General features: G+C 32.9%; 1 long non-coding RNA gene and 1 other non-coding gene across 2 annotated transcripts; one reads left to right on the top strand and one right to left on the bottom strand.

The window, feature by feature from the left end:
- The first annotated feature begins 20,173 nt into the window (after window positions 1-20,173).
- Window positions 20,174-70,245, top strand: LOC120614447 (uncharacterized). The gene is made up of 3 exons (XR_005655984.1): window positions 20,174-20,504; window positions 60,302-60,389; window positions 70,204-70,245. It is a non-coding gene; the product is annotated as an uncharacterized LOC120614447 (long non-coding RNA).
- On the bottom strand, window positions 44,774-44,892 carry LOC120614518 (5S ribosomal RNA). Its single transcript, XR_005656000.1, has one exon. It is a non-coding gene; the product is annotated as a 5S ribosomal RNA (ribosomal RNA).
- Window positions 70,246-141,511: the final 71,266 nt, after the last annotated feature.

Here is a 141,511-nt window from a genome sequence, read left to right as displayed (position 1 = left end):
ATTAATACCAAATGCTGGAAGTTGCTTCTCTTATAAAGTTTGGAGAAATCACACATCTGCAAAAGTCTGAGTCTTCAACGGCAACAGCAACAGTTAACCAGTCATATAATTTATAAAGTGTCTCTTGCCATTTTGTAGTGATGTGAGCAGAAACTTATTGGAGGTCCAGTAGACCTGAAAAAAAAAAAATATTAGAGCTATATTAAGGCAAATTCTCTGCCCTAAATGGTTTTCTGATGTGTTACTTTCAGAGAAAATTAGTCACCTCTTATAGAGTCTATGGAAGTCAATGACCATTCAATTTAGTGCATATTGATTTTCTTTTTAAGATTTAGATTAAGAATTAGAGCAAGTGAATCAGAATACTTTCATGCCAGAAAGAGATACTGGGACAATATTTTAAAGTTGAGAAAGCATTCCTAGCAGAAGAGAAGTGGGTAGGAAAGTTTGGAGACAGTACACAGGCAGTCCTAAAGAAGATGTTGGGTTAAATAGAATGTGTGAAAATAGAAAAATGTTTATAAATATATTTCCTGTGACATGCAATGACTGTTAACTCAATTATTTGAAGTTAGAGAGGTCCGGTAAGCACGAATCAACTAAAAGAATTATAATCTGTTGCCAGGGTGTCTGGGCTATTTATCATGGCCTTTCACTAAGATAGGACTGTCTAGGTGACTTAACTTGAGATGGTTTTCATATCAAAGCCACAAGCATCTATAAAATCTTCAAAAGGAGCAAATTTCTTAATTTTGGGGGAGGTGATCAAAGTGCCTTTGGTCAGTAAACATGGTGATAGGTGTTTCCATGGGATCATAAAATTTTGAGCAGAAAATTTTGAAATGGCTAAAGTGTTTTTTGTGAAGATTTCCAAGCATATTAGAAGAATGGGAAATAAGTTTCATAACTGAGTTAAGAAAGCCCAAAGGAATGTGCTTACTATTGTCTTCAAAAATTTTGAAAAAACAAAAAACAAAAAACAAATCAGTAACAGAGATCCCTGTCCTAGTTAGAAAAACTGTAATCAAAATTGCCCCTAAGGCCACCCCTGGAGTTGAATTGAGGGAACCATTGTCTTGGTTTTCACCATGAATATGGGTTTATATCAAAATTATTAAATGCTTCACATCCTTCTGGCATTGTTAGAGAACTGGAAACATTTGCTGAAGTACTAAAATTCTCTAAAGAGTGCTCACAGTGGAAATAGGTTTACATGAACACACATAATCAAAAACAGCCGCCTTAATGAGATAAATCAAGGGAATTATTACCAGTCTAAATATTGAATTTGTTAATACTAAATTTAGGAAGCAAACTATCTGTAAAGTAAACGGTTATTTGCAGAATTGATTTAAGTGGTAAGACACATTGATTCTCTTTACAAAAAAAAAAAAAAATTCTGAGCAATAGGTTCAACGATCCTGACCCAAAGGTTGCCTAGATACCAGTCAGTTACATCAAAAATTGAAACTGGCCACCATCTTATTATACACACAAAAAAACTCAAAATTGATTTACAACTTGAATCTAAGACCTGAACCCTTAAAAATCCCAGAAAAATAAATAAGTAATAAGCTCCTGGTATGTTTTGGACATGATTTTTGAGGATTTAACAGCAAAAAGAGAGGTTACAAAAGCAAAAATAAACAGTGGGACTCCATAAAACTAAATATTTCTGCACAGCAAACTATTAACAAAATAAAAAGCTACCTATAGAATAAGAGAAAAAATTTGCAAACCACCTATGCAGTAAGGGGTTAATATCCGAATTTTAAAAGGAGCTCCTATAATTCAATAGCAAAATACAAATAACCTAATTAAAAAAATGGGAGAAAGACTCAAAAAGATATTTTCTAAAGAAGATATAAATCAATGGTCAACAGGTACATGGAAAGGTGCTCAGTGTCACTAATCATCAGAGAAATGCAAACCAAAACCACAATGAGATATAACCTCATAACCCTTAGGATATCTGTTACTGAGAAGATAAGAGATAACAAATGCTGATAGGATGTGGAGAAAAGGAAACCCTTATACATTGTTTGTGGTTATGTAAAGTAGTACAGTTACTATGGAAAACAATATGGAAGTTCCTCAAGAAATTAAAAATACAATTGCCATATGACCCAGCAATCCCATTTCTGAGTATATATCCAAAGGAATGAAAATTGCTGTCTTGAGGAGATATCTGTACTTCCCATGTTTGTTGCAGCATTATTCACAATAGCCAAGATATGGGAACAAACTAAGTGTCCATTGACCAATGAATGTATAAAGAATATGTCACACACACACACACACACACACACAATGGAATATTACTCAGCCATAAAAAGAAAGAAATTATAGTATTTGCAATAACATGGATGAAACTGGAGGACATTTTGCTAAGTAACAAGGCAGACAGAGAAAGACATATACTGCAAAGGTACCACTAATATATGGAATGCTAAAAAAAAAAAAAAATTGAACCAAGAAAAGAAAGGGGGCCAGTGGTGGAATTTAATTGAGCCAATGGAGATTGAATTATGGTTTTATTAGATGGCTGGCTTACTGATTCTACCACAGCAGGTTAGAGGATCAGCCCCGAGCTTGGAGCAGCCTAAGCTGAGTTATAAAGCTCCACCATACATCCTGAATGTTAGACACAAGAAGCAGAAGTTACTCTTAACGCTTTTGTACAGCACATAAATGCATCCCTGAAACTTCCCAGATCAAATAGGGCCTAGTAGACAGTTTTATCATCTGCACTTTGAATGCCAGTTTCTCCTGGGTGGGGCCTGGACAAAATTCTCTGTGGAACGAATACTCAATTTACAATGGCTGGCTGGGTCTGGTGATGAGAAAATAGGAGAACTGGGTAAAGCAGAGCTACAACTGCCTGGTTATAAGACAACGTCTTGGGATTTGGACAGACAGAATTACGTGACCCGTCGAAAATAGTGTGAATGATCATTTGGATTGCCAACAGACTACAACCCAAGGAGTCTTACCAAAAAAAAAAAAAAAAAAAGTAAATATGTGAAGTCATGAAACTGTTTACTAGCTCAATGGGAATCCTTTCACAGGATATATATAAATAAAATCACCATGTCGCATATTTTAAATATGTTATAATTTTATATTTTAATTATACCTCGGCAAAGCTGAAGAAAAGAATATACAATCTGCTGAGGGATTCATTGTGAGGTAAGGAGAATTGAGGAAATCTCTACTTCCTTTTCAATTTTGTTGTACCCCTAACCACTCTAAAAATAAATTTTTAAAAAATAAAAAAAATAACCAAAAAACAATAACATATGTATTGATGAACATGCTCAAAATGAGACAAGTGAAAGCTTAGGGTCACGCATTAATGAACATTCAGTATTCTTAGAAAGGACACACAAAAGAAACAATGTAGTTTTTTTATAATAACTATAAACTGATAAACAACAACATATTTAGATATATATAATAGGTGACAGCTACATATCGATATCTATATCTAATTTATTATGTGTTTTATACATATTATCTATCATTTATCTATATATAATATATATGATGTTATATACATTACATATACATCTATCTATCTACCTATCTATCTATCTATCTATCTATCTATCATCTATTTGTCATCTATCCGTCAATCCATCCATCTCCTACTCTATGCTAAAAAAGATGACAGGTTTTCACAGATACAGAAATAGAATTTTGGTTTTAGGGGTTAAGGAGCAATTGCAACAGAAAGAGGTGTCAGGCAGTATTTAGGAGTTATATTAGTTTCAGAATATAACCCTGACAACATTTATAGTTTTCATGAAGGAAACCAGTGATTCTATTTTGAATGATCTCAATCTAATCAAATGAAAGAACTTAAGGAATTAACAGTAACCAGCCAATTTCTTTATACTCATTCGTTTAGGCAAAACATTTAAGTTATCAAATACATGGTAAACCAGAATATTGCCTTTTATGTGTTTGATTAAGAATATCCAATAGTGACATCTTGCATGTTGCTATTGCCACATCATGACATTACTGTCAGTGACCTCTTTATCACTGAAAATAGTGTTATTAGTGCCTTTAAATATAATCAGATTAGATACTGATTCTAGAATTCTAGAAAACCCAGAAACAACTTAGAAAGCTCACCTTTAAGATTCTGTTCCTTTACAACCACTTTAGCTACCAAAATCTGAATCAGCCAGGGTTCTCCAAAGAAACGGAACACACAAATATAGTAGCCACTATTCTAACATTATTGGTAAAATACGCATATGTCAGAGGGTGGGAAATCAATCTGACAAAAATTCAGGGAGCTTCAACTTCAGTGAAATTTTTAGAAGTCCAGTGATTCCCCTTCTAAGGTGAAGCTGTGACGTCTGTGTCCTAATACCAGCCAAAAAGAAGCATAAGGCCCTGTGGCCCTGTTTGGATTTTTGGAGGCTGCATCTTCTCCTTTGGGTTTGCTACTCCTGGTCATTTGCCAAGGGAACCCAAAAAGCTGTTAATTTTGTATAGGACCCAGAACATACAGTCCTGAGGAAATGAACAAAGAGAGCATCAGTCATAGAGGCAGAGAAGTTAGATCTCAAGAAAGAGAGGATGAACATAAATGGTTAAACTGGATGAAGGAAATGAGGTTAAAGAGTATTTAATGTGCAGATGAGGGAGATGTGCAGGGATTCGAAGCAGTTAGGCTGGAATAAATTAGGATAAAAGCCTAGATGAGATAGGTGGATAAATTTTAAGGGGTGAGTTTCAAGATAAAATAATTATTGATAGATATTAGAAAGGCAGCTGGCCAAAAAAATATGACTTTTGAAGTCGCCACTCAGATTCTGGATTATCAGGTCTCATAACTTACACAGAGATTGTATTTCCTATGGCAGGTTCATCTAAGAAATGAATTTAATTCTTTTGTTACCCAATTACCTAGAAGGATTTTTTTAAATGGCAAGATAGTCCATCATCTGTATAAGGTTATTCTGAAATGAATGTGCTGTCAAAATTTGCCTCTGAATTTCAGAGTGCATTAACCAATAGCATGCAGAAAGACACGAGAGATGGTTTAGTAAGACCAGTTGAGGATATACCAGTTTAATTGCCTCTCATAATGTAATCTTTTTTGATACACTGATAATGCTCTCATGTTCCTGGGCTGTGTGATCCTGTTGTTGTTTTTTTATTTGTATGTTTGTTTGTTTGTTTAGAGGAACTCATAGAAGGAAAAGGTATAGCCTAGTCTAAATTATGAACTCTAAATCAGGAAAGAGGGTAAATGGAGAATTTTTCCTACGCTGTTCTAGTCTAATGCAAGCTTAATTTGATTTGAGGGGATATAATTTTATGTCTTAATGACATAGAATGCAATTTTTTTTTTTAAATAAGTGCTTTTTAAAAAAAACTTTATATAAGCCATATTTATACGTAAGTTTTTTGCCTCTGGACATCCTCTTAAAGTTTTTCAAGTCAGAAAATAGTGATCCAAGGTGTCAGTGTTATATGTTTTCTTTCCTTCCTAAATCCTAAAAGTTCCTCTTCCATTCGTATCTGCCATAACATGGCCCTTTAATGATTATTCGAATCTAATACTAGAATTTATTCAGGAGCATGAAATTTTTATAGATCATGCTTCAGTGTAGTAGAACTTGTAAGATGTTTTTTAATGGATACTTTCTAGGAAAATGTAGCTATTTATGTAATATATTTCTATAGAAAGCCCTAGAGGTAGTCAATTACTCACCAACCTATAATAAGAAATGAAAAAAATTATATGAATTTACAGTAAGATATAAATATCTTATGGAAGTATCCCTTGCTTTCTGAAAGTTCATGTTATACCATTTTGCTTTTAGGAAAGATCTACAAGAGTACCTGTTTTCATTAACCAAAATAAATCCATAGAAGATTTTTGCTTTTATGAAAAACCAACCAACCAACCAACAAACAAATTATTACTGTACTAATGAAGCTCTTTTGTAAAAGCGAAGTGGTGTAACGAAATTTTTGGAAAACAGGGGATCCACTTCTTCCCTTTAAGACATTTCTGCTTACAAGAGTTTTCATAGGAACATTCAACTTTCAGATAGCATGGGAAAACTGTAATATGAACCAAGTTAACAATATATATTTGTGTATATTTAAAATACCACTTGTATTCGCTCACATATATATTCATGTAGTTACAGTAGGCCTTATATAATGAATACTACATGGGATATTAAAAATGATAAATTTTACCATGCTGACCCAACCAAAAAGAAAGAAGTGTCTATATATAATCTTCTGAAATGTTCAAATCAATTTTGTAACACAAGATCTCTAAGTATATAGTGGTTGTTTAAATTTACATCATTTTAAAAGTACTTATTTCATAGTTTATCACTCCTCTAACTAACTGCATAACAAGACTTGCTCTAATTGAATAAAAGTAGAAGTAAATCTAAACATCTAGTTTTCTGGGGATGACCATCTCTGTAACCAGGAGCTATAGAAACAAAATGTATCGCAGCTTATCATGAGTGATTGAAGGACCGTTTCACAGGGCTTCACCTAAAGACTCTTTTTTTTTCAGAAATACCTGCTGGAGTTAGAGACTGCCTTCCCCTAAATATGCATCACTGATTACAATAGTAACATCGCTCTTGGTATAGTGTCAGTTAAAATAAGGAGGTAGACATATCCAAACATATAATTAAATTACTAATTTGAAATACACTAATTTGGATTTACCATTATTTTAAAATGCTGAAGTTGAAGATCACACTTAAAATACACATTTCCTACATACATATTTGCTACATTACAAGGACAAGTATGCCATATTTAGGTGAATTAAATACCTTCAGTTCTCTCAGACATTATAATAGAACACATACATACTTGATAGTAAATAATGGGTTTCTGCTTATCTCCATTAGGAAGTCTATTAAAATTCTGTGTATAAACATATTGTTAAACTATTTTAAATCATTATGTCTATGAGAATGAAATTACTGAGTCCATTTGAAATTTTCTATAAATCAAATAGTCAAAATAGTCAAGTCACACAGGATTTTTTCTAGGAAACACATGAAGAATTTTAGTCAAATTATTTTTCACATTGTAGTGGGGTATAGAGCATGACTTGAATAACATTATAAAAGAGTCATTTTGGCAAAAAGAAAAACCCTTAGTTTACGAGGCTGAAAATGATGATGAGTAGGCTTAATTACATTCTATTTTCAGTAACAATATAAACAATCCAGTTCTATTTTGTCAAGAGTTAGTTGTACAAGTCTTAATGACTGGCAATAATTATGTGTGCCATAATTTAGCCATAGGTAAAATTTCAAAGAGAAAATATTTCCCATTGATGATCTGTCCAGATTTATTCATTATGTTCTTTCCTTGAGCTTTTTTAATTTCAGTGACTTCAATTGTTTAAATAATAACACTTCTAAACTTCCAAGTACTCGTGGCATTTATAATGTTCTGGCTGAGATCATGTGCATAAGAAAGCATGCCAAAACATTGTCAAAACTTATGGAATTGGCATTTTAATAAGTCAAAAGAGAAGATATGGGATATTTCATATGTTTCAATCTCATATAGTCATATAAGAATTGTGTACTTTGAACTGAAAAGATCACAAACAGATCATCATGTCTCATTTTCAATTTCAAGCGAGGAAAGTGAATTCCATTGTGATGACATGACTTATCCAAGACCACAAAATAAATAATGGGCAGATATAAATATCAATCTTAAAAAGGGTAGAGAAATTGAGTGGAAAAGCATAACAATGTTTATGCCAAGGGAATTAATCTCTTTAGAAATAATTTAGTCAGTGTTTATTGATTTGGAATATAGCAGGTATAGGAGAGAGACTATATACTAGAGTTATTTATATATCTGAAAAAATACTTAATAAATTTTAAGTACACCAATTTGGAACATATAATTATTAGTAAAAGATTAATATGGTGTCCTTCCTAGTATACTTCAAATTACATAATATAGAGAAGACATTGAATTTCTTAATTTACTCAATGATACTAGTTTTTATGTTGAAAAAAGTACATTTATTTTTATAACTATTACTTATTTATTGATGCCGATGAGCAAATAACTCCATAAAAGTACTATGGTTAGAAAATGTATAAATCCTATCTCTAACTCTTAAATGTCTAGTAAGGTGTGTTTTTTCTTAACAAGATACTGAATTAATGTAAACTGTTGAGTACCTGCTTCAGAATCACCCCAAATAAAAACAGAAATCATAGAAATAAGAATAAACTCTGAGGTAAAGGCTGAGAGACAGATAATTTCTTCTGAAATTTTAGATATGGAGGTTGTTTATCGAGACTAGATATATCTGTGGGAGAATGATACAGGAAAAAAAAAAACACGACAACTTCTAATTCCACTCTCACTTCTCTTTCACATTATTTTAGGACATTCAGAACTCATTCTTCCAAGTAATATCTTAGTCATCTGCTTTTAAGAAACATAGGGTTAAATTCATGATAATTCAGAAGGTGAGAAGCTGTAAGAAAAAATATGTGTGGATAGACTAGCTTTGAAAAGTCCATTTCTTATCTCTGAACTTTTGTACACACAAGGCTGAGGAATCTAATCACAGACAGTGGTTCTTACTGGATTTGTGTTGGAGTCACCTGCACATTTTTTTTTTTAACAGCCATACACTAGCTACATACCATATCAATTAAAACAGAATTGATCTGAATGTAGTCATAATCATTATTATTATTTTAAGCTTGTCGTATAGTTCTAATATTCATTGGAAACTTGAGAAACACTGATAAGAAGTACCTTTTTCTAAAGTTGTTTCTCTTTGGAAGACTGAGAGAAAATCTCACTTCACAGAAGTCATTTCGTGAGATGAAGAAGAATAAATATAGTTTTTTCATACCTAGTGTGCTCATCACTCCAGGAGTTATTTTCACCTAGTCCTTTCTTTGTGGTCATAGTGTTCACATAGACTATAGCGTATCCTTTGGTCTTTATTCAATTTTTAACTGCAAGAAATAGGAGCTCACAAATAAATCAATAAGCTACCTGAGGAATACCTTTATTTCAAAGGAAATCAATAAGCTGGATCAATCACAGATTCAGTAATAAGCAAATGTTTTGGCACTTTTGAAGAACAAATAATAAAACTTCACATAATACAATAAAAAGATACATGTACTAACTAGTACTATGATGTATAAACAAAAAAAATTGTTTTAAAAACACCAAACCAAAATATAGATGGGAAATAAAAGCTAAAATAAAGAACATGGTAAATGGGTAATTAGAGAATGTTTGCCCATTAGAAACAAATTAGAAAAATGGAGTTTCAGATTGAAAACTTCTCCCAGAAGTATCCATAGAGAATAAATTAATAAAAAGTATAAAAAATAAATGAAAAGAAATAAAAGATAATGTAGAAGTTTAACATATGAATTGTAGGATTTATAAAATGAGAGAAAATAAAAATTTGGGAAATATTTGATGTATTTAAATATCTCATAATTAAAAAAAAAACATGCATGTAAACCCTGAAAGTTAAAAATGCTAAAACGAAGAGATAAGGATCATTTCAAATGTAGACACTCAGGAGAAATTTAAAATATCATTGACAAAAATAAAATTATAAAATATTCCAGAAGAATAGAATACTGCCATTCAAAATAAATAAAAATCAGAATGTCAAAATATTTTTCAGTGACAATAGTAACCAAATGAATATAAATTTTATAACTATAGGGAGAAGAAAATTTTAATAGAACTATCATTCAAATATGAAGTATATTGAGTATTCTCAGTCATTTGAGTACCAGAATATCTGTCATATATTAACAAATATCAAAAAGCAATTTTAGATAGAATATTTATACCGAAAGAGGAACATATTCAGGAGATATTGCAAGGATAATTAAAGTAAATAACTTTTAAAAGTTACTGTTGTAGTAAAAATAGCTGAGCTCATAGAAAAAAAAGACATGATAACCCAGCAAAAGTTTTAAATTAATATTAACCTAGTATGTTGAGATAACAAAGGTTGTGAGTATATATGTTAAATTTCTTGTCTAGCATGTACAAAGATTGTATATGTGTATATATATATATATATATATATATATATACACACACACACACACACACACACACATATATGTATGTATATAAATATTTTTTAATATGGAAAAACAATTGAAATTGCCTACTAAAGTTAAAAATGTACGTATATGGATCCAGCAATTCCTCATCTGGATGTATTCCCTAAATAAACTTGCATTTTTTACCAGAAATCTGTAAAAGGATGATTTTGTTAATACTGTTCCCAGTAGCAAAACATAAGAAAGACTCCAAATGATAGATTATATAAATACATCTAATTTCATTTATGCAATTGAAAATGATAAAGCCATGAAAATAAATGAAAAATAGACACTACACTCAACAGCATCAATAATTCTCAGTAACATAATAGAAAATAGAAAGCAAGTTTCAAGAGAATAAGTTTAATATGATTTTACTTCAAAAACATGCAAAAATAAATTATATATTGTTTAGAGACATAAATGTAAGTGATACTGTGATGGATAAAATCAAGGGTATGGTAAACACAATAATGGAATATGATTACTACTGAGGAATGAGGAAAGCGTGCTCTTACATACAGGAAGACTTATAATAATAACGATAAAGGTCTATTTCTTGGAATGAGTGAAGTTTTTAAATTGAACGGTATAGTTATATTACCTATATTTTAAATCAACTTAAAATATCTGGGAAGATAGGCTTAGGAAATTCATTCAAAAAGAGAAAATGATGTGATAAAATATCAGAAAAATATAAAAAATCCGTACTCATTTCTACTACTGAGGTTAGATAGTAATTGAAGTTTTCTTTTCCATTTATAAGATGTGGGCTATGTTCATTCATAATCACATTTACATAATTGAATCAATGTGACTTAAGGACACGCACAAAAAACTTTTCTCTTTTACTCTGTTCTGCACCTGGAAGCTGATGCTTGGGTTGGAGATGTGTGTTGAAGAGATTTATGTTTCTCATCGGGGGCAGTCTATGATTAAGATCGGCCGGAAAGTCACCGTTGCAGACCAGGGATCGAAAATATACAAGTAAACCTCATTTTATTATACTTCACAGATAGTGTGTTTTTTACAAATAGGTTTATAGCTACCTTGTGTCAAGAACAGTGTATTAGCACCATTTTTCCAAAGGCATTTGGCTCACTTCGTGTTTCTGTGTCACATTTTGGCAATTCTTGCAATATTTCAAACTTTTTCATTATTATTATATTTGTTATGATAATTTGTGATCAGTGATCTCTGATGGTACTATTTGTTTTGAAGTTCCATGAATAGTGTCCACATAAGATGGTGAACTTAATCTATAAATGTTGTACTTGCTTTGACTGCCCCACTGGCCACCCAATCCTCCTCTATCTCCCTCCTTCTCCTTAGGCCTCCCTGTTCCCTGAGACACAACAATATTAAAATTGGGCCAATTAATAATCCTACAATGGCCTCTGTGTGTTCAAGTGAAAGGAATAGTCATAAGTTTCTTACTTTAAATCAAAATCTAGATATGATTAAGCTTAGTGAGGAAAACTGTCAGAAGCTGAGACAAGCTAAAAGATTGGCCTCTTGTGACATTTAGCCAAGTTGTAAATGCAAAGAAAAAGTAAGCTAAGTAAAAGAAATCAGATACAAAAAACCACAGCTTGCACGCTTTCATTCAGATTGAATGTCCAAAATAGGCAACTTTATAAATAGAAAGTAGATTAGTAATTTCCAGTAGAAGGTGGAAAATGGGTATGCGGTATAACTGTTGGTGAGTATAGGATGATGAAAATATTCTGGAATTAGTGGTGATAATTGCAAAACTTTGCAAAAATTAAAAAGAAAACACTGAATTGTACACTTTAAGAGGGTTAATGTTATGGTGTGAGGATGATATCTAAATTTAAAAAATGGAAAAAAGAACTTGAGACTTCTTAAAGAGAATAGACTCTTTTAAAATGACTTTATTCAATAAGCTATTTGAATAAAATAGTTAATGATGTCCACACTGAAAGGCAATGACATTTTTTACAGGAAAACAAATTAATAAAAATAAGCACTTATATCCAATGATATTGCTAGTATTAGCTATTGCTTAGTTGTAGTTTCACAGTTGTGATGGAGGGAAAAAGGAAATCAGTTGTATGTTTGTTGTTTGTTTTAATCGCAAACTAATGAAGACCATGAAAGCTCTGAAGTGCCCCCAGAAAAAATACAAATTACTCACACACCGGACTCTAGCATTCTTTCCCAGTTATTACCTTTGATTTTGTCTTTTAAAACATCATATCTCCTCAACCCCTAAAATAATAAGAACTTCCAAGAGCACATAGAGAGGAGTTATGGTTCAGGTGATGAAATGAGCTAATTTGAACATATAAATTTCTTACATATGTGGTCAAGTTTGTTTAAACGATGCTAAGAAAAATGTATCTCTATCACCAATATATTATGTGGAAAGATATTTAAAAGTAAAATAATAGAGAAAATAAGTGATATTTAAGCCTTTTCTTAAGGGTAGTCTCAATATCTTATTTAATGGATTGAAAGAGTGTACAGTATAATTGGAATAAATTAAAACCGATCTCTAGAGAAAAACTTCAAACGCTCATAGTAACTTTTAATAAGCTGAAAAAAATGGCTTCAGAAATAGTATGCATACATCCTGAAATAGTTAAAATGAATTTCAAGAAATACCTAATAAAAATAACAATATGAAATGCATGTTTTCAATCCTTGAGGCTTCAAGAGAACCTTTTCATCTCTATTGGTTATATATTCTGTTTGTTTTTCTTTTTTATCTATTTACAACATTGTCTTGGACTATATTTCAGAGACGAAAGTGGAAACAAAGAAAACATTATTCATCAGTCATACTTTCTTATATATAACCTTACATTCCCTGGATTATGAATTTCTTTTTCACTTTCATACACATACGTAAAAAATAATGAAAATAGTACCACAGGCACATCTCTACATGTCTTTGTATTCTTAAATCTGAATGGTTCACATTTTTCATTTCCTATTAAATAAAAGTTTTAATGTTGAACATCTATACAATACGCAAATTTAATTACAGTCTCAATTGTTACCTGTCATTCTGAAATATACCAAATGCTTTCAATGGAAATACAGCAGTATAAGTCGGTAAAAGAAAACTCCTAAATTAAGCCAAGAGATTTTGTTCTGGTGTTTTGTTTTCCTTCCTTCCTTCCTTCCTTCCTTCCTTCCTTCCTTCCTTCCTTCCTTCCTTCTTTGTTTCAGAATGTTTTTTTCCTCCTTTTGTGGGAAACCATTTTATGTTGATAAAACCAAGCATGAGAAGTGTACTCTTATTTTATTAGCTAGTTATTAGGTAGCCCCAATATTGGAGTCCAAGTTTTTCTGAAAGAAGAAGATATAGTGGGTTATCAGATTATCTGAGCCTAAATTGTGTGACAGCAAGAGTCAGATTGAAAATAAAAACTGGAGAATGTTTATATTTAGTTTTGGATTATATATTCTATAGGTTTCCCCCTCCCCCGCCCCCCGAAATGGCTTATACTACTTGTGTTTAGATCCTCTCCTCGAGGAAAATCAAACATTGCTTTTGTTTTTGATTTTTTTTTTAACTTTACATATTATATAATAAGAGGCTCAGATCAAATGAACTGCCAATAACAGGGGTTTGAATGCTGGATCCATAAATGATTAAATTTAAGCCTGTTATATCTCTAGGATCACTTATCTCTGAATCACACTATTACTAAGATAACCATCAATAAATATTCCCACTTTTTATCTTAGAGCTATATCACCGAACAAGAAAATTGTATTATTTAAGTTATATTCTGTTTGAGAGAGACATGTTTATTTCACAATAAAAAGGAACCAAGAGTACTTACAATACTGAAAGTAAAATGATATAAAAAATCATAACCCTGACCTGCCTATTCATGCGTACTTTTACGCTGATACCTATGGTCCGGACTATAATACAAATTCCCTGAATACTCTGATTAATGAACTAGTGGGTTGCTTGGGACATGAAAGCAGCAACTTTAATAGGCAAACACTGACACATTAGCATTCAATGATATCTTCCTACCAGCAGAAACCTAATAAACAAAGAAATATGCAGGAAGAAGATAAAAGAAAGACAGTGTGCATTGAAACAATGCTTTTTAAATCATTTGGAGATTTTTCTCTCTTAATTCTTGCTATCTCCAATAAAGTCAATGAACTGTAGTGACTCACTGCAAAGGAGCAAAAGTTACATTGGCACAGGGTTGTTTTAAATTTAATTTGCCTACAGCAAGGTTTGGAAACTACTAAAACTGTTTTATAAAACATAAGCAAGTGGATTTCCTGTTACTTAGAAATGTCATTCTTATAGCTCACTGATCAAACCTTACTTTCTTAGGAATAAACTAAAAGTTTATCCTACTAAAATGTCTCTCTCTCTTTTTTTTTTTTCCTGCTGTCAGAATAGTGTGTATCAACATGTATTTTTTTTTTTAAATCATGACTTTTTAACATTTCAAATTTGTCTCTTTTAAATTATGCCTTATTTTTCAATGATCTTAGAAAGTCATTACATTTGTTAGTTTCTTTGCCTCCTCTTGTGTGATACATGGCCAGTGATAAAATATTTGTACCCCCTCGTTGAACCTTCTTTTATATATGGATTAGTGGTATGCAGATTGCTTGAACTTTGTTACGAGCAGGACTTCCCTCCTAGGTGTTTGTGGAAAAATTCTCTTGATAATTTTACTAATGGTACTGTAGCCACATGGTAACTTTGATACAATCTGTAACAGTAGCTGTGCTTGCATTTCTATGGTATGTACATGGCTTAGGATGGTGTGCGTTATCGTCGTGTGTATGATTGCGATATGGCTCCTCCTCAAGGCTCTTTAATCCATAAACCAGGGAACACGAGATCACATGCTTACACTCCAAACAAATGAAGCCAGTGGAGGTAGACTATGGCAAAGGCTGGATGGAGCCTGTGGCAGACAGAGCGCCCGCTTCACTAATAAATAGGTTGATTGTTCTCTTCAGAGACCATGGAAGCAGTCTCATCTGAGTTTACAAGTTTTCAAAAGAATCTATAAATTCACTTTGTTTTTGTTTTTCTAGGCTTAAAATAAATTTTAGATGTAAATTGTGTCTTTTTTATTATTTATTTTATTAAAGGTGTTGGGGCATCATTGGTTAATAAAATTATATAGGTTTTGAGTGTACGATTCAATAATACATCATCTGTATATTGCATTGTGTGTTCATCACCCAAAGTCAGATCTTCTGTCACCATAAATTTCACCCCCTTTACTCTTACCTACCTCTCCCCCTCCTCACTTTTGTTATCACTGGGGTGATGTGAAATTTGACATTGCCCCAGCAGCATGGGGGAGGAGGATAGAGGTTTGTGTGTTGTCCCTTGATTCTTTCTCATTGGCACAGCAAAGAATTGCAGGTTGGTGAGATTTAAGAAAATTAAGATTTATTGAAAATACATTTTAGAAGGAGATGGGACACACTAAGGAAGGCTGAAGCCCAGTGGAATTTGGGAGGTAAAGAGATAAGACAGTAAACCCCAAGGGAGGAGAGGGTTTTTAGCAAGGAGAGCTGTAACAACACAGAAATGGGAAAATCTGTATTATATTGGGGCCATGATGGGAGGTCTTAGATGATCCCTATGTAAGGTCATCTTAACTGACCATTGGCTGCTATATAACACTTTGTCTACTGTGCATGTGCTTACCTAGAATTCAGTCTGTTATAATTAGATTCATGAAATTCCAGACATAAACATAGTATCATACTGACAGTATAATGAGCATTAGATTGCAGCAAATTGGGGTAGTATCTTCTGCACACGTGTTTGTAGCTGGTTTAGCCAGCCGCGTTTATGGCCTTAGTGCTCTAGGATTTGGGGTAATTTACAACCCCAAAAAAGAGGTGTTTCTGGGAGGTGCTTAAGGAACGTCTTCAAAGGAAGTTTCTATGGTTACAGAGCTGGGGCTTCTCTCCTGTTGGTCATGCCTAACTACCTAACAATTTCCCTCTGGTAACCCCTAAACTATTGTCTACATTTATGAGCTTTTGTCTTGTTTGTTTATTGCTTTTGGTTTTATGTTTTTTTTCTTAATTTTTTTAAAATTTAATTTAAAATAATGTTTTATCTAAACAAAGTCTCTCTATATATATGTGTATGTATACATATATATGTGTATATATGTGTATGTGTGTGTGTATATATATACATATTTAGCATGTGGGCTCCCGTTTGCTATTTCTTCTCTAAGCTGTGTTGAACAATTTCTGTTTTATCAAGCCCTGACAATCCTTTATTGTATAACATTGAGGTTCTCCTGGATGACTTTGCCAAAAGTGGCAAATTCATTTCAACCAAGAACACAGTGTTAGCTAATGACTTAGCACAGTGCTCAAGGCATGGGTTAAAATCTTAGATGCTCTGCTGAAGGGTCAATTTATCTATAAATTCTCACTTTTTACCTTATTTAAGTCTCTCACTTTATTGTTTCTATTGAATAATACACTTGCATTTTAATGAAAAAAATCATGTTGACTGTTACTTACATTGATAAAACTAACATTCAAGGAACATAAACAACATTTATCTTTTGGCTTCAGACAGCCTCTGGCACAATATCAAGAACCTGAATGGTACAGGAATACTAGTTTGAGAGCAATGGATCACATTTACCAGGTTATATTGTATTCACCATTATGTATTCCAAAACAGTAAATTTCATGTAAATTGTAATAAAACACCAAAGGACAAACTTTTATATTTTTGAATAATGGACAAAGGACCTTGAATAATAACAGAGGAGCTGTAATTTGCCCATCCTGTAAAAGGAAACTGCTTCTGAGTCAGAAAATTCTCTTCAAGAAGCTCTGAAGAGAATCCACTAGCCAAGAATAGAGTAGAAAAATGGCTTTTTTCATTTAATTACTTTAAGTTTCCTGAAATGATGAGTACATGCCAAGAATTTCAAGTGATATTCAAGAAGAGTAAAAATGAAGTTTCTCATTACTACGAATTTGAGTCAAACTTGTTTTGGTTAAAATGCCTTGTTTAGAGCCAATTACATGAGGAAAAAAGTAGTTTGAGGACGTAGCTTCATATATTTATTTCAACATGCTCAGAGAGAATGAATCATTCTGATTCTATGGCAGTGATATACCTTCACTTATACCATAGCACTTTCTTTTCAGAACTTCCATTCATAGAATCATTAATAACCTGGGAAAAAAATTTTACTAAAGTATAGTTAATATTCTACTTATTGAATGCATAGGTATTGCATAGAAACCCTTACTCTGTCACACTAGTTAATATAATTTCCAAGTTTCTTCCTCCTCCCACCCCCTTTTTTTTGTGGGGAGGGTCATTTCTTTCTTTTGTTTGCATTTGAATAAAAACTTCTTCTTGTGAAGGCTCTTACATTGTGCTTTAGAAGAATGCATGAAGTAATTGATTATTTAGTTCAAAACAAACCAAAGCAAAAAAAAAATAAACTCAAAGAGCATGCAGTGCTAATGAGCTTGTTGGTGTCACCATTTTGTCAGTCAGTGGCTGTGGGGATAAGGAATTCTCAGGAAAGAGGTTGGGGGACAATCTGATAACTGAGAAGATGTCTACTAGGAAATGGAATGCTAATTAATTTAATATAGAGAATTATACTAAGTATTATATAAACACCATATAGAATGTGATTCATAGTATTAATTTTTTGGTTGCTATTGTTTCAGTTTATTATCTTTGAATTATTAATACATATGATTTCATTCCTGAGTATAAATTTTAACTTTTCTGAGACTTCATTGATTTGCTTTTTTTTCTTTCATACATTCTCATTCTAGGAGATAAAAAAAAGCTTAGATGTCAATTTTTCTCAGACTAATGGAATACTGAATTCTAACAACTTGGAACCTTTGCTTATGCTGGCAGTTTGGCTAGTTTTTATCTATTAATTAGCTTAATTTTGTTGGTAATTTAGTAACTAAAAATAGATAAATTGATTTGTATGAAACAGTTTTAAATGGCACCTATTAGAAAGTTAAATTAAATTGTAATAATGTATTTGTAGAATTAAAAACAATTGAAAATGATTTTTATCATGAGCAACTGCATAATTTCACCTTAGCTTCTGCTTTTGAAATAGTCATTTATATCAATACTTGCATAATTTTAAATTAGTACATTTGCTTCATGATAGGCACTTTGTTTAATAGTTTATTGTAATAAAACGCCAACATAACAGAAGGAAATAAAATAAAATAGTTTTGGGTATGATACTATACACATACTTCAGTTATCTATGAGAGACATATTAGAACTGAAATGTGATGGATATCAATGTCGGTATGAAATAAAGCTAGACATATATCCTCCTGAGCATAGAGGAAATATAAAACATTTTAGATGGGAACTAATATTGCATATGAAGAATATAATATAAAAAATAAATTAAATAAAATACAATTACATTGAATCATAGAACTGAATGAAAAAAATGTAAGATTTTTTTCCAAAATTCATACTTTACATAGATGCGTGTGATAGAATTCTATTTTAAACCCCATTTTTTTTTTAATTCATTTAATCAGACGAGAAATGAAGGCTTACATACAATTCATAATTTGGTCAAGCCTTATCTCTGTATAGGATTAAAATCAGAGTAACCCAAATATGTGCATTCCTGTCCTTTAACATTTAATAACTATTTTAGTCTAAATTTTCTGCTAGAAGGCACTTAGAAACAACAGTTATGAATGTAAATTTTACATTCAAACTAAAAATACTCTAAAGCATCATTAGTTGTAAAATATATAAGAAGGAAGTACAATGAAAGAATATGAACGATAATACAAAATAACTTTAACATCAATGAAGATGTTCTTACTAGGATTATACTATTTTATGACTATAAAAGGTAATCTAGAGTTAAATACCCTGATTATTAATAAAATACAAGGATATGCATCTTTCCTTAACAATAGTTCCAAAAGTTGTACCTGTATATGAAAGAGGTTGCATATGCATGCAAAAGTTTTCAGAACATTGGTAAAGGAAGGGAAACAAAATACTACAACAATTTTAAATTTTAAATTGAAAATACCATGGAATATATTAATATCTATAGTTATACCTACATCTACAACTTTATTTTTATCTATATCTGTTTAGTCACATATACACATATATATAAATACATGTACACACACAAACACATTTGATAGCTTTGGTTCACAATATTTCCATTTCTATAAACCTATATTATCATTTTCTGTTTTCCTTAACTTCCAAACACATAGCTACTCCAATAAAATCATTTTTATTTTTGGTTAGCATTTATAGATAAATCAAGTTATTTATTAATTTTTGTACTTGCCGTTAGTTATTTTTTATAAGTAAAAATAATGATTATCTACTATTTTTATCTGAAAATATTTATTTTACATTATAGATATAATTTCATATTATATTCTTTTTTCTCACAACTGGCTTTGTGGAGAAATGAATTAGTCAAATTCAAAAGAAGTTGCTTGGGACTGAATGTCCCCTGCCCCTCCCAAATTAAAATATTGAAGCTCTAATCCCCAATGTGACCATATTTTGAGATAAACCTTTCATGGAGAATTAAGGTTAAATGAGGTCATAGAGTGGGATCCTGATTTCATAGGATTAGTATCCTTATAAGAAGAATCACCAGAGAACTCTCTCGCTCTCTCAATGCACACAAAAAGGTCATGTGAGCACACAGCAGATGGTGGCTACCTACTAACCAAGAGAATATTCCACAGAATAAAATTTACCTTGATGGTACCTTGATCTTGGATTTCTCAGCCTCCAGAACTGTGAGAAATCAATTCCTCCTTTTTAAGCCACCTAGTCTGTGGTGCTTTGCTATAACAACCTGAATAAACAGAAACAGAAGTAAATATACACGAAGAATATGAGGTTTGAGCACTGGGAAAACTACCCTCCCCTCACCAGACTTGGTGCACAGCAAACGCACTGCCGTCAAGGACTCAGCACATTCTGAATAGCTATGCTCTATGTATGTCTATGTGCTGAGCTCAAGAACCTCCATCCAGAGGCCTCTTTATCTTGGTCCATTGGTCGAAGCCTCTCTCAGGTTCTTCTGCTAAGGCCTTATCAGAGGGGAGGAAGAATTTGAAGACCTTTTTCTCCCTCTGACTCAGTACCCAGTTCAGTACCCTTTTTCTTCTTGCTTCTTCTGGCCACCCAGGTGCAGAAATTGGCAGGAGCCTTTTGTCTGGGGCTCCTTGGCAGTGAGAGTCTCTCTGCATCACATCCCACCTCCTTCTGCAATGATAAATCTGATCTTCACTTGGCAACTTTCTTGAACACTGCTGTAGTTGGGGCTTTTTCTTCTTGCTTATACTATTTCGGTAAGTGATTTAAAACTTGACTGTTATTTTCATGTTAGCTTGTTACTTTAATCAACTATTCAATACCTGGTAGCTGAGCTCTCTCTAATTTAACTCAGCTCTTGACAACCTATTTCTTTACAAGATCTCAAAACATCTTTAAAAACTATATTGTTGAGTCTAGAGTCTATCTTAACAAAGCAGTTTGGTGACAGTTTTATAGATTAGAAAAGATACATGCTCAACCACATAATACTAAAGTTTCTTTTAGAAAATAACCAAATATATACACTCAATTATGTTTAAAGTTTAGAAAAACATACCGATTAATAAAAGTACATGTGCCAGAGACAGATTATTGTTCCTCATTCTCTCTTTTTACTAACTTCTTAAAAAGAGAAGTCATGGCCTTTTTTTTACTCTTCATTTTACTGAAAAGAATGTAGATGTGATGGCTGCTGGCTGAACTTGAGTCACCATAATGGAATATGTATGCGATTGTGACACACTAGGAATAAAGCCACTGATAAAAGGAGTCAGATTCCCTGAATTCTTAGTAAAACCGCCATACTACCACTAGGCTGCATATTTCCTACAACTCAACTTTTTAAATTATAATTAATTGCTTCTTTAACTTATTGTTTATCAGGAGTTTTGGTATAAGGTTAATCTAATTCTCTCTCTCTCTCTCTTTCTCTCTCTCTCACTCACACATGACATACTGTAAATTTATACACACTACATATAGTCACTGCATTATATTTTGTAAAACTTGATTTTCTGTTCAAGTTATTAAAAAGATAAGAATTGTTAGAATATCAACATCTAAAAAAAAGAACTGAATATATAGTTACACACTCTTCAATATATAACTTTTTAATTAGTAAATGAGTGGAAGATAGAACTAGAATTGAGTCTCAATGACAATTGAAAAGAAAAAACTAATTAAGCTGACTAATTTGCATACTACTAAGATAAAATGAGAAAACTGTGACAATCAAGTTTAAGAAATTTCTTCTAGGGTAAAATAAATATATTTTATTGAGTGAGGCACATTCACTTTTTCTTAGAAAATTAAAACCTTTCTTGATCACAAATTCACATGAGATTTTAAAAAGGTATTGTCTATGAGGAAATCAGCAGTGTTTATTGGGTAAAAGAATTCATCAATTGATTCTTTTGTGGTTATGATGTTTCCATCTTTCCATATATCAGATATTTTAGTAGAAATAGTCATAAAAGATGGCTTTACGGAATATTTATGCAGATGTCTAAAATCTAAGAGTGATAAAATCTATTGTTTCAGAAAAAAAATAAAATAAAAGCTACTACGTGGTAGGTGTTCTATTGTTGAAATATTTTAATTGGAGATTTTTTCTCTGTCTATACTACATTATTACAAGCATTAAAAAGTAAATAAATTTATTCAATAATTATACTTTGATTTTATGAATTAGAGCTTTTGATTCTCACTATAGCAAATTATTTTAAATGAATGTTTAAGAAGGTATTATCTGTTGTAAATAATGATGTTAACTTATTTTCTTGACATTATGGTGACACAACATATATAATTTTAATGAGTGCTGAGGGTTATACTAATTTTTCTTATGGTTCTTGCATTCTGCATATCAATGGACTATGTTGTTTTTTATTGTTTGCTTGTCTATTGAACAAAATATTCTCTTATTATAGAGAGAGTATGAATTATTAAGTATTGCAATGTGATTATTTAATAAATCATTACCTAAAATATCCTTGTTGCTGAAGGAATAGTTGAAAGTATATGAAGAAATCCAAGAATGTTTTTAATTATATGAATCACAGAGTGATATGAAGGATAAGAATTGAAAAGGCATAGCAATTTATAGTTGGAATAGCCTACTATGTAATTTGTATAAAAATAAATGTAATTTTATCAAGCTGTCAATAGAAGAATCACAATGTAAGAAATACATAAAGAGTATTTTTTTTTCAAAATGTAGCCAAGAAGAATTAACACCATTTGGTTTTCATAATTTGTTGTTTTGATTTAAACCACAGACATAATTTGAGGAGGAAGTTGGAATATGTAAAAGATATCTGGATATGTAAAATTTACATATGTGAAAGATATCTAACTGGTCAAAGCTACTAACAGAAATCATACATTAATGTAGATGGTTTTATTTTGTACATGAAGATATTTTTCCATTTACCATAAAAAGAGTTTTTGTGAATTAGAGGGAATCTCGCAATGTTAAGAGGTACCAAAGTGTTATGAACTGTCATAGGACTGACATTTAAAATTCAATGATGATTCTTGAAAGTACCAACATTCCTTTCTCTATCTTATCTTGGCATACTCACTAAATTTATTGTTCCATCTTTTCATCTATAAATCAGTAAGTTTTCAGCTAATATTTGTATTTTTTGAGAACAGAATTTGTAATACAAGTGACTGAAGATAGTAAGTAAACTATTGAATGGAGATATGAAGACTGGTTAACAATTATGTCTAGGTTTGTTATTTTAATATTGATATGTTTTTTACACAAACTAAACATGTCTGAGTATTCTACTCCTCCCAAGAAAATATTATACTTCCTTTTGTACCCCCTTTTATGAATTATTATAGGTCTCTTAGTCTATATGTTGGCTTTAAACATTTGGCAGAGATTGTTTACCAAAATATTTCACTTTTCTCTAAAATCTTTTGAGTGGAATGACAAACCAGCTGAATTTATCACCATCTCTGAGAATCCACTAAGAGTGTGATGGACTAGTATATATTATTTGAGGACTAGATCAGCCCCTCTATATATAGTTGTAAATGTTTAACTTCTTGGAAATAAATAATGGGTTGCTATTAACATATAAAAATAACTAATACTTTTATAATACATTTTACTACTTTTAATCTATGAAGCTAGTGATTTCTGTGAGGCTGATGTCAACTATGCTTTAGAATTTCTGATTCGTGTAACTTTGCTGTAAAAGATACATAGAAGAAAATAATGTAATTTTCCAAAAATAATTTATTTTGATTCTGAAACATATTTGATTAATAAAAACTATATAGCAGCACATTGGTACTTATGGTTTTATACTAAAAATATGAATATTTTATTTTATCAGTTTTTCAAATCATAAAATTACCCATCAAATATCCTATACCTATTTCATAATAAACTTTATTATTATCAACAGTATAGCTTTATTTTGTACAAGATGAAGTTCAAATTAAGAGAAAAATATGTTACTAATTTTAATTTTTATAACAGAATAACTTAATTGTGAACTATGTTACCCTATCCAATGAAATAATATCTTAAAGGAAAAAGCCCAAATTAAATTAAAGAAACATTATGAAAACCCATTAGATACTGGCCTCAGGTGATACTAAAATGAAAACACAGTTTCTCTCTACAAGTTAGTTAAAACATAATGGAGAGAAGAACATGAAAAAACAAATGATTATTAAAAGATGTATTAAGTATTAAATTAAATTATAACTGGCATTCTTTAGGGACGTAGTGAGTGATTTATTATACTAAGATATAACATTTTTCATAAAGGAATTGGCATTTGTTTTAGATGTTGGAAGAGACAAATAATTTTCATAAGCTTTGCAAGTACATAATAACATTTAGAGAGGGACGATAGATTAAAGGTGAATGCAAACAGAATTCCTATGGCTTGGCCTCTGCCAAAAAAGAAGCTAAAGGATGCATGGCGTGGTAGAACTTTGAAAACTAAGGGTATGATTCTGAAAATCTTTTAGAGCTGATATCAGACATAACATAAAGCATGGTTTAAATTTTAGATGCACACCAAAGCAAACTGTGTCTAAGTATGTTGAGGGGGAAACCTAGTAGTTATCTAAAAAATTTGAAGAAGAAAAAAAAGATTAAAAAATAATACAGTGTTTGAAAAAGAATGTCTAAATAGCTGTGAACACAAGAGAAAAGAGCCTATCCGTTGTGTTTCATCAAAGAATTCTTCCACAAACTTTTCTCCGAAGGCCCCTACAAATACTTTAAAGCTACATTATATATTCATGTTTTATTAATATTCAAAGATTGAGAAATAAAGATACCAATATAAAGTTTATTCAAAAGAAAGCTATTTTAAATTTTTGATAGAATATCTTGAAAGATTTTAAATTTCAGAAAAGTTGGGGGCTATACTTTAAATAAGAATATGTTGTAGTTTGAGTGCATCTCATGAAAATTTGACCCCAAGCAATGAATAAATTAGTAAAAACAGAAAAGCAGAGAATTTTGCTGTCACAGAGACTCAAATAAGGATCCTATTTTATTTACTAGATGTGGATAAATTGTGAAACCATTCCATTCTTTAATCCTCAAGTCTTCTCCTTCTTTTTCTCCTTCTCCTGATCATTTTTTATGACAATTGTTGTCATGTATAATTATAGATATAACAAAGTATTAAGTGAGAATTAAGGATAATATATTTAGAATGCATAATACCATCTAAATAGCACTGAATAGATTAATAAATATCCTCATATATATAAATATTTGGGAGTGTAGTAAATATGTAAATAAAATAGTTTTCTGGTTGTAATAATTTTTATAACTACAGTATTACTAATGGTTGTTGTAGAGATACACTATAAGTTATCATTAATTTTGTCATATGATTAGATAAAATAGTATGTGTTGTTTTGAAACTAGTAGTGGTGTAGTTTGAGTTCTCATTAGGAAGATCACTGGGACAGACATAATTGTCATAGCTCATCTAATTTACCTTTAAAAAATGTGCCTAGCCAAAGATATTTCGGCTGAAACTAACATCTCGATATAAGCACACAGACTGCGAAATCAGTAAATTTGACTTGATTAAGTTTGGCTCTACAGTTTACATGTTTTAGAATGTTAAGCAATTTACTTAGTGTCTTTCAGCTTCTGTTTCATCTCAGAACATGAACATAATGGGTTGGGGGATGAGTGTAGAATAACCAACATAAAATTTTACAGTGAACACTTTTTTCTAAAAGATAATATGAGTTAATGTACTTTGCAATATGAAAGCAGAGGTCATAAATTTGTTCTCATTAGGTATGAGGTTCCTATCCATCATGTGTTCTGTGGCTGATAGGATGTTGGCAAGCATTTTGTTTGGTGATTGAGTAAACATGAAGTCTTAAATTTCAGATATTTATTATAAAAATCCAGATTTTCAGCTTCTTTTGAAAAACTGGGATATCTGAAAACAATAGTGCAACATTCTTCAAAGGTAGCAATTAGTAGGAACTGAGTAACTTTTTTTCTTATATGCAAGGCATGGCTGCTATTTTCTCGCAAAGAGTAGAATACTCAGACATATTTAGTTTATATAAAATAATAGTATAGACAGATATGAACAAACTCTTAATAATTAGGATACATTAAGCCTATGTTGATTATCATGCTCCCAATAATTGTTTGGAAAATAATATTAGAGATAAAATATGTAACATAATTTTTATTTGCTTTTATAAAGCCATAGTAGGCTTTTCTAAAATTATAAGTTCCACATATACAGTAATATAACATATGGAAGTAAGAATGATTAAAAAATGAAAAGGAAGAAGACATATTTTTATTTTCCAAGTAATTAGTAATTCAATACAAGGATATGTTCTGTATATAAACTTAACTCAAAACGGAAGATTATATTGCAACTTCCTAATTTAAATCTAAGCAAGAAGAGACTTATCTGTCACATCATCCCCAAATATGAACTTGACATTTTATGGCATTATTTTTAATTTGTGAAAATATATGTGAGATGAAAGCAATATATAACACAGACCAAACTCAGATAACACCCACCCAATGGCATCTAAGAGCTATTTATACTTTGGATAGTCATAAACAACAAAGAGAAAATAACGTGCAATGTAGATTCTTAAAAGACATGAAAGGATGGTTTTAGGAAATTTTGCTCAATAAAAAGTTTAAAACCACAGATAAAATATCAAGGAGTGTAAAATAAAAATTAAAATGTTTAACATTTATAATTATTCATAGTTACATAACATTTTTACTTATTTATTTATTTTTATTAGACTTGACATTCCATATTATTTTACATAAGCTTCAGGTATACAACATAGTGGTTAGACATTTATATATAATTTATGAAGTGATCCCTTCCATTGATCTAGTACTCACCTGGCACTATGCATAGTTATTACTATATTATTGACTATACTCCCTATGCTGTACTTCACATCCTCGTGACAATTTTTTAACTACCAATTTGTATTTCTTAATCTGTTCACATTTTTCATCCAGCTCCCCAAAGCTGCTTCTATCTGGCAATTACCAGTTAGTTCTCTGTATCTATAAGTCTGTTTTGTTTTATTTTATTCCTTAGATTTCATATATAAGTAAAATTATGTGATATTTGTCTTTCTCTCTCTGACTTATTTCACTCATCATAATATCTTCCAGGTCCATCTATGTTATTGCAAATGATAAAATTTCATTTTTTTAATGGCTGAACAATTCTATTGTATGTATGTACCATAACATCTTTATTCAATCATCTATTAATGGGCATATAGGTTGCTTCCATACCTTGGCTATGGTAAATTGCAAGCAGTGAGTATAGTGTTTTCATTTTCTTTGGATAAATATCCAGAAGTGGAATTGCTGGGTCAGGTAGTTCTATTTTTAATATTTTGTGGATGCTTCAAACTATTTTCTATAGTGGCTGTTCCAATTTTCAATCCCAGCAGCAGTTCACAAGGGTTCCTTTTCTTCCACATCCTCACCAACACTATTGTTATTTTGATTTATTGATGATATAAATTCTGACAGTTGTGAGATGACATATCATTGTGGTTTTTGTTTGCATTTCTTTGATGATTAGTGACGTTGAACATGTTTTCATATGTCTATTGGCTACCTGTGAGTCCTCTTTGGAGAAATGCCTGTTCTGGTCCTTTGACCATTTTTTAATTGGATTGTTTGTGTGTTTGTTTGTTTTTGGTGTTGAGTTGTACGAGTTCTTTATAAATTTTGGATACTTACCCCCTTATCAGATGCATCGTTGACAAATATCTTCTCCCATTCACTAGGTTGTCTTTTCATTTTGTTGATGGTTTCCATTGCTGTGTACAACCCTTTTAGTTTGATATAATTTATTTTATTTTTTTCTTCTGTTTACCCTGCCCAAGGAGATATACCAGAAAAAACATTATTAATAGCAATATCAGAGAGTTTACTGCCTATCTTTTCTTCTACAAATTTTATGGTCTTGGGTCTTACATTTAAGTCTTTAATCCATTCTGAGTTTATTCTTGTATATGGTATAAGAAGGTGGTCCAGTTTCATTTTTTTGCATGTGTCTGTTCAGTTTTCCCAACATCATTTGTTGAAGAGACTGTTTTTACCCCATTGTATACTCTTGCCTCCTTTGTCATAGATTAATTGACCATGTAGGCATGGATTTATTTCTGGGCTCTCTATTTTGTTCTATTGTTCTTTGTCTGTTTTTATACCAGTACCAAGCTGTTTCTATTACTATACTCTTGTAATATTGTTTGATATCAGGTAACTTCCAACTTCGTTTTTATTCTCTCAAGATTACCATGGCTATTCGAGGTTTTTTGTGATTCCATATAAATTTTAGTAATATTTGTTCTAGTTCTGTGAAAAATGACATTGGTATTTTGATAAGGATTGCATTGAATCCATAGATAGTTTTGGGTAGTATGGAGATTTTAATTATGTTAATTCTTCCTAACCATAAGCACAGAACATGCTTTCATTTATTTGTATCTTCTTCAGTTTATTTCTTATAATTTTCCAAGTACAGGTTAAATTTATTCCTAGGTTTTTTGGTGTTTTTTTGCAATTGTAAATGGGATTGTTTACTTAATTTTTCTTTCTGATAGTTTATTATTGGTCTATAGAATGCACCAATTTCTGAATATTCATTCTGTATACTGTAACTTTGCTGAATTTATTTATCAGTTCTAACTTTTTTTTTTTTTTGGTGGAATCTTTAGGCTTCTCTCTATATAGTATCATGCCATCTGCAAATAATGACAGTTTTACTTCTTCCTAATTTGGATACCTTTCATTTATTTTTCTTGTCTCATTGCTGTAGCTAAAACTTCTAATACTATGTTGAATAAAATGGTGAAAGTGGACATCCTTGTCTTTTTCCTAATCTTAAGGAAAACACTTGTAGCTTTTGCCAGTTGAATATGATGTTAACTGTGGGTTTGACATATATGGCCTTTATTATGTTGAGGTATGTTCCCTCTATTCTCACTTTGCTGTAAGATTTTATCATAAATAAATTCGAGATTGTATCAAATATTTTTTTGCATTTATTGAGATGATCACATGATTTTTATTTTTCAATTTGTTAACATGGCGTGTCACATTAATTGATTTGTGGATATTGAGCCAACCTTGCATCCCACGAATAAGTCCAACTTGATTATGGTGTATGATCTTTTTAATGTATTGCTGAACCAGTTTGCTATTATTTTGTTGAGAATTTTTTGCACTATGTTCATCGGGGATATTGGCTTATAATTTTTTTTTTGTAATATCTTTGTTCGGTTTGGAATCAGGACATGGTGGCTGCATAGAAGAGCTTGGGAGCCTTCCTTTCTCTTGAAATTTTTGGAATAGTTTAAGAATAGTTGTTTATTACTTGAAAGCTTGGTAAAATTCACCTGTGAAACCATCTGGTCCAGAACATTTTTTAGTTGGGATTTTTTTTTTTTTTTTTGATTACTGATTCGATTTTATTAGTAGTAATTGGTCGGTTCTGATTTTCTGTTTTTTCTTGATTTAGTTGTGGAAAATTGTATGTTTCTAGGAATGTATCCATTTCTTCCAGATTGTCCAATTTGTTGGCATGTAATTGCTCATAACATTTTCTTACAATTCTTCTTTTTCTGTGAAGTCAGTTGTCACTCCCCTTTCATTTTTGATTTTATTTGGGTCCTGTGGTTTTTTTTCTTGATGAATCTAGTTAAAAGTTTATCAATTTTGTTTATCTGTTCAAAGAACCAGCTCTTGGTTTTACTGATCTTTTATATTGTTTTTTTTTTTTTCATTTATTGTGTCTTTTCTTATACTCATTTGGGCCTTGATGGCTGTTCTTTTTCTAGTTTCTTTAGATGTAAAGTTAGGTTCCTTATTTGAGATTTTTCTTTTTCCTTGAGCTAGGCTAGTATTGCTACGAATTTCCATCTTAGAGCTGCTTCCGCTGTGTCCTATAGATTTGGGGTGATTGTGTTTATATTTTCATTTGTCTGAAGGTATTTTTTGATATCTTCCTCGGTCTCATTGTTAACCCATTCATTGTTTAATAGCATGTTATTTCGCCTTCATGTGTTTGTGTTTTTTCTTTTAGTTTTTTTCTTGTCATTGATTTCTCGATTTTACACCATAGGGCCAGAGAAGACTCTTGATATAATTTCAGTCTTTTTAAATTTACTGAGATTTCTTTCGTAGCCTAATATATGCTCTATCTTGGAAAATGTTTCATGTGAACTTGAGAAGAATGTATAATCTGCTGCTTTGGGGTGAAACACTCTAAAAATATCAATTAAATCTATCTTTTCTAGTGTGCATTTAAGGCTGCTGTTTCCTTTTTTGATTTTCTGTCTGGAATATCTGTCTATTGGTGTCAATGAGGTGTTAAAGTCCTGTACTATGACTATATTACTGTCGATCTCTCCCTTTACATTAATCAGTATTGCTTTATGTATTTAGGTGCTCCTACGTTGGGTGCATAAATGTTTACTAGGGTTATATCCTCTTTTGGATTGATTCCTTTATTATTATGTAATGTCTTTCTTTGACTCTTACTTATAACCTTTGTTTTAAAGTCTACTTTGTCTGATCCAAGTATTGCTATCCCAGCTTCTTTTTTTTAATTTCCATTTTCATGAAATACTTTTTTCATCCCTTTACTTTCAGTCTGTGTGCATCTTTTGATCTGAAGTGGGTCTGTCGTAGACAGATTATGTATAGGTCTTATTTTCTTGTCCATTCAGCTACCCTATGTCTTGTAATTGAAGCAATTAATCCATTTGCATTTAAAGTGATTATTGAGAGGTACATAGTTATTCTCAATTTATCATTCACATGTATGTTATTTTTTTTTCTTTCCCTTCTTCTTCTTAAAGAAGATCCTTCAACATTTCTTGTAATACTGGCATGACGATAGTGAATTCCTTTAGCTTTTTCCTGTCTAGGAAGCTCTATATTTCACCTTCAACTTTAATTAATAGCCTTACTGGGTAGTGTAATATTGGTTGTAATCTTGCTTTTCATCACTTTGAATATTTCTTGTGAATCCCTTCTGGTTTTCAAAGTTTCTATTGAGAAATCAGCTGACAGTCTTATGGGAGCACCTTTGTAAGTAATTAGCTGCCTTTCTCTTGATGTTTTTAGGATTCTCTCTTTATCTTTAACCTTTGGCATTTTAATTATGATGTGTCTTTGTGTGAGTCTATTTGAGTTCATCTTGTTTGGGACTCTTTGTGTTTTCTGGGCTTGCATATCTATTCCTTTACTAGGTTGGGGAAGTTATCAGTCATTATTTCCTTAGATTCTCAATCCCTCAGCTTTCTTCTTTATCCAGTTCCCCTATCATGTGAATGTTGCTATGCCTGATGTTATCTCAAAGATCCCTTTAACTATTCTCTTCGTTATTATTATTATTTCCTTTTTGCTGTTCTGATAGGATGTTTTCTGCTACATTATCTTCTAAATTGCCGATTTGATCCTCTGCTCATCCAATCCGCTGTGATTCCTTTCAGTGTATTATTCATTCAGTTATTATATTCTTCATTTCTTACGGTTTTTATTTTACAGTTTTTTTTTACAGTTTTTTACAGGTTTTTTTATTTGTTTGTTTGTTTGTTTATGCTTACTATCTCTTTGTTGAAGTTCTCACTGAGTTCATCTGTTCTTCTCCTATGTTCACTAAGCAACCTTATAACCAATGTTTTGAACTCTATGTCTGGTAGATTGCTTGCCTCCATTTTATTTAATTCCTTTTCTGGATTTTTTCTCCTGTTCTTTCATTTGGAACAGTGTTTCTTTGTTATCTCATTTCAGTTGCCTCTCTGTGTCCATATTTATGTATTGGGTAGATCTACTAAATCTCCCATCCTTGGCCAAGTAGCCTTAATGTGTGGTAGGTGTCCTATATGTCCCAGTGACTCAGTCTCCCTGATCACCTATGCCAAGTGCTCCAGCAGTGACACTTGTATGATTGTGTGTGCCCTCCAATTGTAGTTGAGCCATGATTGTTGTTGGCATATCAGTGACTGGGATTGACTCTCATGAGCATTGGCCATGCCCGCAACATGTGAGCTGATGTGTGAGGGCTGACCCATGGACTGGGGTTCACCCTAGCTGGCTTGCGTGCTTGTTGAGACCACTTGTAGGGTTAATCATGTGGTGCTCTGTTGAGGTCCAGTGCCAGACTCCAGATGTGTTGGTACTGGAGCCCTTTGGGAAGGGCTCCCATGAAAGGCAAGGTCAGCCACTGCCTGTGACTGGCCCAGGGCTACCTGATAAGATCTACAAAGCTATCTGTGGTTGGTCGCTGCCTGTACTGGACCTGAAAACATGTGAGAAAGGCCGCGAGGCAAATAGAAGCTGACTGCCACCAGTATTGGGTTTGGGGTATCTCAGCAAAAGTCCCCAACCACGCCCAGGCTTGAGGCTGCCTGGGGGCTGCTCATAAGGTTCAGCAGCTGAATAAGAGCTGGGTGAGATGAAGTCTCAGGTAGTCACCAGGGTGTGGCAAGTGGTGTTCCCCAGGTTAGTGCAAATTCAGATTTGTTGCCATCGCTGAACTTATGGCCACTCTCAAGTCTGAGCTCACACCAAGGCCAGCCACTGCCTACCTCGTGCCCACAGACCCCTGAGATTTGTTCAAGAAGTACAGCAGCTCAAGCTAGCTAGGGCTTGTTGACACCACTGAAAGTGTCTCCCGAGGTTCCAAGTGAAGACTTGTTGATTGCTGCCAAAGGAAACTCTTGCTGAGAGCATGGGGTGAGGCTGGTGGCCCAGTAACAAAATTGCTACAGGCAATTTGAGAGTTGGGTGGGGTGGGGTCTCAGGAAATCTCCTGGGGAAGCAAGCAGACCTCACAGCCAATGTAGAGTCAATTTCAGCCATATGAGGGAGAGCTCAACAGGTAAGATTTCCCCTCCCACCTCCAGGATGCAGGGAAGGAGGGCTCAACAAAGAGACAATGGTGGCTGTCCCTCCAGCCCTTGCGTAGAAGCCACAGAACTTGGTTTTTCCATGTATGTCTTTGGCACCTTCCAAGCTGCTTTCCCTCCACCGGAGCCCAGGGTGAGTGCCTGTGAGAGACTGAGTTTTTGTGCAGGCCCTTTAAGGGGACATCTGATTTTTCAGCTGCCTTCTGTTTCACCCTGACTACCAGAATTCCCACTGATTTTCAGTCAGGTTTTGTAGGGACTTCTCTTCCTGGCACCAGAATCTTGGGCCAGGGAGTCCCAGTGTGGGGCTGGAGTCCTCACCCCTTTTGGAGGCAGGGCCTGCAGCCAAAATATCCCTCTGGATGTTCAACCATCACACATGGGTGTAGGATCAGCCTGTTTCACATCTCCACACCTCCTACTAGTCTCTTTACATCCCCAGTTACAGGAGTTCCGTTTAGCCAGTCTTCAGATCATTCTCCAAGTTAATTATTTAATAATGAGTTACAATTTTAATATGGTCACAGAAGGAAGCATGTACAGTATTTACCTACCCCACCATCTTAAGTACATTACATTTTAATTTGATGTTTTTCATTCATATATCCTTGACTTCACAAAAGAAATTGCTCATCATAAGACATTATTAACTATGTCATTAAAATTAGAAAGAGCAAATATTTAACTATGTTTTTATGACTAATATTTCAACCATTTCGCAAATCTGATTTAGATATTTTGTTTATTGTTTTAGTTCTAATAGAGAATAGTTACTTGAATTGATATATCATATTAGTTGCTGAAAACAATGCTTTATAAGATTTAATAAATCATGCCTAACACTAAAAATTATGCTTTTTGTACTATTTTTTTAATTTTAGATTGTTGTTTTTAAGTTCCAATATCTACCTGCAATTCTATATGTAAAATGTTATAATAGTGCTAGGAATATACACACATTATCTAGTTTTTTTTTTTTATTTTCCATCAAAATTACAAATGGAGCAATTCCAACATATTTAAATCTTATTAAATGTTCATATAGATACTCATTTTTTATTTCTCTCTTTTTTCCAATGAAAATAACTCTCATTGAGATGACATATGTGTGTAAAATACAGACAGAGGGCTAAACAATGAAAATAACTCCTGAATTTAAGATGGAATTTACTGCACAAGCATGATATGAGGATGAGGAAGAGAAGGAGAAGTATAGTTTAAGAAGAGAAGGAGAAGGAGAAGAAGAATAGCTAAAGAAAGAAGAAGAAGAAGAAATAGCCAGCTGAAGAAGAAGAAGAAGAAGAAGAAGAAAGAAGAAGACAGCTGAGAGGAGGAGGGAGGAGGAGTGGAGAGGGAGGAGAGGAGAGGAGAGGAGAGGACAACACCCATATGAGGAGGAAGAAGGAGGAAGCTAAGATAAAGAAGAGGAAGAAGAAGAAGAAGAAGAAGGAGGAGGAGGAGGAGGAGGAGGAGGAGGAGAAGATCATCATACTGTTAGGAGATACTGTTTATTGCTTTTTAATTCTATTTCTTTTTTTAAAAAATTTCACTAATTCATCCTGCTATTAATATGTTATTCAGGCTCTACACCCATTGGATAATGCTGGCATTTCAAACTCTCAAGACAAAGGTATGTGCCAGCTAAATAAAATATATTCTAGTAAATATACACTTACAGCCACAATCATCCTGCTTATTATGCCTCTAATATTTGATTCCTATTTTCTGAATCAAAGTATGATTCAAAATTTCAAGGAAAATACAAATAACAGATAATCTTGCTAAAAAATATGATTAAGGATAAATGTATTATTACCTCAATTACAGTTATACATAAAGGAAAAATAGTAGAGATAACGGAAAGATATTAGAAATAAGTAAGATATAAGATACAGTAAATTTTATAAACAGTATAAAATGTATTTCCATAAGAGTTATTGTATTTTGTCCAGAACTTATATGATCATAGTTACATTTTTTAATTATCAATTTAAATCGCACTTTTTATGTTTTTCTTTAAGATGAATATAAACGGTTTAATGTATTAACTATAATGTGACATTTTGCAAAAGATGTTTTTAATGCAATATAAAAAGCTGTCAAAACTAATAAGATGATTTTTTTTTGCTAAATATTTTATTTGTATTATTTATTAAATCCCCTTCATAATCCTATGAGGTAGACACTAATATAGTCTGCCTTACACTGACAAAAATTTTGAAGTTTAGATTAGGGGCCTTCTCCATCTTGTTAATTGCTGTATCTCTGTTATCTATTAATGCAACCAGCTTTTAGAAAACTGATGAATATTTAAATTCAACCGCAAATATTAAAAAAAAACAAATATAATAAGGCATCATTCTACAGATATAACAGTGAATAAAATAAAATCTGCTTTCTTAGATCTATTCTGGTGGGAGGGATAGACAAAAAAGCTATTGATGAAAAGTATCATAAAGAAAATAAAAAACAGGTTAAAAAAACAGAAAATGAATGAATGAATAAATAAATTAATAAATAAATGAAAATGATCTGTATACTATAGTGGTTGGAGAGACAGTTCTCTGGATCTCTTGCAGTCTTATACATTTTGCAGAATGTGACTGCAATTCCCTAACCATTAGGCCACCTCTCATGTTTGTTTCTCAAGGTTTGGAGATGAGGTAATATCTCTCCCCAATCTTGGACAAAGAGCAGGCTTGCTAACAGATTGCTATAAAGGTCGTGATTCCCCAAACTCAGTGCTTCTCAACTGTGATGCAAACCAGCTGCTTCCATAGCCTCCATCAGGGTTTATCATGCTGCCCCTATGAGACTTGGGCAAGGAGAACCAGTGCAAATATGCTGACACTTATGTCCCTTTTTGTGTCATGCGTAAAATATTTGTTTTTACCCTGTGAACCCTATGACTTCTGCTGGTACCCATGGAACAATCACAGGCTAACTTAGCTTGTAAGGACAGTGAAATGAAACCCTAGGCTTAAGGGCACAGCTCAAGAGCTGGCGACCGGCAGATTTTCTGTCACTGCTGCCCTTTAGGGGAATTGAACTTCCTTAAGGAACTGATTGTAGCTCCTGAAATATTCTTTAAAACTCTCTGCAAGTGTATTGCCATATGACTGAGAGCACTTTAAAATGTTCTTCTAAATTCCTAATTAGGAAGATTCCCAATTAAGGAATTCATTGAGTGGGCAAATTTCCAATCAGGAGTTATATTATGTTTTAGTTTTTTGGCCTGAAAAGAGAAATGGTCAGAGATGCAATTGTACACTGAGTTGTGGGCTGTGACTAATGGTTTGGCTGGAAAGCTAGGGGTTTGGATATCAGTGGAAAAGAGAAAATATCATCCTTTTCTGGGGAAAAGCTTAGTAAGTTTTTGATTGTATGCCAGATAATTCTATCTTGTAATTCGAAGTATTACTTTGTTATTTATGTTTGGACATTATGTGCTCTTTAAAGAAACATGTATGAGTGCCAAACTGACAAGAAATGAATGGCGACAAATGTACAGTATGTCAAAATGGCTTGAGTAAACTGTGTTCTCCAGATTTTCCTTTCTAATCTGTCTGGGTAGAATAGATACAAGATATTCTCTTGTGACAGTTGGAAAACAAAAGAGAATCAGCAGCCATTTTGTGGCATAGGCACACCTCCCAGTTACTCAAATGAACACTAGTCAAGATATTTTTCTGAAGAGAAAATCAATTGACTCTAAGTTAGATTATCCTGGGTGTACCTGATTTACTTAGTTGTAAATTCTTAAAATTCTTAAAAGTGAGATCGAGCACTCCTTAGAGACAAAGAGAGACTCCCACCTGTTCTAACAGCTTTGGCCCATATCCCTGTGATTCTGGTCTGATTATGACCTTTCCAATCTTGGACGTGGACTTGCTGAGTCAACATCTACATTTGAGTTGTTGAACACTCATCCACTAGTTAGTTCTGTTATCAAACCAAAGTTTGATATCAAAGTGATTACAGAATAACAGAATCTTAAGGATGTGTTCATTTAAAGTTTGGGGATTTTTGGGAATTGGTTTTCCAAAGTAGTTTCTAGTGGTAAAGAGAGCATTGATAGTCCATAGTGGGATACGATAAAGTGGTTACTCAAAATATTGCCTTTAGATTGCTGTAACTGATTACCCATAGAAGATGAGGCTCTTGTAAGGCTTATGGCCGAGGGTCTAGAGGTCCACGATGAGAGACGTCAAAGAGACTTGAAACAGTATAGATGCTTTTCTGTTGGATTTTAGGAAGCAACCTGTGATGTTGTGGAGAGTGATGCCGGGAATAATGGCAGGGAATGATAGGCAGCCTCTTGGATCCGAGGACCTCAGTTCCACAATCATAAAGAGTTAAATTCTGCCAACGATTTTTGAGCTTGGAAGTAAACTCCTCAGGTGAGATCACGGTCCTTTCCAAAAATCTTGATTTCACCCTGGTGAGACCCTGAGCAGAGGACTCACCAAACTTGTACTTGGACCCTTGACCGAAAGAAACTGTGAGATAATAAATTTGTATTATTTTTCTTTTAAGCTGCTAAGTTTGGGTTAATTTATGCACTAATAGAAAACTAATATGAAGAATGATATCTAGATATATTATTTAGATATCATATGCACTATTAGAGCAATCGTATACTGCAAGTCTATATAGCAAAACATATATATGCATGTGATATGTGTATATTAGCAGAGAAAGACCGAATATACACCACTCATATTTTCTCAGCCTGGCCAAACCAGGAAATTGCATTTCCTAATCTCATGTAGTTACATGGAGGCTATGTGGCTGGGTTCTGTCTAATAGAATATAAGCAGAAGTCATATAGATGCAATATCCGGTCCTGGCCATAAAATGTCTTTGGAGATATACCAAGTTCTCTCCTGCCAGGGAGGAATAACAAATTGTAACGGCCCCATTACACTGGGTTTCCATTTGTTCAATAACTCTCAATAATGCAATCTCAGCCACAAAGAACTGGGGTTTGAGGAAAGTACATTTTCATCATGTTAAGCCACAAAGACTTGAAATTGTTACAGCAGCTAGTTCTAACTTATGCAGTCGACTACAGTATATATATAGTCACCTGAAAGACAATATGTTACCTTGTACAAAATCTGAGTGCGAAAGCTAAGAACAAATACAGCTATTTCATTTGCTAGGTATGTGACTTTGGTCAGAGTATTATACAGTTACAAAAAAAATGAGTATGCCAGAACATTTCATTCTCTTCCTCTTCCTCGCCCTTCCTCTCTCCTCACCCCCTTTCTTTCTTTCTTTTCCTCTGTTTCTCTCCTTTTCTCCTCCTTTCATACTTTGTTCCATTTTTATTTAAGTCCACATAATTTTTACAGATTTATCTTAAAGTCCATCAACTCTTCTCAGCCATGTTACAGTTTTTTTTTATTTGCAGAATTACCATTTAACTTTATATCAAATTTATATCTCTTTGTTGCCATTTATCATTTTATTGCTATTTTTATTTCCCTGTTAGTTCCATCATTAATGTCACATCTTATTACTTTTTTTTCTCAGTGCACTTTTTTATACTTTATCATATCTTTTTTTTATTTTTAGTTTTGTTTTGGAAACAAAACATCCTGTAATGGAGAGCAGAGAATGAGATGAAATTTAAAAAAGTATAAATGTAATTCAGATACCGTTACATTTATCTATTTAAAATGTACAATTTAGTGATTTCTGTTAGAATCATAGGTCGTTCAACCATCACTGCTATAAAATTCCAGAACATTTTTATCACTATAAAAGAAACTACTATACCCATTAGTAATCACTCACCATTCCCTCCTTTCCCCTGCCTCTAGAAATCAATATTCAACTTTCTTCTATTGATTTGCCTATTCTATAAGTAGAATAATGGAACTTGTGTCATTTTGTGACTAGAATAATGTTTGCAAGGCTTATCCATGTTGAGGTATCTGTGAAGACTTCATTTCTTTTTATGGATGAATATTCCATAGTATAGATAGATCACATTTTTTTATCTACTAGACCATTTATAAGCACTCGGATTGTTTCAACTTTTTAGCTAATATGCATTATGCTTTCATGAACACATGTAAATTTTTCTTGTATGCAATACGCACTTGTATAAAAGCATGTAGACATGTTTTCAGTTCTGGTTCATATGGAAACTTTATGTTTAACTTTTTGAGGAACTATTTTCCAAAGCAGTTTTTCCTTTTCATATTCCCATTAGGAGTATTTGAGAGTTCCAGTTTTTCCACATTCTTGCCAATATTTATCATCTATGTTTTTTTTTAATTTAACTATTCTGGTGGATGTGTGGTAGCATTATTACATAGTGGTTTTAAATTACATTTTATCAGTGACTACTGAGCACCTTTTCAAGTGCTTGCTAGCCATTTGTAAACCTTCTTTGGAAAAACTATTCAAATCCGGTGTCCAGTTTTAAATCCAGTTATGTATTTTATTGTTGAGTTTTAAAATTTGAAAAAAATATATTCAAGATACTAGATGCTTACTCTTATAGATATATAATTTCCAAATATTTTAATGCATTGTGCAAATTGTCTTTTCATTTTCTTGACAATTTTTTGAAGAGTTTTAATTAAGTCCACTCTATTTTACCTTTAATCGTTGTGCTGAATGTGTCATGTATAAGAAAATGTTTAGTAATCAAACACAAAAATTACACTTATGTTTTCTTCTGCTGATGAGTTTAGCACTTATGTTTAGATCATTGAATCATTTTGAATTAATGATTGTATATGCTGTAAGATGAGGGTCCAATTTTTTATATTCTTTTTTCTTTTATTTATTTATGATTTTATCAGAGCAACGTTTGTTGAAAAGACTATTTTATATTCTTCTCCCATTGAATAGTATTGGCACCTGGTCAAAAATCATTGACCATAAATCTATAGGTTAGTTTCTGGAGTCTCCATTTCACACTATTGATGTCCATGTCTATTCCTACGCCAGTACCACACATTCTTGATCAGCATAACTTTATAACAGGTTGTGAAATCAAAATGTGTGAGTCCTTTACGCATGTGCTTCTGTCTTAAGCTTCTTTTGTACATTCTTACATGACTGACTTTTGCCTAGATTTACCATCTTTTTAGTATTTTGTGCCATTTTGTGTCAGACACCATACCTACATTATCTTCCTAGGCTGCATTCAAGGATTTAAGGAATGTAATATTTATTAGTGCCTTGGTAGGACGGTAGTTAATAGATCATTTTGCAAGTAGATGACAGACTAAAATCTCATGTTCTCTTGATGTCAAAAGCAGATAGTTTCCCCTACTCTATCACGATTTTTCTCTGCAACATAATTTATTTTCATCTATATATTAAAAAAAAAATCTTTCAGTGCGTTGCCACTATGTTTAATAAGTTTTATTTCTCCCTTAGATAAAATGTCGATAAGATTGGGAATTAGTGGACAGACAGGCACCACAAAACAAAAGATGCCCTACCGATAGAGATTTTTTTTTTCAATTCGAGATATAATTGATTTATAACATGTGTAACTTTGAGGTGTACGACATGTTGATTTGATATATTTATATGTTGCACTGTGATTGCCACTGTAGCATTAGCTAGCAGAGCTATCATGTCACATAATTCTTTTTGTAATGAGAATAATTCAGACCTATCTAGTCTCTCAGTAACTTTGAAGTGTATAATGTAATATTATTGACTATAATTAGTAAGCTGTGTATTAGATCTCTCAAACTAATTTATCTACTAGTTGCAAGCTCGCACCCTTAAATATACCCCTCAATTCCCCCAACCACAGCCCCTGGTAACCACATTTCTACTCACATTTTTATGAGTTCAGCTTTATTAGATTCTATATATAAGTGATATCATACAGTATTTATTTTTGATTTATATATATTTGAATATGCTATCTATATCTGTATCTATAACTATATTTACATATCTATTTATCTATCTACCTATCATCATTTCATTCATTTACTTGTTGGTGGATACTTGGATTGTTTCTGTATCTTGACTACTGAGAATAATGCTACAATAAATATAATTGGTATATAACAAATAATTGGTTTTACAACTTTGAAATTTTATTTAGTCCTTATTGTCATCTGGGTTGTCACTTATATATTTACAACCAATTTTCCTTGCTATATGATTTCATCCTTTTGTTAAGTAGTTACACTTTAGGAAAATGTCCTCATAAGCCTAGGTATGCGATGTTGCCTTCTTGAAGCCAAGCTCTGTTAGGTAGAGTTTTAAGTACAAAGGTCTCGGCTCACACTGCTTATTTAATTTCACCATGTACTTGCAGATTAGCAATTACTAATAGCTTCTTTAGGGTATTAAAAACTAAGATTTTTCCATCAAAGAGTTTACTTCAGAAAAGAATCAATATATGTTATGATCTTATCATTTGGTTTGAATGACAGAACCATATAAACAAATGAAAAACAGCAATTAATCAATATTCATAGTCCCACCATAAGAAAGTTTAGCTACTTTAATAATTAATGTTTATCACAATTTATTATCACTTTTTAGCACTCCAAATTAAAAGACTGAAAATCTGTGTAGTTATGTTCTGGAAATTGAGTGGCTTCCAGTATATCACAGTAAGAAACATTAAATTCTAGAAACGTTTTCAAGTCTACTCTTTTATTCCACCTTATATAAAAGAATATTTAAATTTCCCAAATGAGGTAATGAGAATAAGATGCAACCATTCAAACAGCTGTGTTTTAAGACGGCACGTCTTTTGCAAAAGAGATGTTCTAAAGACATACATTGAAATAAGGTAAAATCTTAAGACAATCAGAGACATGGGGGAGCTTAGTTAGAGAATACATTTCAGAAAAAAAAAATGTTGGCTCAGATGCAACAAAACACATCTTGAGTTTTAATTTTGGATTAGGATTTAGACTTAGATCAGACTGCTATTGCAAAAATCACCCACCGAGTGAATACTACTCTGTGTGCTCCGCAATCACCACCATCCCACAAAGTGCGGAAAGGCACTTTTTTTTTTAGATTATTGAACTTTCATTTTTTCACACCTCCTTCACATGCAGCTGGAGTGGCTTAAAGTCTCAGTAATAAGTTTGATTCATTGCTGCTGCTATGTAGACTTGGTTTTCATATTTTTAGGTTTTTACTAACAGGGATAAAACATATTAAGAGTTCATATATTTCAGAAGGTATTTTACAGTATTATTGATTATTTTAAATATTTATTTTTATTAAAATGTTCTTGGGAGTAAGAATGATCGAGCAATGCATTATACTGTGCATATTACTTAAGTGTGTGTGTGGCGTGTGTGTGTGTCTTCCTATTTTAAATTCAATGTTACATAAATATATATATAGTCCTATGTTGCATTATATTATATATGCATTATATAATAATGGCGAATAATGGTATATATACGTATAAGTATGTATCAATGCCTTATATATGTGTCTGTGTGTCTAATTGTGCATAATTTAAACTCCCATGGTATTGAATTAACTTAAATTTACATATTGTAGTGCATAAAATATGAATCCAATATATTAATTTCTACCGCAGTCAGATACAAGTCTATATCTAGATATACAGATAGAAACATATGAATTAACTCAGTAAAGAATAAAAATAATTTTTATTTTGTATCACAACTATTAACCCTGTATCTATTTAATATTTGTCAAGGCTAAGATTGAACAAAATAATAAAGGTACACAATTAATGATTATATTTTTTCTCTTCCATAAATACACTTACTAATATAGATATTTTGTGTCTTCAGGAAGCATTTATAATTTATTTTCTTTGAATCATTGTGACTACAGACTTTCTTAGCTAACAATGTCATTTAAACATTGAATTTTCATTCCTGCTTTAGTACAAATATTGAAAATAAAGCTGTACTAGGAAAGTAATGCTTTTAACTATGTAATTTAGGAAGTTACTAACTTCATTGTTGATTACAAGTAAGCTAAAATGTTTTGTTATGTTAACATTTATGAGCTAGTTTACGTTAGGACATTTTCTATAATCTATAACTTCTACCATGTATATAGGTATATGAATTCTCTTACACACATATTCATGTATCAACGTGTGTTCCAGTCACCTCACAAAGGTGGGATGAAACACCACCACACAAAATAGGTTCAAATGGCAGAAATGATGATGTCACCCATGCACCAGGAAGGTATAAAGAGAATTGTCACTCACATATGAGGTTTCCTGGGGAGACTGGGCAGGCTCCTAAGCTGGTCTGAAAATGATTCCAGAGAGCAGGGAGAGGCAACTGGCTGTGGTTCTTATTATCCTTGAAGGGCGGGCTGACCTCACAGTTCCCACATGGACAGGGGCTTGCATAGTTTTAAATTCCCACTGGTGCTAAAGGAAGTAGCACCTAGACTCTCTTATCAGCTTGCCTAAATGTAGAAAAGAGGGAGCAGGAGGCCAGAGCTTGAAGTCCATCAGCAGCGAAAAATCATAAATGGAGTCAGACTCTATTACGATGTGATACAAACAAACTACCTGCAATGAAGTATTATTTACCAAAACAAGAGAGCTTATTTTACTTAACTACAAATAACATGATCTAAAGTAGTTGATTCAAAATACATAGATATAGTCTTCATAATGAGTAATATAGGATAATTTATGACTTCCATGCATTATATTTTAAGCAAATTTAGTTGAAAAGCTCTGTCTATCACTGTAAGACTCTGTTTTTAACATAGACAATATGTCTGTCTTGTTCTCTGCCAGTCTGCTTGGCATTTTCCAATTTTCTTAAGCATCTCTGAATTTTGTCTTTAAGAACTAAAATTTCATTATTCCAGTTCTTACAGGGTATCACCATCAAATGGATTTTCACTCTTATCTATGTGGCTTCCTTTCAAAACAGATGGTAACACCATGTACATTTTCTCTTCAATCTAAAATTATTTTTCCTGTCTTTTCATGTCTTTCATAGACCTTCTAATAGGATAAAAAATTGCTTTACCTGATGGATATTCACAGTGATGTTTCTGCTTCTTCAGTATATGTCAAATGTATCTTCTGGGCAATGTAAAAAATAGAAACATAAAAACAAAAATGTTAAACAAGATATTGGGATTACTTTTCTTTAATCATGAGTTTTTTCTTTTTTAATTTTCAAAATATATTTATGCAATTAATCCCCCCTTAATTAGGCTGTTGAAATATAGATTATAGAATTGATATTTTTATAAACCCATAAAAACTATAATAATTATAATTTTAATGAATCTGAACAAATGATTTATAATAACATTAGCTGCTAAATTAGTTAAAACTGTCAAAAGGCACGCTCAGAGATAATTATGCCATACTCTTATTTCTGTGAAGTTACATTTCTCAGATATACTTCCTTCATGACTTATATACCCATTTACACTTCAGAAAAAAAAGTCAGGAATATATTATTCATTTGGACCCTGTATTGTTAATATTAGTAATTCTAAAATTTTCTTTCTCAACTCTTTACCCTAATTCTCTTTAAGTAGTATGAGAGAACTAATTAATAATGTTTAGAGTAGGAACGGTATCACCAAATAACCTTTTGCTCCTTTCCTCAAGGAGAAGATGAATGGACAAGATGTAGAACAGACCGAAATAAGCAAGTGAATACTTATAATTTTCTAAACGAAGGGATTGCAAAACAATATTTTGTGTGAATGCTGGGGGAGAATAACACTAAGGGAATGGTCCTAAATTTACATGTAGAATAAGTGGATTGCATGGATATTTGAGATTGGAGAGAACTGGTTAAGGTTATTAATATGAAGATGGGTTCTGCTAACCAATGTATTAAACCAGTCTATGCAGATCAATTATTTGGTAATCAGAATCATAGCAGGAAAATTCTCAATACCATATATGCTAAATTGAAGGCTCCTCATTCATCCTTTCCATTTCACTCCAATCCTCCTAAAGAGAAACTCTAACAGACATGTTGGATGAAATGGATATGATGTCAAACCAAACCTAAATATTTCCATAATTCGTTACTTTATTATTATCATGAAAGAGAGAAGTTTTGTTGTTGTTGTTGTTATTGTTGTTTTTTTACGCCTATAGCACCTGGTCTTCCTAGGTGGTCTCCCATCCAAATACTAACCAGGCCCAACCCTGCTTAGCTTCCGAGATCAGACAAGATCGGGCATGTTCAGGGTGGCATGGCCGTAGACAGAGAGGGTAGTTTTAAGAGCTTAATAAGTCAGTAAAAGAAATGAAGATATAACAAATGTATTTATTTTTCTTCATTTTCTTTTCTATTAATAGAGCACCACTTTAAATGAGAATATTGAAAGAATTTCAGTTTTAAAACATAAAGTCTCTGCCTGGAGAGACCATTAAAGTAGATATTTAGCAATTTTTCTTCTAAGAACACTCTTTCTCTTCAATTTGTCCATTTCATCAGTATATTTTCCAAGGAGCTAATGGCTTCACATACACAATCCATCCTGTGACTTAAGTTGACTGGTCCAGGGATAAGCACTTCATGAGAGGCTGGGACATTCATTTGTTCTACTTGGATTTTTAGAATATAATTTCTATAGTATTTTTCCCAATGTCCTTCTGAGGTATATAATTGGGAAGTGATTGAAAATTATTTTTCTGACATGTCCTCAAAGTCAAAGATAAATGAGAGCAAGGATTAGTTCAGAAGTTTGCAAATAATGATAATTACAAAAATAAAGATATGTATTGAGAGCAGGGGGAAAATAGAAAAATCTAACCAGACTTATTTAATGGGAAATTGTTGATGAGGTTTATTGTAATTATTGTAATTATTTTGGCTAAATCATAAAAGATGTGTAGTCTTTTGCTGAAGGGACAAGACAGGGCAGAGAGAAGACTATTTGCCAATACAGGAAAGTTTGATAAAATACTGTATATTCATAAGTAGTTTAGTATTGCTGGAGCAAGAAATGTGTTCAAAGAAGTGATAAGAACTGAAGCCAGATAGGTAAGTAGCTACGCCATTATAAGTGGACTTTGCGGTGGACAAAAATATTGTAACATTTACCTTGAATGTTATATGGCATACACAAAATAGCATTTTACAGCTGTGGATTGGAAATTATAAAACCACAAACTGAGAGACTGGAAATGAGGTTTTTGAAATATTCTAGAAAGAGATAATATTTCTTTAAATAAGAAAGTGACTTGGGGATAGAGAGGAAGATGGAAAATTAGAAACGATTAGAAAGTTATTATTAGGAGGCCTTATTACTTGTTTGCATGTGTGAAATTAGAGTATAAGACATCATAGTTGGTATAATATCTGTGAATTTGGTGCTAAGATTTTACAAGACCATGTGGTTTCCATCCATGAGTTCAGGATTGCATACACTGAAGGTGAGAAATCTCTAGAGCTTCCAGATGGGGTGTAATGTACTCATCTCTCGCTCATAACATTCGTTAGAAACTTGTAACAGCTCAAACTGTAGCAACCTTGCCACACTGACATTTGTAGCTAGATAACTTTTTATAATGGGGGAATGTCCTATGTATTATATTTAGCAGCATCCCTGGCCCACTAGATGCCAGTAACTCCCCGTTCTAGTTGTGACATCCAAAAATGTCTGTAAACATTGCCATATGTCCCCATCCATTGCAAAATGCCCCCTTTAGGAAGGGAAAAAATCATCTCTGGTTGGGAACCACTGAGCTAGAGTAACAGCATAATTCTAAGGCACGTGAGTAATTGCCATGTGGTGACTAGAGAATAAAGCACATGGCAGAACTCTGAAAAGAATAGCATTGAATGATAAACAGTCAGTCTGTTCAAGCACTGTGACAGGATACCATTAACTAGGTGGGTTGTAAACTGCAGAAATGTGTTGCTCATGGTTCTGGAGGCTGGAAGTCCTAGATCAGGATGGTCACGTTCTGGTGAGGTCTGGGTCACTGACTGCTGATTTCTCCTTGTATCCTTCATGAGGAAAGGGTCAGGGGGCTTTCCATGGTCTCTTTTATAAGAGCACTAACCCCATTCATGAGGGCTCCACCTTATAAGGTCATCACCTCCCAAAGTCCCCACCTCCAAATATCATAACTTTGGGAATTTCATTTCAACATATGAATTTGTAGGGGATGCAAACATTTGGGCTATCACACAGAGGGAAAGAAAGGTGACTGAGAAAGCACAGAGAGTCAAGTGTGAGGCAGTTGAAGACAAAGTGATAAGACAAAGTGATAAGACCAAAATCAAAGGTGAAGCAAGTCCGCAGGAGACCAAAAGAGAATTATGTAAGTGTTAGGTTAGAGATACAACCCTTTGAAGAAAGCTTTTTAATAAAAGTGTAATTTAAAAAGTGTTATGCTCATGTCTTTCAGTATCTCGTCATGGTGATGAGATTTCATGTGAGGAGGTAACCACTATTTCATAGGAGGAAATCTTTTTAGGAATCCCATGATCATTTTTATAGCATTGAAAGGCTTCATTTAGAATGTCAGCTACTCCTACTGACATTATCATATCCTAAAAAATGTCTGCCCTATAAGAATAATGCCAATTAATAATATACTCAGAAATAAGTGGGGGAATTCATGAACAGCTTCAGTAAACATTTAGATGGTATATAAAAATAAATGTTCTTTTAATGTCGAATTAAATTTTAAAGAGCAGATAACTACAATAGAAGAATATAGCTGTAAATATTTCAGGTCTCCATTTTATATTATAAAGGCATGGCTTTGAATATTTATATTTTATTTAGTAGAATTGATCAAAGTAAATGTCTCACAAATCCAGAAATATTTCAGTATAACAAACACATTAAGAACCACTTCAATGTCCATTGTGCGCTATGCTTAAAGGAATCAATTTTATTATTTTAAGATAATGACAGAAAAAAAGATTTTCTGAATAAACTATCAGAAAAAGACGAAATTGTTTATACATCTTTAGCACCGCTGTTCATAGGGGACAGTGGAGCAATGTGAATATAAGAACTTGTCATAAAATTATATCCTCTGATTTGGAAAAAGAGTGGCATCAATAAAGGGTTTGGAAATGCCCTGCTCATTTGGCACCAAGCAGGTCACGAATCAAAGATTTTTCCTTAGGCTGTTTAATCCTACCTAGAACCCTCACTGTTAGATGTCAAAGTATATTTCTATTCCAAATTGTCTAGTTCTCCACATGTTTGGCTTCAGTCTGCTGTTAGCATTGGTGGTGATTGGGGGGAAATATATTATATATAATTGTACATCAGCTGCCAATGAAATATGTGACTATCTCATGTGAACATGTGTCTAGTTACATTTGTGATAAATGATCTGCCATTTTAATTATCCTTTGCTATGGAAGGGAAGAAGCCACATCTTTAGTTTTGTTTGTAAGTATTATATAACATTAAATATGCGTCCAGCATTATTTAAGTACCGTTTAGAATAAAAAAGTAGTATATAAGTTAGTTTCTATACTGAAATAATATCATTTTCTGAGACATCTAATGGCTTTTAAACCCAAATGAGAATTTTACTTTCTTATAGTCTGCTTTCCTGTTCTAACATCATTTGGATGATTTGTCCTTAATTGGGGGGATTTTTAGGATTGTATTGATTCATTATATGACATCAGATTTAAATCATGGAAATTTAAATCATAGAAAAATCCACAGAAGCTAAGATTGGGATGTTAACTGGACTAGGTGTGTACAATACATTCAGGCAAGTAGGAGATTATGACAAGTATGTACTTACTAAAAATAAATAAATAAATAAAATGGAGAATATGAGAATGACTGTTTCATGCCACATACCAATACTTAAGGTATATTAAAGTGATTATAGAAATAGATTTTATGTTCATTTTAAATTTTCATTTTGGGTATGGGTGAGGCTGAGCAGTTTTAGATGTTAATTAATGATTATATGGTTTTTCTCTTTACATTCTTTGCCTATTATCTTTTTTCCCCCCTTTGGAGATATTGGTATTTCCATCATTTCTCTGAGAACCAGTAAATTAAATAGCCAAATCAGAAAAAACTAAAAATAGTTTTCAAATGAGGATACTACATAAGCGAAGGACAATACAAGGAATGGGCATTAAGCACTAATTGGAGAGTGATGACATCGGTCCGACTAGAATGAAAAATGTGCATTGATAGAGAAGGCAATTAGTTGGAAAAGGAAAGTAAAATTTAAAAACTCTTTAAAAAAAAAGGGGGAAAGTTTTCCAGATAAGTCAGATAAGGTTTCCAGAATATTAGAGCTATCAAAAAAATTTATAATAGAAAAAGCGATCTAAGGATGGCAGTCTATTGATAAGCAAAGCGGTTTGGAAAAGCAGAAATTATGGACTGGGAATCCAGTTAAAGAGATAACTACTGCTATAAATCAAGGTAAAGGTTGTTAAGGCCTAGTATAGTGTGGTAAACTTAGTAATGGCCACCTAAACACATACCCTCATCCTAATCTGTGGAACTCATAAATGTTATCTTATATGAATAATAAAAAATATATATATATATATATATATATACACACACACACACGAATGTTAGGGATCTTCAGATATTGAGATTATCTTGGATTTTCTGTGTGTGGCCTAAATGCAATCATATAATCCTAATAAGAGAGAGAGAGGGGGAGATTTCTCTTAAGATTCTCTTAAGAGAAGGCAATGCGATCAAAGACACAGAGATTGGAGTGATGTATTCACAAACCAAGTAACGCCATCAACTTCTAGAATCTAGAAAAGACAAAGAATGATTCTCCCCTAGAGCCTCTAAAAAAAACTACAACTCTGCTGACACCTGATTTTAGTTCAGCGAAACTTATTTTGATCTTTCAGTGTCTAGAACTATAAGAACAAGTCTGTTATTTAAGATACCATGTGTGAGGTAATTTGTTAAAGTCATTTTAGGAAAGTAATACCAGTGAGGTGTTATTTAATCATTTATTCAGAAACAATGTTCTCAATCCTTTATTTCAACCATGACATTAGGTAATATTAAAGCATTTAAGAGCAGACACCTTGAAATATCTCAGATATTTTTAAATTCCAACATACAACCTATCTTTGAAACTTTAGGCATGATATTTAATGTCTCTAAACATTAGTTTTCTCTTTTTTAAAGGACATACTGATCCTTAGCTCATAGAATGAACATATGTGAAAAGTAAGTTAGAAAGCATACATAAAATACGCTGAGAGTATAAATGTGCCATAGACAGTAATATAATTATTGTATTACTTTATATCTAGTTTCACTTCTAGACTCTTAATTTCCTGTAGACAAAACTTTGCCATATTGCTTTCTTTATTCTATGTACGTACCTCATAGCTGATGTTCAGCACATTCATTTTTAAGTACATAAGTGGATAGATAGATGGATGAATAGGGAGAGTGAGTAATAATTTTTTTTTTCAAAATTTGGTGACTAATATCAGGTGGAAGATAAATATTGTATTTTTCAAATTTTGCTTTACTTCAAAAGGTCACTCACTAATGGTAATTTAAGAAAAAAAGCTTTAAATGATATCTAAAATTACCCATAGGGAAAATTAAAATTGAATTCTTCAGATTTACTTAGTTCTGTGAATGATGAAAGTATAAAGCGAGAGATATAATAATATTCATATAGAGGGCCTGCTAGCAGATGTATATAGAATTATTTTGGTCACGTAAGAAATGTAGAAATAATTATAAAAACATATACCCAAATCATCTTGTCTTTAACACCATTTCAAATGATATTTTGCTGTGTTTATAATGATTAGATTTGTTTCTCGAAAATTACCAGATGCTCGTAACATTAAGGTTATTCAATGTTTATTCTGTGTTACGGAGGCCATGCGTCAATTTTAATTTTCTGTTTCTTCTTTAAGCTTTCACTTGCACTTGATACATTTTCCATCTACTGTTAGGTTTCTAATTAGCAAATGTTTGTCAATAGTGTGGATAACATGTCCTCACACAGCAGAGATAGCTTGGTGGCTCTCTTAAGCACATTCCCGACATGCCACACTGTGTGTAGGCTTCATGCGGCACATTCGCTGGGTTACCACAGCCTTCCTTGTTTGGGTTATTTTATTTTAGATTTACCGATACTGTTGTGAAGCACTGCCCTGTCTTTTTGTATCACCTGTCCCCGAATTACTATGCAGTAAGTGTTATTTTATCATCCTGGGTGAAAATGTTGTTAAAATCAAATGCAACTGTTTTGAGCCGTTATAAGCAACAATCAATAACGATCACAAGCAGAAGTGAAAGGGATGAAGAAGGTAATAACACCGCTATATTGCAAACAATTCAGATAGTTACTTGATCACTACCTTCATCATCACCATATTTCTTTGCTTCATTCCCATACTCAATTATTCACATATATGTGTGGCATGTGTTTCCTGCTTTAAAGTGGCTAACATAGATAGAAGTGAATATCTGAAAATGGAATGCATTTTTATAGTCATATTACTTTTTATTCAAATAGTACACATTGGAATTATTTCTAAATTTGATTAATCTTCCTGAGAAAGGATGATTATATGCAGTCTTATATGTAAGTTTATACAAAAGATTACAATCCCTATGGAAAATTCCTTGTAAATTATGGATTATGTAAAATTAGCAATGTCCATAATAAAAAAAAAAATCAGCAGTGTCCATAATAAAAAAAAAAAAACTGATTGTAGCTTTACTAAAAGTTATTAAATTCTTGTGAAATACAATCTCAGCCATGCGTTATCGAAGAAAATAGAAACTTGATTGCCAATTATAAGCAGTTTAATTCATAAAGAATGAATCATTCTGCGTTCTATCATTTAGAGTTTTTGTAACATATTCCTATTAGGGAAATTAACACTAACTACTTCTCTCAGCCACTCAAAATAAGCACTTTCATAACATTAAAGTAAATTCCTTTATGTGGCTTCAACCTCATTTTTAAATCTGCCTGAGTCATTTGTTTGAACTGAAATAAAGTCATTTCAAAAGAACATTGTCACAAGATCAATATCTTTGGAATGATGCTTTGGCTGTGACCGAGCATTTTCGTAGAATCAGAGTCATTATCTGGTGATAGGATGCCAGATCTGCTGACAATTACTTTCAGTTTTAAGCATCACCGTAATAATTTCTGCTGTTTTTTCTTATTAAATATTACATTAATGCTTTTGACATGTGAAATTCTGTTAGTATGTCTTCATTGAATTATTTAAAGAAATATGTATCCTCAATATTATTTCCCTGCTCGATTTCATACAATCAAATGCATCAAAGTCTTTATCAGTTATATAATAAGAGAATCATCAATATAAGATGTTTCTTGAGCACCAATTACATGAGTTCATAATCTAGACAGAGAGAACACAGTCTGGGACACTTCAGTCCCTGATGTCACTGTCCAGACTTCAAGGGGATGAAGTCCATGTGAATTTTAACTAAACGTTACTACTCTTGAATCTGCTTTGTGACTCAGTTTTTCATCAGTCTGACTCTCCTTGCCCATGTTCACTGGAGTGCCAGCGGTATGTTTGGACATCTCTATCTCTGTGATGTAGCCTGAAATCCTAAGCCTAACTCTGATCTTGTACTCAAATAGTTTTGTTATGAGATTGGTGATACTTAGCCTTTGGGGAAAAAAATGCAGGCCTCTTAAACCTCTTCTTTCTTTGCTTCAGGATTTTCACTCATATTCTTGGTCATGTCCGTCCAGTTCAGGGCCTGTCTTCTCACTTGCATCCTCTTTCCCTCTGTATCATCTGGAATTTCCATTCCATTACAAACAAAGATTCCATTCTTATTCTCTTCATAGAAATGTCTCTCTCCTTCCTTGCTTCATTCAAAATTGTCTCTCTCCCACTCTTTCTGCAGACTCGTCAATGAGAAACTGTGCTTTTCCCATATTCTACCTAATAATGACCCAATAAGTGGAATGAGCTTACTATTATGTTCAGACGACTACTTCTCAATTCACGTAGAATAAACTCTGGTCCTTTGGGATTTATGCAATCTCATTCTATCACTTTCATGATGTATTGTCCTTGACATCTTTTAACTTCCAGGATCAATTCTCTACATTCATTGAGAAGATAGGTTAAAAAGGATTTCTGTTTTATTCCTACCACTAAGTATGTGATTGCCTAGGATCATTTTAAAATCCATCTAGAATACTAATTAAAATACAAAGGGAGAAGTTCCTTGGCTTCATTAAATTTAGTTGTTTTCACTTTATAGCAATGATCACACCTTTTCAAGACAAATAGCTATATCACTTTGAAAACACTAAAATCTATTAGCCAAACATTTAATGTAATTTCTTGTCTTTAGTGCTTTTCTTTCTTCATGACTGAAAACAGCTGTGTTTGACCTTCTCAGAGTCTTTGTTCTCTTATTCATTTTTGTCAGTGTCCAGACAGCCTCACCTTGTACTTATATAAGGTCTGAGTATCACGGACCCAATATGCAAACACATACATTAAGTTTTACATAAGAGAATGAGAGAAACAAAGTCAAGGAAGACAGTAGACCTGTCTCTAATAGGTTCACGGGATCATGGGCAGATTGGGAGAGAATATTTTCTTGAGAAGTAAATTGACAAAATAGGTAGATATTTGTGTTAGGATGGATAAAGTAAGAAAACGGAAAAAGTATTTCAGACATGTGCTTTATAACGGAACTAGGTTAAAAAGTTTATGAAGGGGCTAAACTGGCAAAAACTTCATGGTGGATGCTGAAGGAATAGACAAAAGAGGTGTAATAACATCTGATCTGGAGGTTGCTTGTAACTTTCAGCTGGAGCTCACCAGATCACACTTCCTACTTAACTAGGAACATTGACCCTTTCTAGGCTTGAAATACCAAAGATGTTTTTGGCACCTATTCTATTGGAAATAGAATTAAGACACTTCCCTTTCCTCTTGATTTTTAATCTCCCAACAGAGCCTCAAATCAGCAGAACCTAATATGAATCCATCATACAAAGGAGAAACGTGGCTTACAGATTTCTCAGCTCATCACTACAAAATTTAGCATGGAGGGGCATGTATAGGGCTTACTAGACACAGATAAATAAACAGCATGTCTTGATTGTGAAAACTAGTAGAGGCCAGATAAGAAATTAGAAATTTATTTGTATGTCTTACAAAGTTTTTCAAAGTTTATCTGAATTCTTCCCTCTCTTTTTAAATTTCCTAACAAAATCATTCCTATTGTAAGCGGTACCTTCTCTTATATAGGCACTATTTTTTACACAGGAATCAATGCAACTGTGATTGGTAATTGCTACTTTTATATGGCACAGCATCTTGAGTACTCATACCTTAAAATTCTTGAAACATTCACACCAAAGTCATGACAAATAGGCCCTGAAGGGAACAGCCTCTGCTTTAGATAAACAAAATTGTGTAAAGCAACCTAATTTTACTGAATTATTTTTCTGGAAAATCATCTTGTTACATATGAATGAACAACTTTATGACAGTATTAGAAATCACGCTGAGAGTTTAGAACCTGGAGATTTTGCTTAATCCTGGGTATGAGAAAATAACAATCTTGTCATCTCATTGTTATTGTACCAAATTTATTTGAATATTCCCTTTGATATCATTGGCATGAGAAAGATAATAATAAAACTCTCTTTAAAGTTTTAATTAGTCCACTAATTTAATATAACCACTTAGTTTTATAGAATTAGTGGAAGTAAAATAGATATCTCTTTGCACCCCTTTGTCATTTACTTCATTACATTAATCTATCTTATTCACTCTTAATGTTTAATATATTCTATTTTCATTGAATAATAAGAGAACCAAATACCATTAGTGTCACCAGTCATGCAATATAAACAATGTACATATATAATCTTACATATTTCAAAACTATATGTTAATTTCTTGAATTTTAGAGGCAAAAAAGCTAAATGTCTTTTATATATGTTGTTGACATTTCTCCTAGCTAGCATATGATCTTATTATTTTTTTTAGTAGAAATAATAGACTTACACAGATCAATCTAATCTCTAGTCCTTTACTATCAAGAGAGGACATTTTCTCTGAAAAGATTGGCTCGGTTCCTGGGGAAAAGGAGGAAACCACACAAATCAATTAAAGTATATGAAAAAGCATCAAAAATAGCTTCATTCAGAACTTTTCCTATAACAGAGTACTTGAAGTACCAGAGTTCTCACTGATTCATGGATTGTTTCTCATTTATTCTTATTCCAGGAACTTTGCTGAGAGAACCAGACCTGAAACTACACCAGAAACTCTTGCTTTGCAAGAAATATTTTTTAAATCTCACTCAAGGATCAGAACTGCAGTCTATTATATTCACCACTAGCCACATGTGGCAATTTAAATTAAACAAAACTAAATAAAATTAAAAATTCATTTGCATAAGCCCCATGACATATGCTTCCTAGTCATCTTTGACTAGTGATGATTATTAGGATAAAATTTATGAACATTCCATCATCATTAGTAGTTCTGTTTGACAATACTGATCTAGAACAAGATAAAAGGAAAAAAATGGTAGTTCCATTGTGATCCCAGGTACTCATTGGATTTTTTTTTCCATAAAATAGGTAATAAAAATGTTTTAAAATAAAAAAGATAGACTATACTTTCAGTACCTACCTAAAGGTAAGCTATCTTTGGTACAAATAAGAGTAGAAATTAAGAGATATCAAAGTCAGAATTTAGTTTGAAATCCTATTGCCTATTCAGTAAATATCAAAACTTTCTATTTCTTTAAGAGATAGTCATGAGTTGACATACTGTATGTCTTTTGAAATGACATCATTATGGAGTAAATGGACTACAATGACTATTAATCCTATATTTTATTTTTTAATGTAATTTTTAAGTGTAAAAAAATACCACTGGAACAATGTCATCATACCATATTGTTATGGTAGATCAAAAGAAAAAGCATAATACTAGTTATAAATGGAACACCTAAGTGAAGATGGAGTATTCAATTAAAAGATGATCAACACTCCAAAATCATTTGGTCTTCTAAAGCTTTATTATAACAACTAAAGTTTTAAGAAGCTTTCATTTTGTTTTGTTTTGACCATCAGTTTATAGCTATTGTTTGGTTCTGTGTTCAACTCCATGCAGTACGAAGACACAATACCCTATTCATACAGATGCCTAGAAATATTTGGATATGATTGATTTCTCTATCTAAAACTAGTTGAAGAGAATCCTAGAAATTTGATATTCTAAAAGAACTCTATCTGAGAGCTATAATAGTCAACAACACAGTTAACACTATTAAAAGATAATTTTCTCAGTTCTGAAATATGAAAAAAGGTTATAATATGTTCTCTTCCATATGTTAGTTGGGACATTACATTAATACTCTTAATTGAAAACAAAGTGAACAAAATTCTTATCTCCTTCACTTGGTGCTTATCTCATTTTAGGCTGAAAATACAAATTCTGTATGAGATCTTCAAGAATATTTTGGAATAACTCAAAACAACAAAAAAGACAAATTAATAAAATTTAATGATATACATTTTATTAAATTTAATGATGTAATGTTACAAATACAATTTAGTGACTACTCATATCATGTAAGTTAATACAAACAAGAGTATAAACACTCATCAGGAGTGTGGCACGAAGTTTAATATGCAAGTAAATTCCCTTAATGGTCAGTGGAGAAGATATATAGACAGCAGTTGTCAGTAATATATGCTGAAGACCCAGAGACCAAGAGAGTTTATGGGATATCTCAGTGTGAAGAAGAGATTGCAATATTATCTACACATGTAGCATTGAGAAGTAGTTTATAGTGTACATAGTTTATACTCTAGAATACAAGCTGAGTATAGTTGTAGGTGTGCATGTTCTGTTCTCTTTGGTAATATTCCATGTCTTTCCTCCCATCATGTGGAAAAATTAGTTTTGCCTCCATTTACTTATTTATTTCAATATTCCTGATCTATTCCTGATGTGTTCATTCTTTTGATTATTTTTTGAATAGTCCTAAAACCTTCCTGGTTCTTTTAAAGTTAAGTAAAATCTTTAACACTATTTCTATATCTGCATGATAGCCATGGTTTTCATTTTTTCTGAAAATCATCTTCACAACAGTCACTCTTTTAGTCAATATCCTTCTGCTAGGGTGCCTTTTCCGCATGAAATTGGAAATAAAGACATCTTAATCCCTTGTGGTGCCCACGATGAAACTGCTTCTTTCTTTCCTTTGGTGTCATAAAGAAAGAGTTAGTCAGAAAACTTTGTTTCTTCTCTCTCTGCACACCCCCGCTCCTTATCTGCTAGCAGAAATCAGCAACAACAAAAAATTTACTAACTACAAATAATAAGAGTGTGGCCTTCATCCATTAGGCATACAAAATGAAAAATAAATCAATAAAAAGATGAACAATTCTTTATTTTGAAATCCTCAGTACTTTCTGGGGAATATTAGAAGTTGGAAATAGAGGTCAAGATCATTAAATCTTGTATCAATGACAACTGTTGCCTGAAACTCCTGGAAAGTTTTGTTGTTGTTATTTTTTTCATTTCTTGATGCTTGATGAGACTCCAGAATAAAGAAAACATCTTCAGTTTATCTCTTCATTAGTAAATACTTCAAATTGAGTATTGAGCAAGTTTATCAAAATATCTAATTGCTTGTAGAAATTAGATGTTTAAATAAATTAGAGACTTCTACAATAATATATTGAGCACTTACTCTATAATATAAAGTTCTAAGTGCTGGAATTACAACCATAAAGAAAACAGAAGAAAATCAAAATAAATAAATATACTATAATATAAAATCAAGTAAGTCTAAATGTTATAAAGAAAAACACAGTATATAAGGGAATATCTATTATGTGTAGGGCAGATATTAAAACCAGGTCATCAAGGAAGTCACTGATAGCATAAAATATGTATAGAAATTCAAATGAAATTATTAAAGGTTAAATTCAATTGCTCTTTCCTGTCTTTATTAGTTCACAAGGGAAGAAATACTGAAAATGATGCAAAGGACCAATTTTTGTCATGCTCCATGATATCATTGAGCTAATCCAACTGCCAATCTCTGATTGATTTCAAAAGATCTCTATGCTCAAATCAGCTCTGCAGAGATGCAGAGCAGAATGACAAATTGACTTAGAGACACTTGACATCCAATATGCTTGATTCAGTTTTTCTGACACAGATGAACATAGCATTTTCTGGGGTTAAAAAAAAAAAAAATGGAGAATTTTCTCTATGGCTCTATTGAACTTGAAGTTATTTTTGCAAGTATTCCCTGTGATGAATTTTCTTAAAAGTAATTAAACAATTCTTGTTTTTCTTCTAATAAAGTGTTATTGAGTGCAAAAGAGAACTCACCATCACATATTTTGAAAAAAGATTTCCATCTACTAAGAAAAGAAATCATTAACTTATAAGCCTAAGGGATATAATTAGGGGCATTTTATATTATTTTATTGTGCAAAAAAATCCATGTGATAGATATAGTTCAGAAATTATTCGTGTGTGTTTTATGTAAATCCATTGACAGCAATAGATATCTGACTGAAAATTTTGTTAATAAGACTACAACTATTATATGAAAATTCAACTTAATCCTTCAAAGACTATAAAAATGTTCCCATATGTCCTTTATTTTAAAAAAGGTGATAATTTAGTCTCCAATCTTAGATAGTCTTCACATCACTGCAGAGTTTTACCTTAAAGAAATGTAAAGGGGTTGAATGATATATAGACATATAAATATCATGTTTCAGTATCTTCTGTGAGTGGGATAGAATCCTTAGATAGCAAGTTTCAAAAGATGCCAGACCAGGTGTTTTATCTTCCCCTCAACCATAATTGTCATCATCTACTATATTTGTTTCCATGAATTCTTCTGGTTTTGAACTGCATTTATGTTTCCATATCCTCACTGACTTACTCTGTTAATAAATGGGCCTTGAGAAACTTGTCACAGTAAGGAACCCCATTATTTGGGACCTAGGATATCAGAAATGTGTTATCAGATACTTTTCACTAATCACAGAAATAAAACAATTTCTTGGAATTCATAGCTAAGACCTATAAAATTGGTGATTAAGATAATTTAAAAAATTGGAATCATTACATATTTTGTAATTATGAATAACGAATAAGATTTTTTTTAAATACATAGATTTACTTGCCTCATTAAACATTGTACTTAAACTTCTCCATAGGTTTTCTTCATCTACATCATTAGATGACATTTGAAAATCAGGATATTAATTATTTTGATTAATTAATTAATTTTTATGGTGACATTGGTTAACAAAATTCAATAAGTTTCAGCTGTACATTTTAACAGTAATCATGTATATAAATTTACATTGTGTGTTCACCTCCCATAGCTAGATTTCTTTCTGTCACCACACATTTGACCCCCTTTACCCTGTCTACCTCTCCCCTCTCTCTACCCGCTCCCTTCTGGTAACCACTAGTCTATAGTTTATGACCATAAGTCTTTGTTTGTTTGTCCTGTTCATTTGTTGCTTTTAGGTTTATATCTCACATATAAGTGATATCATGTGATTTCCAACTTTTTCTGTCTGACTTATTTCGCTTAACATGATTATCTTGCGGTCCATCCACGTCGCAAATGGAAGTATTTCATCTCTTCTTCTGGCTGAATAATATTCCATTATATGTATGTACCACAGCGTCTTTAGACAATCATCTATCATAGGACACTTCAGTTGCTCCCATGTCCTGGCCACTGTGAATAATGCTTCTATGAACATCAGTGTGCAAATATCTTTTCGAATATGGATTTTCAAGTCTTTGGGGTAAAAACCCAGTAGAGGGATTTCTGGATCATATGGTAGATCAATTCTTAGTTTTTTGAGGAACCTCCATACTGTTTTCCATAGTGGCTGTACCAATTTGCAGGCCCACTAGCAGTGTGTGAGAGTTCCTTTTTATCCACATCCTCTCCAACATTTGTTATTATTTGTCCCATTGATTATAGATATTCTAAGAGATGTGAAAAGATATCTCATCGTGGTTTTGATTTGCTTTTCTCTAATAGCTAGCAATGTTGAGCTTCGTTTCAAATATTTGTTAGCCATTTGTATGTCCTCTAGGGAGAAGTGTCTGTTCGGGTCCTCTGCGCATTTTTGATGGATCGTTTGTTTTTTGTTGTTATTAAGTTGTATCAGTTCTTTGTATAATTTGGATATTAGGCCCTTATTTGAGGCATTGCTTGCAAATATATTTTTCTATTTGCATAGTTGTCTCTTTACCTTGTTGACGATTTCTTTTGCTGATCAGAAGCTTTATAGTTTGATGTAGTCCCATTCATTTATTTTAGCTTTAATTGGCAGATAACTGTAATGGTACAAACATACACATATTTTATATATATATAAAATTATATGTAACATATATATTATAATATATATATATATTTTACATATATGATATAGATGTATTACTTGTTCAACATTCTTTCAGTCACATTTTTCTCCTGACATAGCACAACCTTCTATTTCCAGGTTCAGTGTACTTTCCTAAAATAATAGTTATATTAAAAAAAAGACAGGTTGTTGTTTACCAGAAACATTTTATTCTTCATAAAAATGAAGGAATGTTTTCTATCTTGATCTATCTTTGAACAGAGAAATCCTACTGATTTTATGATGAGCTTCAAGAGGCACAGAGCAAGATGAAACAAGCTGAGTGCTACTAAGATCTGTCAGGCTGCAGGTATGATTTGGTTTATCACTACTGTCTCTTAGAAAAGAACAATGCTATATAGTGTTTGGATAATTAATACTATGCATTTCCCTGTGCTTATACTTACAGTGATATTTTTTATGAGTGATTTTCTTATTCCTGATATAAAACTCATGATGACTTGCAATTTTTTTAAATAACATAACCCACTTTTGTGAACTATCATAAGGAAATAACAGAAAACAGAACAAAAGTCATATCTGTTAATTAAGTAATTTCTTGCATTTTTTGTATAAATTTTTATTGGTCTGAAGTACATTTTTATCCATTCACTAAAAAATCTATTGATTCAAGCAACTTTTCTGTAAAATTGACTAGGCTCTTTGTATTGATTGGACTAAACATGGAAGATATAAAAGTGACTTAGATACAGTTTATTCTCTGTGTCAAAATCTGTCCTGGAAAAGAAAAAACCTGGTACATATATAAAGTAGGGCTGATCAGTAGAGCTTTCTGCCATGATAGAATGATTCAGCATCTGTAGTCTACATCACTGTAGCACTATGTGTTATGTGTAGCTACTGGCCATTTGAAATGTGGCTAGTATAACTGATAAACTGATATTTCAATTTTATGTAATTTAACTAATTAAAAATAAATAGCCACATATATCTAACAGTATCATATTGGACAGTGCAGCTATATGACATTTTAAATACTATTATATATATGAAATAAGTATACATCATACATTTTTTAAAAAGGAACTCTTGATTTTTGAACATTTTCCTTTGGACTTTTTTAGAAGATGAGGCTATAACTGAGAATAAAGCATAGAGAATAAAGAAGTTTATACCTAGAAGGGTGAAACAGAAAAAAAAAAATACATACTATGTCTGATGGCAATGACTACTATGAATGAAATGGCTAAAGCAAAGTACAATAATAAAAACTGTCTACAGGGCACTCTTTATATACGGGGACAAGTAAGCCTTTCATGATAAATTGACATTTGAGTACAGACTTCAGCAAAATGAGAGGAGGGAGCTAGATTGATATTTGAAGAAAAATCTTTCAGGATAGATATAATACTGACAGGTATAGAGACTCTGTGACAGACACACTCTAAGAGTCCCATGACACCCAATTTTTGATATCTACACCCTTATATAATCCTGAGTGTGGGCAGAAAGGTTGACTTGCTTTTAATCAATAGAGTAATGAGAAAATGATAGGATGTCATTTCCTCAATCTGTTACAAACGGTTGTAATATCTATCTTGTTAGAAGATTGTCTCTCTGGCTGGCTTTGGTGAAACAAGCAGCCATTTGAAGAGGCTCATGTGGGAAGAAACTAAGGAGTCCTCCAGCCAACAACCAGCTAGAAAATGAGGGCAGGAAGCAGGAAAATTAGGCCCTCAGGCCAGTAGGCTGCAAGAGACTGATTTCTGCCAACAGCATCTGAGTTTTCGAATCAGATCCTTCTATGTCAAGCCTCAGATGAGACTTTCACCACAGCTGACATGTTGATTGCAGTCTTGTGGAGTCTGAAAAAGATGACCCAGTTAGGCCATCCCTGGACTCCTGACCTACAGAGATGGAGCTAGTAAATGAATGTTGTTTTAAACCACTGTATCTATAGTGATACTGTCATGCTGCAGTAGATAACTAATACAAATCTTAAGGAAGGAGTATATTTTGCATATTCTAAAGTAAAATGGTAGTGAATGGGGTCAAAGAGGAAGGAAAACGTCATTTAGAGACAGGGAATTAATTTAATTAAAAAAATTTCGTTTTGATTAAGTGTAAGATTAGAGCCATTTGGAGTGTCTTATTGAGAAGCTTATCATGCTGTGCATTTAGAAAGATCGGTGTAGATACCAAATGAGGAAAAATCCACAGGGAGTCAGACATAGTAACAAGGAGGCCTACTACTTGGGTATTGGAAAAATCTGGATGAGAAATGAATATGGCTTGGATCGGAGTATTAGCACTGAAAGTGGTAGAAGTGGAACAATTCTAGATATGTTTGGAAAGTGTGGCACCAAGGATTTGCTATTACTAGTGAGAGAAAGAAAAAGATTATAATAATCGAAAGGTTTTTGGCTTTCCAGTTTTATATATTAATTCTCCTTGAGCACATCAACTTATGATTTTTATGCAACAATAATTCAAAAAGTATATCTTGAATATTCAATTTAATTGAACCAATATTTAACTGTCTTACTGTATGTCAGGGTAAAGTAAGTGTCTCACTATATATACAAATAATAACAAACTGTGCAGACCTACTAAAATTTATCAACGACCTCATGTATTTATATATTTTTTTTGCTTTTCATGTTTTGATGGGATTTACTAATATAAACTCAAAAGATTTGAGTCATAAATAAAAAGAATGTAAACATATCAAAATGGTTATCACTAAAGAAGAAAAGTATAAAAAACAGATTTTTACTTGTTTATTAGTTTATTAAAATTTTCCAAATAAATGGTTAAAATGTATTCTACATCAGTTAAATACCTAAATAGCTATTTAAGCTTTATGTTTTAAAATAAAATAAATACAGAGACTGAAATTAAATGATAACTGGCCTCATGATTCACTTTTTGTAAAAACAACCAAATAGTGATTATTTAAATATACTAATATTTACATATATGAATACAAAAAAAACTATTTTTAAATGCATAATGCAAACCCATCAAAATTTCAATGCTATTTTTTAAAGATATAGAACAAAAATATTATTAGATTTACATGGGATCACAAAACAAATTGCCAAAGCAATCCTGAGAAAAAAGAACAGGGCTAGAGGTACCATATTGCCTGACTTCAAATTATACTATGAAGTGACAGTAATCATAACAATGTGATGTTGGCAGAAAAACAGAAATACAGGACAATGAAAGAGAACTCAGACTCCAGAAATAATCCCACATACATATGGACAAATAATTTTCAACAAAAGAGACAAAAATATATAATGAAGAAAAGAAAGCCTCTTTAATAAATGGCGCTAGGATAATTGAAAAGCTATATGCAAAAGAATAAAACTAGACTGCTATCTCTCACCATGTACCAAATTTAACTCAAAATGAATCAAACACCTAAATATAGGACACAAAACAATAAATTGCATAAAAGAAAAGTGGGTACTAAACTCATGAATATGAATCTTAGAGAGGATTTTATAAATTTGACCTTAAAGGTAAGGGAAGTAAGCGCAAAAATAAATAAATGGAACTATATCAAACTAAAAGCTTCTGCACAGCAAAAGAAACCATCAATAAGACAAAGAGGCAAATGAATGGGAGAAGGTATTTGCAAACAACACCTTCGATAAGGAGGTAATATCCAAAATTTATAAAGAACTCATACAACTCAATACCAAAGAAACAAATAATCCAATTTAAAAATAGAGGGCCTGAACAGACACTTCTCCCAAGAAGACACACAAATGGCCAACAGACATAAGAAAAGATGCTTAATTTCACCATTTGTTAGAGAAATGCTGATCAAAACCACAATGAGATACCATCTCACACCTGTTACAATGGCTATTATCAATAAGACAAGTAATAAGTATTGGAGAAGTTCTGGGGAAAAAGGAACCCTTATACACTGATGGTAGGAATGCAAATTAGTACAGCCACTAAGGAAAATAGTATGGAGATTTCTCAAAAAATTAAGAATAGAATTACCATATAACTCGTAAAAACCCTCCTCTGGATATCTACCCCCCAAATTTGAAAATATTGATCCATAAAGATATATGCACTCAAATGTTCATTGCAGCAATATCCACAGTGGCCAAGATATGGAAACAACCAGTGTCCTTCGATAAATGATTGGCTAAAGATGATGTGTATATATATATATTGGAACATTTCTCAGCCATAAGAAGAGATGAAATACTGCCATTTGTGACCACATGGATGAGTCTTGAGATAATCATGATGTGACATAAGTCAGATGAAAAAGTTGAGAACCATATGATTTCACTCATATGTGGGATATAAAACTGAAAGCAACAAACGAACAGGACAAACAGACTCACAGACACAGACAACGGATTAGTGGTTACCTGAGGAAAAGGGGAGATGGGAGAGGTAGGTAAGCTTTATATAAAGGGGGTCCAATTCATAGTGGCGGAAGGAGATTTGACTTTGTGTGGTGAACACACAATGCAATATACGTATGACATATTATTGAATTGTAACGATAAAATTTATTAACCAATGTCACCCCAATAAAGTTTATTTAAAAGGTGTATAAACCTTAAACTATATAATTAATTTATTTTTTGGTTTATTTGTATAATTTTGTGTTACTTTTGTTTTTTTTTCTACTTTCCTCCAAACACAGAACATGTACAAAATTTTCAGTAATAGAAAATTAAATAATTAGAATAGTTATATAAATAGAAAATTAGACAAAATAGTTTTTACAAAATAAATAACATCATATTATTTGAAACAAGCTTATTTTAAACCACTCTTCCTAGGCTCATTTCAGCCCTATGACCTTAAACAAAAGAAAAATTGTAGCATTATCTTACTGATAACTTATGAATAGCCTAGGCAGGGCTCATCTTTTTATTAATTGAGAATAGTCTCTTCTTTTATGAATTACGACCTGGATAATGTTAACTTAGTATTTCTTCTCCAAAAGCTCTCAGCACAATACAATATAACAAATACAATATTATTTTAAAAATTATATGTGTGTGTGTGCATGTGTGTGTATATAGAAAAGACTTCATGAATTTATTTCTTTAATAAACATAAAACATTTTCATCTTTGATTTATATAGCACGGTAACAGTTTAAATAATTTACACATGATTGTTGCAGAATAGTTTTTACTTATTTAATAAAGGTGAAGTACATTTGAAACCAAGCATAAACTTATTTGTAGTACAGAGTTTTGAAGATTAATAGCTCTTAAATAAGCTCACATCTTGAGAAAATCAGAGTAATATTTCTACCCATAGTATCTCAGAGACCAGCATATTCATTGACCTAAGAAATATTACGATGGTAGATCCCTAAATCACTGGGCTGTGGATATAAACATATTACTGGTTAGTGTCATGTATTAGATGAGGTTGCAATTGGAGGAATGAATTAGGCAAAATCAGAAATGTGTTAGTGTTCTTTATGCATAAAAAGAAAGTAATAGATGAAATTACTTGTAAAGCATACTTCATGGTATTTTTAAAAGCATTATAAAGTTTCACAGAAATTCAAATAACATCCTTCTAAAAATATTTTTTTAAAAGGTTAATGAGCTGTGTCCCTTTTTACATTTTAAGATCTCCTAAATATAATGTTCCAGTGAAAATTACATATCATATTTCATTTCTCCAGCAATATATGTAATATTTCCAAACCATTATTTGTCTGTAGTATTTTTCTTTAGATTTAGTTCCTTTTGATTTTTAAATGTGCTTATGCATAATGTTAATAGACATCAAGAATTATTGATACTCGATTTAGAACATTAGCCCCATTCATTCCTATTTCTCCATGAAACATGAATCTGTAGAGAAAAAAACATAGGCACAACCATTGACAATGCAATTACATGTTAGGCAGTAAACTAAGTACTTTTCACATGTGATCTCACTTGCAAGTTATAAAATAAAGTGAGAGCATCTGACATCACTGTCAAAGCGTGAATTGGAATAAAAGAGTTGATCGAAAGTACAGCAATGAATACGTGAGGGCGACTCTTTCCTCAAATGTAGTCTATGAAAATTATAATAAACACCTGTTATCTCTGGGCATTAGGTTTGGTCACCTACATTTAAAACAAAAATATCCTCACGTTATACACAACAACATTTAAAATGTACTGAGTTGTATCATCTAGAAGTATAGAAAATTCATAAATTAAATTTTATCGTTTCATAGTATTACCTTCCTAGATTTCCTTGTTGCTCTTCATTCCATGATTAGCTTGGAATATAAGGTCTCATAAATAGGAAATGAGGGAATTAATGGGGTTTAAATATTATCAACAAGACAAGTAATAACAAGTGTTGGAGAGGTTGTGGAGAAAATAGAGCCCTTCTGGTGGCAATGTAAATTGGTGTAGCCACTGTGGGAAACAGTATGGAGGTTTCTCAAAAAGTTAAGAAGAAAATTACCATATGACCCAGGAATCTTTGTTCTGGATATTTACCCCCAAAATTTTAAAACATTGACCTGTAAAGATATATGCACCCCAATGTTTATTGCACTATTATTCATGGTGGCCAAGCGATGGCAACAACTGAAGTGCCCTTTGATGGATGATTGGATAAAGAAGGTGTGGTACATATATACAATGGGATATTACTCAGCTCCAAAAAAGTTGAAATACTGCCATTTGTGACAACATAAATGAATCTTGAGATTATCATACCAAGTGAAATAAGTCAGACAGAAAAAGTCGAGGACCACATGATTTCACTCATATGTGGGATATAAAACTGAAAGCAACAAACGGACATTATGAACAAACAAAAACTCATAGACACAGACAACAGTTCAGTGGTTACCAGAGGGAAGAGGGGAGGGAGGGAGGTGGATAAAGGTAAAGGGATCAAATATATGGTGATGTAAGGAGATTTGACTTTGGGTGCTAAACACACAATGCAATATACTGATAGTGTATTATTGAATTATATACTTAAAACCATTGTAATTAACCAATGTTGCCTCAATAAATTTAATTTAAAAAATATACTAGTTTCTATCAAAATTTCATTAATCTGAAATGCTTAAAAAATGCATTGCTTATAGTTGTAAAAATCATGTAATTATAGATAACATGCAAACAATTTTCTTTCTCTGTAAAATCCAAAACAAGAAAAAAAATGTATGTCATTTAAAGTATCTGAGTTCCTTAAAAGAAGCAGTTAAAATGCATTGCTTATAGTTGTAAAAATCATGTAATTATAGATAACATGCAAACAATTTTCTTTCTCTGTAAAATCCAAAACAAGAAAAAAAATGTATGTCATTTAAAGTATCTGAGTTCCTTAAAATAAGCAGTTAATTCTAACTGTGTTGGTATTCAAGTAAGATTTGTCTCTATCAAAACCATCTCTCCAAGCATATAAGCAAACTAAAATGCCTTCAGTATATATGCCGTTAATGAAAATATGTGATTAGGTATAGGTGTAAGACAACTAGTGCGATAATGCTTATATTGCCATAAAGCATTAAATGCCTAGTGATATTGCTTTTAAAACACTGTATCAAACTAAAAAATGCACATCTGGAGGCACTTCATAGCTCTTGTTACTGTTTTTTTTCCTAAGGTATAAAGAATGTATCATGACTGAACTTTCAACAAAATCAACTCTTATATAATAACCATTACTACTGTTAAGTTTCTCACAAATGTTTAATCTAAATTATATTAGTTTTGTTTCTCCAGAATAGCACAGTCTGGTGATGTTATTTATTTGCACTCAATTACAAGAAACTCAATTTACTTTAGAGTCTGAAGAAGAATTGTCTTCCAGAGTGAAATTATATACAAAAATCAGCTAAGTAGGGAGTTTCAAAAATTAATTGTAAATCTTTCTGTGATGATCTGCTGTTTAGTGACCAAACTATAATTATTGAATCTTTCTCATTTGCTGATGGTATCTCTCAATCTTTTTGGCTACTCCCTAAAGAGACCCGAGCTACCAGTAGCACTTTGATATATTCGCTTAGAAACGTTTTTAGAAAAGTATATTCTCTTACAGTCTAAGTAAAATTCCAGTTTTCTATGAGGAAAATTTGTCCCCTTGATCAGATGCACAGCTTCAGGAGAAAAGAAAGATGCAGACCTTTCCCCTCCACGCCCCAAGTCTACTTGAAAAGGTTGTTTATTGGCTATACAGACGCTATACCTTGATTGCTCTGCTATCCTACTGAAATATTTTAAAAGCCCAAGTTATAATCATTATAGTTAAAAACTACAACAGTGCTGAAGAGATTAATAAGAATTTTTAATCTTTAATATTTTTGTGAGCAAAATCATGATCCAATTTTATAGGTTCATGTATATATACTTACTTATGTGTGGATATTTTTATATAGTCATATAAGGATATCAGAAATTTAATTATATTGTTCAATATAATAAGTGACTACATGTTTTCAGATTTGTATTTTTCATAAAAGAAATAACATAAACCTTAAATAGACAACATTCAAATGTACTTTGTTGGAGCAAGTAATTACTATAGAATGCAGCATCCTTAAAAGACAATTACTATTTAATAACCACAAGTGTACCTTACCTGATAGCAAAAATAAAAAAGAAATCATATACTCAGTAAGAAGCCAGAAGAGAGAGTATGCATTTGCCACTCAGTACTATAATGGACTGTACTTACCATAGCCACCCAAAGAAGAAAGCTTATGATTGCCCACTATCAACTACTAATTCTGAAAAATAGACATTGTGATTAACAGCTCCCCGCGAACCTCGCAAGGAACCATGATTCACAGGACAATAGAGCTGACATATTTGTCATGCCTGTGATGGTCAGTTATTAAAAATATAAAAAGAAAGAACTAGGACTAAAAAATACTGCTGCCTCTTCTGTCAATTTATGGCAATTTTCAGTCTTTTTAAAAACCATCTTTTTTGTGGAGTCTAACCAGGACCATCATTTTCCAAATGGTGTATCAGGAATCTAGCTATAACATTCTTTCCCCTGTATGTGTAAAAGAACTAATCTTGCTATTTGTCTTGTTTGATTGTTTAAGCCCATTTTCAAGCCGCCCCCCCACCAAAAAAAGATAAAACCCAAGTCCTATTTGAGAGTTCCAATTGTAGTTACAGGTATTGGAAGGAAATAACTTAGAATTTAGTCATCATTACAAAGAGCAACAGGATGTCTCACAGAGGAGTTAGAGAAAGCTGAAAGTGACATTTTGATACTAAAACAGAACAACTCTTTCAAGCAACAGCACAGGACAGAATCAATCTAGGCATGAGAATGACATAGTGCTAGATATTAAAATGTGTAATTATAGTCATTTAAAAAGATAATTTTATCATCATGAGCTCAAAATAAAATTTGTTCTAACTTTTTGGCCAGTCATAAATAACCTCTTTAGGTTATAGTGTCATCTGTGAAGGTGCTTCCTTTAACATAACACAGAAAATGGTTTTAGAAAGGAAATGACAGTACAGAAACCATGTGTCTCTAAAGGAAAAAAATACATTAGACTTAAATTTTTCAGATGTCAAATTATTTCATGTTTTAAAACTAATTTATTTTTTAAAAAACTTGTTTCAAGAAATAAGGCTAAAATTAAAGATTTCCCCTTTATCCACATAATATTTAATAATCAGAAAATGTTTATTTTACATACATTAGCATATTTTATATAGTTATAAGTCACAGCCATAATATTTTACTTGGTTGTATGTTTTTTTCCCCCATAAAAGCAATAAGCAACACGTTTATGTTGCTAAATGAATATTCTTGTTTGTTTTAAGACAGCTCTGATTGATTGCTTGTATTTGCTCAATTTCTATCTGGGCAATAAAGATCACCATCTTCGTTTTCTCTATGAACTTGAATTAATTTCATTTCAGTTAAAAGTAAATTAAGGTTAAAAATGAAACAAAAAAATTCAGGATTATCTTTTTCTTCAAAGTATTCATAAAACGTGTTTTAAAAGAATAAAAATTTTCTGCCTCTCTCCCTCTAACTAGTTCTTTTCAATAGCTACAGAATGTCAAATTCACTGACAGTCAAGAATGGTAAACATTGAACTTTAGGAGATTTCATTGGTGTTTTGTTTGTCTGCTTGCTCTTTTCTGTATTGTTATGTAATTACAGAAAAACAAGCCAGTACACTAAAGCCAAGTATCGGTTCAGTCCTTAGTTTTTAGTTTGTGCAGGACTTTCTTCTGCGATGACCACATTCAGAAGTTCATCCTCAACAGGTGTGTTTGTCTTCTCTCTCTCTCTCTCTCTCTCTCTCTCTCTCCCTCCCTCTCCTTATTTTTAAACAATTAGATTCATTGTAAATGCAAATACAGTATGGAAAGATCCCAAGTACCCCCCACCGTGTTTTCCACAATGATTATATCTTATATAACTAGAATCTAATATTAAAAACCAGGAAATTAACATTAGTAAATGTGTAATGTATAGTTCTATGCAGTTTATACCATGTACAAACTCATGTAAGCATTATTACAAGCAAGATATGTAACTATTTCATCACTCCAAAGATCTCTCTTTTGCTACCACTAAATATACTTTCCCTCTACCATCCCTAATTCTTGTCAACTACTGATTTACTCTCCATTTCTAAATACATTATTTTGAGAATGTTGTATAAATGGAATTATACAGTATATGACCTTTTAGATTGGCTTTTGGCAGTGAAGATAATGACCTTGAGATCCATCCAAGTTGCTACATGTAATAGTAGCTGACTCCTATATTTTTCTGAGTTTCTCATGGAATGTCTATACCACAGATCAGATAACCATTTACCCGTTGAAGGGCATTTTGGTTGTTTCCTGTGTTTGGCTATTGAGTATGAATAAGGCTGCTATAAACATTAGTGTACAGGATTTTGTGTGACTGTGTTTCATTTCCATGGGACAAGTGCCCAGGAGTGCGATTGCTGAATTGTACAAAAGTGTTTGTTTTCCAGACTGGCAAACTGTCAGAGAGCTGTTCCAATACCCATTCCGACCAACAATGCATGAGAGATCCAGTTGCTCTGTATTCTTGCCAACATTTGGTGTTGTCACTATTTACATATAAACAAAAAATCTGCCTTATCCGTTACCCAGAATATACAAGCATGTGTGTGTGATGTGCCACTGAGTTGTCTCTGACTCCCTTCTGTTGACCCTATTCTATGCACTGAGTTGTCTCTGACTCCCTTCTGTTGACCCTATTCTATGCATGAATGATGTCTAGTGACCTGTCCTCAGAACCCCTGTTCAGCTCCTGCAGACTCACGCCTGCGGCTTCTTTAATGAAATCAGTCCACCTCATATTAGTTCTTCCTTTTTTCCTACTACCTTCTATGGTCTCACGATTATTGTCTTTTCTTATGAGATGTCTGAAGTAGGACTTCAGTTTTATCCTTGTTGCTTCCAGTGATGTTTCAGGCTTAATTTGCTGTCGGACCCACTTATTCATCTTTCTGGTGGTCCAGAATATCAATCAAGCTTCCCTCCAACACCCTATTTTAAGTGAATCCGTTTTTTCCCCTATCAATCTTCCTCACTTTCACATCCATAGATAGTAATTGGGAATAAAGGGTGTGGGTGATCTTAGCCTTGGTCTCTAACAACACATCTTTGTGTTTGGTGATCTTTCCTAATCCTTCCGTGCTGCCCTTCTAGGTCTCAGCCTTCCCGCTCTTGATTTCTTGGCTGAGGTCTCTATTCGAATTCATGACTAAAACAAGGTAAGCCAAATTTTTAATAATCTCAATGTCTTTATTGTCTATGTTAAAGTTGTGTGTTTCTATGGTAGTCGTGAGTTTTGTCTTCCTGATGTTCAAATGCAGTCCTGCTTTGGCACTTGCTTCTTTCACTTTCATCAGAAGTCATTTCAAACAATTGCTCCTTTCTGCCAATAAGTTGCTGTCATCTACACATCTTAAGTTACTGATATTTCTTTCACCAATTTTCAATCCTTTTTCCTCTGAGTCTAGCCCAGTTTTTCCTGTATGTTCTATGCACAGATTAAACAAATAGAGAGATAAAAATGCATCCTTTTCTGACAACTTTGCTTATAGAAAATTATTCTGTCTCTCCATATTCGGTCCTGAGAGTGACTTCCCATCTATAATACAGATTATACATCAGGACATTCAAATGCTGAGGCACACCCATGTCTTTCAGAGCAGCCCATAGCATTTCAAAATTAACACAGTCCAAAGCTTTATTTCAGTCTATACGGCAGACATAGACCAGCCTTCTTCTGAAATTCTTTGGAGCATTTCAGTATCCAGTGAAAACTCACAATTAGATCTCGAGCACTTCTTATTTCTCTGAATCCAACTTAAATATCTGGCATCTCTTGCTCCATATAACATAGAAGCCTTTGTTGCATTACATTGAGCATCACTTTACTTGCGTGGGAAATTAGAGCAATGGTCCTATAATTACTATACTTCTTGGCATCTTCTTTCTTGAAGATTAAGAGGTAGTTTGAACATTTCCAATCTGTAGGTCATTGTTTCATATTTATAGATGTTTTTGTTAGGATTTTGACAAATGCAGTCTCTGTAGCTTGAAATAATTCTATCAGTATAAACATAGAGAAGAATAATTACTGCATACTTTAAATACATACTTTGTAGTGATTTATTAAGTACTTTAAGTTAAAATATAACTATTCTATTATTATAAATTACTGTCAGTGGAAAAAACTTCAATGGTATACATAGATTGAGTGAAGTTTTTATGCTTATAGCCAGAAAACAAAAATTAGTTATATTTACTATTTGCACACAGCGATACATAAAATTACATCACTATGTTTACTTAAATAAAACTTTGATTCTGAAATTATTCCACTCTCTCCTGTGACATGAAATTTTGCCAATCATGAGTCTATTCCATTATAAAGTTATGCTCTAAAGATTGAAATCGTAAAGTAAAATAAAATTCCCTGAAAAAAAAATTGTTTTTAACCCCACACTTCCTCTCTTTAATATCTCATTATATTCTTAACAGCAAAAACATAGACATTACCGTCCATAGTTTTTCTCTCAACTCTTTCACCTTTAACTAATTGTACTCTGGCCCCACCTGCTTCACTGAATTGCATTAATTATGAAAAGTATCCCTATCACCCACTCCAATGTTCATTTCTATTTTCTTATCTATTTAATCTCCCACTTGACAAATGAGTTTGATACATTTTCCCTAATGCGCCTCATGAAACATTTTCTTCTTGGCTTTTTTGACGCCATACTCTTCCTGTCTTTCTCTTTATTTCACTCACTATTCACTTTTTAATATTATTTCATAGCTCTTTTGCTAATATTCTAATATTTGGAGGTTCAAGGATGTGTCCTTGTTCTCTTTTTCTTATCTATAAAAATGAAAGAAAAGGACAATATTATATTCCTACATCGAGGAATATAAAAAGTGGACTCTAAAATCAATATGGAAATGCAAAAAGATAAAGATATCCAAAATAATCTTGAAAAGTAGCACACATTCCACATAGATGGCATTGAACAATAGTTGCCCGTTGTCCAGAGTGATGGTTTTAGTGAGTTGGTGTTTGCTTTGTATTATCTTTGTAAGCAAAGGTAAAATTTGATTCTGGGAAACAAGAAAGCACTTCACTATATCAGGTGGGAAACATATTGTTTCCACAAGAACATAGTTAGGTAAATTCATATAAAAATTGGTCCCTGATCAGAGGATCAACTATTTGCCATCTTCGAATCTCCATTTCTCTATTTTTTCAACATTCGAATACTGCGAGTTCTCCAGAGAACATTATTCTGACTTTTCTGTTCCCTCCAGGCCCCTTCTGTATCCTTCCCTCTCCTTTCTTCCCTTTCCCGCCTTTATCTTTTCTATTATCTCTATTTTCCTAGGTGACTTCATCCAATTTTATGGCTTTAAATGCTATTCTTATGCTAATTTCCATCTCCTGCTCAGTCCTTTTCCATAAATGTCACAGCCTTCCCCTTTTATCTCCTACAACTTTTTATCGCTCTATTCTTACAATTTCTCAAGTCCATAATCTTGAAGTATTTCTTAAATCATCTCTTTTTCTCACACTACAAATCCAGTCCACTTGCAAATTATTTTTGGCACTACCTTCAAAATATATTATGGATCCAGGCACTCATCTCCCCCTCATCTACTAACTCTTGAATAATCTCTCACAGATTATTTCAATAGCATCCCCTCTGGCCTGCTAACTCTACTGTGCCTCCCCTCATTGTCTGTTCTTCACAAAAGAGTCAGATCTACTCATCTAAGTTATGTCACTTCTTTGATCAAAGCTCAGTAATTTTCCCATGACTCCAAAAGTAAAAGACAACATCTTTATATTGGTTCTGACCACTGATCTCATCTCCTATCTCTGAGCATTTTGCTTACCATCTCCAAGGTACTCTGACTTTCTTAGTATTTTCTGATCGTGCTTTGCACTTATTATTTCTTTTACCCAGCCAAGAGTGTATGTGTGTGTGTGTGTGTGTGTATATGTTTATGTGTGTGTATGTATGTATGCATGAATGTGTGTGTGTGTGTATATGTATATACACACAGAGAGAGAGATGGACAGAGAGAGACAGAGAGGCAGAGAGAGTTGCTATATTCTCAAGACAGACAGATTTATATATAATTTGAAAGGAGTTATCTCTGTTACTGGGGTCCCCAGGAGAGAGAATGCAAAGAAGAAAGTCAGGGGCCCAGGCTGCCAGGGTTGCAAATCCAGGCTCTTAAAATCCTGTGGTGGTACTCTAGTGGCTGTTACCAAAGGATGGAAAGAAGATAGATATGGGGTTGGAGAGGCACACAAAGAAAATAAAAGAATAAGAAAAGAAAAAAATATACGCACACACATATATGTACATGTATGTATGTATGTACGTATGTATGTATATATGTTTGGCTTGCTTTTTAAATTCTCTCATGGCATTCATTCTCTTTGGATTCTCTGACCACTTTACGTAAAACAGTAACCCCCTCTGCCAATTTCTGATACTTTCTATCCCTCTTTATTAGTCTTAGTTCTTTATCATAACACTTATCATCAAATGACATAAAATATATATATTTGATTATATACTCTTGTTTGTCAATCTCCACAAAAATATAAGCTCTAATGGAGAAGGGCATTAGTTGTTATATTCTCGACCTAAAATAGCACTTGGCACGTAGTAGGCACTCATGAAATATTTGTTGGGTGAATTACTTCTTTCATCTATTATGTGAAATTAAAAGCTAAATTACAGATCGTCAGTGAAGTTTAAATTATACCTTTGTTATATGATGAATGATCAACGGATATTAGTTTCTTTCTTTTACTCTATGAATTGCTTTGCATTCATATTTTATGAATAATATTTATCAAATATATGTCTATAACAGTTTTACTACCATTGCGAATTTGCTACCACAGGAATTCAGGCAATGTGAATTATAGAGAAATTCTCGTTCTCCATATTCTGAAAAATATCTGCTGCCATTGCCCATCTCTTTAGGTTAGCTTCTTTTTGTCTCATCTGTACAGTGGCCATGAAGAGATTTAGCTCTTTGATTGACTGAATTCTACCAGAGGAAAAAAAATCTTAAAATTATTATTTTTTAATTTCCCTATGGTTTGTTTTATTGTTATTGTTTGTTTGTTTTTAATAACCAGCTGTCAATTTTTTATGGCCATTGAAGAATGGAGTTTGTTTAAACATAACACATGTACTGTAGTTTAGGCTTGACTTATAGTAGTTCTCAACTCTCAGATAAAACCATTTAAACATAAACTGGGACTGCATGTCTGAATACGGAATTTCTCATTTTAAATATCTAATACCTACCTTCGTTCTGTTATATATAGTGGGCCCAGTTTTTTCTTCTATTTCTGTGTCCTATAATTAGTTTTAACTATTTTAATTATTTTTAACGTGCTCTTCATTTTAAAATTATCAAAATTGAAGATATTTATTGTGTCTTGTATTTATGCATCATTCTTTAATTGACTAGACAAATATTTACTGTATGAGTCCTCACTATATTATGGATTTGGAATGCTCAATTGAACAAAAAAATGCCTCGGCTTTAAATAATTTACATTCTGTTGAAAAGAAAATAAAATGGTGCTGCACAGAAAATAAAATAAACAAAATGAAAAGGCAAACTACAGAATAGAATATATTTGCAAACCATGTATCTCATAAGGGGTTAATATTCAAAATATATAGTCATATAACTTAATAACAAAAATAACAAATCATCTGATTGAAAAATAGGCAGAGGAACTAACTAGACATTTTTCCAAAGAAGATATACAAATTACTAACAGTTATATGAAAAGATGCTCAAAATTACTAATCATCAGAGAAATGAAAATAAAAACCACAAATATATATTATATCATCCTGTTAAAATGGCTATCATCAAAAAACAAAGGCTAAGTCATGGTGAGGATGTGGAGAAAAGGGAACCCTTGTGCACTGTTGGTGGGAATGTAAATTGGTACAGCCACTATGGAAAATAGTATGCATGTTCCTCAGAAAAATTAAAAATAGAACAACCATACGATTCGACAATTTCATTTCTTCCTATATATTTAAAATAAATGAAAACAGGGTCTTGAAGTAATATCTGTACATTCATGTTCATTGCAGCATTATTCACAAGAGTCAAGATAAGGAAATCACCCAAGTGACCATCAACAGATGAGTGGATAAAGAAAACGTATTATATATATATATATGCAATGAATTATTATTTAGCCATAGAAAGAAGGAAATCCTGACAATTGCAACAACATAGATGGACCTCGAAGGCACTATGTATGCTATGTGACGTAAACCAGCCAGAGGAAAACAAATAATGTGTATCACTTACATGTGGAATATTAAAAAGCTGAATTTGTAAAACAGAAAGTAAATGTTGGTTACCAGGGCTGGGGGGGTCGGAAACAGGAAGGTTCCAGTGAGAAGATGAATAAGTTCTGGGAATCTAATGCACAGCATAGTGATTATAGTAAACGATACTGTGTTATATCCCTGAGAGTTGCTAAGAGAGTAAATCTTAAATGTTCTCACCACAAAAAAGAGAAATGGTAATTATATAGCATGATAGAGATGTTAGCTAATGTGGTGGTGACCATATTGCAATACATAAGTATCAAGTCAACAAATTGTTCACCTTAAACTTAAGACAATTTTATATATTCCAATAGAGCAGGGGTGGGGGGCGGAGCAGGCAGGGTGAGCAAAAAGGAAAAAAAATGGGTCAATTATTTAAAAAAACAAAAGAATTACTTGTAAAAACCTACAAAAGGGCCACGTTCATAAGAAAACATGGATATGAGATAAAAATTATTTAAAAAAACAGAAGTGTTTTTATTTTTTTTTCCCCTTGAATGGAGTATCATTTGTGTTCAGTAACAGATTTAAATTTTAAAAGAATCAACAACAATTAATAGAGAAACCTATTTGGGGAAAGGATAATTCCATACAGGAGAACCAACATATACAGAAAAAATGGGGATCTTTGGACAGGTTCCCACTACGTCCATTTTATTTTGGCTGGTTTATATAGTAAGAATAACAAAAGTTATAATAGTTATTTGTGGCATTCCTAAATGTTTTGATTCCTAGCTTTGCCTCACTCCAGTCAGATTGCCAATTCTATTTGTTTAAAGTAATTTTCATGGGAAGCGGTAACTACATTTATTATTAATTTTTTTTTACTAATCATTTATACTACTCTTAAGAGTAATGGCCATGTTTGCCATCTTATTCTTACACAGAAAATAAACGTGTTTAATATTGAAGGAAATTATAAGAGTCAGAATCAAAGGCTTGAGAGGATGTTAATAGCATGATACTAATATGTGTTGTGATATTGTTTTTAATATTTAGTTAAATAAGTAGAAATAAAGATTCAAATGTATGTAAATTATAATCCCTTCACTTGTGTTTACAAAGGAAGAAAGAACAGAAAGAAGCAAAGAAGGAGGGAGGGAAACAAGGAAGGAAGGAAGGAAGGAAGGAAGGAAGGAAGAAGGAAGGAAGGAAGGAAGGAAGGAAGGAAGGAAAGAAATATACTGCCATTTATTAAAATCAGGACAGTGAGAATATTCTCACAAAATTATTTGAAGACTAAATGACTAGAATGACACTTCTATAGAATAGAGAAAGAAGGAAAGAAAGCATGCTAGTTTGGTCTTTTTTTTTTTTTATCAGATCAACTCAATGAGCAGTTTTGCCTGAATTAGCTGATTTTTTGTTTTGTTTTGTTTGTTTTAGAAGACTCTAGGCATCTTTGGAATGTAGGTTCATTGCGCTTTCACTCAATTCCTGCTATTTTCACTTCTGGATTCCAGTATCAGAAAAGTGGTCTCTTAAATAAAGTATAACTTGATAATATTTATCTATTCTGTAAACAAACGTTTTTTAAGCACTGGCAAAGTGCCAGACACATTTCATTGTACATAGTGGTGGATAAAACAGGCTGTATTTTGAAATATTAATTTTAAAGTTAAACACTTTTAGGACTCGAAGAGAGTCCTTTCTAATGGGGAATCTGTAGGTTCTGAGGGGAGTGATGGAAGAATTATTTGGGACTGATCTTTTTCCCCTTTTCTCTTTAATAATGCCATCCATGTTATTTGTGGGTCTCCATGACATTTTAGAAGTGATTAATTAACAATTTCATTAGGCGCTAGGCTGGCTACCTGCAGGTGATATCAAGGCTCAGTCTTGTTTTTAGAGATTTTACATTTATTTTATTAATATAGTATCTATCTGTGTGAAGAAAAAAATAATTTTCTAGGTATAGACTTTAAAAAAAATAAAAGTATAGTTCATAAAAGTAGTTGAAGTTGTAAATGAGGAAATAAAACTACTTTTCATGCAACAATTTATTTATTTTAATAAATAAAAGTCACCTCTGTTCATTGTAGTGAATTAAATGACCTTACCTAACTAAAATTTTAATTCTCATTTAACAGGAAACTTGTGAAAATTTAAACTATTCCCTGCTATGCACTATTGCTATTTGTAAGGTGACTAAATATAGCTTACACACAAATCCCTTATTTGACAAAAATTATGGCTCCTGTAATTTCTTTTCTAGACAGCCAGAAATCTTGAATATTAGGTTAAATATTTTAAAATTATGAAAATAACTGAATTGAGATCAATCTAAAATATTGTTTCTAAGATTAATATTGCTGAATCCTCAAATATATTAGGTTAGTGTTTAATGATTTTAGAAACAGTACTAGATTTTCTCTAAATTATAATTTAGTGTTGCATGAGTTGTGAAAACACCTTTTTGCAGGTCCCCAAAACAGTCAAGCACAAGAAATACAACAATACTTGAGTTGTTAAAATCCCCTCCTCCCTAGAATTCGATAGTCTGATTTCACTCTTAAATGATTATTATAAAAACAGTGCAGTGAAAATATTAGGGAAAGATTTAATTTGTTTTTACTTTTGTAAACTTTTGTTCATTAGTTCTATTTAACATATAGTTTAGTGATTGTTGTAACTATCTACTAAATTAAATTTTGTTTGTTTGTTTAGGTACTGACAACCTTTTAGTAGACAAACTCATCCTGATTCTCCTTAAGATATAAGGGAAGATTATTGCAAATCAACATACAGAATTGCTGAAATAAAATTTATAAATTAAGGAAAGAATTTAAAAAATATTTCTGTAAATATATAGAAATGAAAGGCTTTCTTGAAATTATTTCTCAACGACTGTCAGAAGCATTGACCATGTTAGGGTATCTACTGTTTTTCAGTTCAGTTTTTCCGGTCTCTATTTGTGCATATTTAGGATGAGATTTGTTTCACAGCTTTATTATTTCAACAAACATTTATTGAGCACCTTTGTCCTCAAAAATCTCCTAATTGATACCAAAAGAAAAATGTAATGTCATATATATAATGTAGCTGAAAACAAACTTTGGCGAAGGTGGCACAGGGTGGCTCAAAAAAGGAAGACTTGTTGATGTGCCTCAGGTTTGGAACTGGGGCTAAGGGCAGCTTCACAAAGAAGAGAATAGAATGTGAAGTAGATATGCAAAAATGCCATCTGCCTTATCAGAGCAAGAAGGACTACTTTAGGAGGATAGAGGACAGGCTCAGAAATCTCCTTAACTTCATCGTTTATTGCCTTATATATCTCTAGTGTATTTCTGACCTGGTAGGGGGAAAGTGAAAAAAAAAAAAAAAGAATCACATTAAAATAGTCAGGTAAAGCATGTCTCCCAGTATTAACATGTTTTCTTAAGATCTTGAAGTAACAAGAAGGCTTATAGAATAACCTTAATTCTCTCACTTCCTACACCTCAATATACCATAGCCTCACACAAAAGAATCGCCATGGTCTCTGGTATTTTCAGCATCCTCCCACATTTGTTGCTCCACTCTTAATCACTATAAAGCATGTTTATGGGAGGCTAAATTGTTTTATTTGAATAGATTGTGCCTTTATCCCCTCGCCAGAGTGAAGAACTCTATTTCTCCAAAATCTAATGTGTGAAATGAAACAGTTACACAGACATTAAAATGACACAGACATCACCTCCACCATCCCACCCAGATTACCCCTTTGATTAAAACAAAAACAAAAGCAAAACAAACAAACAAACAAAAAAACAAGAATATATAAACTGTTAAATATACCGTTTCAGAACAAATAGGAACTGGAAAAAGGCATACTTGGAAGAAGTGCCTTTTTCCTGGGATTGTAGAACATTAATACACAGTAATGTCTTAGTTGTCCAACATGGGGAACTGGAAGAAACTCAAACAAGGACTGGGGAGAATTGAGCTTCCAAGAGAAAGTGGGAAAAAAAAGTTCCACTGAAGTACTCAAATTGAAGGACTCAGCCAAGAGAGTAGTTATAAAGTCGAGGCTATTAAAACAAGAATTCCGCCTATCTTAAATCATTAAAAAACAGAATAGGAGATTAATAAATAAGATTTACAAAATTAGGCAAATTGGCAGGGAGGGTGAGAAGACTCAGTCAAGGCACGAGAAGCAAAGGAGAAGGGAGTAAAACAGAATGACATTCTTTCATTATATTATTGTTACCTGAAATTTGGTTAATTGGAAAAGAGTATATAATATAAAGGGGTTCACTACACATCACCCCAAATGTGCCACTCTGGCATATTGACTATCTTGAGTTCAAGGCACTTGAAAAGCAGCAGACGCAGGAAAAACTGACCTTCTTCTCTTCTCTTCTTAAAATCGGGTGAAATGTCCATCGGAAGATGCACTTTCTATACCAGAAAGAAGGTAGTATTTTTACCATCAAGGATAGGAAGTTGAAACCAAGAGAATTCTGTACAGATGTTAAAATAATTCTTATCTTCCTATAGCCTTCCCATGTTGTTTAGTTACTTTTTCACAGTTGCATCTCTTTGTTCACCTTGTGACAAGGATTTAGGTTTTGCCACTTCTTTGGGTCTTCATTTCCTTAGGAAGGCTCTTGGACCACATAAAACATATTAAATAAATGTATATGCTTTTCTCCTGTTGATCTATCTTATGTCAGTTTAATTCTCAAGGTTAGCTGAAAACACTAACAAGGTCGAGGTTAAATTTTGCCTCCCCTGCAAATATAAGAATATGACTATGAATATTAGAATCAGGTTATCTCTGGCTCTTATATTTATTATTATTATTATTTTTTAATTTAGGTTAGTTATTTAAGAAAGTATAACACCCAGTTTCTTCATCAATGAAGCATAGCTAATCATATTGGGATACCGTGAATATTTAAAGGGATAATGAATTCATCTGTTAGCATAATGTATTCATCTGTTAGCATAATGTGGTTAAAAATCTACCTGTGACTTTTGAGGTCTGGCCATAGGCAATTATAAGGTTTTATCTGGCAGGCCCTAGACTTGGTATACAACCAAGCATTCTGGCCCATAGGAAAAATTGCAGTCAAAGACTCAGCGCCCCCCCGCCCCAGCCCCTATGGTCATGCTCTTATATGTATTTGCATTCAGATCCATTAGCCCCAGTACTTAGATCTCTTTATCTGAGGACGTGGACCTAGGTCCTCCTTAGGTGTCTGCAGTAGCCTCCTTGGGGAAGGAGGGGAGACATTTGAAGACCCTTTTTCCCAATCTGACTAAGTACCCAGCACTTTTCCATGCTGAGCCCTCATCCCTCACACTGCTCCCAACTCCAGGATCCATAAAGCTGCTGAGACTTCTGTTCTGGCCTTCCTCAACAGTGAGGCAACCTCCAGGTCTGTGCCAATCCATCTGATCCTCCACCTGTGTGCCATTCCATGGGGAAAATGAAAAACGGGGAGTCACTGCTACAGTCTTAGCCTCTTGCTTATTACCATCACAGTAAGTGATTAAAGGCTTAACTCTTTCATTTTGGGCTTTTTTCTTTAAAGGACTGCTCAGATGCCTAGTAGCTCCGCACTCGCTCTCTCTCTCTCTCTCTCTCTCAGCTCATCTGAATTCCTGGCATAGTAAATAGTCCTCCATGATTAAACTTAAACGCAAAAGAAATACAGAGAGTGTATTAGAGATATAGGACATACACAGGTAAGAAATACAGGTATTTAATACCTGGCCATTATATCTATTGTGGAAATATGTTGAAAATGAATTGCCTACCTCAGAGTAGAAATTCAGTAGGAAAGTCAGTAAAAAGCAGCATTTAAAATTCCTTCCTGAGGTCGACCATTCCTGCCCACTTGCTGTTGGAGCAATCGTAGTCTTTATTGTCAACTATTCTGTTTGCAGTGATCTAATTGCCCGGGTCTGTCCTGGGTAATTTGATATTTAATCAAAAGTCAGTGTATTTTTTTTTTAATCAATGATTAATGCTAAAGTGGATATTAAATATAACAGTACTATTAGAATCCAGCTTTCTCACAGCTTAAGTAGAATTTTGTGCATTTCTCCTGGGAACACATACTTCTGTCCAGAATTAGATATCTATGATTAAAATGTTTTATTTTTCTTATTTTGTCCAAGTAACATTTCCCCCTAAAAGTTATTTGTGAATAGTGCTGCACTGTTTATGTATACAAATAAAAAAATAATTAAATAGCAATACAGTATGTATTTGTGAATATATAATATGTATTGCTTATAAATACAGACATCAATGCATGCAAGATTATATATTATATATAATAAGATCTGTGGTACATAAATTTGTGTGTGTGTGTGTGTGTGTGTGTGTGTAACACTCACATAGGATATTTTTATAATAAGACATATATTTTGGTAATATAAAATAATTTATGTTGTAAAATATGCCTTTTCTAGTTGTGTATTTAGTAACTTGTTTTTCCATATTGATGCAATAATCAAACCGCACTATGATTTGTAAGTAACAAATGCAATTAAATTACACATACCATGTTGAACACACAATGCAGTTAAGAAGTGCAAATTTAAAGTGAGAATAGGAAGCTGTTCTTGGAGTATTTCAAATCAAATCTTCAAGGGAACAAAAGCAAGCAGAGGGAAACAAACTATTTTTCTACATTAGAAATGTAAACGCAAATATACATATATAGAATGGCAAAGGAATGTATTTCCTTAAATTAATATATATTAAACATTATTCATATCACACTATATTTATTTTATACCACAAAACACTATATACATTGTTGTATCATCTAATCTTGTTACTGTATATAATATACTTAGATAGAATTCCCAGTTTTTACCATTTGTATATGCCATTACCATAAGAAACATGTCCATTATGTAAATCAACTGAGGAAAGTGACCTACACTCTTGAACTCACCTAAGCTGGTGATTTACAGCCACAGGCACTTCTATCAATCAAAGACTTTCATGCACAGAGAAAAGAGGGACATGAAATTTTCAGGTTACTTTGTACCCAAAGAAATGTGATCATATGATATTGTACATAACTACCTAAAGTGCTGTTACAGACAGAAAAAACTGTTTCAATACAAGCTGAGGAATCAACTTGAAAAGGAAAAAAAAAAAAATAGTGAATCCAACATTGAAAGTTCAAATACTAAGAACAAGTCTTCAACAATCAGCAAAGATTCAATAAAGCTAGCATTTTTTTCATCATAACAGCTATTGATACCATTTAAATGTCCCCAATAAAAATTAAAAGCGTGACATAATACTATTTTACACAAAACCTGTACAGATTTATACTCAAGAATAGACATAATAATTCTTAGTACCTTCAAGGAGGACTAAAGTCTGAAATAAGAGGAGGTGCCCCTTTATAGCAATAAACTGACAATGTCTCAAGGCATCGGCGTAGAAAAGAATTACGACTGTTATAAAATTGTTCTCTAGGGCAGCTTATGTCATGAGACTGGAGCTATTCATTCTTTAAAAGAACTTTCAAAGATCACACAGTATTTTATCCATTAAAATAATGCTGCATTGCAAAAGAAAGGATAAATATTATATGTAGTAAAGGAAATATAGTATTTTCAGTATATACATGTTTATGTGTATGTAAAATAATCAAATTTAAATTGGCATTACATATAGACTAGACAGATTTCATAAACTTTAAAAATCGCAAATTTTCTTTTAATGCAAACCTAACAAGGATAAATTCCAAATATCTCAAATGCACACAAACATACATATACACACAAGATACATTTATTAAATAGCAATAATTATATATAATATTCCAATAACATATATTATATATATATATATATATATATTGATATGTGTATAAAGGAGTTCAATTCTTTATCAAAAGCTTCCTTTTCCTTTTAATGATGTAAACTAATATGATATTTTTATTTCCTTTGGTTACATATTAGCTTCAATACCTTAAAAAATCTAAATATGACAGATAAACTAAAGTACAATACATAACCAGGCAACCAATTACTAAGAGCTTACTGAGTACCTTTTATTTAAATTTAAAAATGTTCTGTACTAGGAACTGCAAGATATAAGAAAAATAAAACCTGCATTATTATTCTCCTGGAAACTTTGAACTATTTGAAAAGAAAAAAAAAATGTAAAAGTTTAGGTAATTTATCAAGTATTACCACTATATAATTATGTGTTCAAATGTAGGGCAAAAAGAAAAAGAAAAAGAAAAAGAAAAATTAGAAGGAAGATGCAAAAGGAAGGAGATAGAAAGGAAAAAGGGGAAGAATCCAGATGACTTTAGCTGTATTTTAAAGGATGAATTAAAATATAAATAAAATTATAAAAATGGCACTTTGGAAGGTTTGACTAAAACACAAAGAAACAGAAGTCAATATGATATGCTTCTGATATGTGTGGAGATTGATTTTTTCTGAGGACTTAAGGGAAGAGTTTAAAAATCAAGGTTGCTTATGCAAATGGGGGCCAGAGAGTATAGAAGATCAAAATGGGCTATTGTTTGGTGTAAATTATAATTTTGTTAGAGGAAAATTAAATAAACACTAAGAGATTATAATTCTGTTTTAATATGAAGATCATTTCCACATAGGTTTAGCTAGGACTCAGTATGGTATAATGAGAAAAACAAAATTGAACTAAAGTCAAAAAACTTGGCTATGTTCTTTCCTTGGCTCCTCATTTAATAACTCTATACATCCAAAATGTGTTACTCAAAAGTTATTTACCTTATCTGGTTAGTTAGCGTCTCTGTGTTTCAGAGCCTCTGCCTGAAAAATAGGATTTATAATACTAAGGTTATTTTGTGAATTAAATTAGATAATTAATATAAAGCATTTGGAATTTAGAACAAAACACATATCTGGACCATAGAAAACACTTAATAATTATTAAGCTAAAATTATTGTTACTCCCTTGAACTTCACAACCAGTTCCCTTCATCCTGATCAGATTTTTAACATTGGTGCTGAACTATTGTCCCATTCACTTGCCCTCTTTAGAGTAGTCCTTTTCCACATTCCTATGAATAAATCTCAAAGGAAATCAAATGCGTACTTGTTGGCAAAGTTGTGGGGAAATCAGTAGCTCTAAAAATGAGAAGCAGCATGTATCAAATGCCAAAAGAGGTTCAAGTGTCTTGATCTGGTATCACTACAATGGAATTCTAATAAAAATGTGTGGGAGTTCTAGGCACAATGACATATAAGCATACTTATAATGTAGTATTATTGCAAAAGTTGAAATGTTCATGTAGAACGGTTAATTAAATTGTAAATTATGGTACATCTTCCTAATGAAAAACTATATGCCTATTAGAAATGGTAATTAGAAAAATTATGAAGCACTATTGAGAAAAATGAATATAATACATTAAGTGAAAAGAGGCATTATAACAGAATATAAATGTGTATTATGATGGTAATTTTGCAGAAAATGTATATGCATAATAAAAAATATTGAAATAGGATGCATACAAAATATTAGCTTTGTTATCCTAGTGGAACTAATGATTTTTTCTATTTTCTAACATTCTGTAATGTCCAAATATTTTTTAAATAAAAATTATAACTCTATTTCCTTTTAGCTGCTTAAAGATGCAACACTAATTCCATATTACTCTAAAAGAAAAAAAAAAAGAAATCAAGTTCTTTATTATGTCAGGCACAATATATCTCCAGTTTGTCACAGCTGCTTTCTAGGCTCATATTCTATTATTCTAGTTCATGGTTTTTCTGTTATGGGAAATTTTTCATTGTTTCCCTAAGTGTCATGCATAGATGATTCTGCTGTTGAAGGCAGTGAGTTATGGATTAATTATGAAAACAATTATGATAATAATTATGATAATAATATGAATCACACCCAAACACAACATTATTTCATGTCTATGCCTCATTTTCCTCAGGTGTAAGATGGGGATGAGGAATGATAAAAGAATGTACAAAGTTAGGACTTGTTAGGCTTAAAAGAGTTAATACAAAAAGAGTGTTTACCATGACTGGCCCTTACTCAGTAACATATGGGTTCAAGTTTCATCAAAAAAAGCTAAATTCATTGAGCGCTTATTCTACTGGAAGCTTTGTTTTGTTTTGTTTTGTTTTAAGTAATTCCATTTATGCTTTTATTTAATCTTCTCAAGAATTGTATGGTCTGGATGCTGTTATTATACTGATTTATATACGAGAAAGTCAAGGCAGAGGCAAATTGAATAGCATGTGTGGTAAAAGAGCTAAGGAATATGTAAAGGAAGTGATGTTTTATTTATTCCTGGACATATTTTGCTTTATTTTTGGTATTATTAGAACTAAAACAAGAAAATCATGCTAAGCAAAATTAGTCAGACAGAAAATGTTGAAAACTACATGATATCACTCATATGCGGGCTATAAAACTGAAAGCAACACACAAACATGACAAAAACAGAGACTCATGAGAAGGGACAATAGATTAGTGGTTGCTAGAGGGAAGAGGGGAAGGGAGGGTTAGATATGGGTGAAAGGGGTCAAATATTTGGTGATGGAAGGAACTTTAACTCTGGGTGGTAAATACACAATGCAACATACATATAACTAACTTACTGTTGAATGATACACTTGAAACATTTGATTTTGTTAATGTCACCCCAATAATTTTTATAATAAACAAACAAACAAACAAATAAAATTAGGGACAAAAGGAAGAGCACAGCCAAATTTTCTGACTTTTAATCCATTTTCCCCATTGAATCGTACTGTATTATATTGCACTCCTGGGCAAAAATGTCACTATAATATATTTGGAAATAGTGTTCATAGTAAACAGATTTTTAAACTGTTATTTTTTTTTTAATTAAATTATTCTCTAATAGAAGTTTAGTTCATTGCTGTTTTCAGAGGATTTTTTTTTTCTTTTTTTTTCGGTTAGTGGAAGCTTTAAGTGCCGTGGGTAATGCATGAATTTCTGTTTCTCAAAATAAGTTATTTCTGCAAATATAGAAAAGAAGAGGTAAGATACTTTGTCATCTTAACCATTTTCAAATGCAAAGTTTAGTGGTATGAAGAAGATTCATATTGTCATTCGACCATCAACACCATCTATCTCCAGAGCTCTTTTTGCCTTGCAAAACAAACTCTATACCCACCAGACTATAACTCCCTGTTAACTATTGCCTCCAGCACCTGCAACCACCAGTCTACATAAATTCGACTACTCTAGCTACTTTATATAAGTAAAATTTTACCATATTAGTCTTTTTGTGATTGGCTTATTTCATGTAGTATAATGTCCTCAACTTCCATCGATGTTATAACATGAGTCAGAATTTCCTTCCTTTTCAAGGCTAAATAATATTCCATAGTGTGTCTATATGACATTTTATTTATTTATCCATCTGACAATGGACACTTGGGTTGCTATCACCTTTTGGCTATTGGAAATATGTTGCTCTGAACATGAGTGTAAATCTCTTTGAGATCTTGCTTTCAGTTCTCTTGAATATATACCTAGAAGTGAAAGTGCTGTATCATATGGTAATTCTATTTATTTTATCTTATTTATTTATTTACTTGTTTGTTTGTTTTCGGTAATTCTATTTTTAATTTATTGAGGGAACCATACTGTCTAACACAGTGGCTTTGTCATTTTACATTTCCACTAACAGTGTACAAGGGTCTTAATTTTTCCATATACTTGCTAACACTTATTTTCTGTTTTTTGTGTCTTTGTTTTGATTGTAGTCATCCTAATAAGTATGAAGTATTATCTTATTATGGTTTTTATTTGTATTTCTCTAATGCTTAGTGATGTTGAACATCTTTTTATATAGCATTATATGACCATTTGTATGTCTGCCTTGGAATAATGTCTATTCAAGTAATCTGCCCACTATTGAATTGGGTTATTTATTTTCTTATTATTGCGTTTTATGAGTTCTGTATATATGCTGAATATTTATTTGGCTATATAAGGGTTTTATATATTCTAGATAGTTATCTCTCATCAAATATATAATTTGCAAATATTTTTTTTCATTCTGTGGGCTGTCTTTCAATGCGCAAAAGTTTTTAATTTTCATGAAGTGTATTTTTTTATTAAAAAAAATTTTTTGTTGTTGTCTGTTTTTGGTATCATAACCAAGACATTTTCCATTCTTTTATTTTTAATTTATTTATGTCTTTAGTGAGTCTTTTTTAGACAATTTATAATTAGATCATTGTTTTATCTATTGTATTCAGCTATATTTCTTATCCACAAAACAAATTTTCAAAAATTGTTTTCTCAGTTTTATTGAGATGTAGTCACCAATCAAAAATTGTATGTATTTAAGATGTACAATTTAGTGATTTAATATATGTATACATGGTGAAATTTTCAGTGCAATCGAGCTACTTAATATATTCGTGACCTCACATAGTTACATTTCCTTTTTTTCTCTTTTTTTGTAATAAGAACACTTAAGATTTACTCTTTGTGCAAATGTCTATGAATTTAGATTACTTTAGACCCCGCATATAAGTAATATTATGCAATATTGACTTTCAGCATCTGGCTTATTTTACTGAGCATAATATCCTCCAGGTTCTGTTGATGGGAATGTAAACTGCTATAGCAATTATAAAAAACAGTATGAAGTTTCCTCGAAAAATTAAAAATAGACCTACCTTATGATACAGCGATCCTACTTCTGGGTGTATATTTCAGGAAATGCAATCAGTATCTTGCACAGATATCTGTGCTTCATGTGTAATTCAATATTATTCACAATAGCCAAGCTATAAAAGCAACTTAAATGTTCATCGTTGGATGAACAGACAAAGGAAATGTGACATACATAATGGAATATCTTTTACCCTTTAAAAAAGAGGACAGTTCTATTGTTACTGACAACGTGGATGAATCTCTAGGACATTACACTAAGTGAAGCAACAATTCTTTATTACTCCACTTAATATTTGCTATTCTATATATGTAACAGTGAATAGATTTTCAGATGCAACATTTTATTTAGGACTCAGGTAGTTTTTCATAAGCTGCAATTGACTTCTTCAATTTCTGAGAATATTCAAGTAAGTCCCTATGTTGAATATGTTGAATAGCATCATGGTTGGACTAGAAATATAGTAATCTCTCTGACTACCAAAATTCTCTAATAAATCCACAAGGGGGAATGTTTACCAAATTTATTCTAAAAGTGCATATCGCTGATATAGAACTTCAAAGATAGACATTCTAAACAAAGACATCCACCTCACTGGGCACCCACAAGAGATTGAAGAGCTGTCAGAGTCAAGAGCATTGATTCCACTAACAAAACAAATGCAAATAAACTAATGAATTAAAAGAAAATGTTAATTTTTCCAAAGATAGATATAATGTTTCCAAGAGACCCAGCAGGGTTTTCAGCCTGACTGTCCTACGACATTCCTGCTGATAAGATATATGGGAAGCCAAATCCTCATGACTTGGTTTGGTAAGAATAATATTTGAGAAAAGTATATACCGTTAGTAAAGCAATCCAAAGATACGTCAGACTCTGAAAACCTAAGGCACATATCTCTGCCATAGGATTATACTTGGCAAGCAAACCAGATGATGGCATCAACCTGGCAAGCCATTCTCTCCCTTAGGATAAAGCCCTTCTCATTTATTTAATATTTCTGCATAGACTCTGTACTTGAACACTGCATTAACTTAAAATTTTATTTGCACCATTCTTAATTTGGTTGACAGATTTGTGTTCTTAAAGGACAGTTCCTAATATTACACTTTATATTCAAAGGAAATGAACTTAAATTCTCCAACATACTTGACTATTTTTAGATTCTGAAGCGATATGATGATTTGTATCATTTAGCCTGTCTGTACTTTTATAACATATTTCTAAAACAATCTACACCCAGGGATGCTGTCATAAGTTACACGTCATTTCTTTCACTTACACGAGGAGACGGCAGCAGTATTGATCATCACTCAGTTTAAATAAGTGTTTGAAATGTAACCCTTGCCCTCTGTGACAGTACGTGGAGTAGGTCTTATAAAGGTGGGGCAGAAAGTGCAACTGTTCAACTTATGGAAGGATAATTACTGAAATATTACTGGAAGATCACAGGGACACCTACATCTTGGCTGCCGAGGTGGCAGAAGCTCTGAGAATATCACTGCTCTACAAAGCGAAGGAGAATACATTATTCAGGTCACTCTGTCTAATAGATCAAATTGAGTACTTTCAATTTCAGACTTATTTACACTGACAAGACATTCCAAAATAGGGGATTTCTAGTGTTTGAAGCCAAGAAAATTGGCCCCCATTTTAAACCACATAGCTTATTCCAGCTGTTACAGGCCTCCTCAAGTTGGTTTTATTTAAGTAGTTTAACATTAATAGACTTATTTGAGCAAAGGGCATATTTGAGGTTGATGTTGGCTCAGAAGTCATTTCAGTGTCACATGTTCGATCCTGCTTAGAGTATTTCTCTTAAATGGCTCAGAAAAGAAAGAGCTACAAAACTTATGGCTAATCAAAAGCTATCGAGAAGGTATAGATTAATGCTTAGTCATCCATATCTAGCTAGTTAAAAGAGAGAGATGGAAGCAAGAAAGCTAACTAGCTGACTAATTGGAAGACAATATCGATCAATTGAAAGATAGATAGATGATAGATAGATGGATAGATAGATAGATAGATAGATAGATAGATAGATAGAAATAGACAGACAGCCAGAAAGATGTGTGCGTACATACAAACATACATAGCCCCTGAAATTTATTTTTTATATCTGATTAGTTAGCATAATTTTATGACCCTATGTGAGATAATACTTTTTTACATTGCTTTCATTCTTGAAATAGTTTAGATTTATAAAGTGATACTAAGTTTAAGAATTTGTTCCTGTCAAAATTTTTGATTGGCAGCTGTGGCCCTGTGAAGTGGCTAGCAATTTAGATCTCTACAGAAAGAGCATAGCTACTAAAATCAGCCCCCCACCCACCCAAATATCTATATATAGAGATATATATATATGTATAGATATATATATGTATAGATATATATGTATAGATATATATATAGATATATATCTCTATATACATATGTATATGTAGAAAATATAAAGATAGCATGTAATTTTACCAATATAAATTTTAGAGTTAATCAGGTTTACTATATTAAGAAAGTGTTTCTTCTCTTTTAGCATTTTCTAAGACATTATTTTATTTTATTATACAATTCTCCATTATATTTCAGTCATTTCTAAGGTTTTGTTTTACAGGTACCTTTGTCCACAGTACTGTACTTACTTGCTTTTATGGAATTTAAAAATATAAATTATTGAGGAAGGGATCATGGGGGAATTCTCACTTAGGCCTTTACATAGTTCAATTCATTATTTGTACTTTAAATATTGAAGTATTTTGAAAATTATTCTAGAACTATGAAGAACTACAACCAGAATATTATGAATTGCTTCCTCTGTGCTAAACCTCCAGAAATTATTTTTTGATCATCCACAAATCATGATAATAAATGCTAGACATTTTTTAACACTCATTATTTCCCAGAAAACGTAACTACATTTTGTGCCTTATATTTCTCATATTGACTTTATAAACAGGATATCATTATGTTCACTTTACAAGCGAGGAAATTGAGAATCAAATCAACTTTCATAAAATCGCAGTTTGTGAGAAAGAGCATCAGAAATCAAATCCTTGACTCTGATCCAAAGGACTGACTATATTTTCATCTCCTGGATTCTCCTGCTTTCTGGTTTTCAGTCTGAGCAGAAATTAAACAGTTAAAAATACTGGAAATACTAGCTACAGAACAAAAGCCATATAACGCACGACGACATATATTTGCTCTGCTGACACATAGCATATCCTTGGTCCATACGTGCCTAGTCTTTGTTTTTTACAGATGATGCATCATTGCTTTTCCCTCTCCCACCCCCCGGGATTGGTTGTCTCTGATTGTCAGCGAACTTTGGTTAAGACACCATATAGTGTACTCATTATGAAACTTTTTTTTTTTTTGAGTCACATAAGAGTACACAAGTGGTTCTCAAACGGGGTAATCGTGTGCTCCAGGGAACTTTAGACAATGTCTTAAGATATTTTTGATTGTTACAGTTTTATGTGGGAGGTGTGTGATTGCTACTTTCTTCTTGTGGATAGTGGAGAGGGATGCTGCTAAACATTCTACATGTCTCATGACAGTCTCTCTACAACAAAAAATTATCAGGTCTAACATATCAAGAGTGCCACGATTGAGAACACTTGGTGGATTCCATTATTGGGTCTGCGTCTCCTAAACTAGGTCATTAGCCTGTTTCATAACTTCTCTGAGCCTTGGTTGTATAATCTTTAAAGAAGAGTCTGCTGCTGTCTTCCACAATCATAAGGTAGATGGGAGCCATGATGGGGTAATGTGTGCTATGCATTTAGTACAATGTCAGGAACAAAGTTGGAAGTAAATAAATCATTGCTATAAACATAGGTCGCTAATACCTTTTGTAGTTCATTTATGGTCTTCATTCAAAGTAGTTTAATATCTCAATATAACTGAGGTTAAATATAATATTTTTGAAATCAGTATGCAAATCGCTACATCTATAATTTTCTTATTAGTGTAAATAACAATTGGTTAAAGAATGCTTTTTAATTGTTTTTCAAAATCTTAAATTAATATATTTTAATCTTAAAGAATATTATGAAAATAATTTTTAAATATGTAGAAGCTCTATTTGATGATCTGGTCTAGAAATACATTCATAATGCTTATATTACAATGTTTTATGGGTCAATATATACAAGCAATAAATTATCTATTATCACCTTTCCATCTAAATTCTCCATCCTGTTAGTTAATATACAAATAAATTTCATATGATCTCTAAATTTGCATGTGCTTCCTACCCTATTCCTGGCAGCTATGGATATTTTCTTTTAAAAGAGAAATAAATTAAAATCTTAAGTTGAAAGTACGTTTCCATATACGTGGGTGCGTATATTTTGCGCATATATATGCATATGTGCAACATACACATGTATGTTCGCTTGTATATATATATATATATATATAGGTATGAGAATAATATGATAGCAAAAATAAATCAGCAAATATTCTATTTTTCTGTGTTTAAATTTTTAAATATTTTCTAGGTCTGATGTTTTACCTCTGCGTATTCTGTAGACTTCAAGTTTTCTTTTCCCTCTTCTCTCCTGTCTTCATATCATTAATTCGACGAATGTGTATCGATTGCCTAAAAAAAATGAGTCAGGCCTCTGATGGCCCACTGACACAGAACTTAGCAATGTATAGTTTCTGCTCTCTAAGAATATACAATCTAGTAAGTACCCTGACAGATGAGGCTAATCCAGCACATAAACTGACAAGTAACCATTATGAGATGTGATAAATGATGTACGAATTTTACCAAAGCTCAAAAGAAGTTATCTATTCTACATACAGAGAGATGATAGGAAAAATTTTTTCCAGACAACTTGAAAGCTCAGGATTGGAATCTAAAACTATTAGTCAATTAGCTTAATCTTAGTAACTGATTTGCTGAAAAGACTAACCATTTTCTAAAATATAAATTTTCCTCAGAAACATGTTTTGCTTAGTTTAAAAAGACCTGCATATTATCAATAAGATAGATACCATATCAAAAAAAAAAAAGTGAATTTGTCAAACATACAGACTTTTCTAATATTTAAACATAAACAATCACTAGAATCTAAGACTACAGAAAGTGAATGCATTCCTGCTTTAGATTCACTATGCAATAATTGAAATCAGTAGGGGCGGAAAGGATAGTGTTGAACAGCTGCATATTCATGGTTCAGAAATGCAGGTAGAGGGAAGTGCGGACTCAGGAAGCATTTTACAGCAGTGTCTGACTTCAGAAACTCAGTAGAGGTGAGTGCCTTAAAGTCATTGCCAGGCTCCTAAGGCAGTCTGAGCAGATTGACTAGACTCATATATATTGTTATAAAGAAAAAAAGAGAAAAGAGAAATGTTTAAAAATCAGAAAACACTGTTGTTGCAACATTTTTTTTTTTCCGTAACCCCATATTTCTCCTAATTTGTAGTAGGTCTTGGCTCTTAAAGGTTCTAAACTGTGCTTTTTGCCTCTGCATCACTTTCCAATGAAATCATCTCATTTAATTTCCTCTCAGGGTATTCTGACAAGGCTGAGGTCTATTATAAAAGACATAAAATAGAAATATTTGTTATGTGACTCGTTCTCTTTTCCTGTGAAAGCCGCTTTAATGGGCTAACTATAACTAATGCCTGTACAAGCATCCCCTGGGCACAATTGCACCTTTTCTTCCTTCAAACTGACTATTCTCTTGTTGCCTTCATGCATTTTTTTGTCTGGGTTCTCTTTTCATTTTCCTGTAACTTACTCATTTTTATGATACTCTTTTTTTTTTTCTGCCTCCTCTCTTTCTATATTTTTTCTTTTTGTATATCCATTTGGGTTTGCTCTTCATACCTATTGTTTCTTCCACTTAAAAAAAAAAAACGAAAACAAAAACAAAAAACCAGCAACAACAACAAAAACAACTTCCTTATTTTTGTTTTACTCAAGATTTTATTTATTCTTTCTCCTCTATTTTCTCCTATTTTGTCTGTTTCTTTTCCTTTAACTCCTCCTCTTCTCTGTTGCCTCCTTGTCTTCTTTCTTAATTCTGTAATTTATTTTTTATCTTGTACCTCTCTTTTAAAAAATATCTTCTATTGATGTCAATCTTTAATACTTCCATTATGCATTTTTCTTTGTTATTATATTGCTTTACACACACTATTATTTTCTTGTTTACTCTTGTCTATTACCCATTGCTATCAAAAAAGAACAGCGAATGATCTATAAATATTTTCTTCCCTCTTATTTATTCACCTACACAATCATATCATCCTGGCCACTATTACTCACTATTTTGATTAGAGTTGTCATGAGCTGGTTAGGTTTTTTTGGACTCAGATAAGAGATAATTTAATCCAGCGATTATAAATAAATACAATAGATTGCCTTGGTTACTGAAAAATGAACTTGTTCCATAAGAATAGGTAAGTGATAAAATTAATCATGTGAACACAAGTTAATCAGAACATGATATTTAGTGGATAGATACAAAATAAATTTAGGTTGAGCCTATGAAAATCTATGCTATTGCCTGTTATACTTAGAATTTTCTATTGAGGTCTAGAATTAAGATTACACTTTCTATTTTAAGCAATCGCTTGAACATATTAAAACTTCATTTTTTCCCATGCCATTATGATGTCAGATTTACAAAAAATATAAAATACATATATTTAAGAGAAAACCAAATAGCTTTATATAACTCTTTGATGTAGAACCTTATTCATTGACAAGAGTGAGCAATAATCTGTGGGGAAAATCATGGGTTATGGAAAATGGAGATATGTTTGATAAACAGAGTCAAGCTATTTATTAATTACTGGGCCATATTTTCAAAGTCGAAGTTTATAAAAATTGTATAGTATTTGGAAAGATTAAAGGGAAGCATATAATGTAAACCATTATATCTTATAAAATGTAATGCATACAGTAAATGTTTATTAGGACTAGGGTAATAGGAAAAATAAAAACATTTGAAAATATTTGCTTAAGATCCAGTTAGACATTATAACTTTCAGTATTAGAAACCTATCATCATTCTGTGGGGTTGTATAGTGCAATCATTAAATGATTAAGAGATTATTATAAGACTGTATATGCTTCAGAAATTTATATATTTATTTCACTTGCATTATATAAATAACATAAATTTGGTAAAGAGAATGTCATAGAAATCAAATAGCTTAAAGGACTTTTGCCAGTTTGGTGAAAAACTCCACATTAATATTTCTTATAAGAACTAGAAAACATTATGCAAATATGGCACACATTATAAAAGCATTATTTTTCAAATTATCAAAGTTATTTTTTAGCAGGAGTCAAACTATCATATTATATTGACAAAAAGTTTCTTGTAACATGATTGTTTTGAAACTTGATCTTCAAATTACTGTGGCATTTTGGCAGCTTTTAAATAGTACATGACCTGCTCAAAATAATACAAATTCACTTTTTTATTTGCTTTCATATTGTTCTATTGAATATAATTTAGATCATTTTCCAAGATAATGAAATGCATAATCATATATTCATAGGAAAAATATTCATTAGACCTTGAATTGTGTTTAAGCTCCACAAAGTAAATGAAAAATTAAAGTATTTACTATTTTCATAAGTCATTGAACCTTGATCTTTTCCTCGGGTGCACAAAAAATATCAACTGTCCATATTTTTCACCAATTAGGGTATATTTTGATGCTGCAATCTCATGTGGTTGAGATTTCAAGTCATCCCTTACCGAAGCCGGGCAGAGGTCTGGAATCTACATGTTGCCAAGACACCAGATAAGATCTTTAATTATTTTCATCAATCTACACTGGCTTATTGCCAAAAGTCACTTACATTTCATTCTCGGCATTCGTGGTTCTTTATCGAAGCTTGAAATCCCACCTTACGGGAGTGACTGCTTAGCCACTCCACATGGAACCAGTATCATAACTGCATGGCATTCCCATTTTGCAGCTTGCAGGCCCAGAGACGTTTACATTTCTCTGCCCCAAATCCCCAGGCTGGGGTGCTGTCGTTTTTCAGTTCCAGTTAAAAGGAGTTACTTACTGTCTCACTTTCTATTTTCCTTAGAGAAGTTTGTCATCTAGTCTTTGACTCCGAGACATCTAGCCCAATATCTGAGAGGTTTAGACTGAATTTTTTGAACCAACTTCTTCTAAGAGAAGAGATGTCCAGAGGCCAAGGGGAAAATAACAACCTCGATCCCCTCATACATGCTTTCATTTTGGAAGCAAAAGTGATGGCGTGCTGCACTGAACAGTAACTAAGCAGGACAAAGATACCTGTGTCTCTAATTACTCCTCATACACATCTTTGCAGGTGAGAACCTCTGATATAATATCCGTGAAAACATCTGGGGATAGAAAGAGAATTGAAATAGGGTATGCTGGCCTTGATTGATTTATGTTTTCCATTCTTTTATGGAATAAACTATTTTAAAGGTAATTTTGTTTCTATCTAGAGAAACTGATATTGATTTTTTTCACCCATTTTATGATAACGTCATAAATATTATCATGGAAAAATGATTTTTAAATATTCATAAAGATTGGATATTATTTTTTAATATGAGGCTTGGGGGTTTGCAAACCTTAGTGTCTGCAGACTAAGTGGCTATACTTAAGGAATATAATAGTATATTATTTCTAGAAAACATATGTTCTCACATCAGATATGTTTAATCATTACTGAGTCAGTTAAATCAAAAGACAATAACCTGGAAAATCAACTAATAGTTCATGTTGGTCTATCTGAGAGCTCCTCAAAATCCTTTGCTTTTTAGTGACAATATTTCATTTGTTAGGTGAATACTTATGGAATGTCCATTGCACACAAGTTCCTAACAAGACACAGTAAGAGACATAAAATGGTGCAAAAACCTGCCCTTCTTAGGCTTGTGACGTAGAAGGGGACTTAAGGCTAAAATCATGTTAGAAAATAGCCAATGCCATCACAGGACAAAGTAAAGACTTGTAGACTTCAGAGGAGATGATAACTTCTCATTTTCAGCTCTCTTTATGGGTGTTTGTAACAAAATTGAACTTTCATTTTGAGTTTAAAATGAGTAAATTTCAAAAGACGGTGACAGAAAGAAGGGAAAGTCCAAGTAAAAAAGATAACAAAATGAAAAGTATGGCCATGAAGGAATAAATGATTTAATCCAGCTATTGTAGACAGTGTGGAGAACACCACAGTGGAAGGAGAGCTTGAGCACGTGAGTGGGAAAACGTTATGAAAACTCCTCAAATATTGAAGAAACGTTTTTCTTTGAAACCATTAAATACATATTGTTTTGTTTTGCTTTGACCAGTGGAGGTCTGTGTTTGGGGTAAAAGAAAATAGCATGAAGAAAACAGTAAGAACTATCCACCCCCACAGCTCCCTCATGACTATATTTAGATGAACGCTAATGAAGCAAAAGATAAAAAAACTATCATCACCCAAAGAGATCTCCACCAGAGTCTATGTTTAAATCTCTAATAGTTCCAAAAATCCAAATAAATGAAGGCTGGTTTTGAAGAGGATGTTTAAAAGATAAAAGAGTTTATATGGATTTAGGAGGTAAATTAGGATGTACTGCAGTAGTCTAAGTAGAAGATAATATAGGAATTAGAATAGCACTGTAGACAAGAATATTAGGAATAAAAGGGGTGTAGTATATGGAAAAATAAAAGAACGAGCAGACCAATTTAATTGGTCTAATTTAATATAGAAGATAAGCAAGAAGGAGGTATGCCAGTTGACTCAGAGTTTATGAATTAATAGTCGATTCATGACGATATAGCTAGTAACTAATAATCACAAATGTTGCCATGTTAAATACTCATGATATTTTGGCTTATCACATAAATGTGAGTTCACTGTGATTTGGGGCACAAAAATAAATATCATAACATATCCCCAATTTCTGTCATGAAACAAAATTTTAGCTGATATCTAAGTCCCTGAGAATTTTGAACAATCTTCTCTGTGTTCTTTTTTCAGCCTCTGTGCTGAGTTCTCTTTTGGTCACTGTGACCTTATTTACCGTACTGTGAAAGCAGCCCTCTCGGAAGAGAGGCACGGAACAAATTGTAACTTCTCCACTTTGGAAGTTCTCACATTTGTACAAAAGCTCTGGTTTCCCAAGAGACCACAATGTTTGCTATAAGTACACGATGATGCACCCTAAAAACCTGCTTTCTTACCATTTCTAAGGAGAATCTTTTCTTCACATTCTCAGAAACCCCTATTTTTTCCAACATTAAAGGCATGTGGGTGTAAATAGTTGCTAAAATAGGTATAGGGAAATTTCTGGCAAAAAATAAACCAGCACTTTTTCAACAGGTTTTGAAAGTAATATTATATTGTTGTAAAAACATATTTTGTTGACATTAATGTAATGTAGTATACAATGGAACCCTGTAGTAAAGTGTAAGTTCTGTATAAGCATTAATATTATATGGGCACTGAAAAATAATTTAAGATTATAAAGTCAGAAATAATACATGCATTTGTATACTAGTAAATACTAGGCTACAAAACCCTGTATAAGCTAATACTGTAATATATTTGAATAATGATGGTAACTAGAAAGCAAGACATAATATACAATAAATTTGAATGAATTTCTACACAGCACATGTAGACAAGGTAAATATGAGTAAACATTCATACAAAGCAAGCAGCAAAATATAATAAATTTTAATGAATTTCTACATAGTTAGCCTCAGTACATGTAGACAAGCAAATATTTCAATAAAAAGAGTTTCCAGTGCATAAAAAATAATGTATTTGAAGGAATTCTAATGGCATGCCCATGCATTCAGTGAAAGGAAATATTATTAAATATTAGTATACAACAAACAGTAGGAAGTATCTAAATTAAGGTTTATTAGTAACAAGTCTTAAGGAATCTTATAGCTTTACAATAATCAGCAATAAGATTCTTTCAAAACTGTCTCCAAGATTTTAATCTTCATTTTTTAAATCTAAGAAATCATTTCAGCAGAACCAAGTCATCATATCGTTAAGGTCTGAAACCACAGTCGTACACTAGCCGTTTTACTGAAAGAATTTTATAGCAGAAGAGGATTCTGGCCTACACTTCCAGAGTCTTAGAGACTATCTACAGACTTTTTCCAGAACAATCCCTGTCCCTCCATCTCCTTCACTCAGCATCCATGACTGTGGCACTGGGGAGTGGGAGCATGTGATTAACCCAACTCAGCATAGAGGTTTGTATCTGTAATAAATAGCCATTTGATGTAGTACACATTTTGTCTCTTTTCACCTGGATGGGAGAGGATTCTATTTGCTGTGATTGGAAATTAAATGCTTACACTGACATTCATTATTTCATTTTTAGATGCTCATTTTAAAACTCTTCAAATGCATCAATGAAGTATGTAACGGCCTCAATGCATGTAAAGGGAATTATATCTTCCTGTATTCTTCATGTGTAGTAGCAAACTCAGTATGCCTTTAAGCTTGTGTCTCTGTAACATTTATATTTTAATGGGATAGAGCATTTAAAACTGCACATAGGACTACATCCGCGTGTGATTCCTGTTGTTGGAGACACAGAGAATGGTGCTAAGGGAATCCACAAGACATCAGAGGGATAGTCATTGCACCAATTGGGTGAGTTTATTCCAACAATCTGGAGGAGTTCTTGATCTTGTCCATCTTCACTTTTATATAATTGCCTAGGAAGATCCTTGAGCAGCAGTTACTTCATCACTCACGTTATCTTTCAATTTGCACAAGCATGTATTTATTTATTTTTTCCCTTTTCATACTTCTGTTTGCTGTACAATGAACATCTCTTATTGGTTTCTGCATCTTCCTTGCTCAGATTGTCGTGGTAAAAAGACTTCCTAAACCACCTCTGTATCTACAACTTCCACCAAATAAACTGGATGCCTTCTTTATTCACTGTGATCATTAGCAGTGACATTGAGTAAACACTTTCTACATAAATATAATAAGCTTTTCTATTTTAAAACTGTCCCCATGCTGAGCATTCTACCTGATAATTCTTGTTGTAGGCAGTGCCCCTGTCACCAGTAGTAGCCTGTCACCTACAGGCATAGAGGTTTAGTGCTGCCAAATTCTTGACTCCGGCAGAGGCTTAAACTGTGGGTACATCCATGTGAAGTAGCTGAGTAAATATTTATGCTGAGAAAATTTTAACCGTCCTGCTCTCCAACATCAATCACAGAAAACAGAGTCACGTATAGTTATTCTTCTCATGAGATGGCTCACTCTTTCACTAAGAGTACCCAAAAGGAGTAAAAGGATTTTAGAATTTTCATATTGTTATTAATTTCTAAATGTGTTTTATATGGTGAGAATATTAAAATATTTGCTGTTTATTTAGTGCAAATCTTATTTATTGATTAAATTGATTTTTCTTGCCATGCCAGATAACAGATGAATAATAGAATATATATAATACTGAGAACAAATAATACAATCTTACATATGATTCTTCTTAACTAACTCCTGAGCAGAATTGAGCAGACTGTGACTGTCCATTCATAGTTGGTAAGGGTGGGGTAAGCAGAGACAGCCAAGTTATTCTGACAGAATGGTTTTTTTCTAATACATAGAGTAATATTCAACAAGTTTTGAATGAGACTGCTGTACACAGCACACTGGATTAAATATTGTAGGGATATTGGGGGAAATGATGCTCATATTGTAGTCATTATAATTAAGCTAGGATTATAAAGATTAAACATCTGTGAGTAGATAAGTAAGGATGAGATGAATAATAGGCTGATTAGACAACATTTTTAGAAAAGCAAGTTTTGAATTAATTTCTATTGGAAAGGTTGAAAAGGAATTATCAGAGACGTAGAATAATATTTTTTATTTAGAACAATAGCATGTGGAAGGGCATTCTAGGACATACTAAGTTATAGAAGACAGATTTATGTGGAAGCATATTTTCCAGTAGGTATGCTTTGATAAAATATTCACTAAAGATGATATTTTTTTCTAAATTTAGCTCTCTTCTTTTGTAGCAAAACCTCTGTTAATATGCTTTATTCTATTCTTACCAAACTGCATTAATAATTTATTGATCACTTCAAAAGAAATGAAAATACCACCTTCTGTACAAGGAATAAGACTGAATTTTACCCAATAAATAACTTAATGCTAGCTGAGAGAGCCAATTAATCATATGGGTGCATTTAAATGTGAAGAAAGCCACTTGTGAAAAGGTTGCAGGAGAAATCTATATCCAACATTTGCATAGGAAGAAATATATATAAACAATGAGGATTTCAAAATTGTTAAAGACTTTGCTTACCTTGGTGCTGTCATCAATTCAAATGGAGATGCAGCCAAGAAATCAAGAGAAGGCTGAGAATCAGAGGGTCAGCAATGGAAGATTTAGGAAATATCTTTGGGTCAAAGATGTGTCACGAGAGCCCAAGGCTAAGATGATCCACACCCTATCTTCCCAAGTACTATGTAAAGATGCAAGTGTTGGAAAGTGAAGAAGGCTGATAGGAAAAAAAAAATGGATCACCTGAAATGTGGTGTCGGAGGAGAGCTCTGCAGATACCCTGGACCACTAGAAAGACAATCAAGTGGGCCTTAGGGCAATTAAGCCTGAAACATCGCCAGAAGCAAAAATGACAAAACTCAAGCTGTCCCACTTTGAGCACATCATGAGAAGGCAGGATTCTTTGGAAAAGATAGTAGTGCTTGGAAAAAAATAGTAGGCAGCAGGAAAAGTGGAAGACCAAATATAAGATGGAGTGACTCCATAAAAAAAAGCCATAGTTGTAAGTCTACAGTTGCCAAGCTGGGGTGTTGAGGACCGTTGAGGATTGTGGATGTCACTCATTCACAGGGTCTCCCTGTGTGGGAACTGACTCAATACCCTGTAACACACAAAAGATAATCATCTATATAGTTTTCAATCATCTTAGATCTGTTATATGGGATTGTTAGTGAAATAAATTTAATCAATAGATAGTATTTGAAATAAACAGCAAATAGTTAAATACTTTTGTCATATAAAACACAGTTTACAATTAATGATACTATACATACTCTGACATTAGAGGGTAAATATTACACTCCAAAACTTCAAAAAGAAAAAAAAAAATAGGCTAATGATAATATGAGACATTTTCAATTTCAAGAGTACATAAATCCAAGTTACATTCTTTACATTTTCAGTTCAACAATTTATTTAAGGCCTTTTTTGTTGTTATTTATCCAACATTTTAATCGACTTCTGCAGGAGAATCAATCCAGGTATTTTGTCTGAAATACAACAGGAAATAGAAGTGCATTCGTCCCATTAATAGAATGTAGAAATAATTAGTATTGCCTTGAAACTTAATGGAAGGTAGTAGTTCTAGCTTATTAATTAATGTTTTGAATTTAGGCAATATTTTAATAATATTTTCAAAATATATTTTATTTAATAAACCAAATATGTCTTTACTGTTTTGATTTTTTAATTGACTATTTTAAACCTAAAATTCTTCTTAAGGAAATATTATGTTGTTCACTTCGAGTAACAAGTAGCTTTAATTTTCAAATGGATAAACACAAAGTGTGTCTAAATTATTCCAATCAATATCAATTGTTATCACTTCATTATGAATGTTTATATTTAAATTAATTGAAAGATAAGACATAAAAATGTTTGTCAAGCTGGAACTGAAAAGGGTAGGATTTGTTTTAACTTCCTTGGCCAAGTTTCTAGTCTTCATCCAAATGGAATTAATTAAAATTTGGGAAAATAATGCTCTAATCAAATTAATTAGTTTATTCTTTTTGTTCCTTAGATTCCTCATATAAGTGAAATCATATGGCATTTATCTTTCTCTGTCTGATTTATTTCACTCAGCATAATAACCTCGAGAACTAATCGAAAACAGATTCACAAATATAGAGGACAGTCTGATGATGACCAGAAGGGAGTCGGGGAACTGGAATAAAGGGGTGAAGGGTTAAAGAAGTACAAATTAATAGTTGATAGATGGTCATGGGGATGGGAACATAACATAAGAACATAGTCAGTGGTAATGTAATGGCTGGGTGTAGAGCCAGAGAGAAAGAATAATCAGGGGGATCATTTCATAAACTATACAAATGTCTAACCAATGTACCGTATACTTGAAACCAATAATTAAATTACATTACATTAATCAAACCACATTTTAAAATATTTCAAAATAAAAATAAAATGTTATATATATGTTAAGACCTCAAAACAATCTTAAGCAATTTTGTAATGCTAGCAAACATTTCATAGGGAAACACAAATATCAATATGTTTTTGATATTCATTTCGGATATATTCAGTTAACTAGTCATTTGTTATACAGCATGCATATAAATATCACAGGGAATCAAAGATGGGTCCTTTTGCATTACTATTATGTCACTAAAACTTAGAATAGAATTTCATTTTTCGTTATAGTCTATTCAGAATTTATTTAAGGAGTGGGCGATGAAAGAAAAATATGTATGGGAATCATTCAACCCTGTATTATATCTCCATGTTTTTCAGATGGGAGACCATGTTGATACAGTGAATAAGTGTTGATACAATAACGCTGTGCATTATTGCATCTTGCTTGTGGTGTCTGTCTTTTATTAGAGCTGTGCTCTAGAACATCAAAAACATACCAGAAGCAAGATGCACTTAACAAAGGGCGTTAAAGTGTTGTGTGAACACTAATTCCCTACTTCTTTCTGTTTTAAGGAGGAACTCCACCCAGATTAATTCCCCTGGCTACATCCTTCTCACCCACCCTTCCTCTTTCCTACTGCAATTCTGCATAAATCTCTTATGCTGTTGATTTGTAAGAGCAGAGTAAAGCTCATGGTTGTCTCACAATGTCTGCGATTATGTTCAAAGACTAATTCTTATGTTCAATATACAGGAGTAAAGCTCGTGGTCGTCTCACAATGTCTGCGATTATGTTCAAAGACTAATTCTTATGTTCAATATACAGGAAGCCTACATACGTAGCCATGTCTTCCAACCTATATTTATCAATAATCACATTCATATTTTTTTTTATATCTGCTACCCTTATCTTCCATTTGTCTCTTGATTGATTCTGAATTTGGATAGAAAATATGATTGATATTTCTTTGTTTCTTTTCCACCCCATATGACATTAATATATAGAATTTTAATACTTAATGAGACATCTGAAATATACTGAACCTCTTACTGAAACAACAGCAATTTAATTAGAAGAGACACAAGTAAGATGGCATAATTCTCCAACATCTAATTTATGTATTATAGTTATATGAAAATAGAGAGTTGTATATAATAACTTTCTCTTTTAATTTCCAGTTTAGTTCTATATTTATGGCATTCCATTTTTACTTAAATTATAGGGGAGAAAGTCTTACTTAGAGAAATGCCTAATCTCATGGAAAATGCAAAAAGCTTATTTATATATTTATAAAAAGAAAGTAGCCTGTTAGAAAATAAGTATTGTAAGTGAAGGATATAATAGCTGACCAGAGATAAGACATTTAATAATGATTTCATTTTACTTCATCTAACTAACTGATATAATTATGGGATTATTGTTTCTAGTAATACAAATTTTGCAGAAATCTAAATAAATTATTTTTCTATATATTCTCTGTTGCAAAGCCTATATATGCCTGCATATACTACAATTAAAAAATTTTATTGAGGAAGAGCAGGATCTATTGTCTACCAATAGGAAAACCTTGAGAGAAATGTCTGCCATAGCCAGGATTCCCAGGTCCAGGAATCAAGGGTTATAAAGAAGAGTGGTACCACTCAATATTACCCTCAGTGATCCACTAGCAACAGTTTTGCTTCCTGTTCTCATAACCTAATGCTCTGCTGGTCTACGTATCTTAGTACCAGTAGGAGTTATGCTTCCACTGGGAGACACAACGATGATTCCATTGAAGTAGAAGTTAAAACTGCCACTTGGTCCATTTGGGCTCCTTGTACCTCTGAATCAATAGGCAAAGAAGAGAGTTATTTTACCAGCTAGAATGATTAAGCCTGACTACCACAGGAAAATAGGACTATTACTGAACAATGGAGGTAAGAAAGAGTATGTCTGAAATATGAGAGACCCCTTTAGGTGCCTGTCTTAGCTCAGGCAGCTGTTATTATACCAGAGACTGGGTAGCTTAAACAACAGATACTCACTTCTCATAGTTCTGAAGTCTAGAAAGTCCAAGATCAAGATTTGGTTTCCTGTGAGAACTCTCTTCCTGGCTTGCAGATAATCCCACCTTCTTGCTATGTCTTCACATGAGGAAGAGAGAGAGAGCTCTGGTCTCTCCTTCTTATAAGGATATTAACCCTATCATAGGGGACCCTACCCTCGTGACTTCACCTGAACTTAATTATCTCCCAAAGACTTACCTTCAAATTCATCACACTGAGAGTTAGGGCTTCAATTCATATGAATTTGGAGTGGAGGGGCACACAAATGTTACTGTTGGGGGCGATCTAAATCCGTCGCTGCCCCAGTGGCACTGAGGGGACCTCGGTTCTTTCTGCTGATGCAGTAAAGAATTACTGATCAGTGAAATTTAGGAAAAGTAGGATTTATTAAAATACATTTCAAGAGAGAAATGGTCTAGCCAGAGGTGGCTACAGCCCCGCAAGCTTCTGGGAGTATACCTTATATTGCGTCCATGAAGGGTGGTTACAGGGGTGGTACAAGATCATTGTGAAGTCATTTTGATTGACATCTTGCTGTTATATAACCCCTTGTTACTCAGAATTTAGTCTGTTATAATTAGATTCATGAACTTCTGGGCATATATATGATATTATAATGTTGGTATAATGAGACTAAGGTCAAGCAAGGATAGTGTACTAACTGCACAGGCATTTGTGGCTGGCCTAAACCAGTGGCTACTTTACAGTTTTTTTACCTCCTTGCATTTTAGGATGTAAAGATATTTTTAACTGCAAGATGGGTGTTTCTGGGAGGTCTTAAGGGAGGCCCTTGGGTTGGGCCTACATCCCCCCGTCACTCATGTCCACCTAACTGCCTAACACGAATATTCTGTCATGTCTTAGTACTACTGTGTATTGTGATTAATGTCGATGGAAAACTATAAGAAACTAATTTAAGCAGGCGAACTAATGTCACAGAGTATTCATGAATGAAGTTTTGTTACCCCACCAGGTAAAGAACAATGACCAGGTAAGGTGCTAACTGTGGACAAAGGGAATACAGATGGAAAGGAGAAGAAAGGGGTTATAAATAATAGCTACAACCATGTGATTAGTTGTGGAAAGGAAGGCTGTAATTATTATGAGTATTTCTTTCTTATTTTATTATGAATATGTCTTTGTGTATGCATGTGTATGTGTGTGAACATGTGTATATTGCAAATATCTCTGTTTTCTTCCCTCTGTTATCACTTTATCATATAAATAACATGTGTTAAAAATCATTGAATTTAAGTTATAGGACATCAAGGAAAAAAGTGAACATCATCCAAGGACTTTGTACCCTCTTCTGGGGACAGGGGTAGTGCATTTTCAGTGTAAGCAGGACAGTTGTATCATTTTAAGAAGAAACATGACCATTTCATTATCTTTATTTGGATATTAATCATGGTGTAAGAAGGTACATATTTGTGGCACATTAACAAATGGTGGACTGTAATGATTAAGTTTATGTGTCAACTTGGCTAAGCTATGGTACTCATTTGCTTGGTCAATACAAGTCTAGATGTTGCTGTGAAAGTATGTTTTTAGATGTGGTTAACATTTAAATATGCAAGCTTTTAGTAATGTGGATTATCCTCCATAATATTGGTGGGCCTCATCTAATCAGTTGAAGATCTTAAAAGAAAAGTCTGAGGTTTCTGAACAAGAGATTCTGTGTATAGACTATTTAGAACTGAGATTTCAGCCATCAGCTCTTACTGGAATTTCCAGACTGCTACCCTGCTCTGAAAATTTTGGACTGGCCAGCCCCCAAAATCACTTTAACTAATTCCTTAAAGTCGATCTCTCTATATATGTACAGATAGATAGATAAATAGATAAACAGTGAGATAGACAGATATGTAAATAGATAATACAGATGATAGATAGATAGATAGATAGATAGATAGATAGATGATAGAGAGACATAATATTGGACTTGTTCCTCTAGAGAACTCTGATGAATACATAAGGTAATATTTAAATTGCACATTTTAGATGATTCTTTATTCAGTGATTGAATTTAACTGTTTAAAATTGTATAGAATGGGTCATATATTTTTGTAGGCTACGTGTGTCTATAAAAATCTTGATTTTTAGTCAAAGAACATTGAAATACTTGATCTTAATTCTATAAAGCTTATCAAGAGAAGAAAAATAGGAACACAGATTAAAATATGATGTTTTCAAGGATCATGAAAGTTACAAAGAGATTTGAAATAAAAGATATTATAAATATGTATATATGTATATACATATATATTAGTCTTTTGCTCTAAGATAACTATCACCTTCTTAAAAGCATTAAATTACTTTGATCAGGTAAGCCCTCTACACAATAGCCTTCTTAAAGCACTTCTTAAAGCACAATAGCCTTCCTAAAGCACCTCACAAATCATACATGATTTTTAAAACAGAATCTCCTGCACAGTTTAGGAATTGGAACTTAAATGATGAAGTGGTATTTTTAACTTCTTAATGAAAGTGAAAAATAAAAAGTAGTGTTGCCTGATTAAGAGATAGATTAATGATTTATTGCTTTATTTAAATTTACTGAATAGGTATAAACTGAGAGGGGGGAGTCATCTTAAAGTAATTTTGTATTAGGTATCATCTGCCTATACAGTGTGGTATGATTTATGCTTTAACCTAAAAATAAAAAAGTCCTAAGTAAGAGGCAACAAGCATTTATTTGAGCCCCAAAAGAATAGCTATGAGGAGAACTGATTCAGGTAGAAACCCAAATAGTGTTCTCATTAGGAAGTGAAGGCCATGCAGTATGATAAAAGGAAGGGGAATCATGACTTAAATAGAAGAAAGGAATATCTGTGTGTGTTAATAAGCTGGGGAAGGAATTTCTATAGGTGCAGATAAGATAACATAATGATGCTAATTCTAAAGAATGCCTTCAGTTTTCAGTCAGAAAGTCAAAACAAATGTTTGAAATACAATGCTGCTTTGGGCCCAGTCCATCCCACTTCTGGCTGTTTATCCAAAGAAAATGAAAACAGTAATTCGAAAAGATATATGCATCCCTTTGTTCATTACAATTCTATTTACAATCGCAAAGATATGGAAGTAAGCTTGGTGTCTATCCATAGATGAAAGGATAAATATAGTGTGTGTGTGTGTGTGTGTGCACACACACACACACACACACACACACACACACACATACACACACATACATACATGTATACTCAATGGAATATTAAGCAGCAATTAAAAAATAATAATAAAATCTTGCTACTTGTGACAACTTGGATGGACCTAGAGGCTATCATGCTAAGTGAAGTAAGTCAGGCAGAGAAAGACAAATACCTATGGTTTCACTTAAATGTAGAATCTAAAAACAAAACGAGAAAAAGAAAAAAAAGACAGACTCATAGAAACAGAGACCAAAGTGATGGTTACCAGAAGGGAGAGGACAGGGGGACGGGTGAATAGAGAAAGTGAAATGTGCTTAGCAATCTTGTGATGAGTTTGCAGAGGGACGAATAATTCCTAGAATTAATGGGGTGATCACATTGTAAAATATAAAAATATCAAATCACTATATTACACACTTGAAATAAATATAACCAATATAAGCTTGTATACCAACTATAGTTATATACTTAAATTAAAAAAAAAAAAAAAGATTATTTTGCCCAGTTTTAACAGTCCAAAGGTTTCAGGAATAAGATGTGCAAGGTAGTGTGTGATCCCTTGCTCTGTGATGGCGGCTCCAATTCCATTTTAAAGTAGCTTTGTTTATATATTTTTTTACATATGTGAGGGTTTTTCTTGAAAATTTTGGTCTTTCTTTTAGTCTTTCAGTTATTCTAGGGTCTATACAAGAATCTACAATTCTCCTAAACAAAAAACCTAGCCATTTATCCTTTTTACCTTCACATTTGAGAATCTTCTATATTGGTTTTATATATATATATATATATATAATATATATATAAGTGTGTGTGTGTGTGTGTGTGTGTGTGTGTATGTGTGTGTGTGTAGACATAATGTCCAGAGTTCTCAACTCTGTTTAGTGGGAAGATGAGGGAAAAGTATATCTACTCTCTCTTGCCAGTAACAATACATCCTATCATGCTATTTCGAATTTGTATAATTTATTTTGTATATAGTCCGTTAGGGTAAATTAAAATTATTTTTTCCATTTATAAAAAGCCAAAAGACCATTTCACCCCTCTTCTTTTCTTATGGTGTTTCCCTGGATACATAGTGAATCTGGATCCTTACTCTAATCTTTAGAACGTAGGATTAAGCCTTAGGTCAAATTTTTACAATGTAGAGATATCGCTAAAACCATGGTCCAAATAACCTCTGCATATGTAAATATATACCTCCAGAGTTAACTCAGGGCTTTTTCTCCTAAGATGGCAGGAGAGACCATCATAAGATATAGCTTTTGCCTCCTGAAGAATTAAAAGAAATTAATGTTTTGTCTTCTACTTTGCTATATAAATTACTTGAGATTCTGTCTTAACTTTTCAGTCACTTACATGCATAAAATCTGTTAATGTTTACTCAATAATAAATTGTGTCTTCTCCCTCTTCCATATTGGATGGAAAGTAACCACACAAGGTGATATGATCACAAACTCCGAAAGGTGCAGGTCTTGGAAGGCAGTCACATCCCAGGCACATAACTTTTTCATAAAAGGCTTAGCTTTGCCTTCAGCCGCCCTGTCCATTGTTTCTGTGCATCTAGATCGATGCCTCTTTGAAATGCTTCTTTTCAAATTCCCCTTTCTAAAGAGGACCACCCTCAATAGAGCACATAATCTCATTAAACTATCCTTTAATTGGATCCACCTTACTTTCTCTCACCTTCATGTAATCTTCCTTAGGGCCCCTTCTTAATTCTAAAGGCATAAAAGAAGCTGCAAACTGTCATTTCTTGGAAGCATATTCTCAGTCTGTTGAGATCATGCTTCCAGGCACATCCTCTGTTTGAATCAAATAAACTCATAATAATTCTCTACAGTTGTGGACATTTCTTATTTCAACAGTTGGAATAAAGGATTCTTTTTATTGGCAGGATTGTTTGCTTTCTCCAACAATATTTTGATAATGAGTGGTAGCTTAACAGTTCCTGACTGAGCAGAAAAGCTGGAGGTTTTTTTGTGGCCACTCCAGAGTCAATGAGAGACCTTGAATTAAAAAAAAATACGCCTTTTAGTTCTCTCTTTCTTGGGTAATACTATCCAGATATCCAGGTGGACAGTCCTCGCCAAACTCTAAATTAGATTATTATGTATGTTAATCCTGGATCATTAGTATCACAATTAGTTTTAAGGAGGGAGTGGGCAGGAATAAGGGGTGGAAAGGACATGTTGCCTTCAGGTCTTTCCGTTAAAAGGCTAATAACTCTCAGTCAAGTTGGAAACAGGTGTATATACAGAGAAGAAAGAAATGAGAGATCAAAACTATCTTCCTTCTTTGGGCTGGAATCCCGTTCCTTTCTTTGATGTCTCTGCCTTTCTGGTCTCTATCTCTCTTTATCTCTCTCTGCCTAAGGCTGAACCCTGGGCATGGGAAAGCATAGATATTTTAGACAGGCAATTCCTGTTCTTAGGGGGTTTCCCTGAAGAGAAAGATGAAGGTTTAACTGCTTTGACAGGTGATCCATTACCAGCTCAGTTTGGGGACATTGAATTAGGTGTTACATGCCTGCCACCTGCAAGATTCCTTTCACACGCCAACGAACTAGAGAAGCAGAAATCATAAAATTGCTCAGGCAGAGGATGAATGAGAATCCTCACAGAAGACGGCATTCCTATATAAATGCCCTGGATGCAGAGTAGTTATGCCACTTGCGTGGAAAAAGGTAGACAAAAGAGGAGTTAGATTGACACATGCTCCATGAGAAGGAAAACACAATGCCATGCAAATCAATACTTTTATCGCCAAACTGCAAGGAAAGCAAGATTTTAAAATTTGGAGCACCAGTGACTCTTACGTAATTAAAAACCTGTCAGGGGCGACCTGGAGTACTTGAAACATTAACAGTAGACGGGCATGCCTCATTTTATTGTGCTTTGCTTTACTGTGCTAAATTTACAAGTGTTGTGTTTTTTACAAACTAAAGGCAAAAACCTCCACCAGCAAAAGATTATGACTCGCTTTATTGCGATACTTGCTTTATCACGGTGATCTAGAGCCCAACCTGCCATATCTCTAAGGTCTACCTGTGTAGACCTTAGCCCCAGCCACTAACACCAATTTAAGACTTCCTTTCCACATCCGGGTAGCGCTGCGTGAGTCTGCAGAAATACTCCACGGAGGGCTTACACCTGTGTACATCACTACCAGCTTACGCCTACGTGCACACGCAACTGTGTTGAGTCCTTCTTCTAGGAGACTTTGCTTGTTGTAAGCACTTTGGCGGCCCCACAATAATTCACTTCATTAGGAGATGCTGTGGTCACAAAAGTTTAATTACCTATCGACCCTGAGAATGAAGACAGGCCTGAAAGTGCTAAGCTCACCAAGGAGGGCTGTGGGCAACTGTACTTGAAGACTGTCTGCAAAATGTGAGCTGGGAGGAGTGCCTCATGCTCTTCAGAAATCAGGTGAGTTCCCCACTAATTTTCACCAGTGGTTTGTTGTAACTTTCTCAAACATTACAGCAATAGATCCAGGAGCAGAGTAAAATTTCTCTCTGGTTTTATCCACTTTCTTTTCAATACTTTTGTCCACTGTCCTGTCGTTAGTAAAAAACTGAAAGAACAAAGGATATGGCGAATGGAAATAACTCCTACTCTGGTCAACTTAAAAGGGGGAAAAGTAAGAGGAAAATTAGTGTGTCAGTATATAAGAAGCCAGCCTTTTGGAAGATGAAGATGTTTCTTGAACAAAGGAATCAGGAAAACTCGGAGAGACAGAACCACTTAGTAAGGAATAATTGGAAAATGGCTCAAAATGGACGAGTTGCCAAAGTCTTGAGGGCAGGAACTGCTGAATCATCTGTTTATAACTTTTCTTCATGTTAAACTTTCTTTGTCTTTCCTGATAGATACTCGTCTTCTAACATTTCCACTGAAATTTATCTCTTTTTCTCTGTGATAGATCAATACAGGCTATTCTTACTTCTGGTTAGTTTTTGGTTTGTTCCTTTTTCACCATGGTTCCCATACAGATAGATAGGACCTGATTTCTTAATTCTTCCTGATTCTTTTGTAAATCGATTGAGGAAAGATTTACTGTGCAAATTAAAAGTCACCATATTCAGTATTCAGAAACATAAGGGCTTGATTCGGTTACCAGGTGCCTTCATTAAGAAAATAGGATAAGAGAAGAGTAAGAGTCTCACTCTAATCTAGGATGCACTCTGAGCTGAAACATCCCTTTGGGCTCTAGGAAATGATGATACATGCTTAATCATAGATATCGAGCCAATAAAATAGCTTATCAAAAGGATAAGCTATGGCCCCGTGTAAACAATATCCTGTGTCAAGAGCTCAATTAGAGGGAATCAAACCAGTTATAAAAGAATTAAAAGTACAAAGGATATAAGATTTTAGAGAAGCAAATAAATTTGTAATTCCTTTAATCCGTATAGCATTGTGCTCTTTCAATTCTCCATTGAACAGCTTATACCATCTGCTGATTCATTCACATTACATGAATAAAATACAAACTTTAACACATGTTCATTTTTATGATTTTATCTTTTACTGAATATTATCTTTAAACAGTTTTAGAGGTCTTCCATTGGGATGCCCAATGGATTCACGTACCAGAGCCTGGTAAACTCTGTTACCAGGGCAATACCTACTGTGTGCTATAAGACCAGGTGTATCTTTTCTTGGTTTCTAGAAGTGAATCTAAAGCAGCAATAAAATTTTACTGATTCCCTGTTTTTCACATTTTAATTTAAACCTCACTATTTTGATTTTTGTTTTGTTAAAATTCATTAAATTATTTTCCATTTATTTAGAATTTTATTATAGATTGTCACTTAATCATCTCTTGTAAATTGGTTGATTTTATAGAGATTTATTTTCTGTTGTATTAGAAATGACAGATTTTTTTTTTAGTTTTGTTAGTGTTTTTCATTTGTTTGTTTTTAGTTTTCAGTTTTTCTGTCTGACTACTTGTCTCTTTTGATCTTGAATTTATTAAGAATTTGATGCCCACTAAAATTGCATTTCTGGAGTCACTCATTTATAAAACTGACTCATTGGTGAGTTATTTTTCTGTGTTTACACTTTACTCATGGCTTAAGTTTCTTAATTGACGTGATAAGACTTCTTTCTCTGTCTTGATGTTTCTTTTTGCATCTCAAAAGGTTTTTATTAGCTACTGTGTATAATATTTTAATACCTCTTGATGATATTTATAAATTTAGATTATAAAACATCCTAAATTAAAGAAACTCTATTCAGATAGACTTACTGAGGCAAATATGTGCTTATATACAGTTGTCTCTTGAATAACACAGATTGAACTGTGTGGGTCCCATAGATAGAATGAACAGCTGTACAGTTTTTTATTTCAGTTGGGAGTCAGTGGACATGGAGGACTAATTGTTCGCATTGATCTACACCATGTTCTATAGGAGACTTGAGCATCTGCGGCATCAGTGGGGGATCCTGGAACCACAAACATGCTGAGGGACAACTTAAGTTTTGGGGGATTCTAAAGTTATACACAGATTTTCAGCTATGTGAGGGGTTGGTGCCCGAACTCCTGAGTTGTTTAGTAATCGAATATTACTAAATTTCCCAGAAAATTATAAAACTGAACTTAAAATACTTTCAGTATGTTAGAAAAGTATTAATACAGAAACAATTCATGAACATTTAAGAATCCAAATTTACATAATTTAGGTAAAATATTGACTACGAGACTAGTTTAATAGTTTTAGTTTAATAAAAAGTTATGTTATCTCTGATTATCAAATTTATATGTAATACTAAACGTACTTTTGCAATCTGCTTAGATATGTCCTTGCTGATCAGCAACTAATGAGTAAATTTAATGTTTAAAATTATAAGAAAAAGTATATTTGCATTTAACCAAATCGAATTGTTATTCTGATGAACATCAATCCAACAATACTTACATTTTCTAGTATGTAAAGTTAAAGACAATTTCCAAGAGTTTTAGGTAACTTAAAATTGTGGACTAACATTAAATTGAGTAAATGGAGCCCATTAATACCAAGATAATTTCTTAGTAAGATAGAAAGTTGAAACATTAATTTCTCAATGCAATGTTTTATAATTTGCCATTTATTTTTATGATAAAGAGAGGTTATGTATTTGGGTCATAAACAAACATGTTTATGTTTGCCACTTTGAGAATTTATAATATAATAGGAATAAGGAATATGTATATATTCTTTATATAGAGAGAGAGAGAAAGAGAGAGAGACACAATATGTATGTGTGTGTGTGTGTATGGCTGTAGAAAATTGTGAGATGTGTATCTATGAGCTCTGCTAATCTGCTGAAGAATGCTGGTGTCCGACAGTCCAAAATTATCCACCCTCTAGATTTCTTTGTGAAATAGAGTTACTTTAGTGAAAAATTATAATCAATATACAGAAATGAGACTCTAGGTATAATATTGGCAGAGTGAAACATTTTTATGCAAAAGGTATGGAAGATATGTTTCTGTTAAGAGAAGAGAAAAATAGTTTTGTAGTAAAGAAAATGGCTGGCTGTACCAGAATGAGGGAGAGGAAAGTGAAAAACAAAACCTGACTGAGTGTACAGAATTTGAGAAACTTGCAGAAAATAATTGTATTCACCATAATCAAAGCTGACTAAAATTTGATAGGTTTATTCATAAGAATTTCCACAAAATGCTATGATTCCTTTGGTAGCAAATATTATTATATCAATGCAAAAATAGAATTTGTTTCCTCTTTGTTAAATTAACATTTTTCTTAGAGTTATTGATCTGCTCTTAGTAAGAGGTTATAACGCATTTTCTTTAACTTTGGAATCTATGTAGATATTAAAGATTCTGTGTCTTACCAGAAAGATTTCTTATGCTTTATGTTGATTTTATATTAGGTCTCTGATTCTTTGAGAACAAAGCTTTCTTATTTTTGAAAGAGCTAAGATTCTTTACAATCATGCTACCTTCTCTGCTTACTTTTGAAATCTTTTATTATTGTCATTTTGATTACATAGATAACCAACTATTGTTTCTAAGTAACCCATGATCCTACTTAATCAAATACAAATCAAGGACAACTTTTACATTTTTTTTTCTAAAATCGAACTGTTAAATTAGAAGAAATTAAAATGAATATGTCAAGACATATTTTATATCTAAAGTTATTGTTGAGATTTTTCAGAGGGCATCTGAAAAAAAAAAACACAAGTATCTGTTCACTCACATTATTAAAAGAGATGTAACAGAAATAACTAGGTTTATCTGATATATTAATTTTGATGTGTTTCATGGATCAACTTTCAATTCTCAAGAGATACTTTGCCTTCTCTACATTAAATGTGCAGAGATACAATATTAATACAGAGCCACTATGTGCTAGAGATTTTTAATGCCCTCCCTCTGTATGATATGTTTCTATTTAACAAAGTCCTAGTGATGCTTTGCTTGATGATATTAGGCAACAATAGCACAGTATTTGTTATTAATCGTAATTTCAGCTATTCATTTTGAAACATCAACTTAACTTCAACTTGACCTCTTTAATTTGAATCTAGTATCTTTTTCTAGGGCAGTAGTTTTCAATTGGAGGTGCACATCAGATTTACCTGTGGAGTTTTATTAAAATACAAATATGAAATTATTCAAAACATGTTAGAGATGTTCTGTTTGTCAACAAAATTCTTCACTGCCTAATTTTTCCTGACCAAACGTTATGGACTGAATGTTTATGTTCCCCCAAAATTCATATGTTGAAACATTACCTCCCAATGTGTTAGCATTAGGAGGTGAGGCCTTTGGGAGGTGATTAGGATTAAGTAGGACTCGGTAAGGGTGTGAACCTTCTGAGTTGGATAAGTGCACTTATGAGTCATGAGGGAGCTTGCTTTCACTCTATGCTCTCCGCCATGAGCAGATAGATGGAGAATTTGACAGTCTGCAATCCAGAAGAAGGCCAAAACTAACAATGTTGGCACTGTTATCTTGGACTTTCAGCCTCCAGAAGCGTGAGAAATACATTTCTGTTTATAAGCCACCCAGTTTATGATATTTTGTTATAGCAGTCTGAACTAAAGAATCAACTTTATCTAAAACCTGGTGGCAAGCCAAGAAGTTTCTATTTCCTTATGGTTTTAAGATGGCCTGATATTCTTCCTGATTCAAAGGAAGATTCCTAAAAAGTGGTAAAGGCTCTTGTGATAGACATACTTCTCACTTTGGGAAGATAGGAGCCTGTCAAGTCAGATAAAATAATTCATTTTGTTTCCACTGTTACTCAGGGATTATATAAATGTTTGCAGAATCTTATAACCACATTCCCTATCATCCTTATTCTTCAGAACAAGTGGAATAAATAAATAGAGCTCTTTAAAATTCATTGACTAAGATTCAGCATTCTACCATGTTAAAATATCCTATTAGCCTTGTTAAGAAAAAATAAAATTAGAACAACTCTTTCAAGTAATCTAGGTATTGCTACATTTTTACTTATGTTGGGCAGAACCATGAATTTGAACATGACACCATATCCCATGCTCTATTTAATTGAATCCCTTGTAATCATACACACTATTTAAAAGGATTCTCTCTTTCCTAAAAGACTCAACACAATAAGTTATAAGGGCTTGAAATGACTCATTGGTAAAAGTCTGCTGTATGAATCAGTCAAGCAGACTGCCTTATATGAAAGTGTTCTGAAGAAGAGATAGTCACCCAATGGGGAGGGACGTACTCAGGGGATGCTAATCACATGTACTATCAAAATAAAAGAAAAGCCTACTGAATTTGTGTTTCCTTCTTGAACCCAGCTCAAGAAGACCAGACTGTGATTACCACAAATTGCTTAAAACTCGTTTTTCCAAATATTGAAATACACTAAACTGAAAAAAATGATATTCTAGAGGGCTTACTGCTACTCCATGAGATTGCTTCACTGTTGTCTTCATATTACTTAATTTCTTATTGCTACTTTGTTGGCTATATAATTCCAAGAGAAGAGTAAATATGAAAATGGAACCATTTAGAAAATTGCAATGTTACCACAAAAGGAATAACAGAAAGAGGAACTGTAAGGGTAAATGAAAATGTTTTCTTTTGTTTATAAAGGGCAAAGAGACCATTTCCCATCCTCCTTTTCTCAAAGTATTTCCTTGGAGACCTAGTGAACCTGAGTCCTTATTCTAACCATTGGAAAATAAATAAACCTTTCTAGGGATAAAGACCAGTCTCAATATTTTTTTACAGTGTAGAGGTATTTCCAGAGTCACATGCTAACTAACCTTAGATATATAAACAAGTACCTCCAAAATTAACTCAGAGTTCTTTCTCATGGGGTGAATAGGAGATTGTCCAAAGATATAGTCTTTTTCTTTTTAAGAGCTAAGATTAGTTATTTTGTTTTCTACTTTAAAGTATAATTTATGTGAGACTTTGTACTAATTTGTAGTCATTGTCTCACTACTTTGCATGCAGATGGCCTTTTAATGCCTACTCAATATATATATATATATTTTTTTTTTCATATTGGTAAGAATCTTTTTGTTGACCGGATTATTGTATTTTCCAAAGAGATTCAACTATATTGTGTTTGGAAATGTGCTGCTTATATATTGCATAATGGCTTTGAAAAAGGCATTTTCCCCCTCTAAAAAATTTATATACACATTGATTTTGTTTTTCTTAAAAGATCCTGACGTTTACTGTACTCCTCAAATGCCTTCTACCAACCTCCCTCCATTAACCACATAAACTCATATTATTTTACAAATGTTAAGTAAATTAAAGACATTATGACACTTAACTCATAAATAATCCTATGTACATATTGGAAATATAAAGATATTTCCTACATTATTCCAATACTGTTTTCATACCTTACAACATTACTTGTAAATCTATCATTAGGTAGCTAGTCAGACATGAGCAACAGGAGAACAAAGGAATAGAGGCCCAGCCTAGAGACCACCCAGAGAACACCCTATTGGTGATTAGAGAATTCCTCCTGCATCCCCAGAGACACAGGACAGGAAGGTTATAGTCTTTGCTGGTCTAATCTGGCCACAGACACCTGCACAATAGGTACTACCCTAACCTTCCCACAATCTCAGCCTCATTATACCATCATTCTAATACCATGTTTATGCCTGGAAGTTCATGAATCTGATTATAACAGACTGAATTCTGGGTAAGTACATGTGCAGTAGGCAAAGAGTTATATAGCAGCCAAGTGTCAGTCAAAATGACCTCACATGCTAATTACCTGGGAACACCTTTGTAACAACCCATCAGGGCCCTAATATAATACCAGACCTCCTCCTCCTGCTCTGGGGTTACAGCTCTCTTCACCGGAAACCCATTCCTCCCTTGGAGCGTGCTCTGACTTTCTAAAATATACCTTTAATAAATCTTTTCTAAATCTTGCTGACCTGTGATTCTTTGCTGTGTCAGAGGGGAAGAACCAAGGGAAAAAGCTAATTACACTTCTGCATCATTATCTCCCCTATGCCACTGGGGTGACACCAAAGTTGGATTTGCCCACAAATGGCAACACCATGGTATCATCTAATACATGGTCATATGCATGTTTTTTTTTAATTTATTCTACAGTTTTATTTAACCTACATATTTATGCCCCATCTTTCCCCAACCTAGATATTTTACTTGTGTGTTCTATAATCTCTAATGCTCCACTAGATGACATCTTTAGAAGCTATTACTTTATCACCCACTTTCGAACTCTTGTGTTCTTTTGATATGATATTGAATATTTACTACCAAGGAATTTTTAAATTTTATTTTAACAATTTTTGTTCTTTATGTAAACAATAACAATTCCTACCCAAAGTATTATATTACATTTAGAATAGCTATATATTTACCATTATCTTTACACATAACTATATGTTCTAAGTATAATGACCCATAATTTAAAAAATTAAATCTCCTTTATTAAAGTAAAATTTATATGTGATTACTCAAAAATGTTTAAACCTTTTACTTGTCTTGAGGTTTTACTCTGAATCACTTTACTTTTCATTACACCCAAAATAAATACAACCCAGTGAATTTACTCAAAATGTTTATGTGGTTTGTTTAATATCTGTTTTTATGCAGCTCACTAGACATATTTTTCAATACTATCATAAAAGAATGAAGTATGGTGATTGATAAGTAGAAATGCCTTAAGTTATTGTTGTTTTGTTTAATTATTTCTCATCATCTTCACCCTGACATCAAGAAAGTATAGTTATACAGTTGTTTTCTGACTTCTCCCATTTAATACACTCTTTCTATATAGAATGTTATAAAATTTATTTATTTGATATTTGGATTTGTGACATCTGCCAGATTATGTTTATGTTCGTCTTTTACTTATATATGTATAAAAATACATATTCATTCATTAATTCAGCAAGCAAAATACTAAAAAATATATTTTAAATCTTCAGAGTAATGAAAAATTCACCCTTTTATTTCTTTATTTTTCTTTTGATATAATCACATCTTCACATATTCTGGTTTTACTTACTGGATATACTATATATTTTTAGTATATTCCACCTGCTGGATTTTTCTCTCATAATTTTTTTAACTTTTCACTTATTTTTTGTTGTTTGCGTTATGAAATACTTCCTCCTATTAAAGCCTTCAAAACATTAACACATTTTGTTTAATTTTTATAAAAGTATAATGTATATACATTAAATCACCAGTTCATAAATATTGAGTTGAATGAGTTTTGACAATTGTGTATACTCATGCAACCATTTGAAAAAAGACATAAGCATTCATAGCATGTGATGAATCATGGGAAAACATTTGCAGGTGGGATTGTGGGTGACACTTCTTTTGTTTAAATTCCTCATGATAGACAATGTGGAGTTGTCAATTGTACATTACAAGTTATCCTACTTTCTCTTGCCTCATCTTTGTCAAATACCCGCTGCTATTACCACTCTAACAGAAAAGAACAAAAATGGGTCTCTTCTCTCCTATAAAAAGTTATTATTTTCTTGAATTTACTTAATTTAGTTTTTTTTTTAATATATATATTTGCAATTCTCAGATGGGTTTTAAACCCCAAATTTTGTAGCTTTTGGTTGCTTGTGTGAAAGTGATGATTTCTTATGATTGTCTATATCCCAGCCAGAAACTAAAACCCTAATTAGAGTTAAACCACTTAAAATACTCAAGTTTAATATTCATTCTGTTTCTAGCATCATGTGTATCTCTATGTTCTGGTATACAATCTCTGGGGATGATTGTTCAAGTTTGTCCATCACAAAATTAATTCAGTTTACGAAGTGAAAATTTTTTACCCTTTCTGTGTCCAAAGAATATTTTATTTGTTTTATTTCACTTTTTTAAAAGTGTTTCTTATACCATTAATGTATCACTCATCTTTTTGCCTATTTGATCTTTTCTCCATATAGATTTATGATTCTTTTTAAAAATTTTTTCTTAATTAAATCTGCTAGGGTGCTCAATACTTATTTTCTATTTTTAAGATTGACTTTAGAGACATGCTATTAGAGCTGGTCAAAGCAAGAGATTATCAGAATGCAATCACATACTTCTTAAATAATTACAAAAATTATGGGACCGTGAGATGGAAAAGTATCAAAGTATTTGAAGACAAAATGGAGCAGTAAATAGTTTGATTTGATTCAACCAGTTGTTAAGAATACTGGATTGAGGTTAAATCATTTTATATACCCTATTTAGATCATGCAGTTGATAAAATTTTTTTAAAAAATAGTTCATATGTTTTATCTCCTTAGGCTGCCATAATAAAATACTATAGACTGGGTGGCTTATACAGTAGACATGCATTTTTCTCACAGTCCCAGAAGCTGGAACCTGAGACCTGGGTGCCAAAATAGTTGTTTTCTGGTGAGGCTCCTCTTCCTGCTTGAAGGTGGCTGCCTTCTTGTGTGCTCATATAAGCTTCCTCATCTGTGTACATGACAAAGAGTGAGAGAGAGCAAGAGTGAGTAACTTCTGGTATCTCTTCTTATAAGGACACTAATCCTAGGGTATCAGGGCCCCATCCTCATGATCTCATTAACCTTAATTACCTTCTTATAGGATCTACCTCCAAATCTGGTCACATTGGGATTAGGGCTTCAGCATAAGAATTTTGAGTTGACACAATTCAGTTCATAGTACCATACTGGTATAAACATGTGAAATGACTTGGCATGGCAGTCTTGGTGATGAGAAAAAAACACGTAATATTTCTTTAGTTCCAGATTTCACATCCTAGGTTTGTGAGGATCTTTATCCAGCTAAGAAATTAACTCAAAATTGCTTAGCAAGTTACCCTTAATTTTCTCTTTAATGAGTACATTACTTTAAGCCATTTTAACGTTAAAAAAAAAAGGTAAATCAAAATTAGAGTGCTCATTTTGTGTGTATGGTTTAGAGATTGATGAATATTTGCTAATTTGAATTCGTGAAATTTTTGAGAAGATTTGTCCAGGAGAGTAAAAATGTTGAATATTATTAAAATTCTTAATTGAGCAGTTGATTTAAGCTTATCGTTTTAAGTGGAAAAGTATAGGAAAATATAATACTTTCAGAAATAATATTGAGATATTTAAGAGAACTTGAATTGCATTAAATTTACTGGTTTAATTTATTGTGTGCAAGTAATATTTAGAAAATAATAATAGTTTGGTCTGATCTTTTTACTTCATCCACCCGAAACATTATCAGAGAGGTAACTTTATTTTTCCCAGTTAACACGTGTAGACATTATATCCTAAAGAATGTTACAAGTCTTCTCAATGCCATACACACACACTATATATGAGGGAGTTAGAGCTTGAATCCAGGTATCCTAATTTCAGAGCTTATACTCGTAGTTCTGCCTCTCACAGTAAGGTTTGCTAACATTAAAAAAAAAAAAGTTCTTAAATGTTTAATGTTATCATTAAAGATTAATATTAACATTAAAAAAGAAAATTGAATATAAATATACACACACTTTATTGTGTTCGAGTTTATTTTACTAATGGCTATCATACTTAAAATGCTTGTTAAATTTACTATATTTTAAAAAGAAAAGATATTTTTCAAACCTTAAAACAATAAAAATAATTTTTATCTGAGAATTGAGATTAATCATTAATTTTTAAAATAATAGTAACCCCCAAATAACCACTTATTTTTATATAATACCCAAACACCTTTTGACAATACTCTTCTCAGAATTTAGCATGCTGTTCTAGTTCCCTTTTTGTTCAGTAAATGCTTTAGGAAATTCAGGAATGTGTTTTTTTAATTTTGACAATTAAATAAGATTAGTTTAAATTCTTCTCAGGTGGGATATTTGTAGTATAGTTTTTTTCTGCTCACTGTCTGCTTTAATGATAATCAAGATAACTTACAGGATTTATAGCTGAAGTAAATGAAAATGAGCATAATTTCTAAATTTATCCAATTAGCAGGCCCTCGCTCCACTGTGAGGACATGATATTGAACACTAATAAAGTCCATTAACCCGTATAATTTTCTGCATGCACTGTAGCCACCAGAAGTCCTGCTGTTGTCATTTATATTAGGAGACACACCTGTGTCATTCTCTTCCGCTTTCCAGGTTGAAGTGTGGCAGTAAGTCTCTAGGCCAACCTCTATCCCACATAGTTTCTATTTTTAGGTATTTGAAAGCCTATGTTGTACTGTGTTCCAAATGAAACTTAAATTGAAAGATGTTTTCCCTTTCTGAAACAAACAAAATACAACACATCACCAAACATTTTGGGAAGATTAGTACAAGATATATGTGAAGGGGACAAAGGAGGGTGGCATTTAAGGATCCACAAATTATTTCATATGTGTGACTGTCTCCCATGCTAAGACTGGCATTATACCTAACATGAAATAGTGTGGAGACTGCTAGAGAACGTAAGAAAATCTGAAGAATTCTACCCTAGATTAATCATCTTTGAAATACAACTTTCCTTAATGTTTAAGATAGAGACATTTAATTGGTCAAGGTCTAAGAAAACTTACATTTCTAGGAAAGAGTAAGGTCTATTTTATTTTCTTGCTGATTAGAAACATACACTATAAAGAAAAGATATTTGGCTTCAATTCTCATTTTCTCTATCAGTGGTCCCTAAACTTTCTGGCACTAGGGACAGGTGCTCCTATGAGAATTTAATGCCTGATGATCTGAGGTGGAGCTGAGGCAGTGATACTGGTGCTGGGAGCAGCTACAAATACAGATGAAGCTTTGCTGGTTGGCCCACCGTTCACCTCTTGCTGTGCAGCCTGGTTCCTAACAGGCCACAGACCAGTACCCCATGCGGCCCAGGGGTTAGAGACCCCTGCTCTACATAACACATGAATTTATCAACTAAATTAATATTTCTGAATGTGAATTCGTCATACATTAAAGAAATATACTTCACTTCATATTTTAAGAATTTAAAAAAATTATATATCACAAATACTTATAAATACATATTTATAAGTATACACATTTAGCACTATTAGAAATAATAAGGACTGCATGAATTGTAAACATTATTATCTCCCATTATTCTAAATTTCCATGACTTTGTTTGGACCTTTTATTTATTATCATTTAATACCTAGTTTAACACTTATTTGGATATTCTGATAGGCTTTCAATTACTTAAGAGCAAGACTCATTTTTATGTTGGTGTGCACGCATCACATATATTCTATAATAATAAAAATAATGCACATTAGACAATTTCTAGCATTTGTGGTGGTGGATTTTCATTGTTTTCTATTTGTTTACAATATATATATATTTAAATACAGGACTCCCCAGTTCAATACTAGATACTAGGCAACCTATTGAATAAGCAGTTGGGTAGTTATGCAATGAATTTATTTGTAATTAAAAATTGACTTTAAAATCACTATAAATTATTTTAGTTGACTATTGCACTGAATTGGACATTGATTCTAACTAATGATGTAAAATACTGTGAAAAGTTTAATTTACTTAATTATCATATTCAATGGGTTCATGAGTAAATCTTTTTTCATATTGGTATATGATAGGCACATTCAGTAAAACTGTTTTATTTTTCTATAAAAGCAGCATGTCTTCATAAGGAGAAATAAACCTAGAACAAAATGAGTAAAAGGTTTTATAAACTGCAAAACTTTCTTAAAAGAAATTATAAATTCTAAGTGTCATGTTAACAATGATATTCACTACTTCGAATATATCTTTAATTTTTTCAGATATCAGAAATGAAAACATTTAAAATCAGTGCCTAGTCACAGTTATATGACTTGCATATTTTATTTAAATTTGAATTTAGTTTAAATTAGAAATTATTCAAACTATTCACTAAATTGTAAAAAGAAATTCTTCTGGACCTGTTGATTTATAACTCTAAGCTCCAATGAGTTCTTAGTTCATTTAAAATAAACTCTAGACTTCTCACTAAGGTTAATAAAGTTCTACATTATCTGAACTTTTCTTCCTCCAAACTTGATTTCATATCACCTCTTTCAATCTCAATCTCTCTCTCTCTCTCTCTCTCTCTCTCTCTCTCTCTCTCTCTCTCTCTCTCTCTCTTTCTTTCTCTCTCTCTGTGTGTGTGTGTGTGTCTCTCCCTGTTTTCTCTCTCTCTCTCTGATCTCTCACTTTTTCTCTCTGTCTCTCTCTCTCTCTGTGGTAGGTTGTATGAGGCATAACTTTAGATTAACTTTATATTTTACCTTGTAGTTATCTTGATATAATCCAGATAACATTAGAGATCCAGAAACTTCACTGAGGTGATGAGCATCTGAATTTTTGAGACGTATATCTCATTCTCTCTGTTTCATGTATGTCTTACTGAAGTCTTACTAAAGTATTGCTACTTCTGAATCATGAGGTTCAATCAACTTAACATCCTCTATGTAGGGACAAGTGTATTATTTTGAGGAATGAGACAATAAAGATTTTTGTGGTCTATACTATAGCAGAGCAAAGGAGAGGTGATAAAATGTTGTATAAATATATTTTTTTGGCCATACCAAGAAAATAGGTTCTTGTAGATTTTTATATAATTTAAATAAATAAGTAAAAATAAAACATGCTTCATGCTAATAGCTACATACCTGGTTCCAGATGCTGTGTTCTTTTGCTCTAGCTAGATATTATACTGGATCAGCAACTGTGAATGGAGTCTCATTTGATTGTGTGAAAAACCATAGTAATTTACCAATACCCATCTGCTTTCTGCCCAAGCCAATCAGGTTGTGATAGTACTGTCCCCCTTCCCCTTGCATCTTTCACATTTTTGTTAGTGACACTTGTTTACAACTCCTGGAGAGATTTGATTTACTATCCCAGGAAGGAGGTGACATGCTAGAGGCTTCTACATGATCCTTTCTACCATGAGATCAATTCAGGGGTCAGAGTGCTCATGAGAGCATACCGCCTGTTGTTGAGTAGTTAAAGTATATATTCAGGAACTAATTTAAAAACAAATCAGAATGGAGTCCTGAACCTACTGGGATGAGATTGTGTGTCAAAACTCCATTTATCATCTGAGCACCACACTATCCCATTTTGAATAGTGATATTTTAGGTCTTAAGAAATTAGTTTCAATCCAGAGCTTTGTCTAAAATGCCTGAAGTATTTCAGTATTTTTTTTTTGCCCAGTCCACAGTCATTCTAGTAAAAGGTCGCTGATCCCTTGGTAAAAGCACTGGAAACACTCTTCTGGCACCGCCGACCGGTCATTCCTCAAGGGCTTCCAGTTTCTGTTCCTCTCAGGGGTCTTGATCGATAAACCAGCTTTGTTGAAAGGCCCCGACTTCTCATTATGAAGACCACCTCAGATGTGTTTCCAATGACCAGACTCGGTACTTTTCTGCTATATAGATTATGTAGCAACTTATTGGGCCGTCCAACTATTTCATTACTGACAATACTGTGGCCATTTAGCCATGTCCTTAAATTTCTATGGGTAAAACCTTATAATACCACATCGTCTCTGTTTCTCATTAAGTAAAAGGACCCCTGCTGTCTTTGGCTATTAATTACTTTTGCTTTGTCTCTATTATTTTAGGATAGAAACCCATGTACTGAAATCAGGACACCCATCTCAACCATGGCATCTCGCATTGCCGGAGCACAGTGACCACAAAGCTTTTCAATCATGCTTTTGTTCTCTCTCATTAATGTCTGTCGCCCTGTATTATTGAACTGACTGTTCTTTCTGAGACTCTCAGAGATTATAGCTTAGAAATAGGTGGATTGTAGGTATCACATGTTGAAACCACTTTGATATTTCTATCTCCCTGAGCTTTTAGATTCCTTTCTCCAGATTATGGCGGAGAAGTTATAGAATCTCAACCTAATTAAATAGATGCCATTACTGAACCCAAGATTTTCTCAGTAAACTAAATAAACTGTTAGTGCTGCTTGAGTTATGTGAGCTAACACACCAAATCCAGAGTATATTGATTTAGCCTAATCTAATGTTATAGTCTCTCCTACTTGTTATAGTCTCTCCAAAAAACAGTATAATTTATCCCCAGATAGGTTATTTCAGTTTCTGTAGATGTAAACTAACAAAATTTTGTTTGATTTTTTTTTTTTTTTTTTGGTATATGAACAATTTATACTTGTCCCACTGGACCATGCCAATATTATAACGATAGGTTTAGTGGTAACAAAGAAAACTATAGTTGCCATTGAGGAAAATAGAGAATAGGTATCTCTTTCCAGTCAAATCCACTTAAGGTTATTAGATGTTCTTAGAACATGGGAAATCTGGCTTCCCTACATGGTGAGGTCAGATGTTTCTACTGGCAGAATCAGAGAGTCTCAGAGACTCAAACCCCTCAGCTCCATTTGAATTCCCCATATGTCTCTACATGAAGCCAGTTTCCCACTCCTTCCCAACTGACATGAAAGACTTGAAGAGTATACTAACTCAACATAAGTTGTGATTCTGCAACCCAAACAATGAAAATTTTAGTGTTATTTTAAAAAATACTGACCCTGATGCTAAAGACAGCTTATTCTAGGGTTGATTTCAATGCTCTCTTATTTTCAGATAATAACTTAAAGTTAAAGAAAAAAAAAAAATCTAAGCTTGTTAGATCTCTTTTGTAGATTTATGGCCTCAGAAGAAACATTTTCATAGGAGAGTCTTTGAGTTTTATTGTTCCCCAAATAAAGTGTATTAGTTTTTCAGTCTCATTGCCATAGGACTTCATCATAGTCGATCACAGATATTTTAATTGTGAAATGATTTATAAAATGTATCTTATCACTGCATAATAAATAATTCTAAAATATAGTGGCTTAAATACAACAATGAACATTTATGACACCATATAGTTTATGGTGATGGAATTTTGAGATGAATTTGGATGCACAGGTCACATACAGTTTTACTAATTCTATAACTATTATGTGAAATTGCAACACGAATAGAAGTTAACTGTGATTTGAAGAATTGAATAAAATTGGTGACCACCAAGGTTTCACAGACATAGAAATTCCAGGAAGCTGCTACCCTCTACAGAACTTGGGGGAGCAAAGAAAAGGGTTGGGAATATTAAAATATAAAGAATAGAGGAGAAGCCCAGAAGAGAAACAGACCTTTGAGAAGAGTACTGCATGGTGGAGGCTGGTGACTCTGTGCTTGAAGGAGGGCCCCACAGAGATGAGACTCAGAACTCTGGGATGAAATATTAATTTCTGGTGCTCTTGTTCCTGGGGACATGGTGGTGCCAGTTTGGCTATAGTTAGAAAAGTAAATGGCAAAAGATTGAACTGATGATTCTGGAACTCTTCGCCATTGTCACGGAGGAAAATAAATGCTTAGGAAAGATGCTAACAGAAACTTGAAACAAACAGTGAATAAAAAGGAACAACACTTTTTTTTTTTTTTTTAGCTTTTTAATCTCATTCTAGGGACTCTATTTACAGAACTTTATTCAAATTCTGATTACAAAGTAGCACATGTTTCTGTAGTGTTCTAGCCCAGTTATCGAGAATACAGAAAACTGGGTTTATAGCTAGTAGATATTACATTAATACCTGGCATAGTTGTGTTCATGAAAATAGTGAGCATAGATTGAGTTTGTCTCAGGTAAAATATCCAACTTCTTTAAAGGCAGCAATTTCACAATCCCCCTTGATAATCTGATTAAACTCTTACATAGTTATTTTCTAGATGATCCATACAAATGGCAGCAACCACCCTAACAAGATATATTAAATCCAAAATGTCATCACCATCTCAGTGTCATCTTTATATACAGATATATAAAATAAATATATATAAAGAATATCAGTCTCTATCCTCCTATGCGCAAAAAATATGGAAAAGAAATTCCATAATTTATGACACCTAATCTAGAATCACTTGACATGGAAAAAAATGTAATCTTAGTTAATGGTGGCTTTCACCTCCCACTGAAAATGTGTGACATCTTTCTGTTTTCTGTCTCCCATCACCATACATTTACCATAGAGAGTTCCACTGTCCTTCTTCATGTGGCACCTTCAGATCGGGACCCTACTGTTGCTTCCTGGTAAGTAGGGGGACAGGAAGATTTATGGATGTTACTTTATAGAAGTATTCTGCAGATATTCCTCACTTGGATTGCTCGTATCGTGAGGTATTGGCTGGAGCCTGGCTCTGATGCTCTTCTTATATAGAACCCACAGAAATCCCTCTTTGCACCATTCCCATCCCATCCAATGGGACTTCATTTTAAGACAAATTCCCGCTTTTTACGTTGTATCTTCAAGACATTCCACCTCTTCCTGCAATATTTTTTTTTTACCCTTTTAACTACTCGACAGACTGCGTATTTGTTTCAATAGATTTCATTTCTCAAACAGAAGTCAGAGATCCATACTGTTTGCTTTCTCTTCTTTTGTGACTGTTGCTTTCTCTTCTAGTACATCTGTCTTTTGAACGATGAAACACTGCTTTCACCCATTCTGGCTGTGTAAATTTGGGCAGATAGTCTAATCTTTTTTGTACCACACTTGTCCATAAAATACTGAGAATAATCTTTCTATCTCATAGGGCTTTTAGGTGGATTAAATACATCAGTGTAAAATTAGTAAGAGAGTACCTGGCACACAGTAAGCATTACATACTTTTGGTGTTTTTTTTTATTGTTTTTATTATTGGTACTATTGCAATAATAATTATTATTACTCTTGTAAATGGCAGTGGAATGAACACATTTTATAAAAATTACCAACATCCAAAAATTCATATATCAAATATATAACCACATTTCGATACAGTTGATATTTGTAGGGGAAAATAAAATTGAACAATTATATTGTAAATTGACAAATAAAGAAAAGCAGCCAAGATAATTTATATCAAGTAAAGCTTTGCGACTGATTTATCCACTTAATTGTCTCGATTCTCCAATTTATTTTATCAATTAAGTTCTTGCCTCAAATAATAATTGTACTTTTTCAACACTTTGATTTAAGAATATAAAAACAAAAACATTACCAGGATTTAGCAAAGATAGTTGTCTTTACAATGCTTCAGAAGCCCATTTATTCCCCAACGATTACTAAACACAATGCCATGTTATATCTAAATCTATCTTTTAAAAATTCACATGGAAACTACTTTTGGTTATTAGATTTTGAATTAGCTGGAGTACATCATTTGTACCACCCATGCATGTAATCATTCATTGATTTAATATGCATTGTAGGAGAGCTATCGAGGGAAATAGAGGGTTGATATTAGAATGTGAAATTGTATAAAAGAAGATGAATGAGAAGGAATTAACCATAACTGTATCTGTTTTTTCACACAGGGGCTTGACTCAGACAGGAAACTCTATAAGCAGAATTCAAATACTCTATATTATTGAAGGGTTATATGACATATATTTTTTAATTTAAAATGTTCAGTTGTGAGAGAAACAAACCATTTAAAAACACTGAAGTGCTTTAAAGTGCTTTTCAAATATGAGCAGTCTATATATTTAAAACTGGATTGTTGAGTATAAGTGCATTTATACAATGATAATGGAATTTGAAAACATTTCATATAAAGAGATTTATACTTTAGTCCCCACCTCCCACCTCAAAGCACATACATACTTACAAACTAATAGAATCACTGGAGAAATGGAAGTAAGAGAAAGTTCTTTCTTTACATCAAATTTTGCAGTTAAAACTCAGCCTGCCTCTTTATGTTTTTGGTAATGGTTTAGTCTCTTTTTATTACTTTTGTATTAGAAGACTCATATCTAGAGTATTGGACTAGCCTGTAAAAATACTTTAGGATGAAACAAGATTAGGAAGAAGACAGGAAGAAATGACCTGTAGATGACCTGGAGAAGTGTGGATGAGATCATTCAGCCAGCCAGAATAATGACTTGCTTGGGAAAGAGGAATAATAGTAGAATTCATGCAAGGATCCCAAATGACAGTGTAGTTCATACTGCCAAGAATTTATAATGTGGCAGAAGTTAGAGCTGAGAGGATGGAGAGCCTCTTTTCTGATGACGCAATTGAGACCAGTGAGGTTGAGATGTGGTAGTTTTTGTATGAACAAGCCTAAACTAGTATACGTTATCTGCCAATGTCTCATTGACCATAACTAACTGTGTGGAAGGTTTAGAAGTGGATTCTAGTCCTGTACCTAAGAAGAAAAAAAGAAAGAAAGAAAAAAGATTTGGTGAAGATCTAGGAAGGCTTTATCACAGAGGCATTATATACATTTTAGTTGAATGAATTAGTGAATGACAGGATAAATAACTGAATGAATATAAGAGAAAATAAATGTTTAATCAATGTGGTCCAGCTCCCTTGGAATGGCCAGTTTCCCACTATCTTTTCAAACTTTAAAGCTTTATGAACTTTAGTTTGAATCTCTGAAGTAAGGGTGAATATTGTTAAGTTTGGAATGACTAGAAGTACAAAAAGACTTTTCACTCTCCAGACTTATAATCTTTTAAAATATAATAGTTAAATTTCACCTTTAACTTTACACCACATAAATTCTCAGTTCAATGGTAATAAGTAAACATGTTATTTTTCAGATAAGAATATAGAATATCAGGGCTTATTTCCCAGCCCCACTCAGCTAAAACTAAGGGGCTCTCTAACCCCAAAGCCTGTCTCTTCTCACTGCATGTGGCTACCTAACCAATGTGCTCCTGTTTGGGATACAGTCGGATTACATCTTCTGCTATTTTGCATTCCCAAGGGTACACTGACCAACTTTAGGTGATCTATTTTAGATAACAATCATAGAGAAGTAAAGCTGTTCTCTCCGATTTTTTTGAAAAGCTCTTCTGGAAATAATAATTGATAATAAAATAAGCAATACTGAGTTATGTAAGATCAGAAATTAAGAAAGAAAATCATGTCTTCACAGTATATTTAGAACATGTAATAATATTCGACATATTGATATTTTACATCTGAGTGCCAGTTTTCTATTTGTATTTATTTTTTTATTTTTTAATAAATGTATTTAAGTATACTTGGTATATAATTTTATGTTGGTTATATTATTTTCAGGTGTACAATATACTGCACTATTTCATATTTTTATACCTTACAATGTGATCACCCTACTAATTCTAGTGATCATCTGTCACTGTAAATATTTATCATAATGTTACTGACTATATTCCCCTTTCCCTTTTAACTCACCTCCTCAACCCCTTCTGGTAATCATCCTTTCTGTCTATGTTTTGTTTATATTTTATTTGTTTGTTTTGTTTTCTAGATTCTACATACAAGTGAAACCATATAGTATTTGTCTTTCTCTGCCTGACTTATTTCATTTAGCATAATACCCTCTAGATCCATTCATGCTGTCACAAATGGCAATATTTCATTTTTTATTACTGCATAATATTCCATTGTGTGTATATATAATCATTCATCTGTTGATGGATACCAGGGTTGCTTCCATACCTTGGCTATTGCAAATAATGCTGCAGTGAACATAGGGGTGCATATATCTTTTTGAATTAGAATTTTCTTTTTCTTTGGATAAATACCCAGATGTAGAATATAAATATCTATGTTTAGTATTTTGAGGAATATTCATTCTGTTTTCCATAGGGGCCACAGCAGTTTGCAGTCCCACCACAGTGCACAAGTATTCCTTTTTGCCCGCATCCTCACCAACACATGTTATTTTTGACTTTTTGGTAATAGCCTCTCTGACTGGTGAGAGGTAGTTATCTCATTGTGGTTTTCATTTGCATTTCTGTGACAGAAACCGAGGAAGCAAATGTCCTGTGATGTTTTTTCCTTTTGTAGTTTCATGCATAGTGGAGCTTTCTTTGGGAAAATAAAACATCAAGAGTTTGATGTTTTGCCTTCTTAATCTACTATCTTTTACATCTGTCTTTACCAGATATTAGAGAAATGACATCTTGTAAGCTGCATCGTGTCACTTTTCAGAAAAAAATTCTACTTCTGCCCGCACACATGGCTCTTCTATTAATATCGACACGGTGCGAAGTAGAATACAGTCGAAGGGATTATTAAGCCATTTATATCTCGATTTAATATCATAAGTTCATCATTACTTAGAATAAAGAGGAATATGTCAGGGAAGTAAAGATCACATTCTGCGCAGTGCATATCAGACAGTGATACACCAGAAGAATATGAGATCTTGCCTCCCAGCATGTGTTGTCAGTTTGGCTCAAATAAACTCCTAAAATTTTTCTACAGGCTTGGACTTTTCTTACATGGATATTTGCTTGGCATAGTACAAGACCACCCTGAAGACCCGGACCGGTGCCAGGTACCAGCATGGGCCTGTGATGCCCCACCCACTTCCTGCTTCGCATCGGGGTAAGCTTGGGTGAATTTCTCTAAGAATGTTGTGCCTCCTTACTTTTAGCAGCAGGCCATGATTTTATTTGAGCTGTTTTTAGAAAATCTTCAAGGTGGCTAAGGGTTGAGATAACCCAGGGGAAGGGAAAAAAAAAATGAGTAGCTGCTTTTAATTTTATTTTTAATTGGATTGCTTACTGAGAGTCTGAACAATATCTTTGCTGGTTAAAGGAGAGACAGAACACTCTTTGGCTCTGAAAGAAAAAGGACGCTTGCTTCCCCAACTCGAATAACTGATGGGTGATGATAATTGTTCAGATCTCCGAATCCAGAGTGGCAGAGACGGGCGCCAAGTGTTGTCTAGTGTGGTCATGAGCCAATTGTGGAGAAGCTGCCAGGATTCCTTGGGGAGCAGGGCAAGGTGCCCTGGAATGGGCACGCCCTGAGAGAGGGGTGTAAGGGAGGGGCCATACCTTGGAAAGTGTTGTGGTTTCGGTGGCATCTGGTGAGCTCTCGTTGGCCCTTGCTTGGGTATTTTTGCATTTCTGTGGGGTTACCTAAGGAAAAATTTCTTCTGGGGTGTAAAATGGTCCTATAGGGATGTCGACTGCATTTGGCTTGTCTAGAGATGTACATGGAAGGGCTGGGTTTTTTTTTTGAGAAGTTTGTTCAGACTCTACAGGTCTCAAAATTAACAGGAAAAATCATGCCTCCCAAGACAATGAGACCCCTTTATTACTAAGTCTCCCCTTTATAACTAAGATGGCTGAGATGAGGACCCTCTGATACTTCTAAATTAATTCTTTTTTGCATGCACAATTAGAAAAAGCCAGCTATAAAATTAGGCAGAATGAACGGAAATCACTTAATTGCTTATTGAAGTTTCGAAGAGAGGATTTAAATAGATCAACCTATGATGTTGTTGATGTTATTTAGATGTCAACCCAATTCTTTGAGATATTAAAAATGGTGTTCCTTATTTTAAAAGGGGGGAAGATCATTTAAAACTTGGTTGGTCAAGGACAGATATAAATTGTAAATGCCTCCGGGGCACATTTTGGATCCAGTTGTTCTTTTATAAACTAGTGAGTTTTTCTCATGGCTAAAAGGTCTGTGTTTGTGTCTGTCTGCATATGTGTCCATATATATGTATGCTGTAAAGGTGAGATAATTTCCTACTGCTGACAGTATTGTTAAAATTAATTTAAAGGCAAACTCTTGTAAGAATTGGGTATTCTAAAATTTTCGGAAATCTAGAAACTAACTTGAATGCTTTTCAAATTCTCACAATCTAGGATGAATCCTTAGAAAATAAAAGCTAGCTTAAATTTGTTGGTTGAAATACAACAGATATGTCTTTATTTTGCTTGAGTTTTGCAAAACTAAGTTCATGTTAATAATTTACTTTTACGTCTATGAAAAACTTTTCTAGCGGTTATAAAATATCCAAGCTAAAGAATGTCAATTGATTTTCATTAGACATTGAGCTTTTAATGGTTAAAATCTTAATATCTGTAGGAAAACTTCTAGGGTATATTGTACAGGTAAACAAAGGTTTCAATTAAACAAAGAGTCAGGGCTATGGGAAACCCAAGACGGCCGCTTGATTCTTCCCTGCTCCCTGGCACCCCGTTTTTCAGTTTTTGCATTCCTTCATGCATCACAGTGCATTGAAGTTGGACTTAAATTAGAGCTGACATTATTGTTAGGAAACATCTTACACTATTTCCAAGGTTTGATAGAGTCACTTCAAGAAAAGTAGCTACTTCCTTTCACAGTGAGCAAGCTCCCAGGTGACAGACATTAGATACTGTTTTTTCTTGGAAAGAACATCAAATAAAAGATATTCTCCAGCCTCACTGTAAGGGACCTTAACAGGTGTCTAACTGTGAATAGACATCTATTCATGTCTATGGACATCGCAGCTTCCTCGAGGACGAGAAGCTGCCGACACCAGAGGCAGACAGCTGTCCCAAGACATCAACAAGGTCTGTATACCTATGGATTGATATTGAATTCAGAATGCATTTCGTGTGATTGTTTTTACCTATTTGCTAATGATATTAGTCATAATAATAGTTATACTTGTTTTTTAGGTTTTTCTATACAGTCTAACTGTTTATGATTGCTAAACATGTTTAATGCTCTTTGCATGGCTTATGTAAATGTCATATGAGATGGTAAATATAGAAAAATGAAACAGAAGGTAAAACTCAGATCATGATAGCTGATAGGATAGAAATGATCCAGAGTGTTTTTTCCCCACAATGAAGACCATTAGACCTGACTGCCTTTCATTTACCTGCCTTTCTCTTTTTGGGAAAAGCTCAGCCTCAACTCAGATCCCATGGTTAGGGTATTGCCACATCACCAATGGTCAACGAGATAACATTGATACTGAGACTTCCTGGCTGTGAGACCACACTACCCTACCAAAAGGTCGGTCATTAATGCATCCTTCAGATTGATTTGTGACCAAAACGAGGAACTGTGGACGAAAGAAGGAGTTCTATAAAAGTTACCTCATAGGGTGATCTTATAAATTCCTAACTGGCAGCTCATGGTAGGTAGTCATGCCCCAGGCCTATAACTTCTTTAGTGAAAGGTCTTAAGCCAGCCCTGCCCATTGTTTTTGTGCATCTAGGTTAACACACCTTTGCAATGCCAGAAGTAATACCCCTGGAAGGAGGTGGGTATGAACCCTCAAGTGAGCACATAATATTATTAACTATCTTGCAATATAATCCTTGCCTTGCTTTCTCAAATCTTCCTTATATCCCCTCCTTATTTCAAATGCATAAAAGAAGCTGCTAAACTGTTCTTTCTGGCGCATTTGAGATCTTGCTCCCTGGCATACATCATCAGTTTGGCTCAAATAAACTCTTATACAATTTCAAAAAAAAAGTATTATGACATCACTTAAAATTTCTAAATTACTGATACATTATGTCAAAAATTACAAATAATTGTGAAAGTATTAGGCATTTAAAGAAATCGGCTAATCACTAATCATAACTATTCTTTATTCAAGTATTTTCAAGACCTAGCAGATTATACAGGAATATATATTATGATCACTATTCATCAGGAAGCCTAAATTTATCTTAGAAGATAACTACTCTTATGAATATATGTTAGAAAAGTAAATTCATTATAAAAACTCATTTTATTTAAAACGTTCACCAATAAAAACTATATAGAAAACATTATGTTATAAATAATGTAAAATAACTGATTTAGTGAATGTCTGAGTTCTTCTATAAGATATTTTCAAATTGCCAGTGTCACCGTTGGGGGTGATCTAAGTCCCTCATTGTCCCAGCGATGCTGGGGGACCTTGTTCCTTTCTGATGATGCAGTAAAGAATTACAGATCAGTGAAGATTAGGAAAGTAAGATTTACTGAAGTACATTTCAAGAGAGAAACAGGCTACACCAGAGAGGGCTGTAGCCTTGTGGAGGTGGGGAGATCTGTCTTATATTTGGACCGTGATGGATGATTACAAGGGCAGTGCTGGCTGATTGATGTGTGAGGTCATTTTGATTGAGAGTTGGCTGTTATACAAACTATTGTTAACTGCTCATGTTCCTTCCCAGAATTCAGTCTGTTACAATTAGATTAATGAACTTCTGGGAATATGCATGACATTATAATGATAGTATAATGAGGCTGAGATGAAAAAAAGATCAGAGTACTCCTTACTGCACAAGCGTTTGTTGCTTGCTTAAACTGGTTACTATGCTGTGGTCATTTATTTCCTTGGACTCCAGGATGTAGGGGTATTGTTATCTAAAAAATGAGTTTTCTCTGGGAGGGTGGAGGGGCAGCCTTTTGGACTGGGCCATCAGTGTTGTCATTTCTATGGTTACGGAGCCGGGCTTTCATCCCTGTCGCTCATGGCTACCTAACTACCTAACACCAGGACCCTAGTTCTCTTTCTTATGATGCCCTCTTCTATTTGCATTGTCACTTTTAGAGGAGGGAGAAAAAAACAAATAAACAAACAAAAACATCCTTTTATCCAAAACATGAAAAATCTTTAACTACTAAGAACGAATTCTATATGTTACCGTTTGGGGGTGATTTGAATTCCGGCGTGGCCCCAGCGACATGAAGGGACAGGTAGCAACTCAGCAGAGCAATTTGCATTTTTCCTCCATTCTTCTCCGTTGACACAGCAAAGAAATACAGGTCAGCGAGATTTAGAAAAAGTAAGATTAAAGTACATTTTAGAAGGAGATGGGCCATGCTAAGGAAGACTGCAGCCCTGTGGAATTTGGGAGGTAAAAAGGTAAAAAAAAATAAAAGAGTAGGCTCCAAGAGAGGAGCGGGTTTTCAGCAAAGAAAGCTGTAACAGTGCAGAAATGGGGAGGTCTGTATTGTATTGGGGCCATGATGGGTGGTTACAGAGGTATTCCTAAGTGATTGGCACATGGGGTCATTTTGATTGACATTTGGCTGTTCCATAACTCCCTGCCTACTGCACATGCAGTTATCCAGAATTCAGTAGGCTGAAGTTGTAGGCAAGTAAGGGCAGTAGCTTCTGTACAAGTGTCTGTGGCCAGATTAAACCAGGAATAAGTTTATCTCTTTGTCTCGTAGGATGCAGGAGGGAGTCTTAAACTATTAATGGGGTGTTCTTTGGGTGATCTCTGAGCTGTCTCTGGGATGGGTCTCCAATCCTTTGTTCTCCTTGTCGCTCATGTCTGACTAACTACTTAACATGTATATTTTAACAAATCAATAGATTATTGATCTGGGAACTCCCATTTTTTTTCCTGACTAATACAACTTAAATTACAGAATTAAAAAATGAGTTTACAAATACATAATATTATTGCTTAACAGATACTGTATTAGTTGAGTACACTATGTCATTTCCCTGTATTATTCTTTTATAGAACCCAGGTTTTGATTGAGCAGCAATATGAATATGCTTGGGAATAAATCATATTCATATAGGGTAATTTTTACCAGTATTTAATCTAGGGATGGATATAGGGCTGTTTGCCATATGATGCCTTGAGCTAAAGTTTCTATATTGCAAAATGAGGCCACAAGCCTCAGAATCAAAGCCAAATGGAGAAGATTAGAGAAAGTCTGTATTCTTAAGTAACTGAAGGAAATCCTGATCCATCTGCCTTCAGATACCTTAATAAATGCAGGATATATTTCTTATGGTTTGGTCTAGGCATAGTCTGGTTAAAATATTGCATCTCATACGTACTTTGACAAGGTATTATATTACAGTCAAGAAGCTCTAGTTTCCTTAGAGGCAAAATGAAGAATAGACATCAACTTAAATTAACTCATAGGGAGAATATAAAATAAAGCATTTAATTTATTTATTAATGTACATATTTTACTTATAAATAAAAAGAGGAGAATAAGAATTATTTAAGGTAATTTTTAAGCAAGTTACAATATTATCTAATGCTTAAGATAACAATATTATCCTTGAATTACATAATTTTTGTAAACCAGATTTTGCCACAAATAATTTCAGGAATTATATTATATTTATTATATTACATTATATTATATTAGATTAGATTAGATTAGATTAGATTAGATAACTGCAGTTTAGCTTAAAAATCTTGGATATTGTGAAAAAGATGTGTAGTCTACGGTCATTAGAAAGTTAAAGGGTATTTTCTTCCAGTAGCATTGTCATTTCTTTTTTCATTGCTGTTGCTATTTTGAATCTTCTATCCACCACTAATTTAAGTCAACTATGCTAGGTTAAAGCGTTTTATATTTCTTTATTTAGGGAGGTTCGTTTTCACTCTTCAACAGGTTTTATGTATTTCTCACATGCTTCTTCATTCATTAGTTCATCTAGTTCTGAAGAGTTGCTCAGTGTCAGCCTGAGCGGTCAACCATCTTCATAACAAACTCTGTTGGCAAGTCCTAGATTTTCTGCAAGAGCTTCATTAATTTCAGCTATTTCTCCCGAGAGAGGAGAATAGAGTTCACTAGCACTTTCACACTTTCTAAAGCACCAAGCTCATTTTGTTTGTTCAAATTTGTCCCTACGTTAGAGGAACTACAATATATAACATCTCCCAAAACTTCCTGTGCAAAATTGCTGATTCTCATTGTTCCAATACGATTTTCTGTTGTTATTCACTTATGTTTCTCTATAAATTTGCATGTGGAGAGCAGATTGGGGCTGATGCTCAGGGTCCAGACCACGCCCCACCCTCAGGCCCCAGGGAAGTGGCAGGCAGGGTACAGCCAGCACCTAGGCAGCGTTGACACCATAAGCTAGGGCTGCAGGCTCCACACCACTTGTAGTGCTGTGTTCACCTTAGGTATTTCTTAAAATGGAAAATGTGCTCCAAATATTTTGGGAATCATGGCAAAACCTTTTAACCATAAGTGAAATTACGAATATGCATTTCTTGTACAAATTATTGTCTTCTTTCTTAGGAAAGAATAGAAATTTCCTTTACACCCCCCAAATACAAAATCCTATTCTCTTTAGATTTATATAGGTCACTAGACCTCACATTTTGGCTTCCATAATACCTTTACACTTTTAAAAGTTATTGAAAACTTCATATAGTTTTATTCTCGTGTGTTTTATATATATATATATATATATATATATATTTATCAAATTAGAAATGAAAATTTAGAAATTTGATTAATTTAAAAGTCAACAATAATAATTTTAACCTAGATAACATATTTTATAAAAAATATTTTCCAAAACAACAACAAAAAAGAAATTATTGAGAAAAATGCAATTATAAATTTTTTCCAGCTCTCTTTAATATATGGCTTAATGGA

Source organism: Pteropus medius, unplaced genomic scaffold (genome assembly GCF_902729225.1).
Source record: "Pteropus medius unplaced genomic scaffold, Ma_sr-lr_union100, whole genome shotgun sequence".
NCBI classification, from domain to species: Eukaryota; Metazoa; Chordata; class Mammalia; order Chiroptera; family Pteropodidae; genus Pteropus; species Pteropus medius.
This window is presented reverse-complemented; position numbering and strand designations above follow the sequence as displayed.